Genomic DNA, 142902 nt, shown 5'->3' with positions numbered 1-142902 from the left:
TTACTGGTTACCATTGATCAAATGCAGAGTGTATCAGGCATTCAGCTAAGTGACTAAGTGCTGATTTTATTTATACTGCCTGAAAACATTACCAGTTAGGTATTATGAAAACCTGCTCTAATACACCAGGAGAGTGAAGCTTAGTCATTCATGAGTCACTCAATTTAGCAGGAGTTTCTGGGCTAGGTCCTGACTGGCTGAAGTCAATCAGCATGTTGATTGGCTTAGAGACAGGCAGATGGCCTAATTTTGGCCAGTGAGGGAGAACAAATCACAAGTCCTGTAAGGGAGACGTTGGAAAAGGAACTACATCTTCCTGGATGGTGTGGTGTGAGGATGGTAGGTTTGGAGCTGCTGAAGCCATTTTTCTTTCACTGGTGAAGAATCTGGGCTGTTGCAGGGAGGGGTAGCATGGGACCACGTGAAGCCAACATCATGAATCTTTGGAAACATGGTTTTGGCAGGTGGACTGAGTTAAACTAGATGAGTGAATACATTGCTTTGATTGTTTGAGCTGGGTTGAGTTGGGCTTTTGAAACTTGCAAGTGAAAGACCCACACACGAATCAGAGACTGTAGCCCCTGTCCTGGAGGAACCACACCTGCCCAGTAGGTCTGGCCCCCCAAGAGGTAGCCCTGGAGTGCACTCACCTGGGAAGTCGGGAGACTGTTGAAAGCAGGTGCAACAGTCACCACTTGTCCTGATGGCTGCTGCTGATCAGGGCATGTCCGTGGACAACTGCCTGCTTTGCCAGCCTGATTGTGGCCTGATCTGTCACCTCTGCTTCTCAAGCCACACTTTGCCTGATCACCCATGGTACAGACACCGTCCTCCATCCTGCTTGGCCTAGTTAGGGTGCCTGGATCCAGCCCAGGCCTGGCTTAGCCCTCTATGTGGGTTAGGATTAGGTTTGACTGCAAGAAGTTTGACAGTGACTTAAACAAGAGAGAAGGCTATTCCTTTCCCACATGACAGTTCTAGAGGTAGTAGGATTGGGGCTGGTGCAGTAACTCAGCTCTACAGAATGCTCATTTGTACCTTTACTCTTTCTAGATCAATCAGCACTGCCAGCAATTTGTCTATTTTATTAGTCTTTTCAAGAGCCATGTTTTGGTTTTGTTGGTACTTGCTATGCCCATTTTCTATTTCACTGATCTCTGTCCTTGTCTTTATTATTTCTTTTATCCGACTTTATTTAGGTTTGCTTTGTTGCTCCCTCCTCCCTAAATTCTTGAGCTGGACACTTAACCCTCTACTCATTTTCTTACATGTGTTATAAATGAAGACTGCAATTTTCCCTCTAACATCTCTGGAACTGCATCAAGAAATTTAGAAATGTTGCTATTTTCATTATTGCTCAGTTCTAAATATTTTCTCATTTCTTAAATGTTTTGAACCAGTAAGTCTTCCTCTCTCTCTCTCTCTCTTTGATACAGGGTCTTATTCTGTTGCCCAAACTGTAGTGCAATGGCAAAATATCAGCTCGCTGCAACATCCACCTCCCAGGCTTAAGTGATCCTCCCACCTCAACTTCCTGAGTAGCTGGGACTATAGGTGCATGTCACCATGCCTGGCTAGTTTTTCTATTTTTCATAGAGATGGGGTTTCGCCATGTTGGCCAGGCTGGTCTCGAGCTCCTGGGCTCAAGTGATCTGCCCACCTCAGCCTCCCAAAGTGCTAGGATTACAGGTGTGAGCCACCGCACCCAGCCAAGTCTTCCACTCTTTGCCAAGGGTTTCCCTGGGGATATCTTACTTCCTGGACCATCATCCTTATAAGTTTTTCACCAGTCTTTTGTGTGCCCCATCTGTTGTCACTATCTCAGGCATCTGTGATGCTAAATAGTTGCTGCTTATTGTTTTCTACAAATACCCTGAGGATAGGATTTTTTTCCTCGGTACCTGGACTATAAGACCAGTAAGCTTACAGGTTGTCCGTGTACCAGAGGTAGGTCCCCCCAGGCCCCGACCCTACCGTCCACCTGGAGTATAGTGCTGCCTTTATGTGAATATCTTAACTTTAGCCATTTGCTCTCTGGTTATCACAGCCAGTAACTCCCTGCCCCCACCAGTCTCTACAACATAACTCACCACAGTTAAAATTTTGATTTTTAGTTACTTCTTTGTTTTTTGCTCCAGATTAATTCTCTTTACTTTCTTGAAAGCTCAGCTGTGCATTTAAAAATATGTAATATTTTACTCAGTATTTCTAGAAGAATGAAAGACCTCATTTTCTTAATGAATGTATTTCAAACATACAGGGAAATAAAGAATCATGTAACAAAAGCCCATCTGCCTACTTCTTAGCTTTAAGAATGTTTACATTTAATCACATTTAATTTAAAAAATTGAAAGGAAGTAATGGTATATCTGAGGTCCCCTTTATGCCCCTTCCTTATCTCATACCCCTCCTTCTGTCTCCAAAGGTGATCAATATTCTGAAATGAGTGGGTATCTTTTTCCCCTATGTACGGATGCATTTTCCATATAAGGAGTATGTCAATTCATGAGTTTAAAATTTACATAATGCCATCTTTGTAAATATTCTTCTGCATTTTTTTAATTGTTGACCAAAATGGTTATCTAGGTTTTTCCATGTGGATACATCGAGCTCTAGTACGTTCACTTCAACCTAGGTATAATGTTTCATTGTATGAAAATATCTCAATTTATTCATCCTTTCATCTATTAGTGGATATTTGGATTATTTCTAATTTTTTGACACTGCCTAGAAAGCTGCACTGTCTTTGTGCATATTTCCTTGAGTTCACCTGCAAAAGTTTCTACCATATAGAAGTGTAACTGCTGGATGGTAGAATGCACATCTATAACCACAGGTGATCTCCCTCATAGAGTCTCTTGTGGTTCTCTGGCTGGAAGTAATATTCTCTTGCCCCACTGTGGAGTGCTGTTTATTTCTATTCCGTTGCATTACCTTCACTTTGCCTTGTGCCATGGTTTGTATGCATGTCCCCTCTCACCAACTGAAATCCACAAGATTTAATTTTCCTGGAGGACATGTTCATTAGAGCATCCCCCATGGGGGCAGGTACACAGTAGTCACTGGATAAGTATCACTGTTTAAAAACCTGTACCAGGTCGAAGTTCACCAGGGAGGCTTCAACTTTCCATCTTTCTCCCTTGAGTATTTAAACTCAGCTAAGTTCCTCAAATATTTTTGAGCAAGTCTGGAGATGAGTATCATGAGATGGGTTTGGGTTGGGATCAAGGCTGTCTCCATGTGGAAATTTTGGCTAAACCCTTCTTCCTGCTGTGAAATGCAAGCTTCCTCATGAGCTGCCAACTCAGGCAAACATCTTTGATTGTGGGGAAGTGGGCATTTGAGGTTTGTAATAATTTGGATATGGCTGGGGGGATGTTAGCCTTTGTTGAACCAACCCTTTCTTCGTGGAAGTACAAAAAAGGTAGTAAGAAAATGGTGTCAGGAGAGACATTCAAACAAGACGTTTTAAAACACATGTGAAGCTCGCTCATTCACATATAAACAACTGCTTTGCTGGTTATAGCTGATTCTTAGCTGGTCCTTGAAGCAGTTCCCCAAGGGCCTCTGCTGGTCACACATGGTTCCCATTTACTATATCTATTTGAAAGTCGTAAAACTGCCTTTCTTCAAAAGTACTGTAAAGCACAATAATTCACTCTCATCTGCCCCTAGGTTGTCCAGATCAGCTCGTCCGACAGTTTCATGTGATCACAGTTATCCACAGCCCCTCATGAAGGCACATTCTGTCCAGACGGGAAGAAACCATTGGCCTACCAGCTTAAAATGCCAGCAGAGTTCAGTGCATACCTCCTTGGACAGATACATCTGCCCTGCACACTCAGTTGGCAGCCCTGACTCAGGCACCATCCCCTGCATGCAACATGTTCACCTTGGGTACACGTGGCACTGCTCACTGTTGCTGGGGCCTGTGGATGGAAGTCCCACCTTCCTGGTCAATATAAGAAGACTGGAGAGAGCTAAGAGTTGGTGGTGTTTGGGGGAGTGTGCAGCTCTCATACAGAGGAAAGCCTTGTCTTCCCATCCAATGGGCAGGGGGGAAAGAGCCCTTTCTCTTCCTTAAAATCAAAGGAGGGGACACCAAGTGACCCTTTCTTAAAAGTCCCATTATGCATGTTTCCTGGATCAAAAAAACATTTGCCCACATTTACATTTCTTTTTGGAAAGTTTTAAAAACCTTTTGAAGGTGCTTGCAAAATGCTTTTTATAGTTTGAAGGTACTTACAAAATAGGAGGATGGAATTTCCAGTCCACCCTTGCATGACCTGAACAGGAATTTCAGTTCACCCCTGTGTGATCTGAGAGTTGGCAGAAGGAAGGGGAGAGTACCTCTCTCACTCTGGGCAAGGCTGGGGCTCCTCTCTTAGTTTGGACTGCTGGAACAGAATACCATAGACGCAGTGGCTTAGAAACAACAGACATGTACTTCTCACAGTTCTGGAGGCTGGAAATCCAAGATCAAGCACACAAAGCAAGGCAAAGGTGCTGTGAGGAAGAGGCTGGTCTCTGCTTTGCCTCAGTTCCAGTTTCCATTCCTCGCCACACACATCCTTACAAACAGAATGCCTAGAAAGCTGTGACTCACAGGGTCCCTTCTCTCAGTGGTGTTGCTTCAAAAGAACAGAGCTGAGAAACCAAATCTTAGGTCATTATAACTTCAGTTCTTTCCTTGTATTTTGCAGTCCCAAAGGGGGATAGTGGACCGCATGGAGACCTCTTAGCCCACCCCCCATTTCTCTATCAGCCTCTGTGCCTCCCTGGGCACAATTCTTTCTCCTCCAACCTCAGAGCTACCCCCAGCACTAGCCCAGCACCTCTCTGATCTTCCTCCCCTTTCCCTTTTGCTTCCAAGTTTGCGTTTCTGTTCCAAAGAACCACCTTGCAAGATAGGCCCTCTTCAAGGGTGAGGAGTGAAGGGAAGGTGTGGGCCAGTCAGAGCTCCCTTAGCAGGAAAGGAGAGAAAGGCTTGGGGCAATCTCTGGTTAACAATTTTTGTCCTGTTAAACAATAAGCACTTAAGTTCTTTGTAGCCTTATGGCTCTGACAAGGACACTATGTGACCCAGAGCTGGTTATTCCTCAAGTATTTTTGAGCAAGTCTGGAGTTGAGTACCATGAGATGGGTTTGGTACTCATCTCTAAACTTCAGGTTCCTAAGCCTGGACAACATAGTGAGAACCCATCTCTACCAAAATTGTTTAAAAAAATCAGCTGGGTGTGGGCTGGGCACGGTGGCTCATGCCTGTAATCCCAGCACTTTGGGAGGCCGAGGTGGACAGATCACGAGGTCAGGAGAGCAAGACCATCCTGGTTAACACGGTGAAACCCCGTCTCTACTAAAAATACAAAAAATTAGCCAGGTGTGGTGGCGGGCACCTGTAGCCCCAGCTACTTGGGAGGCTGAGGCAGGAGAATGGCGTGAACCTGGGAGGCGGAGCTTGCAGTGTTCCGAGATCACGCCACTGCACTCCAGCCTGGGTGAAAGTGTGAGATTCCGTCTCAAAAACAACAACAACAAAAACAACAACAAAATCAGCTGGGTGTGGGCTGGGCGCGTTGGCTCACGCCTGTAATCCCAGCACTTTGGGAAGCTGAGGCAGGTGGATCACCTGCCGTCGGGAGTTTGAGACCAGCCTGACCAACATGGAGAAACCCTGTCTCTACTAAAAATACAAAATTAGCTGGGTGTGGTGGCGCATGCCTGTAATCCCTGCTACTTGGGACACTGAAGCAGGAGAAATGCTTGAACTCGGGAGGCGGAGTTTGCGGTGAGCCGAGATCGTGCCACTGCACTCCAGCCTGGAACAAAACTCCATCTCAAAAATAAATAAATACTAAGAAAAAAAAAAAAAGAATTAGCTGGGTGTGATGGGAACTGCCTGTAGTCCCAGCTACTCAGGAGGCTGAGACAGGAGGATCACTTGAGTCCAGGAGTTTGAGGCTGCAATAAGCTCTGATTGTATCACTGCACTCCAGCCTGGGTGACAGAGGGAGACCCTGTCTCTATTAAAAACAACAACAACAACAACAACAAAACCCTTCAGGTTCTTTAGATTTACCGGGGGGTGCTGATTCCTGCCTCATGGTGGCCAGGAGGGTTGAATGGCTGACCTGTGAGAAGCAGAGTATCCCCCTGAGCCTAGTGGCTCTGTGGACACACAGGAACATGGGAGTGCAGCTACTTGCAGCTCAGGAGATATTACTCCAGTAGAGCCCCACCTCCCAGCACTGGCGGCTTCTTTTCAGCACCTGAACCTAGCTCCCTCAGGGCTAGGTCCTGAAGTCCTTCTTTCAGATGTTCTGGGCTCCCTGGTTCTCCCAATCTTTCCATAAGACCTGGCCCGGCTTCGCCTCCTGTTTTCTCAGGTGTTGGAGGAAGCGACGTTCCTCGAGTTCCTGATCAGTTTGATGTGATGCTCCTTGATGGTGCGCCTATCGTGCCCCAGGCTTTGCTGAGGGGGCCTCTGGCATTAATTTTTGGAGGTGTCAAACTGGGGACTGGCTGAGAAATATTCCTTCTTGGAATCCCAGCCAGAAGGGCTTCCCTGCTCAGGCCAGTGCCCCAGATGAGTCAATGCCCTTCCCTGGGTCCAGTATCTCTGCACTTGCCTTGTTCCCTTTGCTGCTCTGCCTGAGTCAGGTCCCCTGGGTCCTCCTAGACAGCCGGGCCATGATCCTAACTTCCCAGGGCCCTTCCCTCCTGCCCTAGACAGGTACCCTGAGGGCCAGCAATCCTGCTGCCCCCTGCCACTGCCCTGGGACTGACTTTTGGAATCAAAGGTCGAAAGCTGGGAGAAGGAAGGAAGGAAGCAGAAAGGGAAGGAAGGAAGGGAGTGGAGGGGTAGGGGTTAGAAAGCCACCCCTATCGCAGGGCTGCAGGGGGAAGCTCCCAGGGTTCTATCTGTAGAGGAGCAAACTGTCTGGCACATAGTAAGCGCTCCCTGCAAATACGCCACGGTGGCTGTGGGTCTCATGTGTTGGTTTATCCATTTCTGAGAACCCAGGGGAGGAAGAATGCCTGCTACGCTTGCCTCCCATCGCTTGGTTGGCCTGAGGGCCAAGAAAACCAGCACAAAAGCTGAACAGTCTGCGCCCCATGGGGGCTCCCCTGGGGTATGGGCTGTTCCAACTGTGCAGGGCATGGACTCACCTTTGCTGTCTGTGAACAAAGCAGGACCAGTGTCAACAGGACACTTGAGCAGCTGGGACTGAGAAGCGGTTTAACCCACTTAGCGAATCTGCTGCTTAGAAACACAAACAAATAACGAGTGTGCTAATTACCAGTGACAACAAGCCTTGACCATTTCAACACCCATCAGTCATCTCATTTAAATCTCCCGACAGCCTGCGAGATAGGACAGTGTTCTTCCTGTCCAGGATCTACAGATGAGGTCACGGAGAGCCAGGGGGGTGAGGAAACTTGTGCAAGTCAACACGGCTGAGCCCAGACTCACACTTAGGCCTGAGCATCACCTCTTCCTGCCTGTTTCCCATCCCATCCACTCATTCCTGGTGGTCCTTGGCCAGCGAGGGAGTTGGTGGTAGTTTGGAGTGTCCGTCTCTCCCGATGGTGGAGTGGTGACCACTGTCTCAGCACCCACAGGAGGGGAGGCCACCCCAGGATAGTCCCAGCATTTGGGCAGTTCAGGTCTCAGGTTCCCCGGGCTATTATGCTGCTGGTGAACTGGGGGCTTGGAGTGGGGCAGGGGCAGGAACATGGGCCTTGGAGTCAGTCAGGCCTGGGATTCCAAACCCAAGCAAGGGCTTAGAAACCATGTGACTCCAGGTGAGTCACCTTCTGTGCCTGAACCGCATTTCCTTCAACTATAAGCTGGTTGGGCAGGGGGTATAATAATTCCAGTTTCTGATAATTGCCTTGAGTAGGTGCACAAGAAATGTTCTTTCATCTCTGTGGCCACGGAGCCCTCACAATCACCCAGGAGGAGGCTGTGCAGAGTGAGGGAGGCCTCTGTCTGATGGTAGGTGAGAAGAAGGCCAAGGGCAAAGGAGGCTGGAAAGGGAATAACGTCTCAGCGTCTTCCCCAGCCAGAGACCCCTTGAATGTATCTCAGCCCTCTGTAGAGTCTCAAGTGCTGGACACACTTAACCCAGGATGGTTGTCAGCCCATTTTACAGTTGAAGCTGCGGCCTGGAGGCAAGGGAGTTCCCTTTACATGCCCAGCTTGCTTTGGGCACTCTGGCACCTTATTTCATCCTGATAAGACCCTATGAGGTAGTCTATATTATATCCATTTATTGCTGAGGCAACTGAGGCTCAGGGAGGAGTAATTGACCCAGGGTCACACAGCTCCCAGATGGGGAAATAAGGTTGATACGCAATGGAATCCAACTACAAAGCCTGTGCTCATTCTGCCCCGCCACGAGGACAGGACAAACGCCCTGCTCCATTCTGGATGGACTCCCAGTCCAGTGCTCTTTTCTTGACCCATATTACCCTTTTCTGTGCGGAGCCTTCAGGGGACACTAAGTTAAGAGACGATGGCTGTGCTTTTGCCTTCTCGGGGCCACCCCATTTCCAGTGGGCTCCCACTTGGCGATGGCTTGACTTCCTGGAATGAGAGTGAAAGATCAGTGCCCTGAGAACCCCCCACTGTGCAGCTCAGCCCCACGGCTTTCACATGACCTCTTCCCTGTTTGGAAGAGCAGGCTCCGGTTTGCACAGTCCTTTTTCCCAGCTACGAGTCCTTCCATTCAGCAGGGCTGCTGGGTGGGTGCTCCTCCGTCACCAGCACCATGGCTTGCACCTGCGCAGGATGGACGCCTGACCCATCAGCCCTGCCTGGGTAGGCCAGGTGCCGCTCTGGATCTAGGAGGCCATTCCCTGGGGCCGAGGTGGTCGCTTCTCCCAAGCGGTCATGTGGTTCAACGCTCTGATTTCTGTGGCCCTGGACGGCGGGTGGAGGAGGGGGTGTGAAAGGGTTAACGTAATTTTGGCTGTGATTCCATTTTGGCATCTGCAAGTCAACTTAATAGGCTCTCAGTTTTCCTGTTGCCTCACCGATGAAACAGAAACCAGACCACAAGGGGGTCTGGAGATGTTTAACCGGCGATGCCTCCTGGTGGGCAGCAGGGCCTCCTCCGAGATAGCACCAGAAATGACTGCTAGAAACTCGGCCGTGCTGGGCTTCTGGGTCACCAGGACAAGGGAAGGGGCAGGGAACTGGGGTGCCCTGGAAAGTCCAGCTGTAGGCAGAGGGGAAAGAAGGTGGGTGCAGGGTCCACAGATTCATGCTGGGATCCTGGCTCCCCGACCTTGAGATCTTTGATCCTTAGCCTGCCAGGGGTTTCTGCCTCTGAGGATTCAGTACCTACGAGAGCACTGAGCTTGGCACAGAGTATGTCCAGCTCAATAACTGCCAGCCCTGCTGAACTTCTGGCTTCTCTCTCTCCTGCTCTCCTTCTCCCTGGGCCTTTGCAATGCCTGTGCTCTCGTCCTGAAGCCCCATTGCTTCTGTTCATTTCCTGACCAGCTCCTACTCATTCTTCAGATCTCAGTTGGAATGTCACTTCCTCCAGGAAGACCTCTGCAACTGGACTAGGGATCCTACCTTGGGCCCCATGTAAGCCTCTGGGTGTCCTGAACATTCCCTTTCAGCCTTGTCCCCACCCCATCCCTTAGTCCCTTGCCCTCACCCCCATTACATTTCCCTGGTCTTCCTGTGCCTGTGGGGCGGGGCTGGAATGTGGCTCAAAGCCCGAGCAGAGGTTCTGCAGAAGGGCTACCCGTTCACTACCTTGAATGTGGCCAGGAAATGATTGGGGGGTGGAGGGCAGGTCACCAGTGCCCTGACCCACCCAGGTGCCCTCTGGTTGCTGTGAGCAAGGGGATTTAGGCAATCCCAATGTCGGGACTCTCCTGCCAGGATCGCTTTTCTCTCCGAGGTGGTTTTCATTATTTTTCATTCCCAGACTATTTTGGAAGCTGGCTGCCATGGGAACTGAGTCTTTGGAAAGCCCTGGCCTCTTTTCTCCTCCTGCCCCCACCACTCCCTCCTTCCATCTCCATTCCCTCTTAATTGGTTTTTAGTTCCCTGGCTTTCAGGCCCGTCTGTTTATTTTGATTGCAACTCCACAGAACAAATCTTTAATGAACCAGCTTGCGGGGAGAGCCATTAGCAGCCGCCTGCCTCGAGGGAGTGGGGGAGGTGCCTGGCCAGGCTACAGTCTCGGCTGCCCCAGGGAGGAGGCGGTGGCCAGGCATGGGGTAGCAGCCCGTGTTTTGGTTTCAGTCTTCCTTCGGGTACAGTCTGGAGGTAAAGGAACAGACTTTGCCCTCCCTAAGCTGTCTGGACCCTCAGCCAAGATGACCTCAGAGTCTTTTAAACAACCCAGGGGCCTTCAAAGTGTTCCCCAGTCCTCCCATTGGCCCCAAGAGGGATGTCCTCTGAGTAACCTCACTACAGAGGAGGGGAGTGAGGCTCAGAGAAATTGAGAAGCTCAAGTCACCCAGCCAGCAACCCGTGGCTCAATAAACCCTGACCAGGGGCTTCCCCATCATGCCTAGGATAAAGGTACCCCCAGTTTCCCAGGAGTGTCACTTGTCCTTAGGCCAAATTGGCAGCTGATAGTCCAGGCTAGGCTCTACCAGGCCCTAGTTTTCTGGAGCAAATACCTCCTTGTCTTGTGCCTTGGTTTCCCCATCTCTAAAATAAAGACATATGGGCCTCACACTATTTATAGGACTTCTTCTTAGACTGGATGAGATTGTATGTGTCCAAGATCCTGGAAAGCAGAAAACATATGTGCGTGTGCGTGTTGTTATTATTAAGAGCAGAGTACAGACAATCCATGCAGTTCCCTTACCTATAGCAGGCCTATTGACTGGCCCCATCTTCAGGGCAACCTCAGTAGATGTGGTTAGTTTTCCTTTTCATATTGACCCTATTCTGCCAGAGCCACTAATCTTAGAAGCATAGGGTAGTAGAGCAGGGAGGTGTCTCAGAGATCAAGCCCAGCAGTTTTGGAACTTCTGTGACTGGGACCTTGAGGAATCCAGGGGTGGGCTCCAGTCTCCTCCCCATCTTCAGTCCAAAGGGCTCTGCTTTTCTCTGCTCTCTGTCATGGGGGCGTGTGGTATTTCTTTAGAAAGGAAGCCTCCTTTGCTGTCCTGGTCCTGGTTGGCTCTCCAACATATGTTCACACCAGGCAGTGATCTCACTTTCCTGTTCAGTGATTGGTTTAGGAATAGGCACTTCTGGCCAGTATAGGTAAGGAGAAGTCTGCTGGGGGCTCATGGGAAAGGTTTCTTGCTCTTAAAAATGGCACACAGGCCAGGCTTGGTGGCTTACACTTGTAATCCCAGCACTTTGGGAGGCCAAGGTGGGAGGATGGCTTGAGCCCAGGAGTTCAAGACCAGCCTAGGCAACATGGTGAGACCTTGTCTCTACAAAAAAAATCTTAAAAATTAGCCAGGTGTGGTGGTTCACCCCTGAGGAGCTGTGGTCCCACCTACTCAGGCAGCTGAGGTGAGAGAATCACTTGAGCCCAGGAGGTTGAGGCTGCAGTGAGCTGTGTTCATACCACTCTGGCTTGGGCAATGGTGTGAGACCCTGTTTCTAAAAAAAAGGAACACAAGAAAGATGGATTCTCTTCTTCCTTGACGGCTATTGTGCCTGGCGCTGTGGAAGCCAGCCTGTGCCCATGAAGGAAGCTAGAATCCATGGAGAACTGCAGAGTGCCTGATGACCTTGGGAAGCAGCTACCAAACCATTTCTGAAGTGTCTCTGGACTTCTTGTTACCCCCAGTGATAAATTTCTTTGTTGTTTAAACTATTATGCTATTTTTGGTTTTTGTTTCTCTCTGTGTGTCCTTTTATGGTTTTGGCTGTTTATTTTTGTCTGCCCGCTTGCTTTTGCTATTTTTAGCCAAATGCAAACTAATTTATATAGTTTGAAAATTGCAGACCTAGCTAAATCTCCTCTTTTCAAAGACGGGGTGACTGAAACCTAGGGGGATGGAGAATGACTGGATTGAGGTCATGCCCTGATTCATGGCAGAGATGGGTTGGGATCCCAGGATTCCTGACTGCTGGCCCAGCACCCTTCTCTTAGATTCACAGCCTGGGATCTTACATGCTAGGTTATCTCAGCTAGCATTGTCCCCTGGTCCCAGGAGGATCCAGACAAGCCAGGGAGGCCCTGCAAGGCTGAGGGAGTTGGGACCAAGGTGGGAAGAACAAACCGAGGGCCTCTTCCACTGTTCTTGTGGGCAACTTCTGAAAAGCACATAGCAGGTGCATAACCTGTTCCTGCACCAGCTGTGGGCTCATGGAAAGAAGAAGAAAACTGAGGGGTTCAAGGTTTCCATGTAAATCAGTTAGGAGTTACATTTGGCTACTTAAGAGAAACCTTAAACAAGTAAGGGGTTATTTTTGTCCCATAGTTGGAAGCCTGGGTATAGGCAGTCCAATTGGGTGCAGATGCTCATTAAGAATCAAGACTCAGCCAGGCGCAGTGGCTCATGCCTGTAATCCCAGTACTTTGGGAGGTCGAGGCAGGTGGATCACCTGAGGTCGGGAGTTCGAGACCAGCCTGACCAACATGGTGAAACCCTGTCCCTACTAAAAGTACAAAATTAGCTGGGTGTGGTGGCGTGCGCCTGCAATCCCAGCTACTCGGGAGGCTGAGGCATGAGGGCCGCTGGAACCTAGGAGGCGGAGGTTGCTGTGGGCCGAGATTGCAGCATTGCACTCCAGCCTGGGCAACAAGAGTGAAACTCCATCTCAATTAAAAAAAAAAAAAAATCAAGACTCTTGCTATCTCCCTGTTCTGCCATTCTTGACTTATAGCTTTTGTTCTCATGGTTACAAATGGCTGCATCACTTTCAGGCATCATATCTGAGTTCCAGGCTGGAGGAAGAAGGTGAGGAAAGAAGTCTGGGCCGGCCCGTTCTGTCTTTTTATACAGAAAACAAGACCTTTCCAGAAGCCCCACTGTAAAATTCTTTATACACCTCATTGGCCAGAAATGTGTTACATGGCATCCTAGCTAGATTTGGGGGCTGTGAATATTTTTTTAAATTGCATAATTCAACTTGAAAGGTGAATATTTTTAACAGAGAAGCTTGCTGCCCCAAACAAATTCAGGATTTTGTGAGAAAGAAGAGAGGGTTAAATGGGTATTGGGGGGCAGTCAGTGTTCTTCCACACAGCACTTCTACAGACACTCAGCAGGGCAACCGAGCCAGGAGGAAAAGTAGAGGGTAATATCCCCTCTCTGAAAGCTCCGAAGCTGCTCAGGCTTCTAGCTGCTGCCTCCAGCGTCTTCTTCTCTAAATCATCTCTTTCACAGATGTCAGACTAATCTTCCCACAGCACCCACTCTGTCATATTGCTTCTTTACCTGAAATCTCCCTTTGCTCGTAGGATGTGGTCCTTCTTCCTTGGCCTGGCATTTAAGGTTCTTCCGGATCAGGCTGCAAACCACCTCTCTGGCCTGATTCACCTCGTAGCCCCATCCTCAGCTTGTGTTCTGCCCCACTTAGGCAGTGCCTTCACTTGGTTTCAGGGGCCATCTCCTGTCCTTCCTGTCTGACAGAATCCTACCACGTTTAGGGTCACCTCCTCCCCAAAGATGACTCTACTGCCCTAGACCTCCCTGTGGTTTCTGGAACATACCTTATGCTACTCCGATCAACTATTTGTCATATAGCAACCACTTCAGGATTTAAGTTTTGTGAAGGGTGAAAACCCACCCCCTCTGTTTCTATACTCACATCTTACATGTAGAGGCTCAATAAATACCTTTTCACTCAAAATAATTCTTCTCTGGCAACCTCAAGCCAAGAGCTCTGGAAGTGTCCTTGGAATTTGATGGGTTTCAAAATACATACTTGAGAATATGCTTGCAGTGATTTGAAAAGCTGGCAATGTTCAAGTTTGCTTTAACTGCTGTGACTGTTATTAACAGACAGGCAAGGATCCTATTTGCCTTGTCTAACACTGTGTTCCCAACACATAGCATGGTAGCTGGCACTCATAGGCACTGAACAAATAATTGTTGAAACTGACATAAGAAAGTACTTCTGAACCACTAATAGTTGGATCCAGTATGCCTGATTCCTTATCTTGCCCCAAGACTTGGCTTGCAGCTTGGAAAGAGCTCTTCTCTATCCTGGTGGGAGGAATTGAGAAGCCAAACCCCTAAGACCCCTAAGAGAAGCCACCCAAGGCCTCTCCCCAACTGTACTTGTCCAGAGGTCGGGGTCCAGGCCTAGCAAAAAAATGTCACCAAGACCTCAAGTGCCCTCCCATGCTTTTGCGCTCCCATCTCCATTGTTTTGAAGGGTCACATGCACATGCTGTAGCGACAGGGGAGGCTGGGAAGTCACACAGCTGGTGTGCTCAGCCCTGGTGGGAAGTGAAGAGCAGGGAAGGAAGGGTATTTGGGCAGGCAACAAACGGCATATGCCATCATTTTGTTTGAGGACAGGGAATAGGAGCTTGGAGAGACTGAGTGGTCTGCTCAATGTCCTACAGTAGGTCAGTGGCAGAGCTGAGCTCTGTCTGACTCTAAAACCCTGCTACTTCCTTTCTATTACCTTCATGGTGCAGGACAAAGGGGTGCACTGCAGAGCATATACGGGTCTACATTTAACATTCCAGCCTAACATAACTACCCTAAGGTGTTAATTAATCCATGCTTGAAGGACATAGTAACTAATCAATAGACAAACACAATCATTTCCCTTCAGAAGCTTCCTATGGTAAAAATCCACAACCCCTCTCCTCCCCCACCTCTGACCTTATTATTAACCTAGAATAATAATAACCCTTGACAAACCCCAAAAACAAGAGGCTAAAATTCAACCCAGCCAGAGCCCAAATAATCAGTGCAGGACAAAGGGGTGCACTGCAGAGCATATACGGGGCTGGATAGGGCAGTTCAGACACTAGGAACCTCCATCGTAGGGACCGATGAACATGGCATTTCAGACACAGGCCCTCTGGATTTGTAACTCCTTTGTCTTGAAAATGGACTTTATTGGGTAGGGGTGAAATAGGATGGAAAGGAGAGAGTATCTGCCTTTATCTTTGTAAAACTTGTATTAATAAAGTATAATATGCATTTAGAAATAGTACACAAATTATAAGAGTACAGCTCAATTAACTTTCATAATAGGAACACACTTGTGTTCAGCACCCAGCTTGAAAAACAGAGTATTACCAGTACCCTAGAAGCCCCTTTCTTGACTCCTTCTAGTCCTTCTATCCCCCTAGCTGGGGGTAACCCTTGTCCTGATTAAAACAATTTTGGCTGTTTTGGTACTTTATATAAATGGAACCATACAGCATATATTCTTGTGTGTGAATTCTTTGTTCAGAATTATGGGCTGGGCGTAGTGGCTTACGCCTATAATCCCAGCACTTTGAGAGGCCAAGGTATGCAGATCACTTGAGGTCAGGAGTTCGAGACCAGCCTGGCCAACATGGTGAAATCCTGTCTCTATTAAAAATATGAAAATTAGCTGGGCATGGTGGCACTTGCCTGTAGTCCCAGTTACTCGGGAGGCTGAGGCAGGAGAATCGCTTGAATCTGGGATGCAGCGGTTGCAGTGAGCCGAGATCACACCACTGCACTCCAGCCGGGGTGACAGTGTGAGACCCAGTCTCAAAAACAAACAAACACACAAAAAACAAAATTATGTTTGTGATATTCATCCATGTTGTTGTGTGAGTTGTGGTTCATTCATTCTCATCAATAGTATTCCATTTTGTGAATATACAGTAATTTATTTATCCATTTTACTGTTGATGGGCATTTTGGAAAATTTTCAGTTTTTAGCTATTATAAATAGTGCTACCATAAGCATTATAAACATGGACATCATTTTGTTGGATATATATTTGGGAGTGAAATACTGGGTAACAGGGAAGGTGTATATTTAGTTTTAGTAGAAACTGGCAAGCAGTTTCCAAAGTGGTTCTATTAGTTTACACTCCCACCAATATGTAAGAGTCCCAGTTGTTCCAAATTCTTGCCAACACTTGATTTTATCAGTGTTTTTAATTTTGTCTATTCTATCCAGTGGGTATGTAATGGTATTTCATTATGGTTTGGTTTTCATTTGTGTTACTAACGAAACTGAGCACCATTTACTGATTATTTAATGATCATTGGTCATTTACATGGCTTTCTCTCTTAATATTGACCTATGCAGAAGGAGAGAAATGAGAAGAGGCCTTCTGAAAATGAAAATGTGTGACCACTAGGTACGTTTGGAGGGCACACCTCTGCTACTTGAAAACCACACAGAAGCAGACAATGCCTGGGAATGAGGGCGGCAGTGTTATGGGTCCCACTGCAGGAGAGCCAATGAGATACTGATGAGAGGGAAGACCTGTCTTTGGCTCTGGCACTTATTAGCTGCCACATTTTGGGAAAATGCCTCAATTTCCACCTCTGTCAAATGGAAAAAAAAAATAATGCCAACTTACAGGGTCATTGTGGGATTTAAATATGGGGTGGGAACACTATCTGGGACAGAGGTACACAGAGATAAATCATCTACAGTGCATGGCCCAATAAATGACAGGTATTATTACTGTAGAAGGATTGGGGAGTGAGAACCAGAACAAGTGCCTTATCAGTTTTGCATTACAGCAGAAAGTAGTAACTCACATAAAACTTCCTTTTTTTGCTTAGAAACTTGCCCCTCATACATTGACCCTTGCCTTAAGAAATTAACCAGTCTAAGTTCTTTTCCTGCTTCTGATATCCTGTCCTAAAAACTTCTGAACCCAACACATAGAAATAAAATGAAATGCACTCATTTCTCCTAAGAAGATACTATTGAAGAATCATCGGTTTAGTGTTCTCCCTTGCTATAGTAGATAAGTAAAAGTCAGTTTTACTTTTATCCTAACAACTTTCTTTGAGCAAGGGCTTTCCATAATTTACATGTTATTCATCTAACCTCACTTATATCTTCTGTTTTATCATGAACTTCATTTGTCTACAGGGGGCAATTATCACAGAATTGTCAACAGATGAGTATCAATAAGTCCATGGCCCAAACCAGCCCCAAGGATGACAATTTTCAGGTCTTGCTAGGCTGGTGGCCTTCAGAAGATGAGCTTTACCTTGGGTCACCATCTGAAAATGTTACAAACTCTATTTTCCTTCCATCCTGACTTTGTTTTCCTGAGAGTTAATTTGGGAGACAGAATCTCCAAAAACTCATTTTGCTGAGAACAGCAGGTGGAGGTAGCCAACCTCTCTTGTTGGGAGCCCAAGACAGGAGGTACAGAAGAAACACACTTGGCTTTTACCAACTTGCATGGGGTCATCTCAGTCCAAGTCCACCCCTCCACAGTCTGGATGCCCACTCTGAATGAGTGTCATTGTAACACAAATTCTCGAGCATATCCTACAAAACAGCACAACTCCCCTGAGAACAGTCGGGAATCACAGTGGCCACATTAAGGAACTTGTAATATGACCAAAATTGTCCATCTTAGAGATATCTTAGACCCGAGGGTGATAAACCTTTTCTGTAAAGGGCGACTTTAGTCAATACTTTAGGCGTTTGGCGGCATATGATCTCCATAGCAAACTATTGAACTCTGCCGTTATGGTGTAAAAGCAGCAATAGACGGTACATAAACAGATGGGCATGGCTGCGTTCCAACAAAACTTTATTTACAAAAAAACACTACGGCTCAGAATTGGCCTGTGGCCTATAGTTTTCTGAGCCCTGTCTAGGGCACCTCACCTACAAGCAACATAATTTTGGCAAAACAGTAAAGATGGGGCATGGATGAGAATTAAGACCTCAAGGCCCATTTGGAAACCTCCAAATGAATTTTATACAATTATCCTCTGTGATGAAATATGAACATGTTCTCTAGTTTCTGTTTTTGTTTGCATGTTTATTTTCAAATGTGTTGAAGCCTTTCTTTGTTGAAGAGCATAAAAAAAAAAAAGCCATTAAACTTTGTATTTCCTACTAGGGAAGTCCCAATCTACTGATCCAGGGATAAGTATCTTTATTTTACTGAGATGGTCATTAAAGAGCTCTGCAAGATATTCATGTTTACTCAAAATTTCCTCTGTCTATACCGCCTCCCCATCTTCAGACAAAACAGAAAGGATAAATAGAATTCTCAAGTTAAAGTTAGCCAACTTTCTAAAGCACTTGAATTTCCTGGGTCCAAAGTCCTGCCCTCAATCTTGGTGACAGTAAAATCAACACCTTTGGGAATTCATCACCTCTCTCCTTATGAGTTGTAACAGACTTATGCAAATATCTAGGAATATCATCTCTGATCCTACACTCTGCCCTGTTAGAAGCAGATACAGCCAAATACTGTAAGAGATTCATACAATAGGCCAATCTTGTTATCAACATTCCCCTAATCAATCAACAACCTAAAACCTCTGACTGGTTATGAACCCCAAAGAGTTATTTTTATTTTTATTTATTTTTGAGATGCAGTCTTGCTGTCGCCCAGGCTGGGGCACAGTGGAGCAATCTCAGCTCATCGCAACCTCCACCTCCCGGGTTTACGCCATTCTCCTGCCTCAGCCTCCCAAGTAGCTGGGACTACAGGTGCCCGCCACCATGCCCAGCTAATTTTTTGTATTTTTAGTAGAGATGGGGTTTCACTGTGTTAGCCAGGATGTTCTCGATCTCCTGACCTCGTGATCTGCCCGCCCTGGCGTCCCGAAGTGCTGGGATTACAGGTGTGAGCCACTGCGCCTGGCCTCCGAAGAGTTATTTTTAACTTATCAGTGTTTCTCCCATTTCAGAACATTAGGATTTTAACCTGCATTTAAAAAACCACACAAATTACTCAAAAGCATCATCTACTGTCTACAAAAACCTCATATTCCCAGTAGAAATGACAACTCATAGCCCAAAGCAGATTGCTTGAGGTGTGGAGTAAGAACCTTTTGAGGCGTAGACCTCTTTCCCTGGGTAGACAAACAGTTCCAAGAAAGAAAGGGTCACTTGGAGACAGAGACCCTTCTGCCCACCTCTTGTCTTTGGAATTAGGCTTGGTCCTCCCAGACTTACTGACCCTTAAGTGACCCTTCCAAATCCAGATAATCCTCTAAAAGGTCAATCCACAAACCCATCACCATCAGCTCCATCAGAGCCTGAAATTGTCCTGGGCTGTGATGAAGGGAAGCTGGGGTCCTTCAAGACTGTCCCCCCTTCCTTTCCAGTAGCGATGGTCTTTTAGGTCTGGTGGGAGGGTCTGGCAGAAATGCCCAGGCCTGGGAGTCAGGAGGGTCTCTATTCTTTCCTAAGATGGGATTGTTGAAGGAAGAAGGAATTCATTTAGAACGAGCCTGGACCAAAATTTGCTTTGTTCTTTTGAGATCTATTCTACTTTGCAAAGGTACTCCAAAGGGAATGCTAAAAATGGTGCGAGGGTAATGCAAAGGTAATGGAAACATATGAGGGAGGATAAACCCTAGAAAATCCGAAGCTGGTTCCCAGACAGGAGCGTTGACTGGAGGGGAGATCAACAGAGACAAACTTAATCCCTGTCCTCAGAGAGACCTGCCCACTGGGCTTTAACGAAAGCCTCGGCGCTTTTTCTCTTTTCCTGGAGAATTTTGACAAAATAGCCCTGAGCCCCATGAGGCAGGGGAACAAAAGGTCCTCCCCCAGCTAGATTGGGGGCCTTTGTGAGTCTCATGAGCACTGCATCTGGAGGGGCTGAGTAGGGAGGGCAATTGGGAACAGACCAAGTTTTGGGAGGGAGACAGAGTGTTTCCAGAGCCTGAGCGAACCCTAGAGATCATCTAATTCGACTCCTTTGCTGCACAGTGATTGACACTGAGGACCAGAGAGAGAGAGAGAGAGCAAGACCTTCTCATGTCCCCTAGGACCCACCACATTTCAAATGCACCACCCCTGACGCCCAGGCTCACCCTCTTCCCAGATCTCAGCCTGAACGGGGGAGTTTAGGGTTCAGTGTTCATTCGTTCATTAATTGATGTGTTTATTGAAGAGCAGCTTTATGCCTAGCCTTGTGTAAGATCTGTGGAAGAGTCAGGGAAACTCACCATATGATCTTTGCCCTCCAGGAACTTAAATCCTAAACACACACACACACACACACACACGTATGCATACATGAAAACACACACAGAAACACACATGCACACTCACCCCCATGAACAATGAACTTGTGATAGTGAACAGTACATAGTCTCTTCCATAATGAACCCTATGGACAGAAAGTGGCATAGGAGATCAAAGCACGAGAAATTGGTGTTTGCCGGGGTAGGGGTCACTGTAATTCCCTAAGAACACTTCTTACCCTGTACCTTGATAACAGCCTATTTCATGTGTCTGTGTGCCCAGCTCCCCAGCTCTGGCTTGCACAATGCTAGTATCGTTGAGATTGAGTTGAATTCATTCGAATTGAAATGGGACTTTTTGGGCAGAACTGGGCTCCCCTGTGAGTATGGGACGGAGTCACTGGGGGCTAAAGGAGAGAAATGAGGGGCTCTCTCTGCCTCGTCTCCTGGAATTCAGACCCTGTCTGGAGCTTGAGACCTTCCTCTGGGATGTCCAGGCTCTAGTGAGCTTCTGGGGAACCCAAGGGCCATGAATCACAACAGCAGCAATCTCCAGACTGCCCTGTGAGGCGGGGTGTGCAGTGATGAGCTTCTCCAGTGTGGAGCAGTGAGTGTGACAGGAAGGCACTTCCTAATCATCCGCAGAATTGTGGCTGTTCTCCAAGACTTCCACGTCACGAGAAGGAGGAGCACCGTTCATGCCTCATTTGGCAAATACCCAGCACGGTGTCTAGCACAGGGCCACAAAAGGAAGAGGCACAGTCCTTTCTCTGTTGGAAAGACAAGGAAAAAGTATCTGAAAGTGAAAGAACAAATCGAAGATGAATAATGAGGTAGGCTTTCGCTCACGGGACTGGCCTTGCTCATGGTTGGTGTAAGCAGGACTTTCCCCGCAGAACAGTGTCATCCACCCACACTGGCCACAGAGGTGCCACCAGTGATGCTGCCATCTCCTTAAACATTTGTGGACTCATCTTGGGGACTCACCTTTTGAACCTCAACACATTCTTTTGATTATCCTCAAGATGCAAATCTCTGTCCTTTGTGGGTGAATAGAATTTTTGGAAATTATGGGTCAAAAGTGACCCCTAGCTGACACAGGTCATTCGATTCAGTTCTGCTCAATTCAACACATAATTATGGGGTGTCTGCAGCATGTGAGGCATGGTAGTAGGCTCTGGGAATTCGATAAACCCCAAATCTGCCCTCTTGGAGCTGACAGCGTGGCAGGAAAGATAGACACTAAGTGTAAAGATGAGTAATGGCACACGTTGCCAGTGTATCAAAGGGGTGGGTGTTGTGGGAACGCTAACAAGGGCGGGGCATCCGAACAGACACCTGACGTGTGAGCGGCAGTTGGTCAGACAGAAGGGAAGGAAAGAGAGAGAGTGTCCTAGGTTGGAAAAAAAAGCATAAAGGATAACAATACTAGCTATCATTTACTGAACACAAACCGTGCATCAGGCGCTTTTCCAAGTAGTTTAAGTTTGTATCGATGATCACATTAAATCCTCACAATAAACTTACGTGGTAGGTGCCATTATTATCCCCCAAATTATAGATGAGAAAACAGAGGCAAGGACAGAAAAAGCAACTTTCCCAATTAGGAAACAGCAGAACTGGAATTCAAACCCAAGCTCTCTGTTCCAGAGCCTCCTCTTAACTGCTGTGCTAGAGAGCTTCCACATGTGCAGATGGAATGGCACCATTTGGATAGGAATAACGAGAATTCCACTCAAGAGTGTGGGGTGGGAGTGGGGAGGCGGGGAGGAGACTGTGGAAGTATGAATTGGTGGACTCTTTTAGAAAATAACGTGGCAACTTGTGAGTGCAGAGACATAAATTGTGCCTACTTTTTGACGCAGTATTTTTACTTTTGGAAATGGATCCAAACGAAACAATCAGAAATGTGCATAAAGGTGTACCATGGGAAATGACCTAAACATCCTTCAACAGGCGTTGGTTAAATACATTATGTCACATTTATGCAACTAAATTTTATGCAGCCTTTAAGAAGTAAAGATCATGACTGCTCCTCTTGGTTTGTGTCTTAGGCATGCTTTGAAGAAGCATGAGAGAAGTCTGTGAACAGAAGGGGTTGGGCCCCTCTGTCAGCACCCCTGGGTAGTTCTTGGGGAGGCAGGGAGGCCAGGAAGAGGGGAAGTGAGACTCATCTCCAAGTAATCCTGACCCAGGGGAGGGGAGGGTGCGACTGGCCAGCGGACAGCCTGAGCTCTGGCCCTGGCTCCAGGCTCTGGGTTTAAAGAGCTTTAAAAGCTTATTAAAAAGGTTCCTTTGACATCAAATGGCTCTTAAAAATCAATATTTTGATGATTTAAGTGCAAGAGAATCAGAAACATATGGATCAAATTGCCCTAAAATTATACACACTTAAAAAAATGTGTTGGTCTTTAGCAAGATCCAAATATTTGAAAAACAGACATTTTCCTCATCTCCTGACAGAGCTCTGCTAGGTCAACTTGAGGAGTCCAGAGAGGTGGTAAGTGGGAATGGGTTGGGGCTCAGAGGGAGAAGCATGGAAATGCCTCTTGGTGCCTTCCATGTAGACAGGGCTGTGAGGGGCAGCTGTGTGTGTGTGCATGTGCATGTGTGTGCAGGTGTACATGTGTGCACATAGGCATGTAGCAGTGAACATGGGTGCACATTTTCCTCTGGGTCTCCTCATTCTGAGCCCATGTCCCATAGCCAGTCTCATCCTTTCATGTCTCGGACGTATATATTTGGACTCAATCTAAGTTTTAAAAAGTAAGTTCCTGCCAGGCACAGTGGCTCACGCCTGTAATCCCAGCACTTTGGGAGGCCAAGGTGGGTGGAACACCTGAGGTCAGGAGTTCGAGAACAGCCTGACCAACATGGAGAAACCCCGTCTCTACTAAAAATACAAAATTAGCCAGGTGTGGTGGCACATGCCTGTAATCCCAGCTACTCAGGAGGCTGAGGCAGGAGAATCGCTTGAACCTGGGAGGCGGAGTTTGCAGTGAGCCGAGATCGCGGCATTGCACTCCAGCCTCAGCAACAAGAGCAAAACTCCGTCTCAAAAAAAAAAAAAAAAAGGTAAGTTCCTTCGGTTCCTCCTTCTGGGTCTGTCCCCTCTCCCCCAGCAGCAGACATGGCGCTGTCCACTTCTGGAAGGTTCAGGCCAGGAAGGACACAGGTGTCACCTTGCCCAGAGGTGACCAAATGTTCTTTGGCTGTGGGCTGGTTCTGCAAATGAAACCTTAGGGGTGATGGTCGGTGTATAACGCTAAGACCAGAGCTGCAATGGCTCTGATTCTCCGCCATAGAGTGCCAGGGCTCTGGGAGGAGCATTTGAAAACCACATATCTCATGCCCAATCCTCATTTTACAGTGGCCCAGAGCAGGAAAACCAAAGGTATAAGGTTGGGACCAGAGGAAAAGCTGTCACACACGTAAGTCCAGCTCATCTCAATCCAAACCACCACAGACTCACCCCGCCTACTCCTTCTTCTGTCCTCCCACCCCCTCCTTCCCTCTGCTTGGCATGGGGATGGCAGAGCCCACCGGATGTGGGTTTCAGTCTGCTGGTGCCACATGGTCTTGAAGGTACTCTGGCTGTGAGGGGCCGCTCCCATGTTGTCTTCCATCTCTGGGACAAGATGGTAGGGTGGGAGTGGGGAGCTCTGGCCGTTGGAGCCTCTATGAAGGAGACAAGCCACACCTGGGGGCTGGGCTAAGGACCGAGGGGCTCCAGAGAGAACAGGATTGGGGCCAGCTGGCTCCTGCCTTCAGCCCCTCCAGCCTTTCTGGTTTAGGCCTTTCAAAGGCCCCTCACCCTGCCGGCAGAAGGAGAGTCCCAGGTGAGCTGCGTGCAGGGAGCAGGCGAGAGATTCGTGCCGTAAGGGATGATTGTGACTCAGCAGGCTCCTGAGGGTGTTCCTTGGGGACTCCACCTCCCTGGCTAGACCTACTTCTGGGCTGGTACCCGGCCCTCCCCACTGGACCCCTGAGCCTTCACTTCTCTCGTGCCAAAGAACATTCTAGGCCCTGAGAATGGCTGGGGGAGCATAGGCCTTTTTCCCAGGGACCTCCCCAACTCGGCTGCTGGCGCATTAGGCAGGCTGTGTGTTGCGTGTCTCCTCCGGTGGCCAGGGAGCCTTGGTGATTAAGACGATGATTTCCACCTCGATGGGCAGTCTCACTGGCCAGGATTGAGGCTTGGGTCACTCTCCGCATCCCAGGTACACAGGGGCTGTCCAGTCTGAGAAGGGAGATAAGGGGACAGAATATCAGAAACAGAAATGGGGGCCAGATGAATGGGGCAGGGCATCCCAGAGAGGATGGGGCCATCTGCTGGTATCTGAGGCTAGCTGGGCACAAGCCCATGGGATAGAGTGGAACACCAGCAGCTGGTCACCAGCAATGTCCCCGCCACCAGCAGAGTCAAGGGCAATCAACCAGCTGCGTCTGCTGGTCTTATAGAGAACTCACAGCCCTCTCCCTGGACCTTCTTCAGGGAATTCTGGGGACAGGACAGAGGCTTGGGCTGGAGTGTGGAGACCAAGAAAAAGCTGGGAATGCACTGGGGTTTGGAGGCAAAGGGGGGTCCCAAGGGCTTCTGACCACTCTTGCCTGCCTCAGAAAGAAGGGCTGAGAGCTGATGACAGATACCTGAGGACTGTGGCCACTGTGGCTGGATGAGGTGGTGTGTGTCCTACAAAATGCAAAGAGAAAAATGAGAAGGGAGGTGAAATTCGCTCTTCAACACCAAGGAAAGGAAAGGGAGTGGGAAAAGACGCCCAGCTTGGGGTTCCTTGTTCTGGACTTGTCCTACTCCTGCCGCCTCAGCACTCAGCCCCTGGAGGCCCCACTGTGGAAAGAAACAAGAGACTGGAGATGCTGGCTCCCTGGGTTGGACTGGGCAGTGCCTGGGATAACAGCTTCTGTGGGGGTTGGGAGTGCCCCTGTAGCATCTGGTCACTGTGCTGGAGTAGGCTGGAGTTCATCCCCAGAAGGAAGTCATTCCAAGCATCCAGTCGTTGCTCCCAGGACTCCCAAGTGGGCCACGGAGCTGACACTGGGCCCAAACTAAGGAGGACCCTTAAGTTCTTAAATGTGTCTCCCGCCTGCAATCCTGCCTCTGCACCCTTGCTCCCCACATCCAAGGCCATCCACCATCCTAATCTACTGCCCTCCTTGACGCAAGTTCCCCTCTTCCCGACAGTCTTTGCTGAATGCTCTCCCACATAGGTGTGGGTTGGGAAGGGGTGAGTGGATCTTGAAGCATGCTAAGGTTTGGCTTAGTAGAAAGGGAAGGGCACTGTCCACTCTGCTCACTCCACTCCATCTCCCAGCCTCTTCCTCTCCCCAGGCAGCACTGACATCTGGGTTCAAACTACTCCAGAGCACCAGGCCAGCACCTCCCTCTCCAGACCCACATCCCTAACAGCCAGCCAGATACATGGCCAAGGCCAATACACCAGCCTCTCCCTGGATTCCTGCTGCCACCCTCCACTTAGCCGAGCTGTCCACAATCCTGGGATTCATCCTTAACAACAGCCCGGCCCTTGTCCCCCCCATGCCGGTTCATCACAAGCCTCTCTCACTCCCTCCTAAATATTTCTTACATCTGTCCCCTCATCTCCATCCCCTGGCCCCAAGTCCAAGCTGTCATGCTCACCTGGGTGACAGCCACATCCTCTGAACTTGTTTTGTCTCTGTGCTTTAGTTTGTGCTTTCTGCACATTTTCAGTTGAGTGAACTTTCTAAAATGCTAAGCTGCTCATGTCTTTCCTCTCTTTAAAGCCCTGGCAGGCTCCCTACTGCTGACCCTATGAAGCCCTGGCTTCTTGGGCCAGCGGACTTTGCTCCCTGTGACCTGGGCCCATCCCTTCTCCAGCCCCTTCTCTGGCCTCTCCCCATGCTCAAACTTTCTATCCAGGCCTAGTGAACTGCTGGCATGTCCCAGACCTACTAGGCTCTTCCTTACTCCTTTGCACATGCTGTTCCCTGTGCCTGGCAGGCTTGTTCTGGTCACCCCCTCTCTCAGACCACCTCTGATCTCTTAGTGAAGTCATTCCTGACATTCCAGTTCCCAGATCATCTCATCCTGTGCTGGGTCTGAGCACGCATCGCCAGCATTGCTTCTTTGACTCTCTCCTAAAAAGTCTAGACAGACTCTGAGGCAGGCACTGCATCTAAGAACCAGGCTCAGCACGTGGAAAATGTCCACAGAATGGAGTGAGTGAATACGTCTAAATGGCATGCATCAGCTGACCCTCTTTTAAGGTCCCATTGGGTATAAGCCTCTGGCACACCCTGTCTACTGGGCATCTGGTCCTTGCATAATCCACATGCAGCCCAACTGTGGAATCTGATTATTTTTTAAGTTTAGGCTGTTTGGGGTACAGCCCAGGGCTGGAATGAAGAAAGGCTCTGAGCATCCCCTTTCCTCTGTCTTGGAGGGATTTTGATGGACAAGGGCAGCCACACATCTGAGTGGGGGCCAAGGCTTCAAGGATTCCAGGCCTGGCTCCACCTACCCCAGCTACAGAGCCATTCAGTTCTTAATCGAGTCCACAAATATTTATTGAGTGCCTACTGTGTGCTCTCGCCTGTAATCCCAGCAGTTTAGGAGGCCGAGGTGGGAGGATCGCTTGAGCCCAGGAGTTCAAGACCAGCCTGGGCAACAAAGAAAGACCCCATCTCTACAAATAACAACAACAAATTAGCTGGGTATGGTGGCACATACATGTACTTCCAGCTACTCATGAGGCTGAGGTGGGAGGATCACCTGAGCCTGTGAGGCCAAGGATTCAGTGAGCCATGATCATGTCACTGCACTCCAGCCTGGGTGACAGAGCAAGACCTCATCCCCCTCCCCCCAAAATCCTCATGCGCTGGAGGAGAAACAACAGGGAGGCTAGAAGGGGCCGACTAGATTTGTTGCCACAGAGCTTCTTGGAGGATCAGTGTTTAAGCTGAGACCTGAAAGACGGGAATGAGTCAGCCATTCAGGGAGCTGAGGAGAGGGAGAGAGCTCTAAGCAGGAGGCAGCCTGTACAGTGGCTTGAGTGATTTTTATCTCTTTCTGAACCTCAGTTTCCCCATTTGTGGTGGGGACCATAATGCTTCCCTTGCCTCCCCACAGGGCCTTGGCAGGGTTCAAAGGAGCCCATGCTAACAAATAGGACATAGCTGTTCAGACTCAGAGGCCATGAGATTCTGTTCCTGTGTTTATGGCAAGATGGCTGCCCCTTCCTGTTCTCCACAGGGAGGCACCACCATCTATGTCCTGGTTAAAAAGTAAATCAGGAGCACATGTTGTCAAAACTTCCTGAGGCTGTGTCACGAGTAAAAAAGGAATAAAAAAAAAAAAAAAAGTAAAGCAGCCTGGGAGGGTCTCCCTTTGAGGCTTATCAGCCTCCCGCTCCTCTGTATGAATATGATAATCAGACTCTATCAGACCAGATTTTTGAGGAAAGACAGAGTGTAGGGATCTGAGACAGATGGATAGAAAACACCACCCAGGGGAAATGGGGACACCGGGTTTTCCCAGCAGTGAGCCCTTCAAGGGGAACCCCAGGCCTGGTACAATGCCTGGCACAGAGTGGGGGGTTCCATGCAGCATTGATGACAGGATGAGCCAACGTTCCCACAGCCTCACCAGCAGAAGGGGGACTTCCAGGCAACAAGGGTTCCGAGATCCCAACTCCCTTCCCCTCTCCCCGTCTTTCTTCAATTCTTCTGTCGTCTGCCCCCGCTTTTCTTGCAGGCTTTGGGGGGTATTCATGCTCTCCGTTTCCCAGTGGACAAGTGGCGGGGCCAGGGGGGCTGTGTGTGCGTGTGTGTAGGCACGCGGGCTGTGAGGGGGCTGGGGACAAAGGCCCCGGAGTGAGATTCAGGGCACAGCTGAACTGCCCTGAACTCTCCTTTTTGTTTTCAAGGAAATGCATAATCCAAGAACCACCCACGGCCCTGGCGGCTCTGCTAAGCAGGGCTGGAATGTGCTGCCTTTCCCGTTAGTAATTGTTTTTTCTAGTTAGCCTGTAACCCTTCCCCTGCCATTCCCCTGCTGCAGGGGTGAGGCCCGCAGGGATGGGCACCTCGGCTGCCCTCCTGAGATATCCCTGCACTCTCCACCCCACTCCCACAGGGTTCAGGACCTGGTCCTGGCAGCACCCTCCGGACCATCTGCCTTCGTGGCGACTCTTTCCTCACTGAGAGGGGCCAGGGCTGCTGGAGACTGCAGAGTCCTGCATGGGGCCTGCAAATCCTTGTTATGGAGTCTACGTGTCTGGTTGTAGCCAGGGCTGTGACTGTGAATGGGTGTCAGTGCAAGCTGGTGGAGGAATGTGAGTTTGTGTGGGTGGCTGTGACCTGGGATACTGAGGACTCAGAGAGAGAGAGAGTGTGTGGACCCTGTGAACATGGGTACACATCTGTGAAAGCCAGCAAGCATGGTTGTGAATCCAGTTTGTGTGCAAGCAGGTGGTGTGAGTGTGCATGTGCCTGTCCTGGGAAGGAAAAGCCATGTGCACCTGAGCTGACTCAGCACTTCTCTTTCCTGCCCACCCAGTTGAGCGCCTGAGCCTTTGCTCCAGGGAGGAGGCAATGCCCTCTGCCCCCGTGTTTGTGTTGTTGGCTGCCTCACCCTCACCAGCAGGAGGGGAGCAAATGTGGCACCCTGGGCCCGATCCCAGTTAGCTGAGCTGCGTATCTTTAATCCCTAGGGATTAAAAAGGTCAGAGGCTCATGCTATTTCCCGACCCCTCCCTGCCAGGTCCTGTCTGGAGCTCTCTGAAGTGGCTATAGCTAAGGCCAGGCCTCTGCTCAGATGGAGGTGGCCTCTGTGGAGTAAGAAGGGGTACTGGGGTGTCGCTTGCTGTACCCTGAATCCCACCTTCTTGCAGCACTGACTGCTGCTGCTTCATCCTTGGTGAGGCCTGACCTGTGGCCTTTAATTCTTAGTGTGAGCTCTACCACCCTGAGCGGTGAGGGGTGCTGGGCTGGCCTCAGCACCTGCATCTCTCAGGGAGGTCTGCCCCTCCAGAAGTCGGGGCTCAGGATCACAGAGGGGCTGGGAAGTCAGGAGGTGGGGACAAAGCCCAAAGTCTCCCGTTGCAGGCTTTGGGGCAGAGGCCAGCCTGTGCCCTGAGCAGCTAGCAGTGCAGCAGTGCCAAGGCCCGGTCCAGTGTGGCTGCTGAACATTTGGTTCAAATCAAAGGCCTTTTCCAGCCAAGAGAGGAATGCTGCCGAGTAGGATTTGGGAACGGGCCCGGCAGGGCGAACACTGCCTTAATTGAGGCCCTTCTAGACTTTTAATTACAAGCAATGTTTTCCCAAGCTTCCTAAATTGACCATGGAGACCTGCTGGTGTTAGTGCCCATGCCAGGGACGAAAAAAAAAATCGTCGTTAAAGCTTTTTCAGCAGGTTTATTTTAGCAAATGTTTTGAGGTGGAAAGGCTCACACAAAGTGGAGGCTGGAGTCATTTTTCTCAGAGGGCCAGGCACAGACACGGAGAGATCCACAGCCACAGGTGTGATCAGACACACAGGTGGAACACACGCACACAGACGGGCACCTGTTGAGAGAGGCACGTGTACAGGCGGAGGACGTGACCGTGGTGTGGCTGCAGAGGCTGTAAACACCAGGCTGGAAATCCAGCTCAAGCACCTGGAGCGCTTTAGAAAGGCAAACACTGTTGGCTGCCCTGCCCGCCCGCTCCCACCTTCACCTCCTCCCACCCCTCCAGGCTGGCTGGGCCGGGGCCTGCTTCGGAGCCCCTGTGCCCTTCACCAGGCCTGTTTACAAGGCCCAGGACAGCCGCCAAAACCCCAGCTGTGTCCCTGTCCTTGTCTGTCTCCAGCGGACATGACTGACTTGGAAGGAAGGCATGCCCTTGTCTGTGGAAGACGACCCATGTTCAGCACCCAGTGGAATCCTCGGGGCACCTTCTGAGGGAAATGTCTATGGCTGTTCAGGGAGCAGCTGGTCCAGGTTACAGATGCAGAAAACAGAGGTGTCCCTGAAAAACAGACACGCTGGGAGGAGGCTCCCAAAGCACCAGCCCTGCTTGTGCACAAGAATTGCCCGGACTCCAGGACTCCCTCAGAGCCAATCTGGATCCCCAGGCGGGGACCTGTGCCCCGGTTTTCTAGCACTGCTCACCATTGCAGCCTCAGCACTGAAAGCCTGAGCTCAGAACCTGTTTGTTTAATAGTGACTGTTCACTGCTGGGCTCTGGGAGCCCTGACAGCTGGAAAGACAGAGCAGGTGCCCCAACACGGGTGATTTTGGAAGCCCCAGAGGGTCCCTCTCTACTCGCTTTTCCTCTTTCCCTGATGTTTGTGGCCCATGTCTGTGGGCCTGGACACTCAAGCAGCCTCCAGAATCCCTCCCAGTGTTCAACAATGAGCCCAGAAATGGTGCATGGTAGAAATGGGAACAAGTAGGGTGCCTGGAGAGGTAGTGAGGCCAGAGACAATGATGCCTGCTTCACCGTTTTGCCAAGGGTCCCCTTGAGTGTGGGCACTGCCCAGACACAGGGAGGCCAGAGGCCAGGAGCAGAGGGAGGCCATTCCCTAGGCCCAGCCCTGCCAGCCAGGGTGAGCCCTGATGGCCGTTACAGGCCGTTGCTATCGTCCCTTATCTGGGGCTCCTGGCTCTTACACCATGTCCCCAACCGCCCCTGGAGTGTGTGTGTGTTGAGGGGGGGCCTGCTGTTCCCTCCCTAAACAGACCGTTACTTGGTTTCCGTTGTTTGGGGAGGGGGTGGGGAGCTGTCTGCTTAATTAATCATTTTAGGCCACCCTGGGAAACTCATTAAGCCACCTCTCAGGGCTGGGAGCAGGAACACAGCCCTCAAAGTTGGAACTTTTTGGTTTGCCATATCTGGGTCCAGTTTTCCTTCCACTCATGTGCACACATGTGCATGAGAGAGTGTGTGTGTGTGTGTGTGTGTGTGTGCATGTGTGAGAGAGTGGGAGTACAAGGGAGAGTGCCCTTGTAGCTATGATTCTGTGTGTGTTTGCGTTTCCTAGATTCTGCAAGGAACTTCCCCTGATTCTTCTTAATTACCAGCCTAGAAGAAATTCAAGATGCTTAGAGCAAAGGTCAAACTCCACCTGTTTTCCCTGCACTTCATTTTCTGGCAGTTCCCACAATAGTACAGATAAGTAAAAGATTAAGGCAATCTTTTCTAATTAAAGTAATTAAAAAACGGCGATGATTGCACCTTTCATCTGAAAGGGAAAATATTTACTCATCCAACTGCAGGCCCTTAAAAGCATTCAGGAGGTCTATTTTGACAAACGGATCCTCTTCCCCTCCCCCAGCCCATTCTGCTTGTCCTGGACACACACACACAAAGGCTGGTTTATTTAGCAAGCGGAGGCTTGACAGGGGCACCCTGAAAGCTGGGAACCTCGGGCAGTTTTAAGCAAATGGACACTTTGGTTCAATCCCTGCTAGGCCCTGTTGAGAGGTTTCTGGGACCGTTGGGATTTTGATTTGACCAATCAATGTTTTACTGTTGTACCTTCTTCCTCTCCTTCTCCTTTGGGTGGGAAACCACCCAAAGGTCCCTGTCTGCCTCTGATAGCTCCACTCTTCCCTCAGACCTGGCTGGGATGGAGATCTCAAAAAGGAAGAACCGGTCAGAGTCTTGGATGCAGTCCGTAACAACCATATATTACATTGCTGTTTTGCACAAGCCTGTGTGCTTGACATATAAGTACTTGCTCAGTGCCAAAGGGGGCGCTCTTGGGGTGTGTGGCCCAGTCCCTAAGAAGTGCAAAGTCCAACAACTGTCCTTGGCTCCCCCAGGAGAAAGCAAACTTGCATACAGGCTGCTGTAATTCACTTTGAGTTTTTGAGGCAAGTATAATCAGCCAGTTTCCTGGTGCATGGGGCTTGATCTCACAGATTGCAATTTTTCCCTAAGTAGGTAGGGACAGAGGTACCTTACTCCAGAGGAGCGGGAGGTGTGAAGGCCGACAGAGATGTTAATACCCAGTCCAGCAATCTGGGGGGCCCTGATCGCTGTCCCAGGCTGCTCTCTTCCTACATCCCACCTATAGGGGATGCTCTGGAGCCTGTGCTGCTGGAGCTTGGAGCAGCATGGATAGGCTAATCCCCTTTACAGGCTGTTCCTCAAATCCTCAGAATATGACATAAAAGAATATCCCGGGAACCAGCTCCAAAAACACTGGGGCCCAGCTGTCACCTGAGAAGGGCCTGGTTTGCCTCTGCCTGCCCCAGGTCAAGCTAGACAGTGTCCTCAGCATGACCTGCTGCCCTCCACTGTCCTCCCGGCAGAGATACAGCCTCAAAAAGCCAGTATGGACAGGTCCAGCTCTGCAGTGGACCCTGCTCTCCAGAGTGGGCTGGGGAGGGAAAAGGAATGCGGTGTGTGTACACACGTGTATACGGATGCGTGTGAGCACATGTGTGCGCTGTGTCTGGCCTGTTTGGACGGGCTTGCTTGGTACCAAGAACAGCCTCAACAGAGATTAGAGAAAAGCCTTTGGGGCTCTCTGTACTGCGAGCTCACCCAGTGTCAACAGTACCCTCTTTGGGCTCTGGACTGTATGTAGCAAAGCCACCCCCAAACCTCTCTCTTTCCTGGCCTTGCCTCTCGAGTCATGGCCTCTGGAGTGACAGCTCTCCTTGTGTCACTTCTCTGCCTGGTCACCCACAATGGCTCCCAGCTTTTGGAGAAACATTCACCAGCACACCTAAAACACAGGGTCCCAGTGGCCCACCTCACACTCAGGGGGCTTGATTCAGGCCCAGCCTCAACCAGACTCTTGCTGCTGGTCCCAGACACCCTTTGTGAAGCTGTGAGAGCAGTGGATTCCCTCCCAGGAATCCTACTGATCTGTGTGCACAAGGGCCCACCCCATGAAAGGGCAAACAATTGCAGGATTCCTGGGTGCCCTGAAGCCCCTACCCTGAGCCCAGGCTGAGAGCTTTTGTCTCACATTTCCTATAAGCCAGATTTGTCACTGGGCTCCCATAGGCTGCCCCTCACCTTGTCTTCCTTCCAACATCAGTCCAACCCCCTCCTTGTGGGGAAGACAGGAGGAAGCCTCTAGTGCCAGCTGCCTCCACCCAATGGTGGCTCTGCCTGAATTCGGCAGGGAACCTTCAGCACAGCCCAGGGCAGCTGCTGTTGGACCCACTCAGGGAATTGCGTCTGACCCGACCTACGCATTTGGTGGTTAGCTTGCTCTGTGGAAACAGTCCCCAGGGGACTGGAATCCTCGCTGCAAAAATAAATTCTCCCTCTGGACTTGCTTTTCTCATCTTGCTTTCTCTGCATTCTGGCTTTTTCTTTTTTCTTTCTAGTGTCCCAACTGCTTTTATCTTCTTCCTTTCCTCCCACTGAGACCCAAACAAACCTCCTGGTAAACAAACTCTCAGGCCAGTCTCTTAAAGAGACAGTATGTGTTTGTTGCCATCTGGATGTCCAGTCCTGCTCAGGGGCTGCATGAGGTCTGGGGGCAGATGGGCTGTGAGGTGTTAAAGATCATTCAAGAGACTCACAGGAAAAAGCTGGCCTAGAACAGTGCACCGAGAAAATTGCCCTAAGAGCTCCCTCTCCTTTCCCACTCTCACCTGAAAATACAGAACAGGAGGGACCAGCGGGGTTTCCCCTTAGCCAGTCTCCCTGAGTGGTGTTGTTGAGACTATTGTCTGCTTTTGTCTGCATGACCTGGAAAGGATTCCTTTTTTTTTTTTTTTTTTTTTTTTGAGACGCAGCCTTGCTCTGTCGCCCAGGCTGGAGTGCAGTGGCGCAATCTTGGCTCACTACAACCTCCACCTCCCAGGTTCACGCCATTCTCCTGCCTCAGCCTCCCAAGTAGCTGGGATTACAGGTGCCCGCCACCACGCCTGGCTAATTTTTTGTATTTTTAGTAGAGACGGGGTTTCACCATGTTGACCAGGCTGGTCTCGAACTCCTGACCTCAGGTGATCCGCCCTCCTCGGCCTCCCAAAGTGCTAGGATTACAGGTGTGAGCCACCTCGCCTGGGCAGGATTAAGAGTGTGATTTAAAAAAAATATTTTCATGTCAACCTCCTCCTGCTCTGCCCCACCAGGTGAACACATCTCTGAAGTGATCATATCAAACAGAGGCAATGTGAGGAGAGGGACAAATCTAGCTTGCACACCACTTTCCTGGAACTTGGTGACTTTGTGACTTGGAGGGACTCTGCTCTTAATTTGTCATTGTGTGTGTGTTGCTGGCTTGGCGGGTGGAAGTCACTGCGGGCCAGGGGAAGTGTGTGCATACTCTTGAGTATGCATGTGTGAGTATGTGTCTGCACCAGTGCCAGACAGCTGCCTTGAGGGTCTCTGCCTGCAACAGGGTTCTCCACCGTGCTGAGCATGTGGACAAGCTGAGGATGCCCCTCACTTCCCATCTGAGTGGTCTGAATGAAAAGACTGGCATCTATCTCCCGGAGAGTGGGGCTGTGCTCATTCCTGTTGCCCAACTGGCAGAGCAACCACAGGGCCCAGCCCAGGGACAGACAGCATCCAGGCCAGGGCTTCCTGGGGATCCTGTGAAGATCCAGGTTCCTTTGCAGTAGGTCAGCAGAGGCTGAGATTCTGCATTTGTAACCTGCTTCCTGGTGGGGGCGCTGAGCAGCTGCTCTCCAGCCTATGATCTGGGCAGTGAGGCGGGAGAGAGGTGGCATGGTGGTCCTGCTGCCCACTGAGAAGGCAAGGCTGTCTCTGCCACTGCCTCTTCCCTGTCCCCTGTGTTGGGGGCTGGCCGCTGCCAGGCACAGGTACCGCCCTCAAGGGACAACAGCTGACAACTTCTAAACCAGGGCTCTGTGGAACAAACCACACCTAACGAAGGTGGTTTTTCCCCTTTAAGAGAATACATTCCTCAGCAGGATAGTGGCCCCAGGTTCTCTCCCACTACCACTTGGAAGCCAGGCAGAAAAATTGCCTGGTGGGCAGGATTACAGGATTAGTCAGCTTTCCCAAAACAGACCCACAGGCTCTTAGGTGGAAATGAGTTTTGGTCTGAGCCCTTCTTTCCTGGTGACAGATGTGTTTGCTGGGCCCTCCCCCTGTCTCACTCCTCGAGTCTCGCCTCTTCCTGAGTGCTCGGAACTCCCATGCTCCCTCACTCAGGCCCCGGGAATTGGGGGGAAACAGGTTTGGTGGAAATGAGCCCTAGGGTTCAAGCGTCCAGGCCCTGGGAGGAGGGTGGCACTGCTTGGACCAAGGGGCTGGCTTTACCGACCCCTCCCCATCCCCACCAAAGAGCAGCCCTGCCAAATCTACCCTGTGCTGGAGGTGCCGAGCAGAGCCCAATAAGCCATGATGGTCGCAGGATTGTCTGCTCCTGCCCCAGATGCCCATCGTCCCTCTGTCCCCACTGGGTCTTGGGGTGTCTCGGCCTCCCTGAGCTGGGCCTGCCCTGCAATCTCAGAGTCTGCAGTGTGTGAGCTGGCCTGTGCCAGTTCCAGAGCTGGTGTTTCCCAGAAACCAAGGGACTGAAGACCAGTTGCTGAGGGCAAGCCACCGTGCTGGGACACTCAGATGTCTGAGGATGTCACTGTGGCTAGATCCAAGATTTGGACCTAAGCGAGGGAGGATGTCTCATAATTCTCTGCGTGGAACCATCAGCCTTGCTTGCATTTAGAGGTTCCTTGCAAAGAATCATATACTCACAGCTGGTGTCCTATACAGGGGATGTTCTCCTTGGAGCATTTTTCTTTTTCTTTAGACAAAGCTGGCAAAAGAAAATAAACTTTGGTTCTTTTAATAGCCCCTATAATCGTTGGAGTCAGTGTGGTCCTCCTTTCAGCTCTTTGGCTCCTCAGGAATCTGATGGGGCTCTCCTGGCGATCTGTCTGGAGGCCATGTTCTGCCACCATGTGATAGCCACTGGGGGCTGCCTGGACTGGCTCCTCTAGGCTGTTATATCCCAGGCCATGCCCAGAAACCGGAGTCCTGAGCTGAGGGCAGATTTCAGAGCACGGTAGGCCCAAGGCCAGAGCTCTCTTGAGGCTAACGTCAGAGCTGACTGTGATCAAAGACAGGGCTGAGCTGTCAAACTTTCTCAAAGAAGGGCTGATACTTCTTTTAAGGGTACGATATTACCTGTGAACTAAATAGTTCTCATGAGTAATTGCTGGACGGAAATGTATAGATCTCCTAACTTTGGCTTGCATCAAGGCTTGTAAAAACACCTATTTCTGGGCCCTGCCTGAGAGGTTCTGACTGAATAGGAGAAGCCGAGAATTTGTATTTCCTTTCATTTTATTTTAGAGATGGGGATTTCACTCTGTCACCCAGGCTAGAGTGCAGTGGTGCAATCATAGCTGACTGCAACCTTGAACTCTTGGGTTCAAGTGATCCTCCCACCTCAGCCTCCCAAGTAGATGGGACCACAGGTGTGCACCACTACACCCAGCTAATTTTTTAAAACTCTTTTTTTTTTTTTTTTTTGTGCTGACGAGGTCTCGCTCTGTTGCCCAGACTGGTCCTAAATTCCTGGCCTCAAGTACTCCTCCTGCTTGGGCCTTCCAAATTGTTGGGATCATAGGTATGAACCACCATGCCCAGCCTAGAATTAGTATTTCTAACAAGTTCTCAAATGATGCTGATGCTGAAGGGGCCACACCTTAAGAATCACTGTCCTAGTGCATTTCTCCGATTTTACAGATGCAGAAACCACGGCCCAGGGAAGACGCAGCTTGAGCAAGGTCACCGGCAGGTAAGTGGTGCAGCTACAGTAAAGGTCTCCCACTCCCAGGTTAGCGAAGAGTCACTGCCCAGCTCTGCCTCATGGCCTTAAGCCCAGGGTCACACAGCTGGTAGTCAGCTCTTCTTATAGGCTGCCATGGCCCACTGGGCACTACTTAGTGCTTAGAAGACGAGTTAGTGCTGGTAGCACCCAGTTGGTGCTGGAAAAGGAAGTGGCGTGTTTTGGTGTGTCCTGGCCTCCAGGCTGAAAACTGTTTATTTGGACAATTAAGAACATGGCTTCAGCTGAACCACAAAATCAGACGGAAACCTTTATCTTGGGTGGCACGTTCTTGGTTTCCTCCCATGCCCTGGCAGGCTTGTGGTGTGGGGCCACGCTGGCCAGGGTGGGTCTGGGAATGGTTCCAGTGGCTCTGGCCTCCACCCTGGAGAGGTCGGTTAAGTGTGTCAGGAGCAAGCCTTTGGTTGCCGTTTGTGTTGATGATGCAGATGGAAAGGTGGGTGTTGGGGGCCCCCAAGCTCTTTAAACCCCTAGGGCCTCTGGGGTCCCTTGAGGTGAGGCTTCTTCTGCAATTGACCATAAAATTCAGTGTCTGCCACACCACCTTCCCCTACTGCAGATCTTGTCTCCAATGATCTACCCTCCTCCCTCCAGCCAAGAAATGGGTGAGTTCACATCACCTACTCCCCATTCCAGCACCCCAGGGGAGTCCTTGGTTCTGGCACCACCTTCCCTTCTGTCCCCATCCCTTTTCAGCCCCCATCCCTCTAGGGATCTGGGCCTCTACCTCCATGTGAGGTATGAGGGTAAGATAAGTGAGGTGTTTGCTTACAACCCTCGTTGAAGTTTAAGCTTCTCCCATACTAGGAATGGGGCTTGAGGCCCCAGGGCCTAGGATCCCCACTGAGGATTATGGTCGAGGCTGGAGAACAAAAGCCAACAGCTTTGTGCCACTCCACTCTCCAGAACTCCCAATCAAAACAAACAGAACAAACACCGGGAGTTGCAAAGATCCATTCTGAGAATTTGCTATACATTGGCTCAGTCACTCGGGCAACATGAGGGCCTTAGTGGACCCAGAGAGGGGCCCCTGCCCGGTGAGAGAAAAGGACAAGCTTAGCAATAACTAGAGAAGAAGCTGGAGCTGGAGAGGCAGATAAAGAGCTATGGGGTCAGACGAGGGTGGGGTTGCTTCAGCTTCATGCTTGGTGGCCAGAGGTGCTCATAGGAAAAACAAAACCCAAGTTGCAGCCTCCCCCAGCACCATCCCCCAAGTAGCGCCGAGAGGAGCTGCCCACCCGGGCTGCAGCAGGTCACACTTAGCCACTGTGTTGAGACACCGTCTCATGACTGCCACTTGGGGAACGGCCACTCTGCCTCCCTGTCTGGGCTGTGCTCCCTGCCCCCAACGGACACCAAGCAGGCCTGCCCGGCTCTCAGACCTTCCGGAGCTCCCGCCTGTGTCCCTGTGAACATCAATAGGACTTGTTTCCAGAACCTCAGGTTTGTTTTTTTAAAAGTTTTATTTTAGGTTTAGGGGTACATGTGAAGGTTTTTACGTAGGTGAACTCGTGTCACAGAGGTTTGTTGTACAGATTATTTCATCACCCAGGTATTAAGCCCAGTACCCAATAGTTATCTTTTCTGCTCCTCTCCCGCCTCCCACCCTCCACCCTCAAGTAGCCCCCAGTGTCTGTTCAGAACCTCAGATTTTAAAATCCTACATCTTATTCTGTTTCTAAATGACTCTCATCTGCCAATCTTGTCTCCCTAGTTGCACACTATAAAAACTTCTTAGGCTGGGCATAGTGGCTCACGCCTATTATCCCAACACTTTGGGAGGCTGAGGCGGGCGTATCACCTGAGGTCAGGAGTTCGAGACTAGCCTGGTCAACATGGTGAAACCCCATGTCTACTAAAAATACAAAATTAGCTGGGCATGATGGCGCATATCTGTAGTCTCAGCTATATGGGGGGTTGAGGTACGACAATTGCTTGAACCCAGGAGGTGGAGGCTGCAGTGAGTGAGATCACACCACTGCACTCCAGCCTGGGCAACAGAGTGAGACCCTATCTCAAAACAAAACAAAACACAAAACATCTTCTTAGGCAGGAACTGAGTCTGCTGCCAGTCACAAGCTCCACCCATCACACCCCTCCTCTCATGCCCCACCTGGATCTCAGTTGTGGCTGATGAGTGATTTTGGCAGTCACTACCTAGGCTAATGACGCTTGTCACAGAGCGTGTGTGTGTGTGTGGGTGTGTGTGACTGCAGGAGACTGCAGGAGATGGGGGCACTGGAACACATCTGGCCTCTATCTGCCTCAGCTGCTACCTTGGGGCACATCTTCCACCCCCAGTGCCCCCCTCACACTGGGGACAGGGCTGAGGGCCTAGGAGGCGAGAGGGTGATGTCTTCCACTGGGATGTGCCTTCCCCAGCTGCTCGGTGCACACTCTCCTGCAGATTCCAGCAAAGAAGGCGGAGGGAGGGAGCCCCAAGGGGCACAGTCAGATCCCCAGTCCGTTTCTCCTTCCTGGCTCCAGACCCAATTTTAAAAGAAAGAAGCAGCAGCAAAGAAAATAACTGCAGTGCTGTTAGTGCTGTTAGATGAGGAGGGCAGCCCAGGGCTGAGCTGAGGGCGTTGGGGGTCAGCAGCCCAGGGAGGTAAAAATTAAGCAAGAGTGTGAAGAATTCTGCATTGCTTCAAAATTAGTCAATTGCTTCCACATTTATATAGACGCCTAAAGATGACATGGTGAGGGAGAGGGGATGAGAAACAGGATTACACAACAAACACCTGGGAGGATCCTGTGGATTGCCCATCAGCCCCAAGGCCCGTGGCTCAGGGAGGTGACAACGCATCCCTGTCCTCCTCTGCCTCTCCCTCCCTGGTCTACTGGTCCCACCCTGCCCCTGCCTGGGGCAGCCTGGAGGTTCTGAGTGCAGCAGGAGCCTTCCCTCAGGCTGGGTCCTCACCCTGCCCCATTTCCTGGAGACCTTGGGAAGGTTTTCCAAGTTCCGGGCTGGGGTCCTTGAGGAATGAGGGGAAGTCACCTGCTGCAGCTCGGCTGGGAGGAGGGGAAGGAGGGACAGAGAGCCGAGGACTCTCTGGGCCCATCCCTCTCCAGGAAAGAGGAGGGAAGGGTAAAGAGAGGCCAGAAGAGGAGAGAGGCAACTGGCTCTTTCGGAGGTCTTGTCCTGTGATCTGCCCCTCAGCAGAGTCCCCTGGGCCCCTCATGCTTTGGAGAAGAGGCCAGACTTTAGGGACAGTCAGTAACAACCATCACTCTGGTTTATTGAGTGAGTGCCACACCCCAGGCACAGAGCTTAACGCTTCACATACGTGTTTCGTGTAATTGTCACAACACCCTCCCCAGGTGAGAATTATTGCCCCCCTCTACAGAAGAGGAAACAATTTCAGGCCAAGGGGCTTGCTTAAGGTCACCCGGTTCTTAAGTGGCAGGGCTGGGGCCGGACAGCAAAGCCTTCTTGCCCTCTATTACCCAGCTCCGCATGAGTCGCTCCAGGGGGGTTGGCGCCTGCCCCATGGAGTCCAGGGCAGGCTGGGGCAGACAGACTGTCGCCAGGGCTTGCCTCTCTCTGGAGGCATTGCGGATAGCATGACCCTGCCTCTGAAGGCTGCAGTGGCTTCCTTGAGGAAGGAAGGCCACTCCCCACAGAGCGGGGCCCATGTGCTAATCATCAGGGCAGGCCTGACTCCTCACCTGAGGTGTGAACGAGCCTGGTGTTGGGACTGGAATGAAGCACTTTAATGGACAAGTTGGAATCTGTTTGTGAGCAGCAAATTGCCCCCGTCCCTGGGGCCATTTTCCACCATAAATCTCAACTATTCGACTCTGCAGATCCCCAGCCCTGTAGCCGTGACCAGGGCAACAGGAAGGTTGTGGGAGCTCTAACAGGGCCTGGCCCCCAACAGAGGTTACAGCCCTTGCTCACCTCCCGCCCTCCTCCCCCACCATGCTTGGCACTGAGGGTCCTGCCTTCCTTCTTGAAAGCCTGCTCTGGTCTTCCAAGCCATGCATGCTCCTGGCGATCCTTGGACCACCAAGCAGGCTGTTTCCTGTCTTCTGGCTGCTCGTTCTGTTTCTCCCACCACGTCTGGTCAAGGGTCCCTCTCCTGGGGGTGTCATTTGTGGCCACAGCCTCAGGGGTCACACTATGTGTATGACTTCAGAGCTGCATCTGTCTCTAAGTCCTGACTTCTTTCCCATGTTTCTAAGATTCTTCACCAAGGTGTCTCAGAGGTACCTCAAAGTCTTGCCGTCCAACCAGAACTCATCTTCTCCTGCTGCCCCCACTCCCACGCCACCAACAGGTCCAGAACCTCTCTGTAATTGCCTTCAGCTCCTCCTTCTCCCTAGTCTCCTAGGAAGCCCCAAGTCCTGCGTCTCTACCCCTAGAGGCCCCATCTCCATCCTCCTTGAAATCCTAAGTCTGGAATCATTTATTGCAAGAGCCTCCTGATTGTCTGTCCCCTTCCTGAAGTGTAACCCAACGTCCTGAGCAATCATCCCAAAGCCAGGCCCAGAGTGTGTTTCTTCGCAACTTAAAAACCCTTGGCCGGATGTGGTGGCTCACGCCTGTAATCCCAGCACTTTGGGAGGCCGAGGTGGGTGGATCAACTGAGGTCAGGAGTTCGAGACCAGCCTGGCTAATGTGGTGAAACCCTGTGTCTCCTAAAAATACAAAAAATTGGCCGGGTGTGGTGGTGGGCGTCTGTAATCCCAGCTACTTGGGAGGCTGAGGCAGGAGAATCGCTTGAACCTGGGAGGCGGAGGTTGCAGTGAGCCGAGATTATGCCACTGCACTCCAGCCTGGGCGAAAGGGCGAGACTCTGTCTCAAAAAAAAAAAAGAAAAACCAAAAACCCCTCCCAAAAAACCCTTGAGGGCTCCCCGTTGCCTCCAAAGTAAGGCCCAAACTTGTTATACAGATTCACAGTCCCCTCCTTGAATCAGCTCCCAAACTTGCTCTCCAGCATGGTGGCCCCCTCTTGCTCCTGTGAACCTGTGTTGCAGCTGTTCCAGATTCCATGTCATCCCCAGCCCCACAAAGTCAGCCTTGTGCTTACTGACTCCATGGTGTGGCTTTCTCATGCCTCCTGCTTGGCATGGACAGTCCTGTCTCTGCCCATCACATTCCTACCCTTCGTTCAAGACCCAGACACCAAATGCTCAAACCCAGATGGTGGTTAAGAGCATGGAATCTACAACCAGATTGACGAGGTACAAGACCCAGTTCTATTTCCTCTAGAGTTTGACCTTTTGAGAAAGTTTTGTAACCCTTCTTTGCCTAGCTTTACTCATCTGTAAAAGGAAGACAATAGTAGTAGCAACTGCTTCATTGGATATTGTGAAGATTAAGTGAAGCTACGTGTAAAGCACTTGAGACAGCGTCCAGCTTGTGGTCAGCACTGTATGTCAGCTGTAATACCCCAGATTATGAAGCCTCTGCTGATCCTTCCGAAGGCTCCTCTGGGCCACATCAATCTCTCTCTTTCCTCCATACCTCAAGAATTTTCCTTGACACCAGTAGCAATCTGTACCATATCTGCCTGGTTGTGAAGTTAGGATTCTTTGATGGCAATTGGACAATTGTTCAAAACCCATTGGATCAAACGAAGGGATTTTTTTTTTTCTTTTAGAGACAGGGTCTATCTTGCCTAGGCTGGTCTCAAGCGATCCTCCCACCTTGGCCTCTCAAAATGCTGGGATTAGAGGCATGAGCCACCACGCCCCACCCAAACAAGGGGATTCTTATCACAAGCGTGTAAATGGGCCTTGCAGCGTCCCAGGGCAGGAATGCACAGCACCTCAGGAAACCCTGGCACTGGCGTCTGGAAATACTGCTTGGGTAGGGTTCTCTCCCTGAACATTCATTTAATTATTCTCTCTGTAGACTGTGGCCTTGCAGACTTGGCTGGAATCCGCTGTTTATGGTACTCAAGGGTACACGCCACAGTCTGACATGGAAAGATGGAATCTCCTCCTTCATCCCAGTTCAGCCCTGACCAGCCTCTCTAGGGGCAGGGGCAAAGGGAAGGGTCATGTTATACAGAATTATTGCTGAGGGTGTCTCACTTTGGGTGAAAGGGTGCATTTAGAGGGGTCCATGCCAGAGACTACAAATTGGTCCCCAGGATCTATTTCCCCATCTTTCTCAGTAATAGAACTCCCGGGTTTTTGCTGTCCTAAATAAAGACTGCATTTCCCAGCCTTCCTGGCAGTTGGAAGGGGCACGTGATTAGGTTCTGGCCAAAGCGACATTAAAGGGAGGAGAATGCCTTTCTTTGCTTCCTCTGGCTAGATGGACTCTGGAGCCAGGCTGGCAGAGTTCAAATCCTAGTCCTGCCACCTGTGAGTTGTGTGACTTTGGACAAGTACCTAACCCTTTTGTGCCAGTTTCCTTTGCAGTAAAATGGGAATAAAAAGAAAATCTACATAACAGTAGATATTCTGTGAGGATTATATGAATTCATATTTGAAGAGTGAGTAGAAGGGTTCCTGGCACAAGCTCTACAAGTGTGGCTGGAATGAAGATGATGATGAGGATGAAGATGAGGATGGCAAGGGTGGAGCTCAAGTGCCATACTGTGTCCTGGAGCAGAAGCCACGTGTTGAGGACAGTCTGGACCCTTAACGAGGGTTGAGCCACGACACCAGCCTGTGAGTGTTTACCTCTTGAGTTTGTTTACAGGAGAAGAAAATAAACTCTCACCTTGTTTAAAACACCATCCTGTTGGCTTTTCAGTTTGCTTGTAGCCCGATCTAATCCTAACTGATACAGGAACATTGTAGGTTCAACTCACATCCCTGTCCCCTGCACCATGTTGTCGCTCTTTAAGATAATGTCTCACTGTTCCTACTTGGGTTGTACATTCCTTGAGGACGGAAAAGCTTCCCACTCACAGTAGGTGCCCAGAAAGTAAGTATCGAATTAATGGAAGAACAATGTGAAAATCATTCTGGTTAGGTAGACAAGGAATTCTTTGGCTAGTTGCAGAAAATCAGTGATAATAATAACAAAATTTATCAAGCATAATGGCTGGCGTGCTTTTTTTTTTTTTTCCAAGTCAGAGTCTTGCTCTGTTGCCCAAGCTGAAGGGCAGTGATGTGATCACATCTCACTGCACCCTTGACCTCCTGCCTCAAATGATCCCTCCATCTCAGCCTCCTGTGCACCAGCACACCCAGCTAATTAAAAAAATTTTTTTTGTAGGGATAAGGTCTTACTATGTTGCCCAGTCTGGTCTTGAACTTCTGGACTCAATTGATCCTCCTGCCTCAGCCTTCCAAAGTGTTGGGATGACAGGTATGAGCCACTATGCCCAGTCCCTGGCATTCCAAGTACTTCAAGTGTATTTTATAGTTCAGCTCTCATGACAATCCTATGAAATAAATACAGTTGGCCCTCTACACCTGTGGGCTCTGCATCGATGGATTCAATCAACCATGGATTGATAATACCCTATTTGAGAGAAAAAAAAAGATAGTCACATCTGTGATGAACATGAACAGACTTTTTTTTCCTTGTCATCCCCTAAACAATACAGTATAACAGCTATGTATATAGCATTTACATTGCAGGAAGTATAAGTGATCTAGAGATGATTTAAAATATAGGGAGGATGTGTGTAGGTTATATGCAAATACTACACCATTTTATATCCAGGGAGTGAGGGTCCTAGAACCAATCCCCCACGGACACCAAAGAATGACTGTACTCTCATCAGTTCCATTTTACAAATAAGGGAACTGGGCTTCAGAGAGATGGAGGTCAAGGTCATAGATGCAGCCAGTGGAGCCTGGCTTCAGAGCCCAGCACCTTCACAGTTTTGCTGTGAAACCTTCTCAAGGGCTTTTCTCTGATGGGAGCTTTGGAAAGGAGAGGCTGTACAAGTCAACAAGAACACAGCGCGTCAGAGTGACCTTGCTTCTCTCTTGATTTTGGAGATTTGTTTGGAGGGCTGAACTTCAGGGAAACAAAGGGAAATGTCAGGGTTTTCCTGAGGTCAATGGGGGTAAAGACCCAAATGGATTATGAAGCCTTCCCTGACCCCCTAGTCCACACTGACCTCCCCTGTCTTCTCTGTACTTGCATAGCCTGTCTGTTGACATGGCTAGCAGCTGGCCATACTGGCTAATCTCCGGCAAAAATTGTGACATTGGCAGAGTTTGTCTTCATTCCTCTCCTATCTGCCTGTTATTTGATTTTCAGCCTCTTATGTCCTGTTTGGGCCCTCACATGTTCTCTCAGCAAGGAAAGCTTCATTCTGAAAGACGAAAATAGAGAACACAAAACTTAATTCCCCAAAATGAATATTTAATGGTGGGATTTTAGGCAGCAGAGATTTGGGGGTTGAGGAACTTGCTGTCTCTCTAATCATCTCGTTCTTCCCCTTCCCCTCTCCCTCCCCTTCCTCTTCCTCCTCCTGGTGTCTTTTTATGATTATTATTTAACCACTTCACACCCCCATCTATTAGTCTGGATGGCCCACTTCCAGTCCTACATGGTCGCACTCGCATGGGTCACCCTGGTCACCCTGGGCTCAGGACCCCCCTGGCACTTACACTCCAGGCTGCACAGCCCCCTGCCTCCACAACCCCCTGCCTCCATGTGCACACTGCCAGTCCCCGGAACACTGCTTATGTCTTTGGTTTTGTTAAACTGTTTGTTCTGAGAGGACAAAGACCACATGTAATGGCCAGGGATGTGGTTGCAGGAATTTTTACTTCAAAAGGCATGTTGGTCTCCATGGCCTCTGAAAGCTCTTACACCCTGAGCCTTAAAGCTTCTCAGCTCTTCCCCTCGTTCTCCCCATCGTGCCTGCTTCTGGATTGGGTAGAAGAGAGGTGCTTAGGAAGGATGTATTGAGCTGCTGTCTAACTCTTTCTGTAAGCAAGGGCACAGGCCCCTGAGACAATGGTGGAAAAGCTCTCCTGTTTTCAAAAGTCCCTCAACGTGCAGGCCCCTTGGAGGCAAAGCACCTTTAGGATTTTAGAATCAGAGTTTTTTCTGGGCCGCAGGACAACCTGCTCTGGCACTCGCTCTGGCCTGGCCAGCTCTGGGCTCCTCTTGGTCAGTATCTGGGCACCCTTTTAGAGGGCCTGGAAACCACAGCTAGCCCTTCCCAGAATGACTCGACATCCAACGTGGACTCAATTCCAGTCCCCCTTGGCTCCAGGAGGCCCGTCCCACAGGACAAGGCCAGGGCCACAGAGGTCCCAGATTTTCTCAGATTCACTGCTGACCAGGGGCAGCCATGCCAGAAATTCTGCAAAATGCAAGCACAAGCACTCTCAAGCGGTGGCTTCATAGTTCCCACAACCTCATCTACCATACTCCATAATGTCTAGGTGGAGTGAGTTCATCTCAGACGGGAACACATTTTTCCTCCTGTGACTTCTCCCCTGACTCAAGTCTACAACCACCAGGAAACTGCTTGGGACAAGGCTGGGGCAAGGAGGCAGGGCCCGTGGATTTGGGACCAGGGCAGAGCACCCTGCCCCGTGGAGCCTAGATCCTTGGCCCCAGCACCCCTAGAAAACATGGCTCCTCGGGCGCGGTGGCTCATGCCTGTGGTCCCATCACTTTGGGATGCCAAGGCGGGTGGATGAACTGAGGTCGGGAGTTTGAGACCAGCCTGACCAACATGGAGAAACCCCGTCTCTACTAAAAATACAAAATTAGCTGGGCATTGTGGTGCATACCTGTAATCCCAGCTACTCAGGAGGCTGAGGCAGGAGAACAGCTTGAACCTGGGAGGCAGAGGTTATGGTGAGCCGAGATCGCGCCATTGCACTGCAGCCTGGGCAACAAGACTGAAACTCCATCTCAAAAAAATAAAAATTAAAATAAATAAAAATAAAAATTTTTGAAAACCTGGCTCCTCAAGGAGCCACATTCTAGACAGAGCTGGAGAAGTTGATGGGGCTTGGGTTTAAGTTTGCATTGTGACCTAGGCACCCTAGGAGATGGCACCCATGTGCCCAGAGCTCAGACAGGACTTTTCTGTCTGCCTCCCTCACCCAACACTTTGCACCATTGGGTAGAATGAATAGAGTTGTGACTGTAGACACAGGAGACTCAATAACCATTTCTTCACATCTGCTTGAGACCACGTGGCCTTTGCATCTTGCCAGGCATGAGTTATTCCTCTCTTAACCCATGGAATCCATTGCCTGGCACGGCTTCCACGCCCTTGCACCATCCACATCCTCCCGTCCACATCCCCCCGTTCTCCAAGGTGGGCTCCATCCTACCTTCACCTCCTTCATTCCCTACCCTGGAGCCCTCAGGGACCTCCTTTTATCCCTTAAGCTCTTAACTCTCAACGTCTGCACCACTCTCATGTGGCAGTAATCCCCATTCAACATGTAACATTGTTTATCATCTCAGGTGGCTATGAAGGGCTTTGTATGTGCCTCTTCTATCCCCAAGCACACTTTATTTTTTTATTTAGTTATCATTATTTTTCTGAGACACAGTTTCAATCTGTCACCCAGGCTGGAGTGCAGTGGCAGGATCTTGGCTCACTGCAACCTCCGCCTACCAGGTTCAAGAGATTCTTGTGCCTCAGCCTCCTGAGTAGCTGGGATTACAGGCATCCACCCCCATGCCTGGTTAAATTTTGTAATATTAGTAGAGACTGGGTTTCACCATGTTGGCCACGCTGGTCTCGAACTCCTGACCTCAAGTGATCCAACGGCCTTGGCCTCCCAAAGTGCTGGGATTACAGGTGTGAGCCACTGCGCCCAGCCCCTTTAAACCATACTTTAAACCAGCATACTTTAAACCAGCTCTGTTCAGTAGACTTCTAATGTGAACTACTTATGTACTTTAGAATTTTTCAGCAGTCACATTTAAAAGTACCAAAAAGAGACAAAATGAGTTTTAATACATTTTATTTAACCCAATATATCATAAAAGATTATCATTCCAATATGGGAGTAATATAAAAATTATTAATTAGACATTTTACATTTTCTTGTACAAAGTCTTCAAAGTCTGGTGTGCAGTTTATAGAAAACTCTTCATCTGATTTAGATTTAATAATGACCTCTCCTTCTCTTCCACCTGCCCAATACCAAGCCAGAAAAGATGTAGCCCCACAAGCAGGGCATTCTGGGAATTGTAGTTCCTAGCTTCTCTCAGAGCCACAGAGAAGACCTTGGAAAGGGATAGTGGTGATGAATTGACCACAGACAATCCGGCCCATTATTCCATTGGGCAAGTGCTCCTAGAAGTACATAGGAGCCAGTTGCCAGGTTGGAGGAACAGCAAGGCTGCACAGGGAGGGAGGGCAGTGGGTACGGCAGGGGACCCTGAGCGAGCTGACTCCCAGGGGCAGAGGGAAGAGGAGCCTCTGGTGGGGGTAGGGGAATAAGAGATGGAAGGGCATGGAAGGAGGAAAAAGGTGGGTCTCTGTGAGTCCCTACCGCATTCTGGACATACAGGTGCTCTAGTGTCATGAGGCGGCCAGGCCCGCTTTTCAGTGACCCCCACATTGGGGCGGGGCGAGGCTCACAGGTGTCACTCCCCCTGACTCTGGGTGCTAAGAGGAGCTGGGGCAAGGTGGTTGCCCCCAAGGCCTCAGATACTCTACTTCAGTGCTTCAGTGTGGGTGGACTCAGAAGCCGTAGGGACCCCACCCCTCCAGAAGGCTTCCCAAGCAACTCTCCTGTCAGCCTGGACTCCTGACTTCGATGCTTGTTCGCACATGCATGGGCACAGCTCGTTTGCTGTGCTGCACGGGGCATGCCCCCAATCACAAGGAGCCCTTCGGGGTCAGAGCCCAAACTATCTTCTAAATCCCACAGCATCTTGGAAGGTGCCCTACACATCTGTGCTGAAGGGAGCTGGGGTGGAGGCCAGGAAGAAAGGTTTGCAGGCATCAGCAGAGCCACTGAAGCTGCTCCTGTCACCAACAACCAAAGCTCTGAAAGAAAGGGGAGAAGTCCCTCCGGGGCCCCTTCCTTCATGCCCTGAGCAGCCAACCTGGCTCATACAGACCTCAGAGACCCAAGAGACATCAGAGATTAGCCAGAGCCAGTCCTTAGGCTTTCGAAAGGAGCAGCACAAACACATATAGGTGTGGGGGCATGAGTGGGGAGGAGGTGGTGGTGCTTCTGGCTGCAAGACACTAAGAGCACGGGGCCACACTGCTGGTGCTCAGCCCCAGCAGGGGCAAGGCTCAAGAGGGAAGCTGGAGTGTCCTCTTGGAGAGACCCCCACTGAATTAGATCACCTGCCTATTAATGAGGAGACCCCCTGACTGAGGACGCCAGCCTCTGACCAGTGGCTGAAACCCGTCTTCTAGGCATTAATCCAGAAGTTAGATGTACCATGAACCTTCTGGTCTTTCTTAAGAATCGTGGGATTTTTGGCCAGGCGCGGTGGCTCACGCCTGTAATGCCAACATTTTGGGAGGCCAAGGCTGGTGGATCACGCGGTCAGGAGATCGAGACCATCCTGGCTAACACGGTGAAACCCCCTTCTCTACTAAAAAACACAAAAAATTAGCTGGGCTTTGGTGGCTGGTGCCTGTAGTCCCAGCTACTTGGGATGCTGAGGCAGGAGAATGGCGTGAACCCAGGAGGCGGAGCTTGCAGTGAGCCGAGATCGCGCCACTGCACTCCCGCCTGGGCGACAAGAGTGAGACTGTCTCAAAAAAAAAAAAAAAAAAAAAAAAGAATTGTGGGATTTTAGGACTAGGCTGAGTTATGGTCTGAAGCTCACCTAGTCCAAGGCTGTCACCTCGCAGATAAGGAGACCAAAGCAAACGTGGAGTGAAGCTGGAAGTGGGCCTGGTCTCCTCCACAGAGGCCTTTCCTTCTTCCCCACCCTCCCCTTGGTCCTCCCTACTAGCCCCCACCATACGTTCTCTCTTTCATCCTCTCTCAGGGCTGGAGTCTTTTCCCTGATAGCCCATCTTCTAAGACACAGCGGTCCCCAGATGTTACTTGAGCAGAAACAGAGCAAGCGCGGAGTGCCTGATGCCTCTGAGAACCTAATGAATGGCTCAGATGTCACGTGGCGATCTGGAGGGGAACACACATAGGACAGAAAACCAGACCCCACGGGACTGTTGAGCCCTCCAGAGTCAGACCGTGGTGTTTGAAGCAATGAAATAGGGTTAATTTGGCAAGGCTTGTCCCTGGGCACAGTTTCCCTCCCCGGCTCCAGTTTGTGCTTGCAATTCAAGTTTCTGGCACCAGATGGCAGCGTTGCTCTGTTATGAATGACTTGATAGAACAGTTTTAAAAGTCATTCATTCATTCATTCCACAAGTATTTACTGAGTGCTTTCAATGTGCCAAGCCCTTTTCTAAGTTCTTAGGATAGAGCAGTGAAGTAAACACAAAAATCTGTGCCTCCTGGGAGCTTCATTCTCATGCAGGAAGACAATGAATAGATGAGAAAAACATTTGGCGCGTCAGATGATAGGTGCTGTGGAGAAAAAAAATAAAGCAGAAAGGGATGAAAGGAGGGCTGGAATGGGGGCATTGTGAAGTTAAAGGGGAGGTCAGAGATAATAAGATCAGGGAAACAGAGCTGCGCAGAGCAATGGAGGCTCTAGGCAGTGGGCGAAGCAGAGAATGTTTACATGGGAAGGGGCTTTAGAGGCGGCTTTGTTATATTTGACAGTTGGGGACACTGAGGCCCAGAGAGCTCAGTCTCAGGTGAAAAATCTGCCTCAATTGAAATGACCTGCCCAAGTGAAAAATCTGGAGGCAGGCAGCCTAGAGTTTCAGGTCCACCACATCCTACCCCGCTGCCCCTGCCACCTCCTAAACCCACCTCAGTCCTCCCGCAATGCAGCAGGACTAAGAACTCACCAAACTCTGTTTGCTTTTCTTTCTGGACACATTTTCTAGCCTGCCTTGCTATTACCATGTGCAGCTACCAAGTTCTGGCCAATGGCTATTGGGCAGGAGTAATGTACATCTATTCCAGGCCTGGCCTCCAACAGTTCCTGTATCATCTTCCACGTACCACCTCCACTCCTTCCCCATCAGTGCAACTACAAGCACAAGACTCCAGAACTCTAGGGAATGACGATGTTGCTAAAATAAGGGGGCCCTCTATGACTGCATGGAGATGAATACCCCATCACCATGCTTTGGACTGTGGTGTGACTGAGTTTGGTATGTTGAGCTATTGGGAGGTGGGGGTTGTTTGTTACAGCAGCTTTCTTACCCTAACTAATACACCCACCATCACTGAACCCAACTGAATGCATAGCCCGCCCAGCCTCAGCTCCCAACACTATGTGGAGGACATCTGATGCTTCTGCCAACCCTTTCTCTCTTTGCCTGCTCTGAAGCCCATCTAGTCCAATGCCATTACCTCACAGATAAGGAAACCAAAGCAAATATAGCTGGTCATAGCTCCCTTTATATTCCAGGAGCCAAACCAGTTCTTGGTGAAGTTCTTTCTTATGATGCCTCTCCACCATCACCCAGAGCTGGGCACATGACCCAGGTGGTCATTCTGAGCACACAGTCCTCCCGGCCAAGTGACTGGTTCAGGGATAGACACATCATGCAATCAGAGTCTTGCTTAAGATTCAAGCTATAGATGCTGGAAAGAGGATCTGTCTTCCTCTGAGATGCTGAGTGATGACCAAGAGAGTTGGAAGCTGCTGGAGCCATTGCCCAAGGATATGAGGAAGAAGCTGTTGGGGGAATGAAACTAACATGTAAAGGTGGCCATAGAGCTGGAGAGAAAATCATACTCCACCATATTGTTGTTCCAATCTTGCCTGAAGTCAGGTCTTCCTTCAATTTCCCCAGTTACAAGGGCCAGTTAATTATCTTTTTTTTTTTTTTTTTTTTTTTTTTTGTGAGACGGAGTCTCACTCTGTCGCCCAGGCTGGAGTGCAGTGGTGTGACCTCGGCTCACTGCAACCTCTGCCTCCCGGGTTCACGCCATTCTCCTGCCTCAGCCTCCCAAGTAGCTGGGACTGCAGGTGCCCACCACCACACCCAGCTAATTTTTGTATTTTTAGTAGAGATGGGGTTTCACCGTGTTAGCCAGCATGGTCTCGATCTCCTGACCTCGTGATCCGCCCACCTTGGCCTCACAAAGTGCTGGGATTACAGGCGTGAGCCACCGCACCCAGCCAATTATCTTTTTAAAAATTTTGATTCAGTTTGAATTTCTGTCACTTAGAGCACAAAGAGTTCTGATTAATAATTATTGAACTAATATTTACTGAGCCCTACTGCGAGCCAAAAAACTGGGATAAAATAGTGAGCAAATTAGACACCAGCCCCTAGGATCCCCTGTCCACCATATACAGATATATGTGACAGGTAGGTTTGATGCCAATGAGAAGTTGTTGAGAAGTCGGGTCTCATTTTTCCACTTTCTAGGTTGCTGGCTTATCAAGATAAAGGAAGAAATATTTGCTTTTTCCTTTACCCTTCTGGAGCACCTGGCCTTTGAGTTCTTGAGGTTTGAGATTTCCTTATCACGAGGAGGAAAGTAACAGTCTCTGGTCTGTGTTTCCGGCTGAATGGAGAAGTTGCCAGGCCAGGTGGGCTGCCCCTGTGATTTGAAAGGCCTACGCCCCTTAGGAGGTGGTAAACAAAGTGTCAGTCAGATTTGGCCAGGGGAGGGCCATGGCCTTCAGGGCTTGTGAGGCTCTTTGGACTGAAGGCGAGAGGTGTTAGGGGTTTTGCAGGGGCACCAGAGATCTGCCCCCATCAAGTGCTGCAGTGGCAGGGCCCTGGATGGTGGTGGGGGCTGCCCTGTGCCTTGGAGAACTGCGCCCAGATGCCCAGTCTCAGGAACCTTGAGCAATGCCCCCCCAGGTCAAGCCTGCCTCAAAGTTGCCCTAATCCCTCTACTGTCTCGTGGGCAGCACTGGGGACAACCATGGTTGACAATTAAGTCCCTACTATGTTAAAAACACATGTTTTCATGGGTGGGGCAAACTCTGGGGTCTTTCTGCATCACCTTCTGCATCAACTTTCTATAACTTTGACAAAGGAGGGTTTTAGCCAGATGCAACTTAATGTGGAACGTTTAAGAAATGTAACATTTCTTGAATCCTAAATTTTGTGGCATGATATCATTTGTAATATATTTAATTACAAATTGTTGCAAACTATGAGGGGAAGTGACTGGGCTCCATGAATCCATGTAACAGGAGGATCTGATCAATTCAGGGGCATAAATATATTTTGCTCAGAGGGACTAGCTCTAGAAAACCTCCTAGGATGCATTTAGGCTTCAGTGAAATGGAGTTTAGTTCCTGAAATTTGTTTTTTACCAAGACAAATGGTAACAATCGCTTAATTACGTGCAATTGCTTTAGGCTCTCTTGAGCCTCGTTGTTCAACATCCCAGAGGAAGACAGACCCCCTCCAGCATCCACAGACAAAATTTAAAGCAAGACTGGTTGGTATCATCAGGTCACATGTCCCTCTCTGAACCAACCAAGCCAAGAGGATTGTGTACTTGGAATGGTCAGCCTAGATCACCTTATTCAATCCCCACAACCACCTCCTGGGGTAAATATCATTAGCCCTCATTTTACAGATGAACAACTGATGCGGAAATAGGTTCATTTACTCCTCCAAAGTTGTGATGGACAACCTCACCAAAGTTATCTCTTCACAACCTGAGACTGGGTTGTGGGAGTGGGGATGGAAAAGATTCTGAGAAAGACTTTTCATCTCTGATCAAATAAGAAAAGCACATAAAGAGAGCTCTTGCCACATTGACCATCACCCTACATCCTGACTTTGGAAGGAGATTTAAGAAGATGTGATATCTGGAACTGTGGCAGCCATCTTGAGACCATATGGGGATGAGGGAGAGAATTTAGAGGCATTGGCATCTTGGAGTTGCAAAGCCAACTTGAGAATTGCCTGCCTCTAGACTTCTTTTTTTTTTTTTTTTGAGACTGAGTCTTGCTCTGTCGCCCAGGTTGGAATGCAGTGGCGCGCTCTCTGCTCACTGCAAGCTCCGCCTCCCGAGTTCATGCCATTCTCCTGCCTCAGCCTCCCGAGTAGCTGGGACTAGCCTGCCTCTAGACTTCTTAGTAGGCAATCACTTTTATATTGTTTAAGTCCCTGTTAGCTGAAGTTTCTGTTACTTCCAGAAAGACTCATAGGCTCTGTTAGAGGCCCTTTGAGGGTTGGTGGGCGGGCATCATCCTTAGAGTATAGGTGGGACCTAGAGAGGGTAAGGACTTGCCGGAGGTGTCCTGATGTGGAAGAATGTGCTCTCTCAGGGGGTGACTGAGCGAGGGGTAGGTGGTTAGGACATGGGAACCCCTGGGGCAGGGTGGGACAGTCTGGGCTACCAGGAGAGGAGCAGCGAGCCCAGTAAGTGTCTCAGCAGGAGGAAGCCTGCAGGCCTGGAGTTGGAGAAGGCACAGGGAAGGTTTGGAGGGACTTTGCCCAGAAGCATGCATGCAAACTTGCAGGTGAAACAACAAAGGCAGACCCCTTCCAGCAGTGACTTCCCGTGGCTGTGCTACAGAGAGCCTGCAGGAAGGAAGGAAAGGCAGTGGCTGGGATTCAACTGTGACTACAAGGACCTAAATTTAGATCAGACATCCAGGAAGACACCAGGAAACCTGCTAATGATGATCTCTCACTCCATGCAATGCTTTGTCCTGTGCAGGCACATCCAGCCGCAGTTTCTCATTTGACCCCTGAATAGTCCTTTGTGGAAAGCAAGGGTGAGAACATCAACAATGGCACAAAATCATGTGATGGAGTAAGGGTGAGAACCTGGTCCCATGAGCCCCAGTCCCATGAGGTCTCTCTCAGCCATCTCTCTGGACCAGCTGCAGTGCCGGCTTTCTGGCGGGGAAAACGTGGCCTGGATTTGTAGCACTTGCTGATTTCCATGGTGTAAATACTCCCACTGTGGCTGATTTTGTCAATGTTTAAACAACTTTCTTGAAAAATTGCTGGCATTTAACAATGGCTCTTGGAGCTGGTATGAATTTGCTCCAGCACACATTAGGCCCTGCCAGCCATGTACTCACATCCAGTGTCCTGGCCCCCTGCCCTGTTCTCACATCCAATGTCTTGGTTAAGGCCCATGGGCCTGTCTCTCTCCTGACCTGACCCTGGCTTAGTGTTTTGGCTTTTGGCCCCATAACCTGAAGCCATCACGTGTCCCTGGTTTGCTGCCTCTGCTCCCCGGAGTCCTGACTCCTAAATTCCTGCCTCTGGTCCCTCTTAGTGCCCTGCTGGGTGAGACCCACTCCCTCCTACCTCAGCCATGGCTGCCTCTGGCCATTGCCCACCTCCCTGGAAGGGCTCCAATGCTTCACCATAGGGGCTAAGATGCTACTCCATGACTTGGGAATGGGATGTCTGCATGGCTGCAGATGAAAAGGTCCTGGGAGCTCTGATATGGTTTGGCTCTGTCCCCACCCAAATCTCAAATTGAATTTCCACATGTTGCGGGAGGGACCCGGTGGGAGGTAATTGAATCATGGGGGCGGGTCTTTCCCATGCTATTCTCATGACAGTGAATAAGCCTCAGGAGATCTGATGCTTTTAGAAATGGGAGTTTCCCTGCACAGGCTCTCTGCTCATGTCTGCTGCCATGTGAGACGTGCCTTTCACCTTCTGCCATGATTGTGAGGCCTCCCCAGACACGTGGAACTGTTAAGTCCAATAAACTTTCTTTTGTAAATTGCCCAGTCTTGGGTACTTCTTTATAAGCAGCATGAAAACGGACTACTACAAGCTCCTTCTGAAATTTCTTTCATTTTTTGAATGCCCCACTCTTCCTGTACAAGCTCTGAGACCCCCTTAAAGACTGGCTTCCCTCCCACCTGCCTTCTTAATTGATACCCTCTCCTCTACCTTGATTCATTTATTCTCTTTCCTTCACTGAGAGAGACGTCCTAATGTCCCAAGCTGACCTCCAGCTCCTCCAGCTCTCGGAGACCCTCTGTCTGTCCTAACCCTCCCCTCCAGATCCATCCATCTGGGGTCTGTTGTCCTGTGCCCCAAACCTACTCAGTCTCCTCTGTCTGCCTTAAGGTCTTATTGCTGTCCCATGACCCAAATTCTAACCACTACTACCAGGGCTTAGGTCAGCCCCACCACCTCCCAGTCCCACCCCTAAAGTCCCACTGGCACTTCCAGCCCAACTCCTCAGCATGCTCAAATATCATTTCCTCCAGCAAGCCTTCCCTGACCTCCTCCCTTCTTCTCTCAGAGCTGAGTGTCCTACAGGTGAATCCTGTGCAAACCTTGATTGTGACTCCCCTCCTACTGAGAAACAGCCATTGACTCGCTGGTCTCTCCCATCAGGCCGTGGTTTTGCGGGAGGAGGAGCTACGTCAGTCTGCCTTGGAGCTCAACACCGCGTTTGGCCCATGGTAGATGCCCCACAGAAAACACAAGCGGCGTTGAGGGCTCCTGTGGTGAGTGGTCATTTCTCTTTTAGCATGCTAAAAGCACTTCCTGTGGGAGTGCCTCCGAGCCCCTCTACTTGAGTGGAAGTTTCTCAAGGCCGGGACCCTGTCCCGTTCCTCAGGGCCCCTCCCCACGCGTAGTTTCAGGCAGGCCTTGCTGCTAGGCGCCACAGAGAGGCTGGGCAGGGTGAGGGGTGTGTCCTGTTTCTCCAGGCACACTCGGTGGTTGACTGATTAGTCTCAAGAGGCAATTAAATTTAAGAGAGGCTTTTCACCTGCTCACAGCTCCTCACCCTATCTGATTATGATGTTATGCCCCTTGGAGGGGCAGAGAAGGGCAGTCATTAAAAGACAAACATTTGGGCCGGGCGTGGTGGCTCACCACAGTAATCCCAGCACTTTGGGAGGCCGAGGCAGGCAAACCACTTGAGGTGAGGAGTTCGAGACCAGCCTGGCCAACATGGTGAAACCCCGTCTCTAGCAAATATAAAAAATTAGCCAGGTGTGGTGGCATGCTTCTGTAATCCCAGCTACTCGGGAGGCTGAGGCAGGAGAATTGCTTGAACCTAGGAGGAGGAGGTTGCAGTGAGCTGTCCAAGATCATGCCACTGCACTCCAGCCTGGGCAACAGAGCAAGACTCCATTTCAAAAAAAAAAGACAAACATTTGAAGGGGCTATGTGCTGTCTGGGAAGCCAGATGGCAGGACAGCCACTTTGGTTTTTTATTTTTGTTTGAGACAGGGCTGGAGTGCAGTGGCGTGATCTTGGCTCACTGCAGCCTCAACCTCCCAGCCTCAAGCAGTTCTCCCACCTCAGGTTCCTAAGAAGCTGGAACTACAGGTGTGTGCCATCAGGCCTGGTTAATTTTTGTATTTTTTGTGGAGAGGGGGTTTCACCATATTGCCCGGCTGGCCTCAAACTCCTGGGCTCAAGCAATCCTCCCACCTCAGCCTTCCAAAGTGCTGAGACTATAGGTGTGAGCCGCCACGTGTGCACTCCTCCCTTTTTTGGTACAGATGAGGTCTCACTATGTTGCCCAGGCTGGTCTGGAGCTCCTGAGCTCAAATGATCCTCCCACCTTGGCCTCCCAAAGTGCTGGGACTGCAGGCATGCGCCACTGTGCCAGGCCAGGCCAGTCACTTTAAGCAAAGGCAGCAAGACTGGGAGCTGGGCAGGCCAGCTCCCAAATGACCTGCCCCACCCTGGGAGCTGGCACTCCACTGAGGGGTCAGAGGTCAAAGGGATCTTTGAATTCATCTAGGGGGCTGGGGACAGCTCATGAGAGTGAGGCAAGCTCTCTTCTGTGACCCCTCTACCTACTGAGCAGCCTCCTTAGCAGGGAATATGGACTCCAGCTCCCAGCTGGAACCCATGAGCAGAAATGTTCTTTTGGTTTTCCTGTTGGAATCCCACGAGCAGGAATGTTCTCGTGGTTTTCCTGTTGGAATCCTTCAAGCAGGAATGTTCTCGTGGGTTTCCTGTTGGAATTCCATGAAAAGTGCTTTCATTCTTCCAGCCTTGTGCCCCTGAAGTTTCAGGGGCATGGAGTCCTGGGGGATCCCCAAGCCTGGCCCCTCCCAGCGTTTGCCCTTGGCCTCTGGGTGTCTCATTAGCGTGGACACCCTCTGGAGGAGGAACTCTTCACCACATATGCTGTTGCCACCGCCAGGATTTCTGAGCTAAGCTATGGTTGTTTCTATCCTGCTGCTATAAACTGAGTCCACCAGAAAGTGGCCAGTCCTGATCTGGGGTGAGGAGGTGGGATGGGGTAGTGGTTTGAGGGAAACACAGTGCCTGAATCTGAATCTTGGCTACCCGCTAGCTGGCCATACCATGACCCAAGACGCTCTAAGCCTCCGCTTCCTCGTCTGAATGATAATAGAATCTATGCTGCAGAGTTGCTGATGGGAATAAGATAACTCTCCCATTACCTGTCCCTGAGCCCAGGACTAGGCTGTACCTGCCTCACTTTGGTGTGGTCCAGCCACTCCCTGTCTTCAGCTGAGCCAAATTTCTCCTTTTTTCTTTTTGAGATGGAGTCTCGCTCTGTCGCCCAGGCTGGAGTGCAGTGGTGTGATCTCAGCTCACTGCAACCTCCACCTCCCGTGTTCAAGCAATTCTCCCATCTCAGCCTCCTGAGTAGCTGGGACTGCAGGCACCCGCCACCACGCCCGGCTAATTTTTGTATTTTTAGTAGAGACAGGGTTTCACCATATTGGTCAGGCTGGTCTCGAACTCCTGATCTTGTGATCCACCCGCCTCAGCCTCCCAAAGTGCTGGGATTACAGGCATGAGCCATCATGCCCGGCCAAATCTCTCCTTTTCCTTCTCAATCCTTCATCCATCCCACAACTTCATATTCCTGGCACCCCTTCCTGCCCCCAAGAGCTCCAGCCAGGTGTCAAGGGTCACAGGCAGGTCCCCAGGAGCCCTACCCCTGACCCCACTCATGTGCAGATAACTCTCCTAGCATGCTTGGCTGGCTGAGGGGCCTTCTTTGGGCCTCGGGTGTTTGAGGAAAGTGGCCAGAGGCCCAGGCCAGAGCAAACTGCTTAGATGGCTTATCTAACTCTACTGAGGCTCAGCTCCTGGGACAGTGGCTCAGTGAGTCCCACCATGGCCCTTTGAATGAGAGCGGCTGGGAGAGCTGCCCTACCCACTTCCCCTGCCCTCCTTCATCTTTGTCTACATCTGCATCCTCATCTTCATCCTCCTCATCCCAGCCTCATCCTCCTCATCCCAGCCTCGTCCTCCTCATCCAAGCCTCATCCTGCTCATCTTCAGCCTCATCCTGCTCCTCTGGGCACTTGCATATTCACTTTCTTTCGGAATTCCACAAAAGTCTAGTTAGGCAGTGGCGCATAGACCACCTTCCTCATTAGGAAAGAAACCGACACCCAGAAGGAATAATAATGCTGAAAGCACACCTTTTATGTTAATGTAAACATTTTTGGGATAGGTAAATCCAAAACCCTCACATGATGAATTGTTGAAGAAGTGTACAAAAAATTAGCTGGGCATGGTGGCGGGCACCTGTAGTCCCAGCTACTTGGGAGGCTGAGGCAGGAGAATGGTGTGAACCCGGGAGGCGGACGTTGCAGTGAGCCGAGACCACGCCACTGCACTCCAGTGTGGGCGACAGAGCGAGACTCTGTCTCAAAAAAAAAAAAAAAAAGGGGGGAACAGTTCAGAGTCCTGCTCCCAGCCCCTCCCCTTCCACTTCCCCACCTCCCACAAGGTAATTTTGTTTACTGGTTTCTTCTGCATCTCCCCAGAATGTCCTTATGTAAAATCCGAGCAAAAATGACCATGTGGTCTGATCTCTCTGCTTTCCACCCAGATGGCAGCATGCTATACACGCTGCTGTGCCATGCTTTTCCCCACAGAATCTCTCCCCATCAGCTCCTAGAGGGTGCCTTCATTTGTTTTATGAGCACTGACCACCTGCATTGAGCGTGGCGGTCAGGCATTGTGCTAAGAGATCTACGTGGATTACCTTATTTAATCATCACACAAACCTAAATGCAGAGTGTGCTAGAACCATCCCCCTTTACAGATGAGAAAACTGAGGGCTGGAGAATTTGCATAGTCCAGGTCACATGCCATCAGATTCCAGAAACAGCGCTGTCATCCTTGCTGCCACGAGGTTCCGGAAAGGCCAGCCTCTTGATTTTTTTTTTTTCTGTTTTTTGAGATGGAGTCTCGCTCTGTCGCCCAGGCTGGAGTGCAGTGGTGCGATCTTGGCTCATTGCAACCTCCGCCTCCTGGATTCAGGCAATTCTCCCTGCCTCAGGCTCCTGAGTAGCTGGGACTACAGGTGCACACCACCATGCCTGGTTAATTTTTGTATTTTTAGTAGAGACGGGGTTTCACTATGTTGGCCAGGCTGGTCTCAAACTCCTGACCTCAGGTGATTCGCCCGCCTCAGCCTCCCAGAGTGCTGGGATTATAGGTGTGAGCCGCTGCGCCCAGCCCCAGCCTCTTGAATTTTTTTCCAACCCTCACTGGGTGGTTTGAATGCAAACGCTAATTGGGTTCAGCTGAAAGCCACAGTTGAACCAGTGACCTTAGATTGTTGATTAACACACCAATTGCACCATTTTACCACTCACAAAAGGAACAGGTCAGAATGCTATCTAAGTGGTTACAGATATGTGTCATAGTTTCACCAGATTCCCAAGTGTAAAAATGGTTATCCTTATTTCCTGGATGAGGAAAAGGAGGCTCAGCAAATTTAAGCCAGGATTGCAGCTTGGGTCTTGGAACTGCCTCTTAGTGGCCCCCATGGTTGGCTTCCCTTCTTCTACCTTGGCCCCTGAGATGCGGGAGGGGTTGGCTGCCAGGGCCCCTCTCGGGGGGGAAGGTAGTGGGGTGGGCCTGCCTCCCCAGATGGCCACAGTGGAGACAGGGCAGGCACTGTGTCAGCCCAGGTGGGTGGGAGAAGGTGCCATTGAAGGCTGGTGAAAAAGGGGTGAAGTGCTGTCACTTCCTTCCCAACTTGGGCCTCCTGCAACAGAAGGGCGCCGAGCCCTTGTGGCGATCCTGAGGGCACTACAGCAGCTGCTGAAAGTGATTCTTAACCAGGAGCTGGCCCTCAGGGGCAGCCAGCATCATGGCCTCTCCCTGGTTCCCTGCTTGCCCTAGACATGTGTTAAGGGCTCTGGGTGGGCCCTAAGCCCCAGCTGCTGGCTCATCTGGCAGCCACTGTTCTTCTCTTGGCTCAGCTTGACCATCCCATCAAAGGAAAAGCATGGCATGAATGGGAAGGCTTAGGGCTTGGCAGGAGACTGACCTTGGCTCTCAGAGTGGGGAGCCCTGGAGCCAGGGAAATCTAGCAGGAGGGATGGCCTCAGGTCCTTCAGGGGTCCTGGATACGGTCAGCACTGGGGGTGCCACTGGTGCCATCCAGCTTAGGGACATATGGATTCCTTCTCTCAGACTCCTCTGCCTGCCCCCTCTGCTCTCCTTTCCAGCGTTCACAACCCTGCCTCTCCCCGCGGAATGCCTGACTCCACACCACACGCATTAAAGCTGCCATCTGTACCGCCCTCATGGTGTGCCAGGCATCCAAGTATTTTACATACACACACACACACACACACACACACACACACACACACACAATGTCAGTCAATCCTTGCAATACCCAAGTGAGGAAGGTATTACTACCATTATCTCCATTTTACAGATCAGAAAACTGAGAAGTGAAGAGTGTAGGGAAGTCTGCGTGGCTCCGGCCAGGCTGCGGCTGGAGGACCTCTACCTTCTCACCCCCAAGGACATGGGCATGGTGTTGATGGAGAAAGGAAACGGCTCACTCCGGGGGGTGTCCCTCATTCTGGTCCTCTTGAGCAGTCACTCTTCCATCTGTCCTGATGGTCATGGCTGGGAATCATGGCTGGGAATGGGGTCAACAGAGAAGAGCTTCCTCCCTCTTCTTCTTCCTTTATGTCTTTTCATCTCTGCCCACTCTCTACATCTTTTCCTTTCTCCCTTCTCACTTTATGTTTCTTTCATCTGCATTTCTCTCTCTCTCTCTGTCTCCTCTCTCTCTCCCCCACACCCCCGCCCCCAGGGTCTTGCTCTGTCACCCAGGCTGGAGTGCAGTGGCACAAACAGGCTCACTGAAGCCTCGACCTCCTGGGCTCAAGCGATCCTCTCACCTCAGCCTCCCAAGTAGCTGGGACCACAGGTGCATAGCACTACACCCAGCTAATTTTTAAAATTTTTTGTAGAGGCAGGGGTCTCACTATGTTGCCCAGGCTGGTCTCAAACTCCTGGACTCATGCCTCGGCATCCCATAGTGCTGGGATTACAGGTGTGAGCCACCTCTGCCAGCTGGATTCTTTCAGCCCCAGCCTAGGCAGTCGCACCTGGCCTGCACCCTCTCAGCCCTGTATCTGCCTCTGGGTGCACCCGCTGCACAGAGCATCCCAACCCATGGACTTGGGAGATGGATGGCTATCAAGCAGCCATTTTCTCTGTGTGCGACTTCTCACACTCTTCTATTAGGGATGCCCCACTGCTCCATCACACTGGCACCCCCAGGGCAGGGTTTGTGCCTCCCTCACCAGTTGGAGACACTACCCCTTCTCCTCGGATCCTCTCTCTGCCCCCCTCACCCTTCCTTGTTTCACTGGCTATCCTTTGGGCCCTCTGGATCTGGGGCTGTGTGCTTGGTGTGGGCCAGCACAGAGCAACAGGGGCCCAGACACACCCAGAAAGAGCTCCCTGGAGGGCAGAAAGGCAAGCCAGGGAAGAGGTCAGCCTTGCAGAGTGTTGCTTTTTTGGCTTTTCTGAAAGTTGCGAAAATGTGGCTTTGTCTGAGCAAGTTAAAACAAAAAAATCAATGGTACCTCCCACAGATGATACTGTTGCTCAGGCTCCTGGAGCCACAGTTGATAGACAAATAACACATAAAAATAGCCTGTGTTTCCCAATCTTATGGCCTCTGGGGGCTGCAGGGAGAGGCCTTGGCTGAGCAGGGTTTTCTGGCCCATTGTTTTCCTGCCCTGGGTTAGGGGTGGGCGTGGGGGCTGGTCGTGGGCACAGCAATTCCCGGTCAAAGAAGGGAGGAGGGTGAGTTCTTGGCGAGGATGAGCAAGATAACGCACACTTGAATGGGGTAGCTGTTTGATGTTTATTTTTCCTTTCCCAGGCCAAGAAATTTAGCACACTCCATTTTGAACTTCAGTTTCCACCAACTTTTTCCCCCAGCCTTTTCTTTTTTCTGAAAGTGTGCAAGGAAGACTGAGATACAAGGTCTTATTTCCATCTGGGCTCTGGCCCAGGAGCCTCGACCAAAAAGTTACTTAAGTCATATTTCCATCATTTGCAGATGGCTGTGTATTTATTTCTCACCAAAGTAAAATCCCAAATGGGCTTCAGATATTTGCACGAGTCAAAACTGCTTCCTCCTGGCAGGGCTAGGAAAGGGGCTTTGATCCTTCTGAGAAAACAGAAATGTTGGCCCTGGCCCAGCGAGGATGGTGCATTTAGGGGTTCCCATAACTACCCAAGATCCGGGCCCTGATGGGGTGAAGTGAACTCTGGGGGCTAGAGAAGCCATATCCCTGAGATGGGCACAGGGCTTTGAGAAGCAAGCTGGAGACAGCTGAGTGATGAGGGCAGAAATCAATGCAGGTGGGGTCACCGAGCAGGTGAGTGGCCCAGAGTAACCCTCTGGAGGACCAGCCACCATCTGAACTCTGTGAGCAAGCCTGTGTGTGGAGGAAAAGCCAAACTGTGGAAAATTACTTGGGGAGAAACTGCCGCTCCCAGACACAGGGCCTGCTGTTAGGCCTGTGTTGTCGGCCCCGTCTCTTTCTTTGCGCCCTCATCCCCAGGGCGCTGAGCCTGGCACAGGGAGACAGCCGTGGCCTGAGTGCCCAGGCTGGTTCATCCCTGGGTCAGGAAGGGCAGCCCAGTTTGTGCTGTGGCAGGGCCTCTCCCTGGCACCAGGGGCGCCCTCATCTCCAGGGCAGAAATCCATTCAGGACTCACTGTCCCCCTCCCCATGTCCCACCTCCTGGCTCCTAGGAGGAGAGGGTCTGAGTGAGCATGCTGAGGGCCTCTCCGAGTAGGGGAGGACCCCTTAGGGCTGAGGAGGGCAAACTGGAGGGACCACAAAGGTGAAGAGAATGGCAGCAAGCCGAATGCCAAAAGCTGGCTTTCCAATCACTTCTCTCCTCTCCCCATTCCTGTTGCGGTTTGTGGATGTCCAGTGCACATCTGCATCGCTCCCTCTGCTTCTTGGCTCTCGTTTTCCTCTGTTTTGGCTTCAGGCATCCCTTGCAACAGTGCTGATCTCTGTAAAGTGAATCCTGTGTTCCTGTTGCCATGCATTTTGAGACCTCAGATGTGTTCCCATAGCTTTGGGAAGGGGCATATGAGCCCCCAGGGGAGCTGAAGGCTGCGTAGAGGAACAGACCCTATGCATGGATGAGGCGGAATACTGCGAATGTCACTGTGCCACTTCCAGAACTTTCCAGGGTTCCTCAGGGCTATCCTTCCTGAAACCCTTTTCTCAGCCCCACACAACTCCTCTTAGGCTGGGGATGTCTTGCCATCACTCTCACTACAGGGCCAGAGTGGGACCCTATGCCCCAGGGTCTGAATTTCTGGGTGGAGCCCCTGGTAAATTCAGCACTACTTTGCAGGGAGCTGGGACTCAACGTCTCTTGCCTCCTGCTTGGTTCTTCCCGGTTCGCATCTCTGGCTCTCTTTGGCTCTTTTCTCTCCAGGTCAGCCAGCAGGCCCTCCTCCCCACCCCGTCCCCTCCCTCTCTCCCCACATCTTGGCTCCACGCTCTGTTTTCCTTTAGGACTTGCTTTCAAAGAGCACCAAGTTGGCCACTAGCGTCTCTGGCCTGGCCCACCTTAAAGCCTGACCCTGACTCATGGTCCTGGTCCCGACAGGACGTGGTTCACACCGGTTTAGAAAACTCTGGACGGCAAAGTCACAAACCATCTGCACCCTCTTCTTCCGCCCCAGACGTTATTTATGTGTGTGGCTTTGTGTTCGTTGCTAAATGCGGCCTGTGTGAAGGCTGTTAATTAACCCTTTGAGAAATGCGCTTCCCATCGGGGCAGGGACAGGAACAAGGAGCATGCTTCTAATCACCGAAGATTTATCCTGCTTCAGACGAGGCGTTTAATGCAGGCAGGGGAAGGGGCTGGAGGAGATGCCCTTCGAAGCGGTTTAAAGAAAGCCTGTTTTGTGCACACAGATTGTCAGAAGGGCAGGAAATTCTAAATCAACTGTGCTCCTGGGCCTCAGTGAGGGGACAGGGGGTGCATACAGGGAGGGGGAGGGGGCCTGTGGGGTCGGGGGAGGTCTAGGGGCACAGGCCGGCTATCAGGAAGCAGGGCCAGGCAGCTCTCCTGGGATGAGCTGTGTAGTCACTCAACTCTTTGGCCATCTGTAAAATGGGACCACGTCTCGCCTGCCTCCTCCCTCCAGGGCGTCCATGGAGGGGACTGTAGAACAGAGTTGGAGGAGCCGCTTATAATACAAACAGTCATCAAAGAGTGACCATGCTGTGGGTGCCTTGGGAGGTGGGTGGGGGTGACAAAGTGAAAAGAGGGACTTTCTTTCCCAGTGAGGGAGGGTGAGCTCTGGGGTCAGGGTGTTCATAAGCTTTCCAGGGGGCCCTCTAGTTCCTCACCTGTAAAGTGAGAGGCATTCTGGAATCTTCACAGCTGGCTGTAGGATTATGGGTTTCCTGACACTGAAAACAACCTTTCTTCTGAAAAAGGAAAAATTCAGTTTTGGGTTTCACTCCCCCTTGGTTTCCCAGCCCAAGGCGCATCACGGTTCCCACCCTTCCCAGATGCACTGAGGGTGGTACTGGCTGGAGGGGTTGGGGGAGGAGGGCAAGCGGGAAGTCCCAGGACATCCCAGCTGGGCGTGGGGGCTGAGGGACGGAGTGGGCCACAGAAGCCCGCTGATATTTATAACTGCGACTCTTTACATTCTGTATAAAGGCATGCCTAAAAAGCACCATTGAGGGAGGGCTCAGACGCCTGCCCGCACGCAGCCAAGCTTCCTGTCAAAGCCGAATGAGCTCAGAAAACAAAAAAATGTATTCACAGCTCTGAGCCTTCCCCGCTTCCCAGGCTTATTTCGTTTGAAAATACTCAGAGTTGGAGGGAGAAAAGGTAGAGGAAACAGAGTCCAGCCTGACTCCCTAGGGACCATGTATCTGCTGCAAGGTTGTGTAATCTCTCAGAGCCACACATTTGCCGACTTGTAAGGTGGTTGTGAGGAGGAGGTGAGAAGATAGGTAGGAAGAACAAGGTCAGCAGGAGATGCACGAGCGGGCTCCCACTCCATCCCCCTCTTCCCTCCTCCCTCCCTCTCCTCCATCCCTCGCTTCCACCCCTTTCTTTCCTCTCCCCCAACCAGTCTCTCCTGAGGTCTGTCATATCACCCTCTCTGCTGCATCCCTAAGATGCCCAGATAAAACCAACCTAATATCTTTCAATGATCTGCCCCAGACAGGCCCACACAATAATGAACCCTATGATGGACAGAACCCAGATATAGCTATTTCGGCCTGCCGCATAGACAGTGGAAGTGTGCATGTTTCAAGTTTGTACTTAGTTGGCTGTGCCTTAGCAAGCTTCCAGGGATTCCCATGCAAGCTGAAGTTTGAGGACCATTGTACTGTAACATGCAAATGCTCCTGAAGCCTTCAGGGAATTCATCCAGAGGTGAGGATTGGGGAGGGCTGATGTTTCCCATTTGGAAGTAGCTCCTGGGGAGCCCTTTGCTAGGAAGAGCACCTGCTTGTGGCCACTTCCTCCCTCTCTGAAGCTTCCCCCAGTGCCTCTTCCCAGGGACCCAGGAAGCCTGCTTTCCACTCCAGGAGTCAGGATGGAAGCTGCCTCTGGGGTGTCCACACCTCTACTGGGTGTCAGGCTCCTGGCTCCCTTCATGGCGAGTCCACCTCATCCGTGGTGAGGTGGGGAGAGGAGTGAGAGGATGTCTCCAATGTTTCTCAATCACAGCCCCCTGCCCCAGCTCCCCACCCCAGGAGAGTAAAGCTACTAGTGTCCCTGGCACCTGGTCTTTCCTAGCCAGGGCATGCGTCTTGGTAGAACTTTCTGTATTGACGGAGATGTTCTGTATCTGTGCTATTCAATACAGTGGCCATGAGCCACCTGTCGCTACCTACTGAGTACTTGAAATGTGACTGGAGGCCAGGCTCAGTGGCTCACACGTGTAATCCCCGCACTTTGGGAGGCCAAGGGGAGTGGATCACTTGAGGTCAGGAGTTCAAGACCAGCCTGGCCAACATGGTGAAACCCAGTCTCTACTAAAAATACCAAAAAAATTAGCCAGGTGTGGCAGCATGTGCCTGTAATCCCAGCTACTCAGGAGGGTGAGGTGGGAAAATCGCTTGAACCTGGGAGGCAGACGTTGCAATGAGCCGAGATTGTGCCACTGCACTCCAGCCTGGGTGACAGAGCAAGACTCCATCTAAAAAAAAAAAAAAAAAAAAAAAAAAAAAAAAAAGTGACTGGAGTGACTGAGGAACTGAAATATGAATTTTCTTTCCTTTAAATTCCTTTAAATTTAAATGGCTATGAGAGGCTTGAGGCCACCATATTGGACAGTGGAGTTCTAGGAGCTCCTTCGATGCCTTGGCCTCTGAGGCCTTCCTTCCCTACATCCTCGGCATCTGCTCCAGCCCTGTGGAGTCCTGTCCCATTACATAGAGGGGAAGCTGAGGCCTAAGAGAGGGGGTACTCTGCCATGGATAGGAAGCGAGGGTAGGACTGGACCCCACCCCCTCCTCTGCCTTCCAGCCCAGGCCTCTGGCCAGCAGCCCCATTCGACCCTGGCCTCTGGCCGAGGTGTGGGAAGTTGAATGTGATGAAACCCAAGACCCCTTGGCTGGCACCCAGCTGTGGTTTTGCACTTGAGCTGCAGAGCTGGGTGGAGGCGGCTGGAGAGGACTGTCAGAGGATGGGAATTCGGGTGGCCTGCCCAGCAGGCCCTGTGAGCAGGAGCTGTTCCCAAGGGGGTTTCCAGGCCAAGCAGGCTTCCAGGTTCTGTTGGTGTCTCCTGGCAGCGGAGGGCCCTGAGTGACCCAGATTCTCCTAGATGCCCCACTGTGGAGAGAGACAGAGAGGGGACCATGGAGGTGAATGAGCATGTGTAGCTGTGTGTAGTCAGTGAGTGGAAGTGGGGAGGGCAATAGCACTGGCTTTTCTAGGGAGGAAACCAGCCAGCTTGCTCCACCCTCCCCACCATCACCACCAGCTGCATAATTTACAGGGCCCAGTGCAAAATGAAAATGCAAGATCCCTTGTTCAAAAATTAAGGATTTCACATAACATGGGAGCATTAATCCAAGTTGTGGGGACTTTCTGACAGCAAGGCCCTGTGCAGCTGCCTTGGTCACCAACCTGTGAAGCTGGCCCTGCCATGAGCGCCTTCATCCTTTGAGTCTCAAAAGAACAGAGGATGGCCAGGCTTACTTTGGGAGGCTAAGGCGGGAGGATCACTTGAGGCCAGGAGTTTGAGGCCAGCCTGGGAAGCATAGCAAGACTCCGTCTCTACAAAAAATTTAAAAACTAGCATGGCATGGCGGCATATATACCTGTAGTCCCAGCTACTCAAAAGGCTGAGACAGGACAGCTTGAGCCCAGGAGTTTGAGGTTTCAGTGAGCTATGATTGCAAAACCCTATCTTTGGGCCAGACATAGGCAAAAGCTGGCCAATTCCTCCACCCCCAGACCCATCATGGCTTCTGGAGACCTACAGAAATGGTTCCAAGTCTCCTCCAAGACACATATTCCATCCCCCCGAGTCTTCTCCTAGTCTGGCTAAATGGCCATAGGCTGAAGAAGGGAGATGGTTCAGCATATGCCCTGATCCCTGCCCCAGTCAAGGAGGGGGACAGCCAGGGAATGATAGCAATGCATTTATCCAGCGTTTCCTGCGTGCCAGGCGCCTTGCTAAGGATCTCACCTGTATTATCTCATTCGATTTTCCTAACACTATGAGGCAGATAGTTTTGTTTGCTTCCTTTTGTTTGCACGGAAGGAAGGGCTTTCTGGGGTAAGAACAATGTTCCATGTCTTGACTGTGTGGTTATTACATGGGGGTATCCATTTGTCAAAATTCATCAAGCTGGGCACATAAAATCTGTGCATTTATTGTATGTAAATTATCCCTCAATAACTTTATTGAGGTGCATTTATTAAAGAAACGTATTTTTTAATGTAAGGCACAGAGACTTTGAGAACTTGGCCAAGGTCAAATTCCTAAAGGATAGAGCTGGAATTTTAACTTGGGTACTCAAGAGTGGTGCCATGCCTGTGCAAAGACCCGGATCGAGGGGTCAGAAGGGTAAGATCTCAGATGTAGTGGTTTCTTGTTCTTGAGCAAATTACAGGGCCTCTCTGAGCCTCGGGTTTCTCATCTGTATAATGGGAACAAAGATAGTACCTGTGTTACAGGGTCATGGTTTAGTGCTGTCAGGGACATGTTGGAAGGGGGAGGACCCTGGGGAGCTGTACAGCGTGCTGCTTATGTCCTGCTGTTCACCCTGTAGGCAGGGGGCAAAGCTAAGGGGCAGCCTCCCATGTGGCCGCCCTCTTCTTCACCCTTATCAGCCCCCGCAGCTCCTTCAACCCAGGGCCCTGCCCTATTACGAGGAAGCAGGTAGCATAGTAGGTCATGGCTGGTGCAGGACCCAGGGCAGCAGGGGTGACATACAAGGTTTGGGGTCCTGCCATGTGGGGCGGGGGGGTCACTGATGAGCTTCTATAAGGGGGAATTGATTTGGGATTTAGAAATGTGGAGAATTGCGGCCAGGTGCGGTGGCTCACACCTGTAATCCCAGCACTTTGGGAGGCCAAGGTGGGCGGATCACCTGAGGTCAGGAGTTCAAGACCAGCCTGACCAACATGGAGAAACCCCGTCTCTACTAAAAATACAAAATTAGCTGGACGTGGTGGCACATGCCTGTAATCCCAGCTACTCAGGAGGCTGAGGCAGGAGAATCGCTTGAACCCAGTAGGCGGAGGTTGCGGTGAGCCAAGATCGCACCATTGCACTCAGGCCTGGGCAACAAGAGTGAAACTCTGTCCCTTAAAAAAAAAAAAAAAAAATAGAAATGTGGAGAATGGGGCTGGGCATTGTGGCTCATGCCTGTAATCCCGACACTTTGGGAGGCCGAGGTGGGCCGATCACTTGAGGTCAGGAATTCGAGACCAGCCTGGCCAACATGGTGAAACCCTGTCTCTACTAAAGATACAAAAATTAGCTGGGCATGATGGTGCACACCTGTAGTCCCAGCTACTCAGGAGGCTGAGGCATGAGAATCTTTTGAACCTGGGAGGCGGAGGTTGCAGTGAGCCAAGATTGTGCCACTGCACTCCAGCCTGGGTGACAGAGCAAGACTCAGTCTCAAAAAAAAAAAAAAAAAAAAAAAATGTGGAGAATAGGAGAAGATACCTGGAGGGAGGGTGCTAAAGACCTTGTCTTTCTTAGAAGGAGGATGAAGTTTGCTGTAAACAGAAAAAAAATATGAAGTTAAGAATGTCTTGGCCAGGCACAGTGGACTCACACCTGTAATCCCAGGTGTGAGGAGGGCGAGGCAGGAGAATTGCTCAAGGCTAAGAGTTTGAGACCAGCCTGGGCAACATAGCAAGACCCCATCTCTTAAAAAAAAAAGAAAAAGAAAAAGAATGTCTTAAAAATTAAGGGTCTCCACTAAAAGAATATAAATAGAATGTGTTACTTCTGCCCCCTGACCTCACCTCATCCACGTGACCTCCCAATACTGGGCTGGGCTGTGTTTATATATTTACCTGTGGGCTCCTCTCCACCCTGAGGAGTTTAAGTTGTGTTTATCACTTTGGTCTCCCCACCCCTGCCCAGGGCCTGACACATACTAGGGGCTGAATAAATGCTGGTAGGTGAAGGGCTTAGAATTGGGGTTAGACTTTTCTACCCCAAAGACTTAGGCTCAAACTCTACCAAACTACCCCAGGGGTGGGCCTGACCCATTGCTGAGGTGGGAAAGTGGCTCTGGCCTCTTCCTGACATAGGCCAGCTCCAGCAGCTATACTCCTCTAAGTTCTGTTTTTGGGAAAATTATGTTGTTTTTATCCCCAAGGAGCCACCTTGGTCCCCAAATCCTGATAGTACCTCCATCAGTAGAGTAACACATTTCATGGATGAGAAAGTCAAGGCTCAGAGAGGTTAAGAGACTTCCCCATGGACACAAAGCAAGGTATTGACAGAGCCAACCCAAGAACTCAGACCTCCTGGCCCCAGTCCAGCTCCACTACACACCCCATTGCCACTAATGCTGTCTCAGCCCCCAACCCCTAACACCCACCTAGGTAATGGAGCTGGGCTGGGTGGAGTTGGCTGCTGAGAGGCTGGAGGCTTGGCTTAGGCCAGTGGCTCCTGGAAATTGGGCCGTTTTCCTGGGGCGGAAATGAGAAGCAGATGTGGCTCAGAGCTGGAGTGCAGACTCATGCCGTGTCAGGGGGCTCAGGTTACATGGGAGGACACGTGACCGAGGTTCCAAAAACAGCCTGAAACCCCCAAAGCCTACAATGGGATCCAGCCTGGGCCTGGGGAGCTCAGTCCCGCCCTGATCACCTCCTGATAGCCCCCGAGCGCCTCGAGGAGAGGGTGAAATGGAAGGCGATGGGGTGAGCGAGGCCCCGGGCCACTGTGGCTTCTCGCTCCAGCTCTGTGTGTAGGGTTGTTTGAGCCCCTGCACCAAGTCCCTGTCTTTAGAAAGACACCTAGGAAGGGCAAGACACCTTCTATTGGGGTTACCAGCAGCCTCCCTGCCCAGGGCTGGCTTGATGCCTATGCCCAGGCCACCAGAACACCTTTTGCAGTCAGGTTGCACCACTTTGCTTCAAATCTTTGGGGTAAGGGATTGATCCTGCTCACAGTTCATGCTTCTCTCGGAAACCATCAAGTTTTATGCAGTATTCAGGCAGCCTCTCTGGTGTGGAGATGAATATCAACCACTTCCAAACTGGCAGAGGGAACTGGACCCAAGGGGAAAGGGGTGAGGCAGGATTCCGGAGACAGTGAGGTCCTGGCACAGGTGAGGAGTCCAGGAACAATCTGGCAATAATATCACTTGGCAGAGGGATCCTCTGATCTGCGCAGCCCATAAGTCTCTCCCTTGACCAATGGAGCAGGCCCCATTCATTTATTTATTCAATAGATGGTTCTTGCATACCCACTGTGGCCAAGGCAGTGGCTAAGCCCTGAGGATCCAGAGGTGACTGAGCATGAACTCAGTCTCCAGGACCTCCCCAACTGCCGAGGGAGCCCCCACAAAAACCAATGAACAGCTTTAGTGGATGGATTGATTGCTTGAACATTAAGTGCACACCGTGTACCAGCACCCTGCTAGGCTCATAGGAGCCACCGGTGAACAGAATAGGTAAAGACCCTGCCCTAGTGAAGCTGACACTTTTTGCAAGGGAGATGGAGTATTAAAAAAAATTAAAAATTGGTTAAATAATATGTTTAGAAGGTGACACATGCTATGGAAAGAAAGAAACGTGGGGCAGGGGGAGGAGGGCCAGGAAGTAGGGGCTGGTTGCAGTGGTGTCCAGGGCAGGGAGGGTGGGCTTCCCTGAGAAGGCAAGACTGCAGCAAAGACAGTCCCTGGCGAGGGAGATGAGCATGCTGTCTGGGGACGTGCCAAGGCCCAGAGAGAGGAGGGGCCTGCAGTGTTCAGGGCTTCAAGGAGGCTGGTGCAAGCTGGGGTGGAGAGAGAATGGAGGGTAGAAGTGAAGGTCCAAAGGGAAGGGGGACCAGAGAGGGAGGAGTCGGAGGCCACTGTGCAGTTTTAGCTTTGACCGTGAGTGAAATGGGAGGTGCTGGAGGGTTGTGAGCAGAGAGATGTGTATTGACTGGCATTTTCAAAGGACCATTTGGGCTGTTGGGTCCACAGCCAACTGGAAGGGGCAGGGGGCAAGGGCAAGGAGCAGTCAGGAGGTGACTTTGACAGTCCAGGCCAGAGGTGAGGGTGCTGCAGCCAGGCAGAGGATGGGAGAATTGCCTTGGGAGAAACTTGAATATGGTTCCAGGGTAACTTGGAGAAGGGAATGATAAACTCTGACTAAGGATGCTTTCCCTAGGGAGGTGACTCAAGCAGGATCTTGAAAAATGAGTTCAGCAGGACTGCAAGGAGCCACAGCATTCCAACCCTGTGTGTGACAGGGGCCGAAGCCAGAGGGTGCCAGGCCCAGGAGGGGAACCCTGCAATGCTCACCTCGGCTGCAGCTGGGTGCGGGGCACTTGGGCCAGGCCAGGGAAGGATGGGGCTTACTGCTCTGCCCAAGGGTGTGATCCTGTGGGCGCTGGGGAGTTGGTGACAGGTTTTTCAACCTGAGGCTGCAAATCCATGAGACCCACTTTCCAACCAAGATAAGTCCCCCGGTTGCTGTGAGGGGGTTGGAGGCAGGTAGAAACAGGAGGACCAGGTGGGAAGAAGAAGATAAGCCCCTGCCCGTCGCAGTGTTAGAGAGAGGGAGGGGTAGTTAGAATAGAGGGCCAGAGGATGAGGGATTGATGGAGAGAGGCCTGTCTCTGTCCTGGGGAAGAGGATGAGTCAGTTTGGGATGGCTGCATTGGAGATGCCTTTGGGAAATCAGACAGAGTCCTGGAGCAGCTGACCAAGGTGTCTGGCGCTCAGCAAAGGAGACTGAGCCCAGATACCCATCTAAGAGCCTGCAGGGACAGGAGGCAGTAGAAGCTTTAGAAGTCCAGCTGGGCGCAGTGGCTCATGCCTATAATCCCAGCACTTAGGGAGGCCAAGGTGGGCAGATCACAAGGTCAGGAATTCAAGACCATCTTGGCTAACACGGTGAAACCCATTTCTACTAAAAATACAAAAATTAGCCGGGCGTGGTGGCCTACACCTGTAGTCCCAGATACTCAGGAGGCTGAGGCAGGAGAATCACTTGAACCCGGGAGGTGGAGATTGCAGTGAGCCAAGATCCCGCCACTGCACTCCAGCCTGTGCAACAGAGCAAGACTCTATCTCAAAAAAAAAAAAAAAAAAAAAAAGAAGTCCACCAGCCAGGGGCATCTCCAGTTGCTGATTTTTTTTTTATCCTGAGGAGGATCTGATTAGAGGTAGTGCTCCCTCCTCTTTGCCTCACTCCCAGGGCCTTTGAGAGAAGGGGTGAGAACAATCATCTTGAGAGTAAACAAGGGATCCCCCTGGAGGCTCCAGGAGCAGGTGGGTCCCCTTGGATAATACTGAGAAGTCACAGGCAAGGGTTCCCTGAACAGGCCCCAGTTCAGCCCTAGGGTGTTTGTGGTGTGTCTCTAGTGTGTTTGGGGTCTTGGAATCAGCTTGTCTCTGGGTCTCTGCATGCAAGTGTGTGTGCTTCGGGTATGCATGTGTTATAGAAATAGCACTTATAAAATAGTAAAGGGATGTATTTTCACTTTCTATAATTCTCGTTCTCCTATGGCCCTTCAGGGTGAAGGCTAAGGTGACGTTCATTGCCCGGGGAAGTAAGTGTAGGGTTGAATCGAAGCAAGTCATCCAGGACGGATGAGGCAGGACGGGATGGAGAGATACAGCTACTGAACAGCAGGACTCAAGGAAGAGAGAAGGTGAGAAGCAAAAAGCTCTGTCCCTCACCCTAGTGGACACTCAGAGGGCTGTGTGGGAGACACCCCAGCCACATTTGCAGCTAAATTTCACCGCACAAGGTAGGTGGAATTTGACTCTCAGATGACAGCTGTGGGGAATTTCAGTGAACTCCTTTAAGAAAGCAGTGATTGAGGAAGGTGTAACACATTATGGCGCTGCCCAGGAGGTAGTTTAGAAATGTCTGAAGAAGCAGTCTAGGAAGTGGCTCTCGGAACTCTGCCTCTTCTGGAGGGGTAGAATGCAGCCAGGCGGTCCTAGGTCCCAGGGAAAGGGTAGAAATCAAGGCCACAGGCCAGGTGTGGTGACTCACACCTGTAATCCCAGAACTTTGGGAGGCCGAGGCAGGTGGATCACCTGAGGTCGGGAGCTTGAGACCAGCCTAACCAACATGGAGAAGCCCCGTCTCTACTAAAAATACAAAAGTAGCCAGGCATGGTGGCACATGCCTGTAATCCCAGCTACTTGGGAGGCTGAGGCAGGAGAATCACTTGAACCCGGGAGGCGGAGGTTGTGATGAGCCGAGATCATGCCATTGTACTCCAGCTTGGGCAAAAAGAGCAAAAAAAAAAAAAAGAGAGAAATCAAGAACACAGAGGTAGGATCTGCACCACCAGCCTTGTGCGGGGACCACTCACTTCATCAATACCCCTCTCCATCCCTAACCATCACCAATGCCATTAGGGATCCCCAGGGACCAGGCCCGACCAGCCCTGTCCCTTTGTGTGTGGGGAAGGTATGTGGGAGGAATGCAAAGAACTCCACACCGACCTTGAACTCCTCTTCCCACCACCATGAGGTCTATAAATGTCTCCCTGCACCAGGAAGAGAGACATCTGGCTAGCAGAAGAGGGAATAGGGAGAAAACGCTGAGTATTTTGCTGAAAGGAGGCTTGCTTGAACATGCAGAAATGGAGAAACCTATAGTGGGCAAGTTAAAGATTTCTTTTCTTTCTTTTTGTTTTGTTTTGTTTGTTTCTTTTTGTTTTGTTTCTTTTCTTTCTGTTTTGTTTTTGTCGTTCATTCATTTATTGCCTGTCAATAGCAGGAAGTATCTCATTAGATCTAGATGAGAAGAGTACAAGAAAAATTAAGAAAGACGCAGGTTTTACTCATCTTGTGTGAGTCGTAGTGTGTGATTTTCAACTCCACCGCATACATGTCTGCACAAGCTTGTCTGGCCAGCTTTGTACTTTCAATTCCACTTGTGAGACTTTTCTTTGAGACTCGCTGTGTGCTTTGCTTTGGCCAGGAGTTGAGAATCATAAAATCACCAAATTCTGTATTATCTATTGTAGCATAATAAATTACTCCAAAACATATCTTCTAAAAACAATATACTTGTTTTATCTCATAGTCTTTCTGTGGGCCAGGCATTGGTTAAACAGAGTAGTTCCAGCTCAGGGTCTGTCTTGAGATTGCAGTTGAGATGACAGCCAAGGGTGCAGTTATCTGAAGGCTCGACTGGGGCTGGAGGCTCTGAATCCAAGACAGGCCTGCCAGGTTGTTCTTCCTGTTGACAGAAGGCCCCTGTTTCTCACCACATGGATCTCTCCACAGAACTGCTTGAATGTCCTCACGGCATGGCAGGTGTCTTCCTCCAGAATAAGTCATCTGAAAGAGCAAGGCAGAAGCCTCCGTGTCTTTTATGACAACCTAGCATTGAAAGCCACACCTAAGGGCCAGTTGTGGTGGTTCACATCTTTAGTCCCAGCACTTTGGGAGGCTGAGGCAGGCAGATCACCTGAGGTCAGGTGTTTCAAACCAGCCTGGTCAGCATGGGGAAACCCCATCTCTACTAAAAATACAAAAATTGGCCAGGATTACTACTACTCACATCTGTAGTAATCCCAGCACTTTGGGAGGCCAAGGTGGGTGGATCACCTGAGGTCAGGAGTCCTAGACCAGCCTGGCCAACATGGTGAAACCCCACCTCTACTAAAAATACAAAAATTAGCTGGGCGTGGTGGCACTTGCCTGTAATCACAGCTACTCAGAAGGCTGCGTAGGAGAATTGCTTGAACCCGGGAGGTGGAGGTTGCAGTGAGCTGAGATTGTGTCACCGCACTCCAGCCTGGGTGGCAAGAGTGAAACTCCTTCTCAAAAAAAAAAAAATACAAAAATTAGCTGGGCATGGTGGTGCACACCTATAGTCCCAACTACTCGGGAGGCTGAGGCAGGAGAATCACTTGACCCCAGGATGTGGAGGTTGCAGTGAGCTGAGATTGTGCCACTGTACTCCAGCCTGGGTGACAGAGTGAGACTCTGTCTCAAAAAAAAAAAAAAAAGCCACACCTCCCCATGTGGTCCAGGCTCTCCAAAAGCTTATGGTATTGCAGGGTAGATGTAAAGTCCCTAGCGCAAAACAAGATGTCTGAGGTCCAAACAAAGTGATGTGGGCTTTCTGAGGACAGAGTGAGCTACCCCAGTCAGGCAGCCAGGAAGGCTTCTGAGAGTGGGCAGAAGAGCCCCTGCCCCCCATCCTGCCCTCAATGGCTCTTCCCTGGAGAAGGAGACTTGGTACCTGTAAACTGGTCAGATGGGGAAGTCTTTGGAGGCCTGGCCAAGTGAGGGGGCTGGTTTCTGTCTGCTGGGTGACAGGGGAGTGTGGCGTGGCTACAGAGAGGCTGCTAGGGAGCTCCCAGAGGGAAGGCAAGGTAGGGTCCCGGAGGGACTTAGAAGTGAGGCAGGAAGGGAGAGACAGGGCTCAGAGAGGGAGAGGGAAGGCAAGAAATCGAGGGCTGGACCAGTCTTCTACTTGGTTAGCATGCCATTTTTCTGGGCTGTCATCCCTGACCACAGATTCATTCATTCATTCATTCATTCATGTATGCCTGTCAGGTGCTGGGGTTACAGAGACAAAGGCCAGGTCCCTGTCCTCAGAGGTCACAGTTGAGTACGGGATGATACCCAGTACAGGGGTGACATCTGTGAAGTGTGATGGGTGCATGGGGAGCATACATTGCTGGGAGAGGGCTGGGCTGGTTAGAAGGTAAGGCCTGGGCTGCTTCTTGCAGAGGTATGACAGGCACGAGGTATCCCTGGTATGAGGTACCAGCAGGCACAGGTGGGAGAGTGCTGAGAGATGGAGCTGGGAGGGCCAGAAGAGGCGTGGCTCTGCTAGTTGGGTGGGGTGGTTTGGATTTCTTCCAGAAGACAACAGAGAGATTATGCAGGAATTTAAGCAGTGGTGTGGAGGGATCAGCTCCATGGTTTAGAAAGATTAGCTGGGCAGTAGAGAGAAGGTTCTAGAAAGGGTGAGTCCAGGAGGAGAGAGCAGTAACCCAGGCTATGCATGCAAAAAGTAGAGATAGGAAGAGGTGAGAAAGTTCCAGAAGTCTTTGGAAGGCCTGGCAGCCTCCAGTCATGCCTACAGGCTGAACCCAGCCCAGCTCATCTCAGATAAAGCATCTAATTCAAGTCCTACACGGAGCCCAGGCCTCTGCTCTGAAAAATCTCTTGACCCCAGCAGTCCAGCTCGGGCCGGGCCCAGCGAATCCCAACCCCAATCTGCCGTCCTCATCCCAGAGGAATGCTCAGCCTACTGGACCTTGGCCTTTCTCTGGGGGACGGTGAGGCCTGTGAAGGGGGAAGCCCTGGGGCGGAACTGGCAGTCGTGGGGAGGCCCCCCAGGACGCTGTGGCCACGGGGGCGGCTGGAGGAGAGGAGGCAGGGGGCTGGGGGAGTGAGCCAGTAGGGAGCCGGGCAGCACACTGGCCACCTGAGAGGTGTGATGGGGGAGGACAACAGGCGGTGATTCCTGGGGTGGGAGTTACCCCCTCCCCCAATTCTCAAACCCCCGACAGGAGTGAGCTGCGCTGCCCACTCCCCGCAGCAGGTGGCGCCGTCTTGCTGGGATTGGACTTGCGGGCCTGGCTGGGAAGCGCTCTGTAGAGAGGGACGCGACTGGAGCGGCTGGGGGGCAGCCGTCCTGCGCCTGGGACCCTCACGGGGCCTCCCTGCTCCAGTCACTCCCGCCCGCCTGCCAGCCTGTCCCCAGCTCTCCTGCGTCTCCACTCTGTCCCTGTTGCCCTTCCTGTCTTCCTCCAGCCCTCCATTCCTGCTTTCGGCTGGGGTCCCGGACGGGGTCTGGTGAGCTGGTTCACTCCGAAGCATCCGCACCGGCTAAGGGAACTCTCAGCCCAGCCCAGCGGGCGTTTGGCCATGGCTTGGCACCGTGGGGGGCCTCTCTAAGCAGCCCCGACTCCCAGGGTTTGCCTACATTCTGTGCCCTCAGGAGGTGCTCAGTGCCCCGAGCTGGGGCTTGGGGAGGAGGGGTTCCTAGGAACATATATATGAGAAAGTGTCTCACTCTGTCACCCAGGCTGGAGTGTAGTGGCGCGATCACGGCTCACTGCAGCCTTCACCTCCCAGGCCCAAGCGATTCTCCTACTCTGTCTCTACAAAAAATACGAAATTACAAAACATACAAAAAAAAAGAAAACAAAACTCACAAAAATTAGCCGGCCGTAGTGGCGCATGCCCGTAGTCCCAGCTACTCCGGAGGCTGAGGTGGGAGGATGACTTGCGCCCAGGAGGTGGAGGTTGCAGTGAGCCGAGATTTCCCCATTGCACTCCAGCCTGGGTGATGGAGTGAGACCTTGTCTCAAAAAAAAAAAAAAAAAAAAAAAGCTGTAACCCAGGCTGTGCATGCAGAGAAGTAGGGACAGGAAGAGGTGAACAAGTTCCAGAAGTCTTTGGAAGGCCTGGCAGGAAAAGAAAAAAAAGGAAGGAAGGAAGGGAAGAAAGGAAAAGAGGAACGGAAAGGAGGAAAGGAAGGAAGGAAAGAAAGAAATGGGGTCTTACCATGTTGCCCAGGCTGGTCTTGAACTCCTAGGCTCAAACGATCCTCTTGCCTCAGACTCCCAAAGTGTTAGCATTACAGGCATAAGCCATGAGCCCAGCTCCTAGGAATCTTTGCTATGGCAAGGGGGCTTACTAATGAATGACAAAATAAATTACAACAGCTCTTGGGGAACATGCCTAGCACCTCTCAATCTCCCATCTTGCGTCAAGAGGGAAAACTGAGGGGCCCAGGGGACTCCCACTGGGCCTCCCGGCCCTGCTGGTTCCCCTTCTCTCCCCACTTCTTTCTTGTTCTTGGGGCTGGGTTCCACACTTGTCACAAAGGAGGGGAGTGTACCCCTTGCCAGTGGATAGATCTGTGTGGGCTGGTGATGGCAGAGCTGGCCTAGGTAGGGCACTGAGTTGGGGGTGGCTGGTGGGGGTAGTGGGGCATGGAAACAGGATGTCCACCGCAGGCCCCTCTCTGAAGGAGCTGGTGAGGGCTGGAGGGCTCAGGAGGGAAACTTCCATAGTTTCTAGGGTAGAGTCTTAGGGGCAGAGGGAAGGAAAGGGTCTGGCTGGTGTGAGTGGTGGCTGATCCAGAGAGGCTGTCGCCCAGCCCAGGACCTGTGGCTCCCAGCCTGCCCTTCTCCCCAGGTCCTGCACTCCCTAAGGACAGCTGCCATCATTTGTAGACTCTAAACTGGTGTCATTGCTTTGATAAGAATGAGGATATTTATGAGACAACAGAGCAGAATATTTTAGAGAAGGGCTGTCTGGTAGCACAGAGGTGTCTGTTCCCCTGGGACACCTGAACTCCGATACTACCTGCCCCCAAGTTGTCACTCATTTCCTCCCCTCAGCTGGGGTGGGTGGGAGGTTGTGTGGGTCCCTACATCTCAGTTCGATTTCAGCCTGAAATAAAAAGCCAACTTGTCACCCTTAGTCTTCCTAGGGATGGGATGCCTTCCCTGGAAAGAGCTTCTGGTTCTGCTTGAACTTTTAGGTGGTCAGTGTAGCATAGATGGTAGTGAGTTTATGTTGACTGTGAACTTTTGTTTCAAAGCACACCTGGGCAGAGACAGGTGGGTTGATGCCGAGAAGGCTGAGAGGGAGGAAGTGTGAGCCAAGGGAAGAGATGAACGTGTGTCTGAGAAGGGGGGACCAGGGCAGCCAGGCAAGAAGAGGCCGTCACTGGCAGCCGCTCTGTCACTGCTGGGGAAAGAATGCCCAGGGCGCTCTGGCAGTGAGTGTGGGGTTGCCACAGGGAGGAAGGGCTGGGAGGCTGTGGGGAATGCACTTAAGGCTGGATCAGGAGGCAGTCAGAAACGTCCAAAACCTGGGGGCATGCTGGTGTGGGGGAGTGGTGGGCGGGGAGAGGAAGGGATGATGATGAGTTCTCAGACATCTTGGGCAGCCAGTTGGAGGGAAGCTGGGCTGGCAAGGCTGACTTTGGGAACTGCTTTGTATCTGGAATTTTCTGACCAGTGTAGAACTTGTCTCCCGAGTTGCTGTTCTGTAAGAATGTATTATATAACTTCTTGCCTAATTTGTGGCTGAGGGTGGCATTGCTGATAAACCTACTAACATGGCCCCTTGAGCATGATAGGGGCAGGGAGTTGAGGCTCCCAGCCCACAAGGAGCTTCTCATGCAGCTGGGGAGGCAGCGCAAGTGCTCAATGAGATGCGAAGCTGCAGAGAAGCGTCCATGTGGGAGGTGCCAAGAGGATGGGATCAGGGCGGGCTCAAGGTGGACTTCTTGGAGGAGGAAGGAGATTCTCAGATGGAGAAAAAGGACAGGTTTCCAAGATTATGAGAACACTGTAAGCAAAGGCACCAAGAAGGAGTGGAAAGTTTGGGGGATGGGGAGAGATGGAAGGACACTAAGAGCTTAGCATACAGAAGACACTCAAAGTAAGGAAGGAAGGGTAGGAGAGTGGGAAGAAGGAAGAGGGAGCTGAGAGTTGCTCTCAAAGGGATGGGGGCAGGTCTCTGTTGTGACCACCCCCCATGAGCCAAGTTACAAAAGCCCTCTAGCTTGAGGAGCCCCACAGTGGACCCTCAGCTCACCAGCCACTGTCTTAGGCTTACTCACAAACATGAAGCTGGGGCTAAGAAACAGGCATGTGACTGCCTGCCCACCCTTGTTTGTCCTCCTCTAGGGCCTAGTGTCACCAGTGCCTTGCTGGGTAGCAGCTGCTCCAGTTCCCTGATGGAGATGGGGCTGTTTGTCACTCTGGGGTGACTGAGGGGCCAGTAACCCTCCACCAAGATGGCAGCACAGCCAGACAGGAGGGCTTTTGTCTCATCTTGATCCTCCTGGGAGGTCTGGCCATGGCCCGAGTTTGCTCAGTGTTAATTATTGACCAGGTACCCAGGGACAGGGCCCCGCTGTCCAGCTGGATGGAGGGCACATGGGTCTGGGGCCTGGGCCTTCCAGGGCATCAGGTGGGGCTCACCTGGGTCCAGGGGAGTGGAGGGCGCCGGCCTTGAGTAAGGATCAAGGAGCCCCAAATGCCTCCCCCACTGCTCCCCAAGTCCAGGATCAAATGTGGTAGAAAGTGCCCAGGCCAGGGTGGCTGGAGATTCTGCATGGAGAACATCCTCATTCTTACCCTCAGAAGGACAGGGAGGAGGGGGAGAAACACCTTTACCCCAAAAAGGAAGGAGATGGAGGACAGAGAGAAGACCCCAGAATGAAGGTGTGAGGGTCCCTGAGCTGTGTGGAGCTGCATGCTTAGACACGGAGTCCCCACCCGGAGCAGCACATGGCCACAGACACCCTCCTCAGGCCCTCTGATGGAAAATGCCAGCCCAAGAGGGTGTTAGGAGAGCTGATTCATTCTAGGCCAGAGGGAAGAGGGATGAGAGATCCCCCAGTCCTGGCGGGACCATGACCACCTCTGGTTTCTGGCCCTGTGTGAATATGGTCTTGTCCACCCCATCAGGGAGGCCTCAGCCAAGAGCAAGGAGGAAGGTCCTCAAAGGGCTGTGTATCAAGAGGCAGGAGGAGAGGAGAGAGAGTGAGTGATGCTGTTTACAGCAGGACCAGCTCTAGTGCTTGTTATATGCGTACGTGATCTTGTTTGATCATCCTAAACAGTGATGAGAGCAGGGTGCTATTACTATGGCCATTTCATAAACGAGGAAACTGAGGCATAAATCGGGCCACTTGTCCAAGTCCTGGAGCTGGGAAACAGCAGAGCAGGGGCAGTCTGATTCCTGACCTGGGTCCGGTATAACTCTGTTATCTGCAGGGAGCAGGGCAGAGGGGCAATGCAGGAAGGGGAAGGGGCTCCATGCAGCTGCGGGTTGCAGAGAAGAGGCCCAGCGAGACCAGGCCTCTGGCTCAGGGCATGCCTTTGAGGTGGAGGCGGGGTGGGAATCTGGCTTCTTCTCGATAGGGAAGGAGAATGTGTGTGCTGGCCTCTGGGTGTCAGGCAAGAGTGTCCCAGGCTGGCTTGCTCCCACAGCCCCCACCTCCTCTTCCCCTGGGGCTTTACCTGTGGGAAGTCAATATTGATGTTTTATGACCCAGGATAAACACACATTTTTTTCCTCCCATGGAGGGTTTATCTGGTCTAGAGGGTTAATCAGTGACCACTTGGAGGTGGGGGAAGCCTCTGAGAAGAAAGCAGCTATTCAATTCCAGCCCTTTACCCAGCCTCTCCCCTTCCCTCCTCCCCACTACCACCTCCCCTCCCACCCTCTAGTGGGGACTGACCTGGCCCTGCAAGTGGGTTGGGGCAGGACATTTGGGAATCTGAGGCTGGAGTCCATGTGGGTGTGTTCGGGGGACTGTTAAGTAGGATGCATCCAAGGAGAGTGTCCCTAGAGCTGTGTTTGCCCTGAGCACGGTGTTGGCAGGGCAGGTGGGCCCTGCATGTGGCTGTCATGGGACCAGCCTGGTAAGGAGTGGGAAAGAGAAAATAAGTCTCGTGTCACAGAGCACTCAGAGATGACACAAGATAATGCGGGTTGCTCCTCTTGAGAACAGGGGCACTGGAGCACAGTGTGGGGCCCGACCCTGCCTCTTACCTGCTGTATGGCCTTGGACAGGTGGCTTCACATCTCTGGGCCTCAGGTGCCTCCTATCTCCTCTAGGGTGGTTTTGAGAATCAAATGAGATCCTGTACTTGCAGAGGAGAGAACGCAAATGGACTGTCGCCTCCTCTGCCTTCCTTGGGAAGAGCATCGTTCATCTCAGGGCTTGTTAGCCTTCTGCCTACAGAAACACAGTGATAGGTCAAGGGTTTAGAAAACTGAGGGCTCCTGAATATGTACGGCTGAGATGAAGCAAGAACTGAACAGTTCTGCGTAATAAAGCGAAAGGAATGCTGATGCTGTGAGGGCCGCTCAGGAACGTGGTCAAGGCACAAGAAATGGATGAGAACAGAGAGATACCTGGCATCAGGAGAGAGAGGGAGGCTTAGAGAATGTGGTGTGGGGCAGAGTAAGGACTGGCCAAGAAGCACTGCCAGTAAGAGATTCCCTGTGCTGGGGAGTGACCAACACGTTTTGAAGATGTGATATGTGTTCTTGAAGTTGTTTTTGACCTTGTGCTATAATCACCCTCCATTCCTCCCGAACTTGACCAAACGTTGGCCACACACAAGAGCCTTGGGTATGTGGTTCACTGGAAGGGATGAGAGAGAGATGGGCATCAGCTTAGAGAGAGGCGGTTCAGAGAGCAGATAGCAGGCACAGGCTGAGAGCCACAACAAGGAGCAAAGTGACCTTGGAGAGCCCATTGAATTGAAATGCTCACCCCAAAGAACCCTCAGGGATTTTGGAAAATGGAAGGTGATTCCACAAAACCGGAGAAGTTGAAGACATGAAGGCTAGAGGCAACTTAGTTAAATAGATAAAGGGTGCTTTAGACACAAGTTGCACTATAAATGCCCATTATGATGGAATTGAGTCATAGTCTGAGAAAATGGAACTTGAACATATGTGGTCACTTACGCTTCTGGGCACTTGGCTGGGCCTGTAAAGATGGTAAGATGTGGTCCTTGCCCCTCAAAGAGTTCTTTCAAGAGGAGACAGACTGTAGCAGGCATGACTGATTATCTCCCTACACCCCTGTTTCTCATTTGCTAGAATCCCCATGTTTTTAGCTGGGCACATGGCAGCCCAGAATAAGGACTACATTTCATGGTCTCCTTTGCAACTAAGAGTAGCCCTATGACCATGCTTTAGCCAGAGGGAGGTTGTCTTAGTCTGTTCCAGTTGCTATAACAAAACACCTAAGTCTGGGTAATTTATAAACAATAGAAATGTAATTTCTTACAGTTCTGGAGGTCAGGAAGTCCCACTGGCAGATGCAGTATCTGGTAAGGGCTGCTCTTGGTAAGGGCTGCTCTCTGCTTTTTTTTTTTTTTTTTTTTTTTTGAGATAGAGTCTTGCTTTGTTGCCCAGGCTGGAGTGCAGTGGTGCGATCTTGGCTCACTGCAACCTCACCTCCCAGGTTCAAGTGATTCTCCTGCCTCAGCCTCCCAAGTAGCTGGATTACAGGCACCCACCATTATGCCTGGCTAATTTTTGTATTTTTAGTAGAGACGGGGTTTCTCCATGTTGGCCAGGCTGGTCTTGAACTCCTGACCTCAGGTGATCTGCCTGCCTTGGCCTCCCAGAGTTCTAGGATTACAGGCGTGAGCCACTGCGCCCAGCCGCTTTCTACTCTTAAGATGGCACCTTCTTGCTGTGTCCTCAGACAGTGTAAGGGCAAAAGAAAGGGACTAGGGTGCTCCCTTCAACCTCCGTTATAAGGTCACTGTATTAGTCCATTTGTGTTGCTATAAAGGAATACCTGAGGCTGTGTAATTTATGAAGAAAAGAGGTTTATTTGGCTCACAGTTCTGCAGGCTGTACAGGCATGGCACCAGCATCTGTTCAGCTTCTGGCGAAGCCTCAGATAGCTTACAGTCAGAAAGCTTACAGGAAGGAAAAGGGGGAGCCAGTGTGTCCCATGAAAAGACAGGGAGCAAGAGAGAGAGAGGAGGACGTGCTAGGCTTCTTTACACAATGAGCTCTCACCCCGTCTGTACTAAAAAAATACAAAAAATTAGCCGGGCGCCGTGGCGGGCACCTGTAGTCCCAGCTACTCAGGTAGGCTGAGGCAGGAGAATGGCGTGAACCCGGGAGGCGGAGCTTGCAGTGAGCCGAGGTCGCACTACTGCACTCCAGCCTGGGTGACAGAGCGAGACTCCGTCTCAACAACAACAACAACAACAAAAACCAATCAGCTCTCACATGAACTTAACAGAGTAAGAACTTACTCATTAGCATAGGGAGGATATCAAGCCATTCATGAGGGATCTGCCCCCATGACTCAAACACCTTTTATTAGGCCCACCCCAACATTGGAGGTCTCATTTCAACATGAGATTTGGAGGAAACAAAATATCCAAACCATGTCAGTCACTAATCCCATTCATGAGGGCTCTGCCCTTATGACTTAATCACCTCCCAAAGGCTTCACTTTTAATACAATCACACTGGCAATTAAGTTTCAACACATTAATTTTGGGGGACACATTTGGACCATAGCAGAGGTGAACAGAAGGAACGTATACAACTTCTAAATTGCACATTGCCCTGCATCTTCCGCCCTTCCTGTTCACTGGAATGGGAATTTGGGGGTCAATCATGTTGGACCCTGTGGCTGAGGAGAACATTCTGGATGGTGGAGGTTCAAGACAAAAGAAGCTCAGAGCCCTGATGACTTTGTACAGCAGAACCATCACACCAGCTCAGCTCTCTCATGGCAGAGAAATAAAATTCTCTCTTGTTTAAGCTGCTCTCATGTGTGGTCTTCTAGTTATAGCTGCCAAAATCTATTCCATAACTAATCCAGTATATCTGAAAGGAGAGTACTGTCATAAAAGAGTCTCATAGACATGACACTGGCTTCTTAGTGCACAGGAAAAATAAAATTCTAAGGCCCCTCAACCAGCTGAATAGACCCCCTCCTCTCAGCCAAGGGCATTCCAAAGCTCACCTGAAAAACTAGTTCAGGCCAGGAGGGGAAGGAGAAGCCAGATGTGTCTCATTAACCTCCTCTCTTTTGGAATTACTGCTAGGACAGACTCTTCAAGTTTGATAAGAAACATTTACAATCTATTCTCTCTGAAGCCTGTGGTGAAGCTGTGGGGAGGCTTCACCTGCACGGTAAAACCTTGATTTCCACAACCCCTTATTGAAACCCAGACATTCCTTTCTATTGATAATAACTCTTTCAACCAATTATCAATCAGAAAATCTTTAAATCTACCTATGACCTAGAAGCCCCTCCACCTCAAATTGACCCGCCTTTCCAGACCAAACCAATGTACACATTACAGATATCGATGGATGTCTCATGTCTCTCTAAAATATGTAAAAGCGAGCTGTGCCCCGACCACCTTGGGTACATATTGTCAGGAACTCCTGAGGCTGTGTCATGGGTGCATGCTTAACTTTGGCAAAATAAGCCTTTTAAATGGATTGAGACCTGTCTCAGATATTTTTGGTTTACAAAAGTCAGGTGGAGAAGACATCAATATTGCCGACTGGCAAGTGGGTGACCCTCATTGTGCTCTGGCAAAAGACTCAGGAAAACTGTCATCTGTGGTCCTTTGGCAGGGAGACCACATGATCTCTGAGCCTGTAACTCTAGGACAACTTGAGAATCAGTGAGTATCGACGACTTGCTGCTTTCAGCAAATTCCTGGAAAAGAGGGGTGAATGCAGTGGGGTTAAACCTGGCCAGTCTGCAAGAAGAGAGGGAAGGGAATATAGTTTGGCCAAGAGAACCCACTGCCTGCTGCCTGTCATCTAAGTTGACTGGGAGTCTCGGAATTTGGAGCTTTGAAGAGTTAGAAGACCCAAGCGCCTTCTAGATCCCAAATGGAAGCAGCGACCTAAGTTGGTGCTGCGGAGACAGCCGTAGTGGGAGGTAAGATGATGGCCCTGAGCCATTCTCAGGCTTTACCAGTTAAGAATTCTCTACCAGACAATGGGAGTAAGCCGGCAGCCAAGATCAGATTAAGGGTGTTCCCTTTCCACCCAAGCCTATTGTCTCAGATGGCCTGAAGATAACAGCCATTCAGCTGAGAGAGGGGTCTGGGGAGAGCACAGATGCCAGTAAAAATAGAACCAGAGTTTTCAGGCTGGCAAACTCTGTCAAGACAAGACCTTTGGCGGGAGTTACCTGCACATGGAACTGACTAGAAGCAAATAGTTTGGAAGCCTGAAAGAAGTATGTTCTCCAATGCCCACTTCAGATGTAGGATGAAAACCTAATGAGATCCCCCCCAGAGGGCAAAACCAGGGGCCAAAGAAAACACTGGACAAGGGAGTGACTTCCAGAAAATGGAAGAGCAAAGAGTCTTTATAATTTCTAACTGGCATTATTTGGTAATTGCTATAGACTGGGGCCATCTGTGCAGTTCCCATTGTTTGATTTTCCGAAAGAGATGTTTTTTAATTGTGGTATGTGGTTCCTGTTCCATCATTCCATCCCACGATATTCCATCATTATGTGTTAGGGGAGGGTGGGGGCAGATGACGTGTCTTTCAGTGTTCTGGTCTCCAGGCCACAGGTAGCCACATCCGGGCCTGACTGAGGTGTGGGGCACAGGACAGTGTGGGACTTGAGATGGTTTTCCTCCAAAGGTAGCGTTTGTCTTTTGTATGTGAAAATAAAAGTGATACCTGGGTGGCTAAATTGGTGAACTGTGGCAGAGACTGATAATGTACCCCAAGATTCACTTTTCCCTTGCCTCTCATAATAGTCCAGCACCTGACTTTTGGTGAACTTTGGCAGAGACTGATAATGTACCCCAAGATTCACTTTTCCCTTGCCTCTCATAATAGTCCAGCACCTGACTTTTAGTGAAACGCAGGGACCCCTGGATAAAATGCATTCTCCTGTCTCCTTTGCAGTCCTATGTGGCTATAACTAAGTTCTAGCCAATGGGATGTGAATCAAGTGCTGGTACAAGTCTAGATCATGCCATAAAAAGGCAGAAGACACTGTCTCCTTCCCCTGTCCTGATGGCTGGAAGGTGGACTGTTGGAGAGGCACGCTTGACTGTGGAAGGAGCTTGGATCTCAACAACATTGCAGAGCTGAACAAGCATGCCAGTTAGGACTTGGATGCGAGAGAGAAATGAACTTGGTTAAACCACTGGTATTTGGGGATTTTCTTGTTATAGCAGCGGAGCATTAAACCTAATGTAATTGCACCTTAATTACTACAATACAATGGAATAAGTGCACTAGTATGGGCATGTGCAAGGCGTCATGGGAGTGCAGTGAAAATGGTGATTAATTAACTCTGTCTGGGAGAAATCTGGGAAGCCTTCCAACAGGGGGTGATATTTGAAATTAGTCTTGAAGGGTAGGAGAATTTCCCAGATGCACAAGTAATGTGAAAGGGGAGCAGTTACTTGACAGTTGGGCAGTTTGAGCAAAAGCTTGAAGTGATGTAAGCACCTGGTGAAAGGTCCAGAGTCATAAGGAGGGGGACAGGGTCCTGGGAGACAGGACCGTGAGGGAGATGGGGTGGTTGTGAGGGAGCTTGAATGTCCTGTTACAGAGTTTAGACTTTATCATTTGGAACCACTCAGGGGCTTGATGAGGAAGGAACGCAATCTGATTTTTTTCTTTTTTTGAGATGGAGTCTCACTCTGTCCCCCAGGCTGGAGTGAGTTCCCCAATCATAGCTCACTGCAGCCTCTACCTCCTGGCCTCAAGCGATCCTCCTACTTTAGCCTCTCAAGTAGCTGGGGCTATAGGCATACACCACCATACCCAGCTAATTTTTAAAAATGTTCGTAGAGACAGGGCTCGCTATGTTGCCCAGGCTGCTCTTGAACTCCTGGTCTCAAGTGATCCTCCCACCTTGGCCTCCCAAAGTGCTGGGATTACAGGTATGAGCCACACCACTTGGTCTGATTTCTTTAAAAAAGGTAGGTCTGGGCCGGGCATGGTGGCTCATGCCTGTAATCCCAGCACTTTGGGAGGCCGAGGCAGGTGGATCATGAGGTCAGGAGATCGAGACCATCTGGGCTAATGTGGTGAAACCCCGTCTCTACTAAAAACATAAAAAATTAGCCAGGCGTGGTGGCGGGTGCCTATAGTCCCAGCTACTTGAGAGGCTGAGGCAGGAGAATGGCATGAACCCAGGAGGCAGAGCTTGCAGTGAGCCAAGATCGCACCACTGCACTCCAGACTGGGAGAGAGAGCAAGACTGTGTCTCAAAAAAAAAAAAAAAAAAAAGGTAGGTCTGGCAACAGTGTGTGAGATGGATTTGAGAAGAGGAGGCCCAGGGCAGACGGAGGGAACTATGTAAATATCACATAAGCCAATTCTTATTTTCCCAGAGAAACAATATATTAATAAAGGATTATGTTCCTGGCCATGGAACTGATATACAAAATTTTATAGAACTGACCACAAAATCAAACTCAGGCAGCTATCAAGGATACACCCATAATCTGTACATCACAAAATTTTCTAACTAGTATATGAATAATTAAGCAGGGCCACACAGTAATGAAATATTAAAATGCATGATGTAATACAATATCCTTAGTCTCATATTTCTGCCTTACAAAAGCAATCAGTTATTTCTTAACAGCTTTATTGAGGTATAATTGACTTATGATAAACTGCACATATTTCAAGTGTACCTAATGTGATAAGTTTTGACATATTTATACACCCTTGAAACCATCACCACAATCAAGTAAATGAATTTTTCATCACCCTAAAAGTTTCCTCCTATGCAATCCTTCCTTCTACCTCTTTCCCATTCCCCCCATCCCCAGGAAATCACTGATCTGCTTTTTGTCACTATAGTTTGAATTTTTTAGAGTTTTATATAAATGGACTCAAACAGCAGGTATTCTTTTTTGCCTAGCTTCTTTCTTTCAGCATTATTATTTTGAGAATCATCCCTGTTGCAGTATGTATCAATACTTCATTCTTTACAATGCTGAGTAATATTCCATTGTATAGATATAACACAGTTTGTTTATCCATTCATCTGTTAATGGACATTTTGGTCGTTTCCAGTTTTAGGCTATTACAAATAAAGCTGGTATGAGCATTGATGAATAAGTCTTTGTATGGACACTTTTATTGCTCTGGACAAATACCTAGGAGTGGAATGGCTGGATTGCACAATATGTGTATGTTTAACATTTTTTTTTTTTTTTTGAGATGGAGTTTCACTCTTGCTGCCCAGGCTGGAGTACAATGGCATGATCTTGGCTCACCGCAACCTCCTCCCGGATTCAAGCAATTCTCCTGACTCAGCCTCCTGAGTAGCTGGATTACAGGCATGTGCCACCACGCCCGGCTAATTTTGTATTTTTAGTAGAGATGGGGTTTCTCCATGTTCGTCAGGCCGGTCTTGAACTCCCAACCTCAGGTGATCTGCCTGGCTCAGCCTCCCAGAGTACTGGGATTACAGGTGTGAGCCACCGCACCAGGCCACAGTATGCGTATGTTTAACTTTTTAAGAAATTGTCCAAATGTTTTCCTAAGTGTTTGGTGGTTGTACCATTTAAGTTCTCATTAGCTGTGTATGAAAATTCCAGTTCCTCCACATCCCTGCCAACACTTGGTATAGTCAGTCTTTTTTATTTTAGCTATTCTAATAGTTAGTGGAATGAGAGGTCTTGTATCCATTTTTTTAGGCTGCTTTCTTCTTATTAAATTTAAAAAAATTTTTAGAGACAGGGTCTCTTTCTGTCACCTATGCTGGAATGCAGTGGCAAGATCATGGCCCACTGCAGTCTCAAACTCCTGGGCTGAAGCGATCCCCCTGCCTTAGCCTTCCTAGTAGCTAGGGCTACCAGCATGCACCACCACACTCAGCTAATTTTTAAAAAATCTTTGTAGAGAAGGGGTCTTGGTATGTTGCCCAAGTTGGTCTTGACCTCCTGGATTTAAGTAATCCTCCCATCTCAGCCTCCCAATTAGCTGGGACTACAGGTGCATACCACTATGCCCAGCTAATTTTTAATTTACTTTTTAATTTTTTGTAGAGATGGGGTCTTGCTATGTTGCCCAGGCTGGTCTCAAACTTCTGGCTTCAAAGGATCATCCTGCCTTGGCCTCGGAAATTTCTGGGATTACAGGTGTGAGCTACTGCACCTGGCATTATTAAGTTTTTTTGTTTGTCTGTTTGTTTGTTTGTTTTGAGACGGAGTTTTGCTCTTGTTGCCCTGGCAGGAGTGCAGTGGCATGATCTTGGCTCACTGCAGCCTCTGCCTCCCGGTTTCAAGTGATTCTCGTGCTTCAGCCTCCCAGGTAGCTGGGATTACAGGCATGTGCCACCATGTCTGGCTAATTTTGTATTTTTAGTACAGATGGGGTTTCACTGTGTTGGACAACCTACCAATTTGTTTCATTATGGATCATGCTTTTGGTGTTATATCTAAGAAATTTTTGCCTACTCCATGGTCAAAAAGGCTTTCTTCTAGATGTTTCACAGTTTTAGACTTTACATTTAGGTCTAGAGTCCACTTGAAGTTAAATTTTACGTATGGCGCAAAGTATAGTTTACTTTTCTGCTTATGGATATGTTCCAGTACCATTTGTTGAAAAAGACTATCATTTTTGTTTTGTTTTGTTTTTCGAGGCAGTGTCTTGCTTTGTCACTCAGGCTGGAGGCTGGAGTGCAGTAGCACAAACATGGCTCACTGCAGCCTTGACCTCCCAGGCTCAAGTGATCCACCTCAGCCTTCCAAGTAGCTGGGACTATAGGCATGTACCAGCACACCCGGCTAATTTTTGTATTTTTGTGGAGACTGGGTTTCACCATGTTACCCAGGCTGGTCTTGAACTCCTGAGCTCAAGCAGTCCTCCTGCCTCAGCCTCCCCAAGTGCTGGGATTACAGGTGTGAGCCACTGCGACTGGCCAAGACTATCCTTTCTTGTACTGCATTGCCTTTATGCCTTTGTTAGAAATCACTTGTCCACTTAAATATGGGTCTATTTCTGGACTTTCAATTCTGTTCCATTGATCTGTTTGTCTGTCTTTATACCAATATCACACTGTCTTGATTACTGCACTTTATAATAAGTGTTAAAATCAGATGGTGTTTGTCTTTCAACTTTATGCTTCTTCAAAAGTTGTTGTGATTATTCATTTCTTTGCACTTCCATATGAGTTTTAGAATTAGTTTCTCAATTTATATATATATATTTTAAACTATTTTATATACAGAAAACACAAAGAAGGAATTAAAAATTATAATAATCTTGCCACTTAGAGATAATTCCTGGTAATATTTTGGGTGTATACATTGTTAATTGTTCTATGCTTTGAAATATTTGCGGGGAGGAGCCAAGATGGCCGAATAGGAACAGCTCCGGTCTACAGCTCCCAGCGTGAGCGATGCAGAAGACGATGATTTCTGTATTTCCATCTGAGGTACCGGGTTCATCTCACTAGGGAGTGCCAGACAGTGGGCGCAGGTCAGTCGGTGCACGCACCGTGCGTGAGCCGAAGCAGGGCAAGGCATTGCCTCACTTGGGAAGTGCAAGGGGTCAGGGAGCTCCCTTTCCGAGTCAAAGAAAGGGGTGATGGACGGCACCTGGAAAATTGGGTCACTCCCACCAAAATACTGCGCTTTTCCGACAGGCTTAAAAAAAGGTGCACCATGAGATTATATCCCGCACCTGGCTCGGAGGGTCCTACACCCACGGAGTCTCGCTGGTTGCTAGCACAGCAGTCTGAGATCAAACTGCAAGGCAGCAGCGAGGCTGGGGGAGGGGCGCCCGCCATTGCCCAGGCTTGATTAGGTAAACAAAGCAGCCGGGAAGCTCGAACTGGGTGGAGCCCACCACAGCTCAAGGAGGCCTGCCTGCCTCTGTAGGCTCCACCTCTGGGGGCAGGGCACAGACAAACAAAAAGACAGCAGTAACCTCTGCAGACTTAAATGTCCCTGTCTGACAGCTTTGAAGAGAGCAGTGGCTCTCCCAGTACGCAGCTGGAGATCTGAGAACGGGCAGACTGCCTCCTCAAGTGGGTCCCTGACCCCGGACCCCCGAGCAGCCTAACTGGGAGGCACCCTCCAGCAGGGGCAGACTGACACCTCACACTGCAGGTGTCCTGTTGGAGGGTACTCCAACGGACCTGCAGCTGAGGGTCCTGTCTGTTAGAAGGAAAACTAACAAACAGAAAGGACATCCACACCAAAAACCCATCTGTACATCACCATCATCAAAGACCAAAAGTAGATAAAACCACAAAGATGGGGAAAAAACAGAACAGAAAAACTGGAAACTCTAAAATGCAGAGCACCTCTCCTCCTCCAAAGGAACGCAGTTCCTCACCAGCAACGGAACAAAGCTGGATGGAGAATGACTTTGATGGGCTGAGAGAAGAAGGCTTCAGACGATCAAATTACTCTGAGCTATGGGAGGACATTCAAACCAAAGGCAAAGAAGTTGAAAACTTTGAAAAAAATTTAGAAGAATGTATAACTACAATAACCAATAGAGAGAAGTGCTTAAAGGAGCTGATGGAGCTGAAAACCAAGGCTCGAGAACTACGTGAAGAATGCGGAAGCCTCAGGAGCCGATGCGATCAACTGGAAGAAAGGGTATCAGCGATGGAAGATGAAATGAATGAAATGAAGCGAGAAGGGAAGTTTAGAGAAAAAAGAATAAAAACAAACGAGCAAAGCCTCCAACAAATATGGGACTATGTGAAAAGACCAAATCTACATCTGATTGGTGTACCTGAAAGTGATGGGGAGAATGGAACCAAGTTGGAAAACACTCTGCAGGATATTATCCAGGAGAATTTGCCCAATCTAGCAAGGCAGGCCAACGTTCAGATTCAGGAAATACAGAGAACGCCACAAAGATACTCCTCGAGAAGAGCAACTCCAAGACACATAATTGTCAGATTCACCAAATTAGAAAAGAAGGAAAAAATGTTAAGGGCAGCCAGAGAGAAAGGTCGGGTTACCCTCAAAGCGAAGCCCATCAGACTAACAGCGGATCTCTTGGCAAAAACCCTACAAGCCAGAAGAGAGTGGGGGCCAATATTCAACATTCTTAAAGAAAAGAATTTTCAACCCAGAATTTCATATCCAGCCAAACTAAGCTTCATAAGTGAAGGAGAAATAAAATACTTTACAGACAAGCAAATGCTGAGAGATTTTGTCACCACCAGGCCTGCCCTAAAAGAGCTCCTGAAGGAAGCACTAAACATGGAAAGGAACAACCGGTACCAGCCGCTGCAAAATCATGCCAAAATGTAAAGACCATCAAAGACTAGGAAGAAACTGCATCAACTAACGAGCAAAATAACCAGCTAACATCATAATGACAGGATCAAATTCACACATAACACTATTAACTTTAAATGTAAATGGACTAAATGCTCCAATTAAAAGACACAGACTGGCAAATTGGATAAAGAGTCAAGACCCATCAGTGTGCTGTATTCAGGAAACCCATCTCAGGTGCAGAGACACACATAGGCTCAAAATAAAAGGATGGAGGAAGATCTATCAAGTCAATGGAAAACAAAAAAAGGCAGGGGTTGCAATCCTAGTCTCTGATAAAACAGACTTTAAACCAACAAAGATCAAAAGAGACAAAGAAGGCCATTACATAATGGTAAAGGGATCAATTCAACAAGAAGAGCTAACTATCCTAAATATATATGCACCCAATACAGGAGCACCCAGATTCATAAAGCAAGTCCTGAGTGACCTACAAAGAGACTTAGACTCCCACACATTAATAATGGGAGACTTTAACACCCCACTGTTAACATTAGACAGATCAACGAGACAGAAAGTCAACAAGGATACCCAGGAATTGAACTCACTTCTCACCAAGTGGACCTAATGGACATCTACAGAACTCTCCACCCCAAATCAACAGAATATACATTTTTTTCAGCACCACACCACACCTATTCCAAAATTGACCACATACTTGGAAGTAAAGCTCTCCTCAGCAAATGTAAAAGAACAGAAATTATAACAAACTATCTCTCAGACCACAGTGCAATCAAACTAGAACTCAGGATTAAGAATCTCACTCAAAACCGCTCAACTACATGGAAACTGAACAACCTGCTCCTGAATGATTACTGGGTACATAACGAAATGAAGGCAGAAATAAAGATGTTCTTTGAAACCAACGAGAACAAAGACACAACATACCAGAATCTCTGGGACCCATTCAAAGCAGTGTGTAGAGGGAAATTTATAGCACTAAATGCCCACAAGAGAAAGCAGGAAAGATCCAAAATTGACACCCTAACATCACAATGAAAAGAACTAGAAAAGCAAGAGCAAACACATTCAAAAGCTAGCAGAAGGCAAGAAATAACTAAAATCAGAGCAGAACTGAAGGAAATACAGACACAAAAAACCCTTCAAAAAATTAATGAATCCAGGAGCTGGTTTTTTGAAAGGATCAACAAAATTGATAGACCACTAGCAAGACTAATAAAGAAAAAAAGATAGAAGAATCTAATAGACGCAATAAAAAATGATAAAGGGGATATCACCACCGATCCCACAGAAATACAAACTACCATCAGAGAATACTACAAACACCTCTACGCAAATAAACTAGAAAATCTAGAAGAAATGGATAAATTCCTTGACACATACACTCTCCCAAGACTAAACCAGGAAGAAGTTGAATCTCTGAATAGACCAATAACAGGATCTGAAATTGTGGGAATAATCAATAGCTTACCAACCAAAAAGAGTCCAGGACCAGATGGATTCACAGCCGAATTCTACCAGAGGTACAAGGAGGAACTGGTACCATTCCTTCTGAAACTATTCCAATCAATAGAAAAAGAGGGAATCCTCCCTAACTGATTTTATGAGGCCAGCATCATTCTGATACCAAAGCCGGGCAGAGACACAACCAAAAAAGAGAATTTTAGACCAATATCCTTGATGAACATTGATGCAAAAATCCTCAATAAAATGCTGGCAAACCGAATCCAGCAGCACATCAAAAAGCTTATCCACCATGATCAAGTGGGCTTCATCCCTGGGATGCAAGGCTGGTTCAATATATGCAAATCAATAAATGTAATCCAGCATATAAGCAGAGCCAAAGACAAAAACCACATGATTATCTCAATAGATGCAGAAAAGGCCTTTGACAAAATTCAACAACCCTTCATGCTAAAAACTCTCAATAAATTAGGTATTGATGGGATGTATTTCAAAATAATAAGAGCTATCTATGACAAACCCACAGCCAATATCATACTGAATGGGCAAAAACTGGAAGCATTCCCTTTGAAAACTGGCACAAGACAGGGATGCCCTCTCTCACCACTCCTATTCAACATAGTGTGGGAAGTTCTGGCCAGGGCAATTAGGCAGGAGAAGGAAATAAAGGGTATTCAATTAGGAAAAGAGGAAGTCAAATTGTCCCTGTTTGCAGATGACATGATTGTATATCTAGAAAACCCCATTGTCTCAGCCCAAAATCTCCTTAAGCTCATAAGCAACTTCAGCAAAGTCTCAGGATACAAAATCAATGTGCAAAAATCACAAGCATTCCTATACACCAACAACAGACAAACAGAGAGCCAAATCATGAGTGAACTCCCATTCACAATTGCTTCAAAGAGAATAAAATACCTAGGAATCCAACTTACAAGGGATGTGAAGGACCTCTTCAAGGAGAACTACAAACCACTGCTCAAGGAAATAAAAGAGGATACAAACAAACGGAAGAACATTCCATGCTCATGGGTAGGAAGAATCAATATTGTGAAAATGGCCATACTGCCCAAGGTAATTTACAGATTCAATGCCATCCCCATCAAGCTACCAATGCCTTTCTTCACAGAATTGGAAAAAACTACTTTAAAGTTCACATGGAACCAAAAAAGAGCCCGCATCACCAAGTCAATCCTAAGCCAAAAGAACAAAGCTGGAGGCATCACACTACCTGACTGCAAACTATACTACAAGGCTACAGTAACCAAAACAGCATGGTACTGGTACCAAAACAGAGATATAGATCAATGGAACAGAACAGAGCCCTCAGAAATAACGCCACTCTTATCTACAACTATCTGATCTTTGACAAACCTGAGAAAAACAAGCAATGGGGAAAGGATTCCCTATTTAATAAATGGTGCTGGGAAAACTGGCTAGCCATATGTAGAAAGCTGAAACTGGATCCCTTCCTTACACCTTATACAAAAATCAATTCAAGATGGATTAAAGACTTAAACGTAAGACCTAAAACCATAAAAACCCTAGAAGAAAACCTAGGCATTACCATTCAGGACATAGGCATGGGCAAGGACTTCATGTCTAAAACACCAAAAGCAATGGCAACAAAAGCCAAATTGACAAATGGGATCTAATTAAACTAAAGAGCTTCTGCACAGCAAAAGAAACTACCATCAGAGTGAACAGGCAACCTACAAAATGGGAGAAAATTTTCGCAACCTACTCATCTGACAAAGGGCTAATATCTAGAATCTACGATGAACTCAAACAAATTTACAAGAAAAAAACAAACAACCCCATCAAAAAGTGGGCAAAGGACATGAACAGACACTTCTCAAAAGAAGACATTTATGCAGCCAAAAAACACATGAAAAAATGCTCATCATCACTGGCCATCAGAGAAATGCAAATCAAAACCACAATGAGATACCATCTCACACCAGTTAGAATGGCAATCATTAAAAAGTCAGGAAACAACAGGTGCTGGAGAGGATGTGGAGAAATAGGAACACTTTTACACTGTTGGTGGGACTGTAAACTAGTTCACCCATTGTGGAAGTCAGTGTGGCGATTCCTCAGGGATCTAGAACTGGAAATACCATTTGACCCAGCCATCCCATTACTGGGTATATACCCAAAGGACTATAAATCATGCTGCTATAAAGACACATGCACACGTATGTTTATTGCGGCACTATTCACAATAGCAAAGACTTGGAACCAACCCAAATGTCCAACAATGATAGACTGGATTAAGAAAATGTGGCACATATACACCATGGAATACTATGCAGCCATAAAAAATGATGAGTTCATGTCCTTTGTAGGGACATGGATGAAATTGGAAACCATCATTCTCAGTAAACTATCGCAAGAACAAAAAACCAACCACCACATATTCTCACTCATAGGTGGGAATTGAACAATGAGAACACATGGACACGGGAAGGGGAATATCACACTGGGGACTGTTGTGGGGTGGGGGGAGGGGGGAGGGATAGCATTGGGAGATATACCTAATGCTAGATGACAAGTTAGTGGGTGCAGTGCACCAGCATGGCACATGTATACATATGTAACTAACCTGCACAATGTGCACATGTACCCTAAAACTTAAAGTATAATAAAAAATAAAAATAAAAAAAGAAATATTTGCTTTATTAAATGTTTATGTAGTACTTATGATGTGCTAAGCATTGTTTATTCCATCAGGTTTACTGAAATATAATTTACATACAATAAAATTCACCCCTATCAAGTGTACAGCTTAGTGAGTTTTGGCAAATATATATAGATATGTAACCACCATCACGATCAAAATACAAAATAGATTCATCTCTCCAAGAAGTCCGCTCATTCCCTTTTACAGTTATTCCCCTCTTCCTACCCCCAGGAATCTCTGGTCTGATTTCCATCCCTATACTTTTGCCTTTTTCCAGAATGACACATATGTGGAATCACAGTATGTAATCTTTTCGTGTCTGGCTTCTTTCACTTGACATTGCTTTTGAGATTCACCCACATTGTGTATATGAGTACTTTGTTCCCTTTTAGTGTTAAGCAGTATTCCATTGTATGGACATACCACAGTATGTTTATCCATTCACCGGTTGATGGACATTTGGGTTGTTTCCAGTTTGGGGCAATTGTGAATAAAGCTGCTATAAACATTTGTGTGTATTTGTGTGTACATGTGTTTTCATTTCTCTTCCCTAAATATCAAGAAGTAGGATTGCTGAATTATTTGATATGTGGATATTTAACTTTATAAGAAACAAAGTGTTTTCCTAGGTGCTGTACCATTCTATATTTCCACCAGCAATGAATGAAAGTTCCAGTTGCTCTGAGTCTTCCTCAGCACTTGGTATTGTCTGTTTTTTTAATTGTAGCCATTCTGGTTGGTGTGTAATGCTGTTGCCTTGTGGTTTTCATTTGTGTTTCCCTAATAACTAATGAGGTTAAATATCTTTTATGTATTTTTTTAAATCTGTGTATCTTTTTTGGTGAAATGTCTGTTCAATTTTTGGGGCTATATTTTAATTAGGTATCTTCTTTCTGTTGAGGTGTAGGAGTTCATTCATATATATATATGTACTTATGTATGTGTGTACATATATATATATTTTGTAGAGTACTATTTTAAGTGCTTTACAAATATTAATCTTCTTAAAACCCCTATGAAGTAAGCACTGTTATTTTCCTTATTTTACAGAAGGAGAAACTGCAGTAGAAGAAGGTTGAGTAACTAGCCCATCACTCAGCTAGAACTGGCCACCAGCGTGGATCCCAGATAGCCCTCCTCCAGAGTTGCCCATGCTATTAGCCGTGACGCCATGCTGGCTGTCCACACGCATGCCTTTTTCCTGCCTTAATCTTGCAATGATTCATAAGGTGAGGGAGCACCCACACTGGGGTGGCAGCATATAGATGTCTTCTGTTGGAGAGATTTTCAAGGAAACTTGTTTTTTTGTTGTTGTTTTTGTTTTGTTTTGTTTTGTTTTTGAGACGGAGTCTTGCTCTGTCACCCAGGCTGGATTACAGTGGCGCAATCTGGGCTCACTATAGCCTCCGCCTCCCGGGTTCAAGCGATTCTCGTGCCTCAGTCTTCTGAGTAGCTGGGATAATAGGCTCCTGCCACCATGCCCAGCAACTTTTTGTATTTTTGCTAGAGACGGGGTTTCACTGTGTTAGCCAGACTGGTCTTGAATTCCTGACCTCAGGTGATCCACCCGGCTTGACCTCCCAAAGTGCTGGGATTACAGGTGTGAGCCACCTCGCCCTGCCTTTGGTTCAATTTATTTTGAGTCTTAGTATTCATAATGGCCATTGCTATAAGACAGACCTTACCAAATGATAGAAGTGCATCATTCGCTGCACCCACTATTTCATGGCATTTATATTTCACTCACGATGCAATCAAATTGACATTTAGCTGGTAAATTTCCATCTTTCCCAATTTCAAACAGTTGTTCTTTTGTTGTTTTTTTTTTTGAGACGGAGTCTTGCTGTGTCGCCCACGATGGAGTGCGGTGGCATGATCTCAGCTCACTGCAAGCTCCGCCTCCTGGGTTCACGCCATTCTCCTGCCTCAGTCTCCTGAGTAGCTGGAACTACAGGCGCCTGCCACCACGCCTGGCAAATTTTTTTGTATTTTTAGTAGAGACAGGGTTTCACCATGTTGGTCAGGATGGTCTCAATCTCTTGGCCTCGTGATCTGCCCGCCTCGGCCTCCCAAAGTGCTGGGATTACAGGCGTGAGCCACCGTGCCCGGCCCCCAGTTGTTCTTGAAAAATAATTGGAAGGTTTTGTTTTTATAATTTTAGCAAACTGATTCAAAATTCTGTTAAACTCTTTATTTGAAAAATTTTCCAAGCTGCTGCTGCTTCTTCTTCTTATTTTTGAGATAGAGTCTTGCTCTGTCACCCAGGGTGGAGTGCAGTGGCAGGATCTCGGCTCACTGCAAACTCCGCCTCCTGGGTTCACGCCATTCTCCTGCCTCAGCCTCCAGAGTAGCTGGGACTACAGGTGCCCGCCACCACGCTTGGCTAATCTTTGTATTTTTTTTTTTTAGTAGAGATGGGGTTTCACCGTGTTAACCAGGATGGTCTCAATCTCCTGACCTCATGATCCACCCACCTCGGCCTCCCAAAGTGCTGGGATTACAGGCGTGAGCCACTGCACCCAGCCCCGAGCTTGTTTTTTTAATTGTGTAGATAGAGTTTTTAATAACTGACATATTTACATCGTTTTCAGAACTAAGATCACCTTATGATGGAAACATTTCCAAATAACCATTTTCAAAATGCTCTCTCCCTAGCATATGTTTCATTTGAAAGCTGTTTCTCTCTCTTATTGTTGAAATGTTCACTATAATATGGTAAGACAGACTGTTTTTGTCTGAAATACCCACCGAGGTCACACACTGCTCATAGCCACTTGTAGAAAAGGTCAGTGATCTAGAACCTACTCACCTTTTTGTCAAAGAAAACTGCACAAATTGTCCTCAGATTTGATACCCACAGAACCTATTGTCTAAGGAAGAGCTTTCTGCTTTACCTCTCTCATTCATGAAGTATGGGCACATTCTGTTTCAGGCATCATTTTTATAAAACCAGCCACACTGGCGACGCGCTGGGGCTCTTACACAGTTATAACGAAGCCGTTCGCTGAAAGAGAGTCAGAACCGGAAGGTGCCCCCCAACACTTCCCACACTGAGGAACCCACCTTCATCCCCGGAATTCCTACAGAAACTTTTGGGGACTCAGGACAGTCTGAAACTGGGACTAAGAGGGGGCATTGTGTCAATCCATTTATTAAATATTTGGCAAGTCATTCTTAAATTTCCAGATGGAAGAAAAAAACTGACTCACAATATTTTTACACCTAACCCAAAAGGTCATAAGGCGCATTTCCCTTGGAGACCAAGATAGAGGGAGGGAGCTTCCATCTTTTCCCATGGGATAAGCTGGGAGATGCCTGCCCATTTTCAAAAGCCCCAGAGTCCCACCTGCTGGGTGGGACTCTGAAGGCAGAGGAGCCGTCTTTGTGGAGAGTAATATAATCAGAAGGAAACCGAAGCTTCTGAGTTCCTCAGCATCTTGCACCATCTCCTAAAGGGCGCAGGGGATACGGCAACCCCTGGAGGGGCGAGGGGGGAACCAGTGCAGTAGGCATTATCCCTGAGAGGCTCCTCCATGCATCCCTCATGGACAGGGCCTCTAATCATGGCCAGTGGGCAGGGGTGTGGGTGCTGGGTGCAGGCAGCAGCTGTGGGTGTCAGTAGGGAGCAAAGCCGTAGGGAAGGCCTTGTTGTCTTGAACCTGGAGTCATCCCAGGAGGCAGGGCCCAGAAAAGGGCCTCTCCCTGCCCCTCCCAGCTTTACAGAACCTAGTGCTTAGAAGATCCTCTGTAAATATTTGTTGGATTTAGTTGAATGGAGTTGAAATCTCATTTCCTGATTCTGGTAAGGCTGGAAGTGCAGGCTGAGTGGGTGGGATCCAATTCACTGGGGGTTGGGGTGGGAGGGATGCAAGGCCATACTAGGCAGCTCTTGGGGCATGTCCTGAACCTGGAAGACCACAGCCATTCCTGCCCTTCTACCCCACCACTACTTGTGTGAGCGTCCCCAACCCGAAAGAGGTTCCTGATCGTCCAGGACGCTAGGAAGCAGAAAGGAAGGCAAGGCCAGAGACAAGGAGAGGCTAAGTGAAGGAGGCAGCCACGCCCAAAGCCCCAGGAGCATCTGGGCGACCCTCACCCCACAGGAGAACCCACCCCCCCACTGCCCCACCCCGCCCTGCCCTCTAACACTGTACCAGGCAGAATGCAGCACCTCCACTGTGTGTGTGTGCGTGTGTGTGTGTGTGCATGTGTGTGTGCACAGCCTGAGTCTCCCTTGGACAGAGCCTTGGTCCCAGCCTTGGTACTTTTTTTCCCAAGAAAGCTCGGCAGCCAGTTCTGCCGTTTCTGGCCAGGCTCTTGGGGAAGGCGGCCTGTTTGGGCACATGGGCTCCCACGTGCGCAGAAGCATCACCTGCCCTCCATGTGATGCGCACACTCACAGACCCACATGCTTACGTACTTGCAGACTCGCCCAGGCACACGTGTATCGCCACATGCAGACACGCAAGCATACACTTGCCTGCACTCAGACCTCCTGGTGTGAACACACGGTGTGCACCGTCGGAGATAGCCAGTGGCCCCCACGTACATGCCGTCCCTCAGGCACAGAGAACCAGCCCACAGGTCCCACTTGGAGGGACATGAAGCAGACAGGGTCCCCAGGCTGTATGCTTCTCCTAGGCCGGTGTCCACCACAGTCAGCCACATACATCTGCTGCCATGACACAGGCTCCCTTTGTGCTGCCAGGCCCAGGGGGACAATGGGGGTCTGTTTCCTCCCCGGAGCTCAACACCATCCCTCTCCCCACAACACTGCCTGGCAGCCTGGGGCCTGGGAGCCCAGCCGCATGTTTCAGAGGGTTCAGAGGGTTCGGGAAACTCCCCAAGGCCACGTTCTGCATGCGGAGCTCCAGGGGAAGCCCAGTCTGGTGGGGGCTTCCAGGGGCCCCAAGGGAACTGTGGCTCCCTCTGCTCTGTGATGGGGAGGGGAGAACCGGGGTCTGCACTTATTGTGATCCTCTGGCATCCAGTCAGGCCAAGGTTGACAGTGGAGGTCCCGCTAGAGGGGGTGGCTGTGCCTGCGGGCCTGGGAAGGCCTCTGCAGCCTGGGCTGCCCTGTCCACTGCTGAACTGCACCTGTGCCGAGGCAGGCACAGATCCCTACAATGCCCGAGAGGAGAGTCTTGATTTCTCATAAGGACATGGCCACTCTGCGAATCTGAGTTTTGGGGACTTGGAGGCTGCAGCCTGCTGGTCACTTGACTCCCTCAAATGTCCCATGACCAAAGCCACTGTCGCCACCACACCCTCCATTTCTGTTTTGACATCCTTGCTACTTTTTCTGGCATTCAACACCACCTCCCTCCTGCAAAATATTCATTCAGTCTCTCAGTCACTATTGATGGAGTACTCACTGGGTACGAGGAACTGCTCTGGGCACGGGCTACTGGATTTTTCTCATTTTACTCTCTGTGACATCTTTGGACAAGTCTTAGGTTCCAGGCCAGTTGATTTTTCTTGCTTTCTTCCACATATACTGCTTTTTCTTTTTCTGTGCTGTTTGCTCATTCACCTATGAATTAATGCAATCCACATTTATTGGGCATTGGGTTGACAGATAAAATAATGCAATATTTCTATTCATTGTTATTATTTTATTATTACTATTCATTGTTTATCTGAAATTCAGAATTAACTGGGCATCTTGTATTTTTATTTGTTAAATTTGGTAGCCCTAACTGAGCACCTGCTGTGAGCTGTCCTCCACAAATACAAGGACAGCAGACCCAGTGCCTGCCCCTCAGAGAGCTCCCAGTCTAGTAGGAGAGGTCCTACTATAGGCAAGAAAGGAGATCCATACCTCAAGGAAGGGTGGGGGCTCTTACAAGTGGATTCAGGGTACCATGGGTGCTCAGGGAAGGGGAACCCAACCTGGCCTTGAGTGGGAGGTGAGAAGGCTTCCTGAAGAAATTAACTTACTTAAGTCTTAAAAATTAAGTAGGGAGTCAGGCACAACGAACACTGGAATGGGGGCAACAGGGTGCCGTTCAGTGCATTGATGCAGAGAGCCCCACAGTGAAATGGCTGCCTGCTGGGTGGGGTCAACTGGCACAGGACTGAAGGTGTGTAAAGGAGCTGCTATCAAGGCCAGCTTGCAAGATTGGGCAGACAGAGACAAAGGACCCAGAAACTGTGTGTAGCCTCTACTTTCTATAAAAGGATGAGGCAAAGAAGGATTCATGATTGGAGGTTGAGAGCTTGATGTTCAGAAGGAGAAGAAGCAGATGTCATATTGACCTCGTGCCGGGATCACGTGGACATTCTCCAGCTGGGACCTACGTAGCCAACCTGTGGCTGCATGTGAGCAAGGGGGATATGGCAGGCACAGACCTGTGTGTACACATGTGTGAGCACTACACATGAGGTACATGTGAGCATATAGGGCCGTGTAAAGGGGCTGGGTGCTTGTGTGCACAGCATTTGTTATGGCCTCAATGGTCTGGGTATGCAAAATCAGGGTAGCAATGAATGTAATGAACATAGGCATCAGCATGAGAAATCCCGGAGTATGAATCCTGACTCTATCACTTATTAGCTGGAGAACTTTCAGAGTCACGTCACCTCTCTGAGCCTCAGTTTCCCTCTTTGTAAAAATGGAGGAAATTTCATCTAACCTTTCCCTAAAACAAACAAGCCAACAAATAAATACATAGGACTAATGCTAATTTTGCATGGCTGTTATTAAGATTAAATGAGATGATGTATACAAAATAACAGGCAGGTAAGCTGCCTAAAAGTTTATTTTTCTTCCCCCTCAAACACTCTGCCTGCTATTCACTCAGCCATCACCACATGAGTAACAATATATAAAGTGAACAATATACTATGCATATTTTGTATATACATAATGTAAATAATAATATACAATGAATAACATTATAATGTGAACCAACCAGTTAAGATTTTCTAAGGTATTCATAATTAGGAAATGGAAGATAGTATTCTTTGTCTACCCTAGCATGCTTTTTCTGTAATTACTTTTTTCCCTTAAACTAAGAAGCATAAAGACTTGCTATCCACCAATGGTTAGGATTTAAAGAAACGCAAACACTTGGGCATGGCCAATTATTGCCATTACTAAGTTTCTGCTTAGTAGAAATTAATAACTGCAGAAGCTAACTCTGTTTCTTACTGATTTAAGAATTTCTCCAGCAACTGTTCTCAGGGCTCTAGGGAGCAATGGGCCCCTTGTAGCTCCTCTTGTGCTGTCAGCCATAACTGCCTCGGGAGGAAGATAGTATCTGTGAGTCTGTTCTAATCCTAGGAAAGGTCTTAACTCCTTGCACACTACGTTCTCGTCTCTACTTTGCACACCAAAGAAGGCCTCTGTTGTGGACTGAATGTTTGTGCCCCTCCAAAATTCATGTCACAGCCCTAACCCCTCAGTGTGGCTGTATTTGGAAATGGGGCTTCTAAGGAAGTAATTAAGGTGAAATGCAACCAGAAGGGTGGGGCCCTAGTCCCATAGGACTGGTGTCCCTATAACAAGAGGAAGAGATATGAGAGATCTCTCTTCTTTTTTTTTTTTTCTTTTGAGACAGAGTCTCGCTCTGTCGCCCAGGCTGGAGTACAATGGTGCGATCTCAGCTCACTGCAACTTCCGCCTCCCAGGTTTAAGTGATTCTCCTGCCTCACTCAGCCTCCCGACTAGCTGGGACTACCAGCGCATGCCACCACGCCCAGCTAATTTTTTGTATTTTTAGTAGAGATGGGTTTTCACCATGTTAGCCAGGATGGTCTCGATCTCCTGACCTCATGATCCACCTGCCTCAGCCTTCCAAAGTGCTGGGATTACAGGCATGAGCCACTGTGCCCAGCCAAAAGATCTCTCTTCTACTACATACAGGAAAGGCCATATGAGGACACAGCTAGAAGGCAGCCATCTGCAAGCCAGGACAAGAGTACTCACCAGGAACCAAGTTGGCAGCACCTTGATCTTGGACTTCTCAGCCCCCAGAACTGTGAGAAATAAATGTCTGTTGTTGAAGCCACCCGGTCTGGTATTTTGTTATGGCAGCCTAAGCAGACTAACACAACCTCTTTCTCCCATGCCTTGTCTGCCCAGGGCAGCTTTGTTGCAGACCCACAGTAGTGCATGACTTGCATGCACAAGACAGGAGGTCACCCTGTGGCTCTTTCTCATCGGTGGGTCCCCAGCAACCAACCTTCCACAACATCCATTCCCTTTCCTCTTCATCAGTGTCCAATCTTCAGTGAAGGGGCTTCTTTACTCATTGCTTTCGGGGCAGCAGATTCTATAAACTGACACATTTTCTTTCTTTTCTTTTCCTTTTTCTTTCTTTTTCTTTTTTTCTTTCTTTCTTTCTTTTTTTTTTTTGAGACTGAGTCTCACTCTGTCACCCAGGCTGGAGTGCAGTGGTGCAATCTTGGCTTACAGAAACTTCCGCCTCCTGAGTTCAAGCAATTTTCCTGTCTCAGCCTCCTGAGTAGTTGGGATTACAGGCACCTGCCACCATGCCCGGCTAATTTTTGTATTTTTAGTAGAGATAGGGTTTTGCCATGTTGGCCAGGCTGGTCTTGAATTCCTGACCTCAGGTGATCCACTCACCTCGGCCTTCCAAAGTGCTGGGATTATAGGTGTGAGCCACCTCGTCCGGCCCAAACTGACATTTTCTAGGGATTTTTTCATCCTTAAAGTGATCTACTCAGCTCATTTCTTCCAAATCTGTATTTTAGAGCACACTTTAAACTGGCGTCGCAGAGTTTTTGAGTGGTGATGGCAGCTGCCCTCTATGTCTGTGGTGTGCCGGCCCCTCATGCTGGGGAAAGAGGGGACGTGACCCTACCCTCACGGCAGGCTGGCCTCCTTTCTCTCCCAGAGCTGCCGTCCCCGCTCTGTGCTAACTAGCCCAATCCTAGCCTACAGCACCAGCTTGCGGTCTAGCCCACGTTTTCCACACTTTAGTTCCCAGCTTGGATGACCAGCTGCCTGTGATTTACCCATTTGTGATACTGATTTCCAGAGGGGCCACCTGTGCTCAGTACCTGCGTGACTTCTCTCCTCCAATCCTCTATTTAACCACCTTAGGTAGTTTCTCCTGTCTTCCTCATTTTATAGATTGCGGCTCAGTCAGACAAAATTCCTCTCTTAGAATCCGCTGGTGGAGAAGGAGCTGGGATTCACACCCAGCCTCCTGGTAATAAGCTGCATTTCTCCTTCAGCCTTCAGGGCCTCGCCTGTCTACCCAAGAGTGATCCCCGCCTTCCCTCTGTCTCACTCGCCCTGTCCCCGCAGCTAAGTGCAGATGTTCACAGCTCTCTATTTTTAAGCACATTCCACTAGAAGTTCAGCAACTTGAATCCCCCCAGCACCTACAACAGAGCCTGCATATTTAGGTGAATAAATGAACTATTCTTGTCCTAACTAGACTTCAAGTCCTCGGAAGCAGAATGGCTATGCCTGGTTTCCACTCCCACACCATAGTACCCAGCATAGCACCAGAACCGTGGGGCCTCTTCCCCAGCCCTTGACACTCCCAACCCTGCCTTCAGCTGCCGGAACTGACTTTTCCCATGATTGCTAATATTTCTTCCTTTTTTTTCCTCTAAATCAACATTAGCTTTGCTAGCTCCCTACCTTCCACCTGATAAGAATGGGGTACGGGATCTGTACGAACTTGGGGTGTGCTTTTCTTGCCTTGTCAAAACAGCTGCTCCTATCTGGCTGGCGATGGGCTGGGAGCCAGACCCCAACAATGGAGCCTTGTGAGCCGGCCCCGGGGGTGTGCTGGGAGCCCACGGTTGAGCACACACACAACCCTTCCTGGTGCCACCTTCTTATCTCCTGCCACCAAGCCCTTGCCAGTGGTGGGACTGTAACCCAACCCCCTGTAATTGCATGTCCCAGATAGAACATTCCTGGGCTCAGGCCATGGTTAAACATTGACTTGGGGTGTTGGGGGCAGTCATCACAGACTGTAGGTGCTCCTGAGGGGGGAGGCGCTAGCTGGGTGTCCACCACTCTCCTCCCAGTGGTCCTGGACTGACTGAGAAAGCCACGGCACAAAGCAGGCAGGCTCAGCTGCCCACATCTTTGAGTCAGTGTGCTGGAGGAGCCGTGGGCCTGTTCAAAAAGAATCATTTCTTTTCTCCTGCCTGCCCTCTGCCTACCTCCCACTCTCCCTAGCTGCCTCTTTGGATTTCTCCAACCTTCTCATTTCTGCTTCTCCTTCTTGTCTTCCTCTCTCCTATCTTCGATCTCAGGCCCTCTCCCTCCTTGGGCCTGGCCTGTCTCTTCCCGTCTTCCCTTGTCCTGGGGCCCTTTCCCATGTAGTGAGCCCAGATGTGCCCAGGCAAGGGGGCTCTGCTCTCTCTTCTGCACCCCTCTGCCTCTGGCCTCTCTGGGAAATGGAAGGTGGGGTGGAGGAAGCAGGTGGCTTTAAGACCAGTGCCTCCCTCTGACAGGGCGGGGGGTCAGCTCAGCCGGGGCTGGTGGGGCCGCCCCTCTTCCTGTGCTTGGGTGGGTTGAGGTGCTGGCCCTGCCCTCCTCCCCAATCACTAGGGTCAGACGGTCAATTCTTCCTCCTGCCACCTTATGCACAGGGAGGCATGGTGCTGTTCCCCAGGTCTCACAGGGAGTACGGCAGGACATGCCCGGGATGCTTGTGTCTCATACCTCGGTGGGGCCTCTTTGCATTGGCACCCTGGCTGCCCAACCCACTCCCCAGCCCACTCTCAACCTAGGAGACCCTGTCATGGGTGGGGACTTTGTGGATGCTCTGCCGCGCCATAGGGTATCTCCTGCCCCCAGCACAGAAATCCTTTGCAGGCCTCCCAGAGCTATGCCCAGGGTGCCCCATAGCCTGCTTCCCTCAAGGAGTATGGGCTGCAGGGCCCAGGGCACCCCCACTCCGTGGGACACCCCTGGGGAGGGTTCTGATGCCAGGGCTCCTTTGCAAGGGGTTGGCAACTTTGCAGAATCTCCCAAAGAAGGAGGCTTCAAGCTTTGAAACTCCTCAGTACAAGGCCAGGTTGGGCTGACCACACACACAGCTCCCTCAGCTGATGCCCTGCTTCCATTCCCACGCAGACCTTTTGTGCTTCAGGTTAAGGGTCACAGGCAGCAGGACAGGCCCAGGGGCATACAGAAAGGGCCTTGCCTTGCAGCACCTACAGTGAGCCTGAGAGGCCCCCAGAGTTAGGAAAAGGAGAATATCCAGCAGGTGCAGGGGCCAGGGAGCCAAGGAGGAAGGAAGCAGGCCAGAAGGGTGCTGAGGCAGCCTTAGGCCTGTGGGCAGCCATGGCTCCAGCCACTCAGCTAACACCGGGGTTGGGACAAGGTGGGCCTCAGAGCCAGGGCTTCTGTGGTGCGCAACAGGAGGCCCCATGGAGGACCCATACTGCTTTCTAGGCCACTTGTATAGAGCCTGTGGAGTCAGACTATTCAGATTCAAATCCTGGCCCTGCACTTATTAGCTGGGTGGGTTTTGGCAAGCCACTTTCTTAACATCCCAGAGTCGCAGTTTTCTCATCTGTAAAATGGGTATAATAAAAGCATGTATACACTGGGTTTTACATAAGAGTGCAAGAGACAATGCAGAAGTACCTGTTCATCGTGCTTCAGAGAGCAGGTAGCTCTTCTGGTTGTCATTATGGTTAGTAGTATCAGTAATAGAGTTGTGTTGTGGTTATATTACTGAGAGGGCTCACAGATAATTGTGTTGCTTCCTTGACCTGCAGTGCTTTCTCTTTTAATCACCCTAGTGTTTCCAAGCCCCCCAGGAGCTCTAGGACCCTGCCCAAGGACTCCCTGTATCCTGCCCTGAGTTGTTTTCCTGGTGTCCTATACCAGGGCTACTTGGTCTAGGCCCTAGACCACCCCCACCAGATCCCACACCAACCCTCATGGGCCCCAGATGGACTTAGGATGACTCTTTCTCCCCAGATGCACAGTTAGCTCCATGGAAAGGGCTTCTCCCTCTTTGTTGCCTCTAGTGCAGGTTTGGGGACTCAGCCTGTGCTACGGGTTAGGGGAGTGACTCAGTGTATTGAGTACCTCTCACTGTGTAACAAATTTCCTCAAAACTTAGCAGCTTAAAACAACAATAAATATGTATCATCTTGCACTGTTTCTGGGAGTCAGAAATTTGGGAGCAGCTTAGCCGGAGGGTCTGCTCAAGGTCTGTCATGAGGTTGTAGTTAAGATGTCAGCTGGGGCTGCAGTCATCTGAAGGCTCAACTGGGGCTGGAAGAGCTTCTTGCAAGGTGGCACACTCACATGCCTGCCACTAGTGCTGGTTGCCGGCAGGAGGCCCCTGCTCCTGGTCACATGGAACTTTCTGTAGGACTGCTTGAGCATCCTTATGACATGGCAGCTGGCTTCCCCTGAACTAGTGATCTGAGAGACAAGGTAGGAGCTGCAATGTTTTTTATTATGACCTTGCCTTGGAAGTCACACATGGTCATTTCCAGAATATTCCAATGTTTCAACAGGGCAACCCTATTCAGTGTGGGAGGGAACTATACAGGAGCATGAATACCTGCAGACATCATATCAGGGAAAAGATGTTGAAGAGAAATGAAAGGAAATACAACTTCAGTTCTGAGAGATGGCAAACTGAGGGTGCTGGGGGGCAGGAGGACATGGAGGTAGGCATCTGCCACCCTGAATAGTACACAGACGTGGCTCTGACAGCTTCCCACATGGCCCTGGGTGGCACTGCCTGTGTCTGCCAGCCCCACCACTGGCCAGCGACAGATTTGGAACTAATTATGTAGAATTATATTTGATGGGGACATGGGCCATCGTTACCAGCTGGGCAGTGGGCCAAACTGTGGACAGAGCCCCATCATTGTGGGTTTCAGTTAGAGGGAGAGGAAGGTGAGCCTGATGCATGATGGCCTCTTTGCAAGGATCCCAGAGGAAAGAGCTGTCTCCCAAAGAGTGGAGGTGGGGGTCATGGAAAACAAAGTTCAGCAGTGATTGTATGCATCTATCCATTAATTAATTAATTAATTCATCCATTCATGCACACATTCATTCTCCAAGTAGTTATTGAGTGCCTACTATGTGCTAGGTTTTATTAGTAAGAATAGAAATGAATGCAAAATGTGTTGAGGCCCCTGACAGTTTGTGTCTTTGGGCCGTACACTGCATATTCAAAGGGCAGCTCACCTCTTTACTCTCTGGGGGAAGGCAGAAGCTTGGATGCAGAGTAGGGGTGCTGTAGGGAAGAGGAGAGAGTAGAAAGAGCTATCTACCAGGTTGACTGGGTTGCCCCAACCATGGAGTGCTGGATATGAAAGGTGAGCTGAATATGGGAGCCATGTTGTTGTCCCAGTGGGGAAGCTGGGGACTGGGGGGACCTTGGCTCCTGTGGTCCCATGATGTCACCCTATCCTGCTCCTGGATCATTTGGGACATGACCCCATCTCAGCATCTTGGTATCCAGTGCTGCCATATCCCCATTGTGCAGCTGGGGAAGAACCAAAACTAAACCCCAGCAGCCCTGGCTTTGTATCAGGACCCATGGAAACTATGTAACCATCTTCCACTTTTGTCACCTAAAGCAGGGGTTCCCAAACTCCGGGCCATGGACTGGTTCTGGTCCATGGCCTGTTAGGAACTGGACTGTGGCTTGTTAGGAACTCACAGCAGGAGGTGAGTGGTGGGTAAGTGAGCGAAGCTACATCTGTATTTACAGCTGCTCTCCATTGCTTGCATTACCGCCTGAGCTCTGCCTCCTGTCAGATCAGCAAAGGCATCAGATTCTCATGGGAGCACGAACCCTACTGTGAAATGCACATACAAGGGATCTTGGTTGCGCACTCCTTATGAGAATCTAATGCCTCATGTTCTGTCACTGTCCCACATCACCCTCATATTGGACCATCTAGTGGCAGGAAAGCAAGCTCAGGGCTCCCACTGATTCTGTATTATGGTGAGGGGGCTCCCTGCCCCCGCCAGGTTCTGAGGAGGAACGGACAACTGGAGCAATGGCTGGAGATGGACATGGAAGCAAAGAATATAGGCAGAGGCTCCCAAAAGTTTTCACTTTTGCTTTTGTTCTTGAGCCTTTAGCTGAGCACATGGCTCTTCCAGGTCATTGCAATAGCGTGGCTAACTCTGGCCAATGAGACATGAGTGGAAGTGCTGTGGGGGCTTTCCACCTCCCACCGGATGGATAAACCTCATGGTAGGATTCACAGCAGCTCTGGGGGACCCTGTGGTGTATTCCCCAATACCCCATTCAAAATAAGCGCTCCTTCCCCCAACTGCTAAGAGTATTGTCAGCTCACAGCTCAGCTGAATCTTTCCCCAGAAACTTGTCTCCCACATGTAGGCCTCCTTCCTGGAGGTACCACACAGAGCCTAAATACAATGACTGCTGGGGTAATAAGCTCAGCACCTTGCCTTCATTGAGACAACTTTCAAGACCACCCCAGCTGCAGAGCTCCTGTGGGTGGCCAAGGCCTGTGTTGTGACTTTGTCACGGCTCAACTCTCCCCTGTACCCAGCCCTGTTTCTCTCATACCTTTCCCTCATTCCATGAGGGATGACCCCAACAGATCTCCCAATAAAACCCCTGTCTGCAAATCTCTGTCTCAGAGGCAGTTCCCTGAGAAATCCAACCTATGACAGATGCTGTCTTTCTTAGACTCTGCGATGGAAGTAACATACTGAGAATCATGAATTAATATGATATGAAAAGCCCGAGTCCTCCAAAACCACTAAACCACGGTATCAGCCCTAGACCATCAACTTACATGGTAGAAAAACAAACTTCTACTTTGTTCAAGCCAATGTAGTTTGACGTCTTTTTGTGACAGCAGTCTAAACCATATTCTAATTAACATTGAATCGTATATCTAGAAGTAGAGTGTTGGTGTGGTGGCAAAATTCTAAATATGAGGAATGAGGGATATTGTCAGACAGTGGGCAGATATTTCAGGTTGGAAGGCTGGTGACTCATATTACGCAAAGCATTTGGTAACACTATCTCTTATGATATCTTGGAAGGCAGTTCACATGCCTACTGAGCTTCCAGTTCTGGGCGAGGTAGCTAGAAAAGGTCCAATTTTTGGTAGGTATTGGCTTCTTTCCACTTGGTACAGGGCTCTGTAAGACAAAGAAACTCAGAATAGAGCCAGGAGTTTGCAAGCAGAGATGAAAGTGAATGCAGCCTTGCTGATGGAGCTCTTCCTGCCTGTGGCCAATCATCTAAGTTGACTGAGAGTCCTGTATTTTGAGCTTCCACATGTTGAAAAAGCCAACTGCTTTTGTGCTGTGAACTGAAGCAGTGGTCTCAAGTGGCTCCAAAGAGGCAGCTGTACCAGGAAATAAGACTATGGCCCTAAGCCTTCCCCAATCAGCTCAGTTAAGAATTCCCTGACAGACAATGGGCGTTAGCCCAGCAGTCAAGATCAGATTGACAGTGTTGCTTTTTCACTCAGACCTACTGTGACAGATAACCTCAGAAACTATCATTAAGTCAAGCAGTGTGAGATGGACAGAGCACAGAGTATAGAGATGGCCAAACCAGTAAATAATATGCATATATGTGTCTGCAGACTTCAGAACTGTGTCTACCAGCTTTTTGGCTGAGTTAGTTGCTCATGGACCAGATTGGAAACCAAAAGAGTAGAAGTATACTGTACTGTTTAAAAAAAAAAAAAAAAAACTATAGTGACATATAGTTCATATACAATAAAGCTCACACTTATTTTACACACTCTTAAAGTATACAATTTAGTTGTTTTTAGTACATTCACAGTTGTGCAACCATCACTGCTACATAGTTCCAGAACATTTTCATTGCCACACAAACAAATCCTGTACCTTTTAGTAGTCAGTCCCAATTCCCTTCCCTCCAGTCCTCCAGCCCCTGGCAAGCACTAATCTACTTTCAGTCTCTTTGGCTCTGCCTATTATGGACATTTCGTATAAATGGAATTATATAACATATGGCCTTTTGTGTCTAGTTTCTTTCACTTAGCACAATGTTTTCAAGATTCATCCATGTTGTAGCATGTATCATTATTTCATTCCTTTTTATAGCTGAATAATATTCCATTGTATGGACAGATCACAACTTGTTTATCTGGTCATCAGCTGATGAACATTTGGGTTGTTTCCACTTTTGGCTTCTATAAATAATGTTGCTATAAATATTCATATGTAAGTTTTTGTGTGGATATGTGTCTTCACTTCTTTTGGATATATGTATGCCTAGGAGTGAAAGTACAGAGTTATAAGGTAATTTTATGTTTATCCCCTTGAGGAACTGCCAAACTGTTTTCCAGAACGGCTGCACCATTTGACATTACTACCAGCAGTGTGTGAAGGTTCCAGTCTTTCCTCACTCTCTTCAACACTTGTAATTATTTGCCTTTTTTTATTATTGCCATCCTACTGGGTGTGGGGTACTTTCTCATTATGGTTTTAATTGGCATTTCCCTGATGGCTAATGATGTTGAGCATCTTTTCATGTATTTACTGGCCATTTGTTTATCTTCTTTGGTGAAACGTCTTTTCAAATCCTTTGCACACTTTATTTTATTGAGACAGGGTCTTGTTCTGTTACCCAGGCTGGAGTGCAGTAGCACTCATGGTTTACTGCGGCCTCAGCCTCCCAAGCTCAAGTGATCCTCCCACCTTAGCCTCCCGAGTAGCTGGGACTACAGGCATGTGCCACCACATCTGGCTAATATATATATATATATATATATATACATATATATATATATATATTTTTTTTTTTTTGGTAGAGATGGGATTTTGCCCAGGCTGGTCTCGAACTCCTGGACTCAAGTGATCTGCCAGCCTCAGCCTCCCAAAATGCTGGGATTATAGGTGTGAGCCACCACACCTGGCCCCTTTGCATATTTTTAGAATTGGATTTTTTGTCTTACTGTTGAATTATAAGAGTTATTTTTATATTCTGGATACAAGTTCCTTATCAGACACAGGATTTGCAAACATTTTCTCCCATTCTGTAGGTCATATTTCTTACTTTCTTGCTGCTGTTCTTTGAAGCACAAAAGTTTTTTACCTGATGAAATCCAATGTATCTAGTTTTTCTTTTTTTGCTTGTGCTTTTGGTGCCATGTCTAAGAAACCAATGTTTCATCTTAGGTCATGAAGTATTCTAGTTTTAGCTCTTACATTTAGTTCTAGGATCCATTTTCTTTTTACTTTTGGATCCATTTTCATTTACTTTTCTTTTTACTTTACTTTTATTTTTCTTTACTTTTTACTTTCTTTTTACGTTTTACTTTCATTTACTTTTTACATTTAATAACTATGTTATGGCATTTTTTCCTCTTATGAGCCATTTTGAATTAATTTTTATATGATGTGAGGTAAGGATTCAATAATACTTTTTGAATGTGAATATCCAGTTGTCCCAGCACTATTCTTTCCTCCACTGAATTGTATCGACACCCTTGCTGAACATCCAGTTAACCATATATGTAAGGGTTCATTTTTAGAGCTCAATTCTGTTCCACTGATCTATATGTGCATGTATATCCTTATACCAGTACCACACTGTCTTGATTACTACAGCTTAGTAATAAGTTTTGAAAGAGAGAAGTGTGAGTCTCCCTACTTTGTTCTTTCTTTTCAGAATTGTTTTTGCTATTATAGGGATCAGCTTTCAGTTTCTGCAAAAAAAGGCAGCTAGATTTTAATAGGGATTGCATAGACCCTGTAGATCATTTCCAGGAATATTGCCATTTTAACAATATTAAGTCTTCCAATCCATGAACACAGGGTGTCTTTCCTTTACTTAGGTCTTCTTTAATTTCCTTTAATGATGTTTGATGTTTTATAGTTTCCAATGTACAAGTCTTGAACTTCTTTTGTTAAATTTATTCCTAAGGATTTTGTGTTTTTCAATATGATCATAAATAAAATCATTCTTTAAAATTTAATTTTTGTATTGTTATACTAAGTTTTTGAGGGAGATTAATTAATGAAAGTCTGGAAGCCTGGCCTGCACAACTATGGGATTGCTCAACACCTAAAGCAAGCCCTGAGCTTTCAAACCTGCACCAGCAGGAAATGGGCTATAAAACCCATACTCTCGCCACCCTAGCACACCATGTTCTCCAGTGGCCTCTTCAGATGTGGCCTTGGAGGACAACAAACAAGGAAGGACCTCCCAAAAGGCAGAGCCAGGAGCCACAGAGAATAATGGATAAAGGAAATGTTTCCCAGGAATTAGTACTAAGGAACTTAGTTCCCTGGGAGGCAGGGAATCTTTGGAATTCTTGCCCGGTGGGATTTACTTTATGCTTTGTGCCTGCTATGGGTTCTCCATTCGTCCCTTTCCAAATAGCAGTTTTAATTGTGGTTATCCTGTTTCTACATCTCTTGTATATTGCGTATGTGTTGTTGGCTGGTGGAGGGGGACAAATAGATGACTTATCTTTTAGTTTATTCATCACTAGGCTAATATCTGAACTTCATATAAAGATCAGACAATTACCAAGAAAGCCTGGACCTTGAGACAGTTGCAGTAATGGATAGGACCTGTGGGCTTCATGCTTGGGTAGGGGATTAGCATGTTCCATGTTTGGGAAGAGAATGTGCATTTATTTGGGTAAACAAAGGTGCAGAGTATAGTGGAGATTGCTAGCTTTTTGTCAATATCCATTCTCCTCTTCTTCAATAGTGGTGGAATACTCATCTGAACACATTTAACAGCCAGCTAGAAACTCTATTTCCTAACTTCCCTCACAATTAGGTATGTCTCATGACCAAGTCTGAGGCAATGGAATGTGAGCGGACATGATGTATGCAACTTCCAGGCCATGCTCTTCAAAGGAAGAAGGTATATCCTCTTCCTCTTTTTCCCTTTCCATCTGGCTGGAAGGTGGAAGTGCTGTCAGTGGCTAGAGCAACCACCTTGGAGGGAAACCTCAAGTTAAGGGTGGGAGAGCAACAGAAAGAAGCAGCTGTCTTATCACTCTGGTTCTGCCTTCCCAGACTCCTGCAGGAGCTAACCTTCTGCCTGTTTGCAACACTGTCTTTTGGGGTCTCTTTGTTACAGCAGCCTAATTTTTGTTTGTTTATTTATTTATTTATTTATTTGTTTGTTTGTTTGAGACAGAGTCTCCGTATGTTGCCCAGGCTGACGTGCAGCGGTGCAATGTCAGCTCACTGCAACCTCCACCTCCACTGCTCAAGTGATTCTCCTGTCTCAACATGCCAGTACCCGAGATTACAGACGCGCACCACCATGCCCGGCTAATTTTTGTATTTTTAGTAGAAATGGTGTTTTGCCATGTTGCCAGGCTGATCTCAAACTCCAAGCCTCAGGTGATCCACCCGCCTTGGCCTCCCAAAGTGCTGGGATTACAGGCATGAGCCACCATGCCTGGCCTGCAGCCTCACTTTTGCTCTAATAAAAATTTGTTTCTCAGATGGGAGAGACTGGAGCATGTTTGTGTGCTGATGGAAATAATCCATGAGAGAGGGAGACACTGAGAAGACAGAGCGAGGGGATAACCAAAGGAACAAAGTCCTTGAGAAGACAAGAAAAGATGGGACTCAGGAAATAAGACATGGAATTTTTCTTTGACTGAAGAAACTAGGATGCTTCTTCCATTGTGATTGAAAGAATGAGAAAAGATCGGTACAGACGCAGGGAGATTGTGGATTCTGTAGAGAGACAATGAGGAAGGATCAGTGTATTTGCAAGAGAGTAATGTAATGATAACCTATGGAATCTTTATTTTGTTGGACTCCCCACACCTACCCACAGCACTGGTTCCCTGATACACTCATCATTGACCCATGCATGGTTTACTTTTATTTAATTAGCTATTAATTTTTTCTTTTTATTTTTAGAGACAGGGTCTTGCTCTGTCACCCAGGCTGAAGGGCAGTAATGTGACTATGGCTTACTGCAGCCTAGAACTCCTGGGCTTAAGCGATCCTCCTGCCTCAGCCTCCAGAATAGCTAGGACTACAGACAAGTACCACCATGCCTAGCTAATTAAAAATTTAAAAAATTGGGGGTTGGGGCAGGGCATGGTGGCTCACACCTGTAATCCCAGCACCTCCAAGACTGTCTGCTTCCTGGCCTGGGTGCCCTGCCACAGCTCTCTGTCCTCATGGAGCTCTCCAGTCCATTGGTACCTTCACTCCTTCTCCATCCATCAACCCCTCCTGCCTTTACTTCTCTCCTTTCCCACTAAGATTCTGTGGCTCATTAATGAATCAACTGGCAATATTCACGCAACAGAATATCTTAAGCAGGCTAAACACATGAAACAATGTGGATGAATCTTAGCAAGATACAATTAAGCCAAATTGTATCTTCCAATTGGCTTTCCAACTGGAAGGCCGAGGTGGGTGAATCACTTGAGGTCAGGAGTTCCAGACCAGCCTGGCCAACATGGGAAAACCCTGCCTCTACTAAAAATACAAAAAGATTACCTGGGCATGGGGACACATGCCAGCTTCTGGGAGGCTGAGGCACGAGAATTGCTTGAACCCAGGAGGCAGAGGTTGCAATGAGCCAAGATCGTGCCACTGCACTCCAGCCTGGGTAACAGAGCAAGACTCTGTCTCAAAATATATATAAACTTTTCTGATATAGTTTGGATGTTTATACCCTCCAAACTGCACATTGAAATGTGATCCCCAAAGCTGGAGGTGGGACCTAATGGGAGGTATTTGTGTCAAGGGTGCAGATCCCTCATGAATGGCTTTGAGTGTAATGAGTGGTAAGTAGTTCACGTGAGATCTGGTTTTTAAGAAAAGCCTGGCACCTTCTCCCTTCTCTCTTGCTTCCCTTCTTGCCACGTGACACACGTGCTCCCCACTTTGACTTCCACCATGAGTAAAAGCTTCCTGAGGCCTCGGCAGAAGCTGAGCAGATGCTGATGCTATTCTTGTAAAGACTGTAGAGCTGTGAGCCAAATAAGCCTCTTTTCTTTAGAAATTACCCAGTCTCAGGTATTCCTTTATAGCAATACAAAGGGACAAACACAGACAGGGTCTTGCTATGTTGCCCAGGCTGGTCACAAACTCCTGACCTTAAGCAATCCTCCCACCTGGGCCTCCCAAAGTGATGGAATTGCAGGCGTGAGCCACTATATCCAACCTAATTTGTTATTTTTAAAGATGTAATAGGCACCTGCAAAACCACCACCCAAACAGAAGTTCTGACAGTGACCCCCATTTCACCATATTGTTCCCCTTCCCCTACCCATCCCTTTGCCTCTCTCCACTCAAAGTGGTCATCATCCTGAATTCTGTGTACAAGGTGCAACCCTGCTTTCCTTTTTATATGGTTTTATTGCATCTCTCTATATTTTCTTTTCCTTTTTTTTTTTTTTTTTGAGACAGAGTCTCGCTCTGTCGCCCAGGCTGGAGTGCAGTGGCATGATCTCGGCTCACTGCAAGCTCCGCCTCCCGGGTTCACGCCATTCTCCTGCCTCAGCTTCCGAGTAGCTGGGACTACAGGCACCCACCACCAAGCCCGGATAACTTTTTTGCATTTTTAGTAGAGACAGTGTTTCACCATGTTGGCCAGGATGGTCTCGATCTCCTGACCTCGTGATCTGCCCACCCCGGCCTCCCAAAGTGCTAGGATTACAGGCGCGAACCACCGCGCCCAGCCCGCATCTCTCTATATTTTCAAAAATTATAGACATATTTTTATATTAGCTGTCTTTACCTTCATTAAAAGGGTATCATTCTCTACATAACCTTTTGGGACTTAAGTTTTTGGCTTAATTGTATCTTGCTAAGATTCATCCACATTGGTTCAGTTGCTGTGGCTCATGTGCTTAGCCTGCTTAGGATATTCTGTTGTGTGAATATTGCCGTTGATTCATTCATGAGCCACGGAATCTTAGTGGGAAAGGAGAGAAGTAAAGGCAGGAGGGGTTGATGGATGGAGAAGGAGTGAAGGTACCAACGGACTGGAGAGCTCCATGAGGACAGAGAGCTGTGGCAGGGCACCCAGGCCAGGAAGCAGACGGGCTTGGGGGTGACATATAGTTGAAGGAGAGAATTTCTGATTTCAGAAGGAGTGAGGCTTTCTGGTGACTGTAAAGTTTTCAGGGATAAACGAATAGCTAAGGCCAGAATTCTTTGAGATGAGGGTGAAGGAAGCCAGAGGTCAGAGTGTGGACATAGGTCCCTCCATTTTTCTAGGATACTGACAGGAGATGGAGTGGAGAAGAGAAGGTTGGAGCTGGAGTTTCCAGTGCATGGGAGCTGGGAGCTGACAGGGAGAGGAGGGAGGGCAGCATAGCAGGAGGCAGGAGTGTCAGTGGCGCAGGGTTTTACAAGAGGTTGGGAGTAATGTGCTGGAAATGACAATGAGGAATAATAAGGCCAAAACTCCACATCTTTTAGCCCTGAGGTGCAGAGAATGTGAGATTAAACAGCCTCCACTTGGAGGTGGTGGTTCAAGGCCTGGAGGAGGCGGCAACATTCCAAAAAGAGCTTGAAGATACAGGGGAGTGTGCTGACCGTGGCGCAAGAGCTCCAGCATGCGTTGTGCAAGAGCAGAGGGGAGGGGCAGAGCCGATGGGGCAAGCAGCACATCAGGACTCAGCTTCGGCAGAGAAGGAAGTCAGTCGGGCTGTCCTGGGAGGGGAGGTGACCCCAGGTCTCATGGGTGGTCAGTCTTGGCTACACCTCACAAGCTACAAGTGGCTGCATGTTTTCACAGTGGCATGGGTGTGGAGGGGTGAGCTGTCAGCATCTCGCCCCCACGCTACCATGTCACCAGCCCCATTTGTCCCTCGGGCTTAATGTACCCCACTGGAGGGAGAATCAAAAAGTCACTGCTCCTTCCTTGGCTACAATGCTGGTGTCAGGGGAAACCAGTGTGGAGAATTGTTTTGGTTAGCGGTGGGGACAAAGGCCTAGCCTGGAAACCGAACACTGTCTTCCTGCTGGCTCAGGTGGGGCTTGTGGGCTCCTGTGGCCCTGGGACTCCCTGGGACTTCTGACTCCGGTCTGAGGATAGAGGCACCATTTTGGCTCTTAGGGAGCCCCCATCTAAGGGAGGAGGCTTGAAGGAAAGAAGAAGGGGTGAAGCCAGCCACTTGGGAGCCAAGGAAGGCTCTAAGAGAAACGTGGGCCTGCTTGCCATTGTTCTTCAACACAATCAGCACAGAAAGAAAGGAAGAGCCCAGCCCAGCCTCAGCCTGTTTTTGTGGTCCGAGGCAACGTTTCCTTCTGGATTTTCCCAAATGGGCTCCACTCAATTATGCTTCTTTAATTATGAAAGCTTGGAGTGAGGGTGGGGCATTGTTAGACACAGAACCATTCGATGACTTTCTGTGCCCCGTCTCTTACACGGGCCTATAGCACATCACAGATACTGCCTCTCCCCAATCCCAGGAGCCCAGGACCTATCACACTAGTGTTCTTTTGCCCTCTGGCCCTTTCTTTTTTTAATTATATATTTAAAAAACTGTTTTAAAAATAACAGAGACGAGGTCTCCCTATGTTGCCCAGGCTAGTCTCGAACTCCTGGGCTAAAGGGATCCTCCTGACTGGGTCTCCCAAAGTGCTAGGATTACAGACATGAGCCACCACACCTGGCCCTCTGGCCCTTTCTTTTTCCTCCCTTAGGCCACAGAGGATCTGGGTGGGATCCTAGGGCTGGAACATTCCCAGGTACCAGGAGAAGGGCAGTTCTTCCTGAATGTTCCATTGCTCAGCTCTCAGTAACTGGGCCTCTAGTTCCCTGTCTCAGGGGAGATGGGCTGTTTGCTGCGCTAGCCCTTACGTTAATGAGAGGAGCACCACTCCCATACTCAGTGGAGGAGGGAGCGATACCTTTACATTTCTCCATGGCTCCAGCACTCAGGACCCCCAGCAGATGAGAGGGCCATGACCTCCACTCCATAGCAGCTCCTGAGCTGAAGCAAAGGCTGCTCTAACCCACATGCAAAATCCTTTGAACATACCAGTAGCATGGAGTCAGGATAGAGGGGGAAAAATGAAATTAACTTCTCAGGTTAGGGTGAGCAGATCTGGCCCTGTTACGTGTCTTGCCACACTCTCAGCAGAGGGGAGGCTGGCCACAGGCAGAATTTTTCTGGATTTGGATGCAGGGAACAAAATTAGTCCTCACACAAGAGATAGAGTTTCAGCCCACAGCAATGTGTACCAAGAGAAGGTCCCAAGATGCATTAATTAGGATATAGACTTGGCTGATATAACAGAGATCCAAAATAAGAGTGGCTCAAACAAGATCGCTGTTTCTTTCCTCTTGTGCAACAGTCCAGGCATAGACAGTTTGGGATCAAAATAGTATCAGGCACTTGTGCTTCTTCTAACTCACTTACTGATGTGCCATCCCGCTGGTCCTGCCCTCACCCATAGGATCCAAGATGACACTCCATCACATAGGCTTCTAGCCTGCAAGAAGTCGGGGAGAGAGGGCCCCAGAAGCAGGTTCCCTCCTTTTAAGGACACCATCTGGAAGTCACAGACAATGCTTTTGCTCATATCCCATTGGCCAGAATTGTTAGACATGTAGCTATCCTTAGCTGCAAGGGAGCCTGGAAAATGTAGTTTTTATTTCAGTAAACACCTTTTGGTCTATGAGAGAAAAGGGAAAATTGTTTTGGGGGCCAACTAGGAGTTCTGCCACACGAGACCCCAAGTACACAGCAAGGAGGTTCTTGGATTTGTCTGCCGTGTGCCCCACTCCCCCTGGGCACAGGGGCAGGCAAGGGACTCAATCTGGGAAAATGACCTCTGACCACAGCAATTGCCCAGAACTGGGCACATGATTCAAGTGGATCCAATCAGGGTTCTTCCTCAGGCCTTTTGCTTTTCTTTTTTTCAAAAAAGTTGAAGGCTGGGCATGGTGGTTCACACCTGTGATCCCAGCACTTTGGGAGGCCAAGACAGTGGATCACCTGAGGTCAGGAGTTTGAGACCAGTCTGGCCAACGTGGCAAAACCCCGTCTCCACTAAAAATACAAAAATTAGCTGGGTGTGGTGGTGCACCTATAATCCCACCTACTCGGGAGGCTGAGGTGGGAGAATCGCTGGAACATGGGAGCCGGAGGTTGCAGTGAGCTGAGATTGAGATTGCACCACTGCACTCCAGCCTGGACGACAGAGCAACACTCCATCTCAAAAAAAAAAAAAAAAAAAAAAAAAAAAAAAAGTTGAGACAGGGTCTTGCTCTGTCGCCCAGGCTGGAGTGCAGTGGCATGATCATGGCTCACTGCAACCTTGAACTGGGCTCAAGCAATCCTCCCACCTCAGTCTCTGGAGTAGATGAGACTACAGGCACGCATGACCACACCCGGCTAACTTAAAAAAAAAAAAAATTCATAGAGATGGGGTCTCACTATGTTGCCCAGGACGGTCTCAAACTCCCCTCAGGACTTTTTCTAAGCAAGCCTGGTAGCAGACAGTACAATTTCCTTTCTGGTCATGAGACTGTGAGGATGTAATGCTGAACCGACCACAGGCATTATTCCTGCAGGGGAAGGAGGGTGCACAAAGCCCATTTGCGGAAGAAAGGGTGTTGCTCACCTCTGAGAGACAGAGAGAGAAGAGACAGGAGGTGATAGTCTGGTGGGTGAGTAGGCCTCATTCTGGCCTCTTCAGGGCCTGCTCTGTCTTTGCCCTGCTTGAGCCAATAGTCAACATCCCCCTCTCACCAAGCTGATTCAAGTCAAGTTTGAGCCATTCGCAACCCTTAGTACTGCAAGCGGCGTTTTTTGTTTTTGTTTTTTTTTTTTTTTTTTTTTTTTTGTCCCTGGGGAAATGAGTGAATGGCTGGGGGACACAGCTGAGATGGAAAATCTGGAAGGAAAGTGCTCGTGCTCCAACCACGCCGTCTCTCTCCCCTGCACATGTGCCCTGTGGCACCTCAAAGTTCCCTTCACCGCGGAGGCTGCTGGGTTTCTCCGCATTTTCCCATCCAGCCCCGCCGCCTGCCATCCAGCCCTCCTCCCAGGCTTGCTGCAGCCGGCCCAGCCGCGAGGCGGCCCGAGGACGGCACTGCACAAAGGCCCCATTCTCAGCTGGCGGGGGCTGTTATCAGCCCAGCCTAAACTCTGAATCACCTGCATCTGTGGGCAGCCCTGTGGGTGGGGCTGCTTGATTTCCCCTCTGGGCCTCCCTTGGCCAGAACCTGTGAGTGGGGGCGGACTCTCAATAAAGGTTCATTGTTTTCCATCCCCTCTGCTATCGGGTTCCGTGACTGCCTTCCCGAGCCCCTTCCTCTGCTCCTCATTCAGCCTCTTCTCCCTGGACCCTGGCCCTCTGAGCACCATTCCACACCCCACCTCACTTTGATTATCAGCAGAATCCCTTCAGGAGAGCCCAGGTGGTGACCCGGGAAAGCAGGAGAAGGGCATTGGCTGGCTTTGCCTCCAGGGCAGTCAGAATGAAGGCGGATCTGAACCGCTGGCTGGCTCCCCAACTTACTGGAGGTCCCCCACTGACTGCAGACAGCAACCAAGCTGTCCTGGGCCTGTGGTGTCACCTGGTGGTCAGCCTTGGAACTTGTCTGGGAGGTGGGGGGCGGGGGGGGGTCACACATGTTCCGTAATCTCTCTATTCTTCCCTGTTTTTTGTTTTTGTTTTAAACTGTAATGGGTTCAGTTCTGCTCATTCTTCCTCAGGCCATCTTTAAAACACAAATTCCAAATCCCAGAGCCTACTTCGGTCATCTCCCTTTCTTCCGACCTTACCCCAATTACCTCAAGACGTCCTTCTCCCACTGTATGTTCAGTCTACCCAGCCAACGTGCTGACTGAGACAGGGCAGGCCCACCCCCAAGTCAAGAAAAAGGCAGGCTGAAAGTCAGAGAGATAACTAGAATGATGAAGAATAGAGGTTTTCGACTTCAAAAGCCCTTGAAAAGTTTCCTTCAGAATGCCACACCCATCTGCCCATCCTCCTGTTAAGAACCCTGCTTTCCTTCAAGCATCAGTTTTCAAGAGAAAATAGGTTGACTTTTCCAGATCCGCATTGTGATTTTTCCATTTCTACTACAGGTCTTGCAACAGTAGGGTTTTCTGTCCTTCCCGTGTAGCTGAATGGCAGCCCAGCTTTGAGATGGGTTTAATGGGCATTTATTATGCCCCAACCTGGAACACTGAGCCCCATTCATAACCCTGAGTTCTCGACTTTCTATTGGCTCATTGTGTGAAATGCCAAACCACTTCGTAGAAACATTTTGAAATCTAACCCATTGGAAAGTCGGGACAGCCTGACGAAGATATTTAAAGGAAAGGTCATGAGATGCTTTCTGGGCAGGATGGTGGCTGCTGCTTCTTGTTCCTGTTGCCATTTCAAACAGGCTAGTATATGAGAACTATCTGACTTCCCCAAAATGGAAATCGTGATCCTTGAAGAAGTCTTGAGGCTTCCAAAATGGGTTGTGCCAGTGGCCTAAGGTTGGGGGAACGAGGTGTGGAGTGATGAGTTAAGTAGCGATGTGAGCACAGAGACTAGGCAGAGAGGATGTGAGGAGGCCAGGTTGAGTGGAGGATCTGGAGAGAGTTTTAGTGCCAAGACTGGAGACAGACCCAACTGACTTCTACCTGACAAGAAGGGCCCAGTGGAAACACATGGAGACTCCAGGCAGGTGAATAATTTCATATCCTACCAAAGCCATATTCTTTTACTATGTTCCACTTTAGTGTAGCAGAAACTGATCTCTGCTTGGAGGAATGAGGGAGTAGACAGAGAAGAGGGTCCCCGTTACCAAGTAGGCAGAGAAGAGGGTCCCTGTTAGCAACACTCCATCTCCTCTGAGCGGTTCAGCTCTCACCCCAATGAGACAAAAACTCTGCAGAGACCTTCCCCACCTTCCTTAGAGACTGACTGCTATTATACTAGCCTGCTCTTTTGGGGGTATCCCTAATCACCCTATTGCAAACCACTCATTAAAACATGCAACTGTCCCATAGAGGAGTTGCAGATATGGTTTTCTTGGTCTCCTTTTATTTCCAGTGATGTTGGAGTGCCTCCGAAAGATGGCACCCTGGGAAGCTTCTGGGTGCTGGGCACTGAGCATGTTATCTCATTTCATCTCCCTGCCAGGGCACTATCATGAGCTCCATTCCACCTGGTGCAACTGAGGCTGAGGGCAGTTAGGTTAGCTGCCCAAGAGGTTAAGAGCTGCTGAGAGCTGTTGAGAGCTGCCATCCTACCTTGGAGCTGAGATCTGAATTCAGCTTCATCCATCTTAGTCTGAAGATCTTCACTTCCTCCCCTTCCTGCAGGACAAAATGGAAAGAAAAAGCCCTTGAGAACAGGAGGGTAGGACCTATGAGGGGCCATAGGGGGTGGAGGTTTGAACAGGGAGCTACGAGCCCACCCAGATATCCAGTGGGCAGCAGGGAGGAAGACTGCCTGCCCAGGACGGCCACAAAACAGCCCTGGGGGGTGAGGGGGGTGTGAGGAGCCAGCATGGGAAAGTGAAGGAGCCTTGTTCTGTAGAGGGAAACCCCCTCCTCCGCAGCAGAAACACTGGAAGTGTCCACTGATAGAACAGGGTGGGCCTGGGTCAGCAAAAAGCCCAAGAGAGATCTTTGCAGGAGAAATCTCTCCTTCGGTGCTGGAATTGGAGAGTGAATAAAGTCCTTTGGGCCAGGTGGAGGCAGCAGTGCCGAAAGCCTGGGAGGTGGCCCTGGTTGGTCCCTCTTTTCCCATCTCCCCTCCTTCCAAACCCCAGTCCAGCGAGGCTCAGCTCCAGAGCCAAGGAGGGGCTGGCCGTCCGTTCCTGGCCTCACCAGCAGAGGTCTCCAGAGCAGGGAGCAGAGGGCTTGGGGTGGGGGAGGGAATGGAAGGATGCCCTGCACCTTCCGCCCTGCTCACAGATGTCCAGGGGTCCACATGCATGGGTGGTCTTGACTCATGCATAGGTGTGTCTGTATTTGTGTGCATCCGTGTGGGGGTATGTAAGTGTGGGAAGTGGGTGTATCTGCATTTGTGGGTGTGTAGGTGTCTGTGGGTGCATGCATGTTTGTAAGTGTGCTGGGTGGTATCTCTGCGTGTATGTTTGCCCATTCCGTCTTCGCACATGTTGGCACTGCTTGTGGCCCTGTGTATATCTGTGTGCAAGTGAGTCCTGCATCATTTGTGCATAGTTGTCTATGCTTGGGCTTGTAAGGAGAGAGGAGAAAAATAAGTGACCTGGGGAAGGGAATGCTTTGACATCTCAACATTCTAGGAGGCAGGGATGTGGGGTCGTCTGTACTGTCCCATGTCCACACACACTGACCCAACCTGGCCACCTCCTGCCCCTTCCTTAGCACAGCCCCTGAATTTGTTAAAACCTCATTTACAGCAGGTGTTGCTGACAACCAGTTCCCAGGAAGGAAGGCCTTCCAGAGCGCGCTCTCTCTCTCTCCTCTCTCTCCTCTCCCTCTCTCTCTGTAGCTGGTAAACATTATTCTCATTGTTGTGGGGGGCAGTGGAGCCACAGAGTATGGTGGGAGGCAGTTAGAGAGCTGCAGTGGGGGAACCACATGCCCATGGCTGACTCACCCATGGGTGAACAAAGGCAGTGGCCATGAGGGAAAGTGCAGGGGAAAGCCCTGGACAAGGCCTAGCTCTGCTCCTGGCCTGAGGCCCTGCACTGGAGCTCAGCCAGTGCTGGGGGGCAGGCAGAAGGGAGGCCCCTTACCCATGTCACGCTGAAAATCCTTGCTGCAGGGAGTAGGGCAGAGTCTGGAGCCTACCACATGATGGGAAGGTGTGTTTACTTCCCACTGCTGCTGTAACAAATCGCCACCAACTTAGCGGCTTAAAGCAACACAAATTTATACAGCTCTGGAGGCCAGAAGGCCAAAATCAGCATCTTTGGGCTAAAAACAAGGTGTTGGCAGGGCTGCTCTCCTTCTGGAGGATCTAGGGGAGAACCCATTTCCTTGCCTTTCCCACTTCTAGAGGCCGCCTCCATTCCTTGGCTTGGGGCCCCTGCCTCCATCTTCAAAGTCAGCTAAGCCTGGGCAGTATAGTGAGACCCCATCTCTACAAAAATTTTAAAAATTAGCCAGTGTGGTGGTACACGCCTGTAGTTCCAGCTACTCAGGAAGCTAAAGTGGGAGGATCACTTGAGCCCAGGAGGCAGAGGTTGCAGTGAACCGAGATCACACCACTGCACTCCAGCCTTGGCAACAGTGCCAGACCCTGTTTCTAAACAAAAACAAACAAATGAAATCAGCTGCACGTGATATCTTCAAGTCTCCCTTCTCTCTGCTCGCACATGCTTTTTCACTGCCTTTGACCTTCTTGCCTCCCTCTTATGTGGACCCTTGTGATGATGTTGGGCCTTCCCAGATAATCCATGATAATCTCCCCATCTTAAGACCCTTAACAGAATTACATCTACAAGTCCCTTTTGCCTTTGAGGTGACATTCACAGGTTCTAGGGATTAGGATGTGGACATCTTCGGGGGGCCATTATTCTAACAAAGAGGACAATCACAGACAGACTGGCAAAAGGGGGTGACATTCCTATTCCCCCCATGGTTTCACCCAATGAGGACCCGCATTCCTGCTGAAGAGCCCGCTGGCCCTGGAGGGCTTTCCCCTGTGCTTTCCCTCATGGCCACTGCCTTTCTCCCCGACACGGGTGAGCCAGCCATGGGCATGCATATCCCCCACTGCAGCTCTCTACCTGCCTCCCACAATACTGGCCCTGGAGTGAGCAGCTCTTGGCACCAGGAACTAGGGCTCACTGGCTGGGTAAAGGGTCATTGTCCTCGCTTCCTACCCTCCCAGCAGCCTGTGGCCAGGCACCAGCTATGACCCCAGCTCACACCAAGCCCTTGAGCCCCTGAGCCTCCCTCATCCCCACCCAACCGGCTCCACATCTAGCCCCCGCCAGACCTCAGGCTTGTGTCCACTCTCCCTGAACGCTCCTCTCTGGCTCTCCCTCAGTCCCCTTACCCCTCTGGATTCCTGTCCTGTCAGGGCCCCCAATCCCGGCCCCAGAGGCTGTCTGCCTCTTCCTGACTGTGGGGCTCCACCCTGCTGGCTTCAGGCCCCCCAGCCCTCTCCACATGTGTGAAAACCACATGCGTGGGCTCTCTTCGGCTCGCCACAGAAAGCCCAACGGCAGGACCCAGAGTGAGGAGGATCATGCACGTTAGCCCAGCCGGGCCAGTGCTGGGGGGCCTGAGGGCACTGCCAGCCCCCCAGATGCCTTACAAGGCCAAACTCCCATCATGGTCAGCCTCACATCTGGGATTAGGCTGGAAATTCCAATGGCTCTCGGCTGCTAAGAAATGTGTTGAATCTTCCCAGAGATTTGGTGGAAGTGGGAAGCATTGTGTGGTAGGGGTGGGGCCACTCCTGCCACAGGACTCCCAGAGCTCTGGGGAAGTCCAGATGGCACAATGTGTCCACAGTGGCTGTGTTGGTTCCCCCCGCCCCCTCTGCCTAGCTCCCCGCCCGCTGAAGATGAAAGGTGCCCGGGGCCAGGGTGCAGCTCATTTCTCGCTGGCACCCACAAGTCTGTCTACTGGTGTGCATGTGAAACTCTGACGTTTCTGATACAGACTTGAGTTATTTTTTCCTGGAGAGAAAAATGTTGACATGACTTTGGAGGATTGTCTGCCTAGAAAATCCCCAATGCACGAAGAAGACAAGTTCCTCCCCTTCTCACACACGCACCCCTGCACACTCACGCACATTCCCTGGAGGCCCTGGTCTGTGGGCCTCCTTGGGGCCTCACCTCCGCCTCTAGCCCACGTCCATCCCGTGTGCGACAGGATTCCATAGAGCTGGGGCCTGCTGGGTCCCGGAGCAGGATCGGCCGCTGGCTAGTTCTGCGTCTCTAGCCGGAACCTGTACTTATTAGGTTTCTGCAGCTGCTGTAGCAAATCGCTACTAACCAAGGCCCTTAAACAACACACGTTTATTCTCTTACAATTCTGGAGGCCAGCAGCCCTTAAATCAGTCTCAATGGGCTAATGTCAAGGTGTCGGCAGAGCTGGTTCCTTCTGGAGGCTCCAGGGGAGAATCCACTTCCTTGCCTTTTTCAGTGTCTAGTGGCCACCTCTGTTTCTCAGCTTGTGGTCCCTTCCTCCATCTTCAAAGAGCATCACTCTAATTTCAGATTCCTTCATCGTGTGACCTTCTTCTCTGATTCTGACTCCTTCTGCATCCCTCTTCCAAGGACACTGAGATTAGGTTGGGCACACCTGGGTTATCCCCATCTGGAGATCCTTGATTGCACGCGCTAAGTCCCTGTTGCCCTGTTAAGAGAACATACTCACAGGCTCTTGGGATAAGGATGTGAACATGTTTGGGGACCATTGTTCAACCTTCCATAGCCAGTGTCCCTCTCAGGGCCTCAAGCTTCAAGGGACAGTCTCCCTGGGCCTCTTCCAGCTCTGATGCTAAAACAAGAGTCTCTTGCCTTATCGGACGTCTGGTCAAATGGGCACGGCCCCTCCCCTCTCTACTCAGTGCTGAGTCCTGGGACTCATCAGAATGGAGGTCCTCTCTACCCTGCAAGCAGCCCCGGGAGTCTGATGCCCTGATCTGGGGCCCTCAGCCCTCAGCCCGTGCTGAAGGAGATCCTCCATCTGTGAAGAATTAACCCCAGCCCAACTTAGTTTAGGATCTTAATTTCAACCTTCCCTAAGGCAGAGTCCTCCTCTGCCCACCTGTGATGTGGGGAGAAGAATCCTAGACCCTACTCAAGGCTGCTGGGTAGGGAGTGGAGATCTCTGAATGGGAGAGGCAGGGCTATGAAACTCACTCCTAACAATAATCCACGTTGGCTTAAACTCCCAGAGCTCAGGCCACCCAGGCACAGCCTGGCCTCCCCAGCAGTGTGCTGGGCACTGGTCCCTGAAGTGCCCAAGAGCCCTTTGGAAGCCATGTGGGGCTGTTTACTATGGCAGAAGGGCTTCCTAGGGCAGATGGTACTGTGCTTTATGCCCAGAAACAGCAAAATGCTGAGTCTACCTACACATACCTAAGGCAAGATGCAGCCACAGTTTGGTTCATGTTTTTCCACTGCTTAACATTTTTTCACTCTTCTCTCCTGGATAGCTCTCAGGCATCACCTCCTCCAGAAAGTCTTCCCTGAAGTCTGCGGAAACTAAATTCCCTCCTTGATGCTCCCTGAATCCCACAGACAGGTTCACTGTGTCCAGGTGAGGAACGGATTTTGTCCTCTAGATAAGAGAAAGCCACTCACTGCCTTGGAGGTGCTGAGAGTAGGAGAAGAGCAGTGTCTGCTGAGATGGTGCTGGGCTCTGCTAAGCCTGCCCTCCCGGAGGACCCTCACCCCACCTCACCTCTCCGGCAACAGGAGGACCCAAGGACAGGAGGGAAGCCTTTATGATCTTGAAGAGTCAAAGCTTCTTGTCCCTGGGAGTAGGTCAGATCGCCTTCTCTTATCACCCAGATGTTGCTGCCAAACTGCTACAGGGCCCAGACCTAGGTGGGTGGCCACCTCACCCCCAGAGTGAGGTACCAGGTACCAGTGGGTCTACCCTGTATGCCAGACTGAAGGTCAGGACAAAGCTGGAACCAGCTGTGTGCAGCTGGAGGTAGGGCAAGTGTGCCTAGCTCTCTGGAATCTTTGCTTTCTCTGGTCAGATTATCCCAGCAGGGCTCCAGATCTCACCAGAACCCTTTAGTGGCTCCCTCTGCATTTCCTCTATCCACTGCTCACCAAAATAACCTTTCCTTGCAGAGGAAGGCAATAATAGCGTTTCAAGGATTTCCCATTGCACTAAGGACAAAGGTAAAAATTCTTGCTATAAAACTCTGATGGCTGGTGGGGCATGGTGGCTCACACCTGTAATCCCAGCACTTTGGGAGGCTGAGGTGGGTGGATCACTTGAGGTCAGGAGTTCGAGACCGGCCTGGGCTACGTGGAGAAATCCCGCCTCTACTAAAAATATAAAAATTAGCCGGGCATGGTGGCGGGTGCTTGTAATCCCAGCTACTCGGGAGGCTGAGGCGGGAGAATTGCTTGAACCCAGGAGGTGGAAGTTGCAGTGAGCCGAGATCGCGCCGCTGCACTCCAGCCTGGGCGACAGAAAAAAAAAAAACAAAACAAAAAAACACAAGACCCTGATGGTCTGACCTTGGCCATCTTCAATATCAGTTGCTGCTCCTGAGCCCCTCCTGCCAGCTCACTCCCTGCAGCCACACTGGCCCTCATTGGGTTCCCTGGTGTCCATCCTCCCCACCTCAGGGCCTTTGCAACTCCTGCTCCCTTCGCCCAAAACACTGTCCCCACTCCCACCTTACCTCCAGTTTCCATATGGCTCTTATTCATCCTTCGGGTCTCAGGTTAAATGTTTCTAATGCCTCTGTCTAAATTAGAACTCCCCCCAGTCCCATTCTTAAACTATCCTATTATTTTTCTTCCTAGCACTGACCACAATTGTAATCGATTCATGGTGTTTTCTATCTTTCTCCCCTACGAGGCTATAAACTCCATAGAGGTAGGGCCCTCTCTGAATTCCTAGTATTTTAGTCCAGTGTCTGCAGTTATCAATAGTGCCTAATACATAATTGCTGATTATCCATGAAGGGTCACCCCACTGAACGCCTACTATGTACCAGAAACTCCTGGGTGCTGGAAGGAGCCAAAGAGGCAAGAAGCCACAGCTCATCAGCCTTGCAGGGCAGATGTGTCAGCAAGGGCCACGTGCTGGAGTGGCGGGGGGGTGCCAGGGCAGTCAGGTGATCAGACTCTGCTTTTTAAGAGTGGATGGACCCCCAGAGACCACCCAATCTAGTCCATCTAAAAGGGTGCTGGGGCCCCTTTCAGAGCTCTGGGTGGTGACACTGGAACCAGAAGCCCTCTGTCCTGGTTGTAGCTCATGCCCTTTCCATGAACCCCCTGCCTTGATGATGGCCATGTCTCAGCCACCTCTGTGTCCCCAGCTACACAGTGACTGATGTGAGGGGAGTGAGCAGGGGGCAGCTGAAGCCCCGAGACAGAGAGAGCCCACCAGAGAAGTGTCCAGAAGGCAGCTTGTGCTGGCATGACAGTTGGGTCATGTGCTGGCCTGACTCCGGAGCTGGGGCCAGGTTTTCTCATGATCCCTTCCACGGCAGAGGAGTCAAGAGAAAGATCTGGGCCTGAGTCCTGGCTCTGCCTCTTATTAGCTGTGTGTGTGGCCACTTTGAGCTCCCATTTTCTCACCAGCAAAATGGAAACAATTGGGCACACCTCATAGGTTTGCTTTGAAGACTCAACACGGTGATGTATGAGGAGTCTACAGTTCTGCAGCTGGCCCCCGGCGCTCTCTAATGAATGGTGGCTGCAAGCGCAAGTTTTCATCATTCCCAGCCCCCTCGCCCTTCCATCTTCTCACTCCTGCTCTATGGGCTCAACCGTCTGGAATCAGGAAAGCAATCTGATTAGACAGATTTCGCACTGATTCCAGCCCAAGCCTACCCAAAGAGATTCTGATTGATTCCGTCTAGGATGAGTTCTAAAACTCTTTATTTTTATTAATCTTTTTTTTTTTTTTTTTTTGAGACAAGAGTCTCGCACTGTCACCCAGGCTGGAGTGCAGTGCAGTGGCGCTATCTCGACTCACTGCCACCTTTGCCTCCCAAGTTCAAGCAATTCTCCTGCCTCTGCCTCCGAGTAGCTGGGGTTACAGGTATGCACCACCACACCCAGCTAATTTTTGTATTTTTAGTAGAGACAGCATTTCGCCATATTGGCCAGGCTGGCCTCGAATTCCTGACCTCAAGTGATCTGCCCGCCTGGGCCTCCCAAAGTGCTAGGATTACAGGCGTGAGCCACTGCACCCGGCCATAATCTTTATTTTTTAACAAACATCCTGGGTGATCCTGATGTTTAGCCAAGTCTGGGAGCCACTGGAATAAGTGATGATGAAACTTTATTTTAATAAAAGCCGACTTGTGCCCTTGAAAATAGGGGTTCGCCTCTTCCCATGGTCCCTGGAACCAACCACAGCAAGTAGGGCCCCCTCACTCCCCATGGGGAGGGTGGCATTCCTTCACAGCAGCTCTAATGGACGGAGTAGGGGTGGCACCAGCTGTGTCCCCTCCTGCAGCTGTTTCAGTGCCATGGCCCAGTGGAAATCACTGTGAAAGTCATTCTCCACATCTCCCAAAGCTGGACCAGGTGGCAACTGGCTGGAGGAGCTGATCCCACCAGACAAGAGGCCTCTGTGAGCCAAGGAAATACACCCACCCACCTCCACTCAGCACAGGGCTCCCCCAGATCCTGCCTTCCTCAGCCAACAACTGCCTTTTGTCCCAAATCAGTTCATCCCCCTTGACAGGGAGATGTCTTTGCTCTGCATCAGGAACAGCTCTTGCTTCTCTGCGCGCTCACTCAGGGCTGTTGGCTTTGGGAGGTGGTCAGGGCTGGATTCCACGTTGGCCCAGGGACACCCCCGGGCCTGGAACAGAGCTGCTCTGGGAAAACATGGGTGGAGGGGGAAAGGGAAGCTGTGCATTGCGGCCTCTGCAGACTCCACTCCTCCCTGAGAATGACAGTGGGTGGGGCTTTCCCTGCCTCAGGTAATTCAGCTTTTTATGAGCTGCAGGGAGACGCAAAGCAGGGATTTGGCCCAGGAAGAGAGGAAAGGCACTGAGTGAGAGAACAGTCCTTCGCCAAGGACACAGGACTGTTGACGTGGGAGAGATGGGCGCAGCCTCTGGACCTGCGCCACGACGAGGAGGAAATGGTTTTCACTGAAAAACAAAGTTGAAAAACAGTTTACTGAAGGGAAGAGAAAGAGGAAAGGAAAAAAAAAAAAAAAAAACCACCTCAAACTGTCTGATCATCAAAATCACCTGGGCAGCTTGTTAAAAATACAGATTCCAAAACTCATTCCAAGTCAATAAAATATTATTCTTGGTAGCTCTGGGCTTCTTTTCCTTGTGGTTAAAAAATGCAGGTTCCAACTCAGCCAGCTGGAAGACCCTTGGGCGAGTGGGTGTCTGGGTTGAGGGGAAGCAAGACCTATGGAGTCAACACAACAGATTATGTTTCTAGTTTTCTAGTTGGATTTGGGGGAGAAAAGAGGGAAGGAGACACAACAGGCTCAGGAAAAAACTCCTAAAAGCCACTTCCCTCCAGGCAGGACAGTCTTCCACTGGCTGAGCCTGTCCAATCCGTGTCTCCTTTCTCGGGCCAGTCTCCTGGTGAATCCTCACTATCCCGTTTCCTCCTCTTCTCTCCTCCCACCATGGGGCCCTTGTCACCCGTGGAAGTCTGAGTGATGCCCCCACAGATGTTCATGTCTTTAGGCCCAGAATCTGTCCATGACACCTCGTATAGGGCTTTCACCTGTGATTAGCTTAAGCCTCTTGAGACGGGGACATTATCCTGCATGATCTGGGTGGACCTCATGGAATCACAAGGGTCCTTCTGAAAGGGATGTAGGAGTCAGGCAGAAGGTGACCTGATGGAGGAGCAGATTGGAGTGATGCTCTTTGAAGATGGAGGAAGGAGCCACAAGCCGAGAAACTGAGCCAGAAAAGGCAAGAAAACAGATTCTTTTCTGGAGCCTCCAGAAGGAACCAGCCCGACTGACACCTTGACATTAGCCCAGCGAGACTGATTTTGGGCTTCTGGCCTCCAGAACTGTAAGAGAATAATGTGTGTTGTTTAAGCCCCTCAGTTTGAAGTGGTTTGTTACCATGACAGCCGCAGGAATCAAATGCCCCCGACCTCTATCCTGTCCACTTTACCAGCCCGGCCCCTGCCAGGGTCTCCCGGGACCAAATGCTTGCCAGCCCTGGGCCCTCCTTAGAGCCTGTCTCTCTTGGCCTCCCATCAATATGTGATATTTTCTCCGTTGGTCGTTCTTAAATCTTGTGACAGCCCACTCCACTGGTGTTCCTCATGCCTTGATGCTCCTCCTTAGCCCCCTTCCAGCACTTTCCAGCCCCACCTCTTACCCCACCTTCAACATGGCCATGTGGCCCAGGGTCCTCTTCTGAACCCTCTTCTCACTCTCTGCTTTCTCTACTTCCCAGTGATAATCCCAGATCAAGGCCATGGGTCCACACCCTAATAACCATGGGTCTCTTATGCTCTCCTCAGCAAACAGGTATTAATATATTCCCTGCCTGTTGAAATCCAATTCACCTGTTCATCCCTCAATGCCCCACTCAAATGTCACCTCCTCCAGGAAGCCTCCCCTATCTGTCATGCCATATGCTTGTTAACAGTGTCCATCCGTCGACCCCATGGGATTGTGTGCCTAATTTATAAATTGAACTTAGAAGCTAGGATCTACAATATTTTGAGACATAGAGAGAAAAACTATGCTCACATAACTTTCATTGCAGCATATTGTTATGATTGATCTATTTTATTAATGTTGTTGTTCATCTCTTACTGTGCCTAATTTATAAAATAAACTTAGAAGCAGAGTCATGACCTAGTCAGCCCTGGACTCTCAGCACCCGGCACAGTGGAACCCAGCTCTGGGACATGCTCTCCCTCCTCACTGCCATAAACACCTGAGCAGGTGTTGGAGCTGTGGAAGCTGCCCTCTGCCATTCTCCTGCCTTCTGGCCTAGGCCAGGTTGTCACAGTGCGGTTCACTTCCCTTAAAGAATCATAAGAATAGATGTCAAGTTTCCATTCTGGCCACACTGGCCTCCTGACTCCTACTCCAACAGGCCATCCCCTGATGTCCCACGTGGGACATGAATCATTCCTCTCTCCAGCGTATTCATGCTGTGGCTGCCACCCACCTGCGTGTCCCTTAGGGGCCATCTGTCAAGGTATCATGGTGCTTGTGTTCAAGTAACCCTTGTTTTACCTTGTAATGGCCCCAAAGCACAAGAGTAGCAATGCTGGAAATTTGGATGTGCCAAAGAGAAGCCGTGAAGTGCTTCCTTTAAATTAAAAGGTGGAAGTTCTTGACTTAATAAGGAAAGAAAAAAAGTGTATATTGTGCCAAACAATGAGATACTATGCAGCCATTAAAAATTGTATTTTCAGGCCGGGCATTGTGGCTTACACCTGCAATCCCAGCAATTTGGGAGGTCGAGGTGGGCAGATCGCTGGAACTCAGGAGTTCAAGACCAGCATGGGCTACATGGAGAAACCCCCGTCTCTACAGAAAACACAAAAATTAGCCATGCACGGTGGTGCACACCTGTGGTCCCAGCTACTTGTGGGGCTGAGGCTGGAGGATCACTTGACCCTGGGAGGTCGAGGTTGCAGTGAACCACGATTGCACTGCTGCACGCCGGCCTGGGTGACAAAGTGAGAGACCCTGTCTCAAAAAATATACATAAATAACTCAAATAAAATTGTATTTTCAAAGACTATTTTAATGACCCAGGAAAATTCTTATGATATAATTTATATGGAAAAAAAATCAAGATTTTAGATCTCAGATCTTAGCTCAGGTAGCTAGGATCTACAATATAACATTTTGAGACACATGGAGAAAGACCATACTCACATTACTTTTCTTGCAGCATATTGTTATAATTGATCTATTTTATTATTATTGTTAATCTTTTACTGTGCCTAATTTATAAATTAAACTTTATCATAGGTATGTATGTATAGGAAAAAACATAGTGTATATAGGGTTCAATACTAACTACAATTTCAGACACCCACTGTGGGGCTTGGGCCATGTCCCCCGAAGATAAGAGGGGACTACGGTAACACAATTTATCAAAAACACATTGCTCCCAGACACCAAGAACTTTGCAGGGATTCACATCCTTTTACTTCATAATCCCACTTCTAAGACTTTATCCTAAAGAAATAATCAGAGGCTGGGCACGGTGGCTCACGCCTGTAATCCCAGCACTTTGGGAGGCTGAGGCGGGCAGATCACCTGAGGTCGGGAGTTCAAGACCACCCTGACCAACATGGAGAAACCCCGTCTCTACCAAAAATACAAAATTAGCTGGGTGTGGTGGCACATGCCTGTAATCCCAGCTACTCGAGAGGCTGAGGCACGAGAATCACTTGAACCCAGGAGGCAGAGGTTGTGGTGAGCCGAAATCATGCCGTTGCACTCCAGCCTGGGCAACAAGGGCGAAACTCTATCCCAAAAAAAAAAAAAAAGAGAGAGAGAAAGAAATAATCAGAGATGTATGCAAAGATGTATGTGTAAGAATGTTTATTAAATTATTATTTAAAATAATGAACAATTTGGAAACAGTTCACATGCCTAACACTAGGAAATTGGCTTAGTAACCAGTGCACCGTACAATAGGATACTATGCAGCCATTTTACATCGTATTTTCAAAGAATATTTTAATGACCCAAGAAAATTCTTATGATGTAATTGATATGGAAAAAGATCAGGATTTTATATATACTATGTGTGTATGCACATGGTATTACCTCAGTTTCATTTAAATGTGTATGTGTATAGCAATAATGGTTATCTCCATTTAGTGTGATTATTAGGGAGTATTTTCATTTTATTTCTTATACTTTTCCAGATTTTCCATATTTTTTACAATTAGCCTATATTTAGATTACAATTTTTAATGCTATTAGTTTATTTTAATGGGGAAATAATTCATTGATTACTTGTCTGTTTTTCACTGAGGCAGGTGGAGTGGTGTGAAGGAAAGCTTGGGGCTGCCAAGCCAATGTATCTGCTCTTGGAGCCTGGGAGCTTCTTGGGTCCTGAGAGGCCTTTTATGTGTGTGAGGTGCCAGTTCTCTGAAATGAGTGCTGTGGCTTGGGGGTGCGCTGGAATATTTTTTTACCAGGAGCCTGGACCAAGGGCTAGAGCACTCTCCATATGTCATGGTGGGTCCTACCTGAAAGGGGAGGTCGTTTTCAAGATCAGGTACCTGAGGAAGAAGCGGGTCTTCAAAATAGAAGGTGAACCTGAAAAGAAGGTGATAAAAATTACGATGGGACAAAGGACTTGGTGGGGTCTCTGTCCCCTCATAAACCTCCACATAGGATGGACAGGAGCTGGGAGCCTCCAGAGGGTAACTGGTTAAGGTAGGACTGGACACCCCTGCCTTGGGAAGCTGGATTGGGTTTACAGGTCTTCTGGGCACCATGTTTACGTCCTGTTGCCTTCCCTTCAGTGGCCTTATTAGTGCCATCTGGTCTGATCTTCCCAGGTTTCTTAGCTGTGCTTGTTAAAAGAAGCGAAAGTCTGGGTTTCGGCCAGGTGTGGTGGCTCACGCCTGTTATCCCAGCACTTTGAGAAGCCAAGATGGGCAGGTCACTTGAAGCCAGGAGTTCAAGACCAGCCTGGTCAACCCAGTAAAAATACAAAAAATTAGCCTGGTGTGGTGGCACATACCTGTAATCCCAGCTACTCAGGAGGCTGAAGCATGAGAATTGTTTGAACCTGGGAGGTGGAGGTTGCAGTGAGCCGAGATCACGCCACTGTGCTCCAGCCTGGGTGACAGAGAGAGACTCGGTCTCAAACAACAACCAAGGCTGGGTTTCTAGCTATGTTTGGTCCACAGAATTAAAAAAGTGGTGGCATCCCTGGGGGCCAGCCAGAAAGAAGCCGTGGGAATGAAGAAAAGTGACCCAAAGAGGAGAGTGCACAGAGGGAGGTGGAGTGAGGGCTGACTGAGCCAGCTGTCTCTCCTACCCAGGAATTCTTCCTGAGCTAAATCTTGGAGATTCTGGTTTGTAAAATAATAGCTCTCCTTATATTTGTCTATTGTGTAAGTGCATGATTATGCTAAAAAAATTAAAAATTCAAATAAGCAAAACCAAAATAAAAACAAAGAAAAAGAAGCAATCTAAAATTACCCCTTAGCTCACCACTCATCAATGTTTTATTGTATATCCTTCCAACGTTTTTCATAAATCAATGCTTTATTTTTTATTTTTATTTATTTATTTTTTTGAGACGGAGTTTCACTACTGCCCAGGCTGGAGTGCAATGGTGCAATCTCGGCTCACTGCAACCTCCGCCTCCCGGGTTCAAGCAACTATCCTGCCTTAGCCTCCTGAGTAGCTGGGATTACAGGCATGTGCCACCACGCCTGGCTAATTTTGTATTTTTTAGTAGAGATGAGGTTTCTCCATATTGGTCAGGCTGGTCTCGAACTCCCTACCTCAGGTGATCTGCCTGCCTCGGCCTCCCAAAGTACTGGGATTACAGGCATGAGCCACTGCGCCCAGCCCAATCAATGATTTAAAAATCAGATTATTTTATATACATCTCAGCTTTGTATTATTCTGTTCGTTATGCTATCTGCTTATTTCTGTGTCATTAGATGCTCTTCTACATCATTTTTAAAGGCTCAATTGTGTTTTATTTTCTGGATGTTTCACCATGTATTTAACCCATGCCCCATTTTTGGACATTTAGGTTGCTTCCGGTTTTTCAGGCTTAGAAGTCACAGTGAAGGACAACTTTGTGGCTAAATCTTTGAATGACCACCTATGTATATTCCCTAGAATAAGTCCCAGAAATAGACTCCCTGAAAGAAAGGACACTAGGGTTCGTTTCCATCCCTGGGCAGATCCCGAGGAAGGCTGGGTTGTTCTGGAGGTCTTGGCGCTGGGCCCTGCACTCCAAGCTTCAGGGCCTCCCAGACCCTTAGTGCACGTTCCACTACGCTAAATCACCCCGCCCCTCCTCTCCCCACTCTGCCCCAGGCTTTGGACTCACCCAGGAGAATGAATTACACCTCCCAGCCGGACGTGAGGCCATTTGTCTTGTGCTCTGGAATCCTGATTAGATAAAATCTGAACAGAGCACATTTACTTATTTAGTGTATTTCTGGGTGGGTGGGTCCTAGCCCTTGGGGATCACCTTCTCCAGATCAGGGTGAAGAGTTTACAGGAGGGAGGAGCAGGTCACATATCCAGAGCAACCAGCTCAGGCATTCACCCTGCGGGGGCCATAGGAACCCCACTGTCCCCAGCTCAGGCCCACTCCACTCCAGCTCCAATCTCCCCAGTCCTGCCTCCCCGCCTCCAGCTCAGGAAGCTTTAGGCGTTGGTTCCTCATCATATGGCTGAGGCTGGCAGAAAGAAGGACTAGGTGCCCAGTGATGTGGCCACATCGCACCTCTGGCGGGAAGTGGACTCTCTCCGACCCCCCTTGGGGGCTCTGGTGGCCTCTGCGGGACCTCTGGTTGTCTGAGCACATGCACCCTCGCCCTCTCTGGGACCTGATGCCTTGATTTAGGCTCAGACCCTGTAAATGCCCCTTGAGAGCCCTCTCAAGGATCCAGGGTTCTCTTGTCCTCAAAGAAGCAGAACATACCTGCTCACCAGCCTGCAACTTGTCCTGTGTGTCCCATCTCCTCAAGTACGGAGAGGCCAGGGCTTCCTGAATCTCATCAGATCCGAATCTCCCCAGATCTCATCAGGGCCTCTTCCCAGGAGACACCAACTCTCAAGGTCTGGAGACACACCTGGAACCTGTATTTTCCCAAATGGTCCTCCTGGCTCTTCCCACAGAGCTGTCTTCTTGTCCCTGGTCTCCACTGATGGGGAACAAGGCATGTGACCCCCTGAGTCAGGCAGGCCCAAGGCAGGCGAGGCAGTGAGAAGCAGGCGAGGGGATAGGGCTGCTTGCTCAGGTAACTTGGGTTCAGGAGGTTTGGCAGCCGAGCTGCCTCTCCTGGCAGCGGGGCTTGGCCAAGGGCAATGTGCAGCCACACAAAGCCATCCTCACAAAGCCACCCTCACAGCCTCTCTGGCCGAGAGTCTCTGGGCGCTCACTTGCCGGGATGCACAGGCACGCCTCTGGCCAGGCCGGGCCTGCGGGGGTTTGTGGCCTGGAGAATCAAAGAGCCGCCCTCAGCTCAGAGAACACTTCCTCTAGAAGGCTCTGGTAACGGCACACCGGGTCTGAGGAGAAAGAGCCTCTGTGGGCCACGGTGGGTCTGTGCCCACAGAGGCTCACACACCACCCCTCCTGTTCCAACACCACCCCCTGCCCGGCCCCAGTTCTCCTACCAGCCCAGGGGACTCAGGTGGGCCAAACCTTTTCACACTGCCCCCCCACACACACCACAGCAAGAGGGTGAGCCTCCCTCTTTCTCCGCCGGGGTCTCTGGGGCCTCCTACGACGGGGGTGGGTGGTGCCATAAGCCCTGGGTGCCTGTGGGCGGTGGTCCCACAGATGCCCTGCTCAGTTCCAGACATAGTTGTTATTTGGACTTTTCACATCAAAGTAATTAATTAAATATGCAATAGAATACATTCTCTTCCTCAGTCAGTGGCAACCCCATCCCTTCATTCACTCAGGCCGAAACCTTGGAGAGCCGTCCTGGAGTTTTTCAGACCCATGTCCAAACCACTGGAGCATCTTGTCAGCAGGATTCCAACTTCTTCCAGAGCCCACCCGCCTCTCACCACCTCTCTGTCATTTCCCACCTGGATGATTACAACAGTCCCTGTCGAGGCCCTGGCCCCACCACGCCACCAGTGGGGAGA

At 49.5% G+C, this 142902-nt stretch overlaps 3 long non-coding RNA genes across 6 annotated transcripts in view; 2 read left to right on the top strand and 1 right to left on the bottom strand.

The window, feature by feature from the left end:
- Positions 1-4210, top strand: part of LOC107973445 (uncharacterized) — a 22889-nt gene extending 18679 nt beyond the window's left edge. The window contains exon 4 of the long non-coding RNA XR_001715741.2: positions 3676-4210. This is a non-coding gene — a long non-coding RNA (uncharacterized LOC107973445). The remainder of the gene's footprint in view (positions 1-3675) is intronic.
- A 71496-nt stretch (positions 4211-75706) lies between these two features.
- Positions 75707-142488, bottom strand: LOC112208161 (uncharacterized). 4 transcript variants are annotated; one of them, XR_008546387.2, is made up of 8 exons: positions 141725-142488; positions 139293-139362; positions 131502-136121; positions 130251-130773; positions 126718-126783; positions 103944-104101; positions 83206-83392; positions 75707-75996 (listed from the first exon to the last, which is right to left on the bottom strand). It is a non-coding gene; the product is annotated as an uncharacterized LOC112208161 (long non-coding RNA). The 4 variants fall into 4 exon arrangements; XR_002942514.3 differs by having other exon boundaries at positions 130251-135226; positions 135825-136121; XR_008546386.2 differs by having other exon boundaries at positions 130251-136121.
- Positions 84678-93801, top strand: LOC134807925 (uncharacterized). The gene is made up of 2 exons (XR_010149560.1): positions 84678-87103; positions 88093-93801. It is a non-coding gene; the product is annotated as an uncharacterized LOC134807925 (long non-coding RNA).
- Positions 142489-142902: the final 414 nt, after the last annotated feature.

Source organism: Pan troglodytes, chromosome 12 (assembly GCF_028858775.2).
Source record: "Pan troglodytes isolate AG18354 chromosome 12, NHGRI_mPanTro3-v2.0_pri, whole genome shotgun sequence".
Classification (NCBI taxonomy): Eukaryota; Metazoa; Chordata; class Mammalia; order Primates; family Hominidae; genus Pan; species Pan troglodytes.
The sequence above is the reverse complement of the archived record's forward strand: the minus strand, read 5'-3'. Positions and strand labels throughout refer to the sequence as shown.